Source organism: Neolamprologus brichardi, chromosome 14, assembly GCF_056152115.1.
Source record: "Neolamprologus brichardi isolate AB-2024 chromosome 14, ASM5615211v1, whole genome shotgun sequence".
In the NCBI taxonomy this organism is placed as follows: Eukaryota; Metazoa; Chordata; class Actinopteri; order Cichliformes; family Cichlidae; genus Neolamprologus; species Neolamprologus brichardi.
Genome location: NC_142117.1, coordinates 38,435,828 through 38,580,006, shown reverse-complemented (window position 1 = coordinate 38,580,006; position 144,179 = coordinate 38,435,828).

The window sequence follows — 144,179 nt, the reverse complement described above, 5'->3', positions numbered from 1 at the left end:
TGCATTCTCAATCATCCAGGAAAATAAATCTCCAACACAGAAGAGCGACCTCGTCAGGCCAGGACTCTGCAGTCTATTTACACCTACAGGCCAGTGGACACTCTTTCAAGGATGAGGATGTAACATCCTGGACAGGGAGGAACGCTGGTTTGAGGGCGGAGTCAAGGAGGCCTTTTACATGAAAAGGGAAAGACCATCTCTGAATCGAGGAGGGGGCTTAAGGGGACATCTGTCACCATCTTACAATGCTGTGATTGCAGCCATTCCCCAACTCTCTGTGAATGGGACTCATGGCCATTGATCAGTGGTTGTTGATCAATGGTCATGAGAATTTGCATAATTATGATTAAGGAACTGACCTCCCAGCCCATTGTTCCTTCAGTGGGCTGGTTTCAGTCATTATGCAAATGTACTGTTTATAAAATTGCGGAAACCTGCAGTCAGCTGAGACTGAAGAAGTCACCTGGATGATGACGAAACGTTTCTCCCAGAAAACGCTACGTCCAGATGAACAGAATCAACTTTTGGAGAGTTTGAGTTAAAATTAAATCAACATTCATGCCTGCAGATGTCACGAGGCTCTAACAGTGATCGCTGTCTTTCACACTTGATGACTGAAGGCTTGAAAAGAACGAACAAGCAAAAAGTGCAGCCGATTCTGCTGTGATCACAGAAACAAACACATCGTTGTCCAGAAACTTACCAACTGCACGCTAATTATCGGCCCATTTTTTGCACAATCAGCTTCCATCACCTCAAGACGACCATTATATTTCCTGTCAGATTGTCCTTGAGGCAAGACAGTAAAACTGTAATTATGTACATAATGCATATTCACAGATAGACGCATGAGTTAACGCCGCCCTGCTGAGCGAGAGGCGGCTTTGATCAGTGAAGCTGATGACCAGCTCACACACAAATAATCTATGTGTTTCTCAGACTGCTGCTCTCGATGGATAAATGCTCCCGGGGGCTGTCTGGACTGTAAACAACACTTTAATAGTACAATCAATCTTTAATACCACAATCGCCTCTTTAATAAATAACTTTGCAATGAAACAGCGGATCGAGATCCAGGAGGTGGCCTGACCTGCAGGTAGCGATGCATGTAAGGTAGAAAGGAGAAATGAAGGAGGAGATCGAAGAAGAGTAACGGCTCGCGGGGAGAAAACACATGAGAGGAATGGGAAGAAAAGGCAAAGAAAGACCTCAGAAAGAAGTAAAAGTACTAAGTAGAAACAGAGTGAGCGAGAGAGACGATGCAAATGAGTAACAGAAAAGAGAGCTTAAAGGAAGAGGAAATTAAGCCTCATAATAAATAGCACTGAGATGAAAAGGAAAGAGCGAGTTATTAGACAAATGTTTAAAGCAAGCAGAAATAATCCTAAATACTCACATGAACTGATATGTTAATAAGTTGCATTTTTACTTAATGAATCAGCAGGAGGTAGAGGGCCTCAGGTAGGAGATGAGCAGAGCGGAGAAGAAACTAGGAGAAGAAAAGTAAAGAAGAGCAGACGAGCCGAGGAAAAAAAGGGAAGCAACCGATAAGAAAAATACAGAAGAGGAGGAAATGGAAAAGAGAAGGAGTAATAAGGAGAGGAGATGAAGAAAAAGGCGGATAAACTGTTAGAGAAGAGGAAAGCACTGGGAGAGAATTAATATGACAAAAAGAGGGATAGAAAAAAACAGCAAAAAGACAAGATAAGTGGTGAAGCAGCACCGTGTGTGTGTGTGTGTGTGTGTGTTTAAAGAGTGATAAAACAGGAGTTAGTAATCCAGGGCCGGAGGAAGAGAGGACGTGTGCGTTTCAGACGCCAGAATCAAGTTGTTATTATGATGAAGGGATGTAGAGGAAAAACCAATCACAGCTGGCCTTCTACCAACTCCACGCAGAAGAGAGAAATTGCTATTCCCTTGAGAAACATCAATTTTGTCTGCCAGCACACACTAAGCTGCACACACACACACGCGGACAATGCGCAGTCTGACGGGATGTACCTTTTCGTGGCTGGACCGACACTTCTATACCATCAGAAAGCTTTCTTCAGCAGTGGTCAAAGAAGCATCTTAGCTGGTAATTGCACATTGAAACTGCTGCAGCAGCAGGCTGGGATCAGCACACACACATCGAGACACTCAGGCACATTTGAAGTGTTTGGCTAGAGCTCAGCAGTTTCATTGGCTCGTGTTTATTTCTGTCGATACAGAGCTGTCTGCATAAATTGACCACTGGGCAGCCTTGTTTTTATTACTTCATAAATGGATTTTAGCCTCCCACAGGATGTGTGTGTGGTCACTCCGAGCACACAATCAGTGCTGGTGCTTGCTCTGCTACATTTCTTCTGTAGCGTAGAGTCTGTGGATGAATGTGCTTTGCTTTGTGTCTGTAGTTTGTGCTGGTTTACAGTTTTTAAAGAGTTGCACTCTGAGCTGCATTCGCCGCGTCTCATCTTCTCCCTTAAGTTTCAAGCTTTGTTTGGAGCGAGGGGTATCGACTGGGATTTCAGCGGCTCAGCTCTAAAGGCTTCCTCCGGGGAAAACGAGAGCGGCAAATGACTGGAAGAGCGAGATTCACCTTAAACGCCCCTTACAGTGAAGGGGAAATTGATCTTTTCGTGCGCTTCCTCCCAAGACGTTCACACCGACTGGAGTGCATACATATGCCTGTTCTGCAGAAACAGAGAAATTTCAGGGGTTGCATCGGGTGTAATGCAGAGGTGGATACACCGGTTAACCTCAGCATCAAAGGGAAACATGGAGCGCACGTTCTCTCACACATCGATAGGCTTCATTAGCTTTTGCGAGTCGATTTCCAAGTTTGAAATGACCCAGAAGTGGGTTCATCCATGTGCTGTTATAACATCCCATCTGTTTGCTCCTGGTCAAGTCAGCAGTTCATATGAGTTCAACAGGATTGAAATCAAATGTAAAAGTGAAGCAGGTGGTTTAGAACAGCTTGAAAGCTGTCAGTCAGCTCAGTATTTTGATATATAATCTCAGCATGGTAAATGGTAAATGGCCTGCATTTGTATAGCGCTTTACTAGTCCCTAAGGACCCCAAAGCGCTTTACACATCCAGTGATCCACCCATTCACACACTGGTGATGGCAGCTACATTGTAGCCACAGCCACCCTGGGGCGCACTGACAGAGGCGAGGCTGCCGGACACTGGCGCCACTGGGCCCTCTGACCACCACCAGTAGGCAACGGGTGAAGTGTCTTGACACAACGACCGAGACCGTCCGAGCCGGGGCTCGAACCGGCAACCTTCCGATTACAAGGCGAACGCCCAACTCTTGAGGCACAATCGCCCCAAAAGTGATGCCAAAGGGTCCCGACCAAACATCGGTATGAGCTGAGAGTGAGACTGCGTTGTGCGTGACTGTGAGTCAGGACAGCTTTGAAGAAATGGTAGAATTTGATGGGAATGCAACGGAGCTCGAACCGGCAACCTTCCGATTACAAGGCGAACTCCCAACTCTTTGAGCCACAATTGCATAAAGGGAAACGTCACAGAACCAGGTTGACTTAAAGTTGAGTAAATAACATACCTGTCATTTAACACTGTTTTTTCCATTAAGAGACCAATTTGAATTTAACATGGACCAGAACAATAAAATGAACTTTTTTTAAAGGTTGGGATTAACTTTTCACAGGTTTCTGTGTCCACCTCCTGGTTAGTGAAGGCCTTTCTGCATGGGCCATGGATATGAGGAAGCTACGGAGACTAAAGCATCATATTAATGTTTGTGGTTTATCCTGAGGCCCAGGGGTTGCTTAGGCTGCTGCCCCCGCGACCCGGCCTCGGATAAAGCGGATGAAGATGGATGGATGGATGGGTTTATCCTGAGTGGTAGAAACATCGAAACATTCATTTCATGTCACATTCCTGTTAGCTGGTTAATATACTTGGGTCATAGCAGAGGTCACACTGTGAGTTCGTCAACCTAAATTTCTGATACTGTGAAGAGTTTTGCTTCAGAGTCTCACTGGTTTCAAGCCAACAGCCACCTTTGAGCCTCTTCTCAGTGCTGGTGGACCACTGTTTCGGATCCTAGAATTCCACGTGTACTATAATTTTCATGATAAAGTTATTCCCAACAAACCAAGAACCAAACCAGTCTTTAGTTTCTCATTTTAGGTAATCCCTCAAACTCACCCAGCTTCTTTTTGAGGATCATCTCGGATGATGAAAGATGAATCTATCGCAAAGACATAGAAACTAAACATCAGTGTTCCATGTAAGAATCACCAATGTTCTACTTTGATATCCTGTGGCATCTAAAGGGAACTGTGGGAACTTTCCACTAGTACCGGTCATTTTCCATTAAAATTGAGTACCATCGAATGTGTGTGGGATTGTTATAGAAATGTGGATGAAAGTCAAGTGACATCATTCGTATGAGACACAAGCACAACAATGGAGGATGTCATGGCGATGATATACCTGCTGCTTGGTCTATGGCTCGTTGTCAGACTCGAGGACCGCGCCGTTGTTTTTGTGCAGCCTTTTCCCTCATTGTCGGGTTTCGAAAATGCCAGTTTTGGTTTTCTTTAAGAGGACGCTGTCATGAGTTGATTGGTCAGCCTATGACTTGCCAATCAATGGCATGCAGTCTTGTTGACATCGCATTTTAAGATGGACGCAGAACGCTTGGTAGGTGCTAAAAAAGTACCTGATACCAGGTACTACCACCTAATGGACAACCCTAAAAACTGAGCGGAGAAGGTACCAGTGGAAAAGCCCTTTTAGTTATTTACTCGGCAATTAGTTGTTGTCAGCAGGTCTTCAACTGTTGCAGTATTACACTGACGATAGCCCCTCCAGGGGAGTTACTGACAATGCCGCTTGCTGACAACAGCGTTGCCCTTTTCCCATGCTCCCATTAGTCATTGCTCAAAGACACCATTAGGATGGCAGCAAGCAATCTCAATGCAAATGACTTCTTCTTAAATACTGAAATATCTCAAAACACCTCAAACACAAATCAGAAAGGATCAGAAAGTATTTGAGTTGACTATTGAATTTTTAAAATACTCTTTTCCTTGTAGCTGTTTGACTTTGGTTGGTTTGCTTTATTCTTTTCTTATCTGCGTTTCTTTCAACTAATCCTGAGAGATGTGCGATGGAGTTTTGTCCTTTTGAACATTGCTTCATGCTGCCGGCTTTAGAAGAATAACTTTGCTCCTGGACTGGAAGTTCTCTACTGAGTAGCATATTGACAGGCGGAGGAGAAAAGAAACAACGTTGCTACTAAACACATCAATATGAAAAGGCAGCACTGAAGAATCAAATGACTCTAAAGGGTTTGTTGTCTTTACAGTTTACCACTGGCAGGGTTAAGTGCCTCGTTCTGTGGCAGGCACATTGACAGGCGCACAAAATAAAATGTATTCCTATAAGGCAGCATTGTGGAAGTAGTTTGAGTTGAATGAGCTGAATGAGCCGTATTACGAGTTTGTGCGCCGATGTGTGGCATTGTGTTGGTTTTTGTGTATTGTGCTGCTGATAAGGCGGCTGTGTCGCTGCATTTCACCGCATTGTTCCTGTGATAAGGAAGCAGCGGAGGGAGACGTTTCCTCTGCAGGAGATGCTATCAGAGCAGGACAGGGTGGTGAGAACATTAGGTGTTAGGTGGGGGGCTGGTTGTAGGTGTGGCTGGAGTAGATGGGCCAGGAGTGTGCGTGTTCACAGCGTGTGATCAATGTGCAGATATAACAGGTGAAAAGTGTGCAGAGGTTTGTAGGTAACAGAAACCATGCTGGAGTAGAGAGCAAACTCTTGCATCCTTCTGCATTACCATTTTGAGTTCATGATTCCATTTAGACTAATAAACGTGGCGAACTGATGACTGTGAGTGTTAAACTTTGTACACATCTTGTCAGGGTTCACTGATGCAGGACTGATAAAAGTCAAAACAGGGTTTATTTACAGCAGGCACACCAAGTGAGATATATAAGCATATATACAGTGAAGGGAGGGAAAGGGGCTCCGGGGAATGCAAGGGAAAGTCCAGGGTAGGGAAACATCCACACCTCTTCACACAATCAGTGACTCAGAAGACCCCACAAAAGGGCTCACTCACACTCATCCTCACGAGATCCACAAGGGTAGGTAATAGGCAGGGGTCCAGGGAGGTTTGTACAGAAGAGAGATAAATCAACGTTGGAGAAGAGCGCTAGGAAACACGAGGGAAATCACTAGGAGAGCCGGGGCGACGCTGACGGGGGTTAGCACAACGATCCAGTGAAGACCCATGCTCTGCCAAGACCTTAAGTAGGCCAGAGGAAACCACTGGTGATGAGCGGCAGGTGAGTCATGACACACAGGTGAGGGCTGAGGCGGGGACCAGAGCCTGACTCCGCCCTGGTGAGCAGGAGTGAGAGAAACACCAATAACACCCAGAGAGACCTGTGAGCATGACACAGCTCATCCTTTCTAGTAAAAGGCTCCACAAAAGGACCAATAAAATCTTCTTCTTCTGACCTACTAAACTGCTGTCAAACTTAAAATGAGGACGTGGGTCCAGCTAATGAATTAAGTAATTCATCTGATTCCTTTGCTGTTGTTCAAAACAATAAATAGAAGGTTGGAAGTGGAAATGATCTCACTGATAATGTAAAAGTGACCCAAAGCCATGTACATGAGCAATGTATCCTGGTATCCTGGACAGGTGTGATACCCAGAGGTGGGCAGTAACGCGCTACTGTAATCCGATTACTTTTTTCAAGTAACGAGTAAAGTAAGGGATTACTATTGCAAAAACGGTAATTAGATTACCGTTACTTTCCCGTAGGAACGCTGCGTTACTGCGTTACTAAAACCGTGATTTTTTTGCGAGAATGTCTCATGACAGTGACGTAAGCGAGTGCGACGTTCGTGACAACAGCTGTGTGCAGATCAACAATGGATCATATATCGAGTGCAGAGAGAGTATGAGCGTGCAGCGTTTAAAGCGTGGAAGTACTGACCTTACTTTGAGTTTGATTCCATAAAAAGTGACAAAAACATTAGTGTCCGTTGTGCGTGGGAAGAAAAAACTGAAAAAACAGCGATTATGTTGCATATAATACATTTTTTGCTTGATGCATAAAGTTAAAAGATTAAAACTAATAAAACGAGTTTTAAAAAGAGACTTTTCCATTTGATTACATTTTGTATGATGGATTATGCAGAAAAAGTAGAATTGGGCTGAAAGATCTATCGCTTTATCACCTATTCAGGTTGTAAATCGTGTTTTTAAAAAGTAACTAAGTAACTAAGTAATTAATTACTTTTGAAAATAAGTAATCAGTAAAGTAACGGGATTACTTTTTTGGGGAAGTAATCAGTACATGATTACTTGTAACTAATCAGTAATTAGTTACTGATTACTTTTTTCAAGTAACCAACACTGGTGATACCACAGTATGATATCAAGATATATAAACTATTAGAAAAAACAGCGATTATGTTGCATATAATACATTTTTTGCTTGATGCATAAAGTTAAAAGGTTAAAACTAATAAAACAAGTTAAAAAAAAGAGACTTTTCCATTTGATTACATTTTGTATGGATTAGTAACTAAGTAACTAAGTAACTAAGTAATTAAGTACTTTTGAAAATAAGTAATCAGTAAAGTAACAGGATTACTTTTTGGGGGAAGTAATCAGCAATTAGTTACTGATTACTTTTTTCAAGTAACTTGACCAACACTGGTGATACCACAGTATGATATCAAGATATATAAAGCAGCGCAGCACTTTTGCAAGATTTTAGGAGATTTTTTTCATGTATTTGCAAATGTGTAGTTTTTTTTTTTAAATTTAGGATTTCTTTTTAACCAAAAAGCTTTCCATGGATTCACAGTTTAAAAAAAAACCCTACATAAAAAATCATGTTTTGTTATTAGCCCTTTAAATGCAGCTTTTTCCAGCAGATCCCAGTTCTTATCCCAGTCCTATTCCTGAGTAAACGCTGCCTCTTGTGTCTTTTCAGAGAGCCAGAGCCCAGGAGTATTTTTCTTTCCTCTGGAAAACAAACCCTAAATGTGGATTCCTACTGTTTCATTTCATTTGCATTCACTTAATATCTTCTCCATTTGATGTGGATCCCTGGAAGTAATGCACCTGCAGTCACCTTAACATTAAAGTGCCTGTATTCATTTTCTTGTTACATTGCTCCAATCCTTACCTTGTACAAAAACAAGACGTTTTATTCACAAGTCATAAAGGCCATGGAATAAACACAGATGCTTCCCAGTTTGTTGGCTGAAGCTGCTGTGACCACGTGTCCACCTGTCTCATTTCCTTTGCTTTAGAAGATTAAATGTGATGTATAAGTAAAATTATTTTCTTGCTCAGTTCTCTTTTCAAGTGTTCATGCTAACTGTTCCTGAGCTTGAGTTCTGTCTTTGGATGTTTTAATATAGTCCTTCCCATGGGCCAAGGATGACACGCTAACATTTTCTTTCAAAATAATGTAAAAAGGCAGCCATAGCTGTGAAGTTCCTGTTGGACACAGAGCTTAACCAAATTCAACCAACCATGATGCTGTCATATAGAAACAGTTTACAAGACTGTGTTCTTCCAATTTCCCATCGCTCTTTGAATTTGAAACATGGATGATGAAATTATGACTCAACTCAGTTTCAATGTTTTCTCTTAAGATAATATAGAAGTGACCTGATTTTTTATGAATGTTTTTAACACTACGCTACAGTGTGTATATATATGTTTGTGTGTGTGTGTGATTTGATTGGATTCCAGGTTCTTTTCCTGTTTCCTGTCTTCTGCAGTCCAACAAATAGAGTTTGACTGTAAAATACAGCAAACACACAACATCTGGCACATCATCATGTTGTGTTGGTTTAATAAAAAGAAAGTCAACAATTGGCATTTGCTATCCAGCTGTGAGCCACTTTAGTCTGATCTCATGCTGTGCACATGCCCAGTGTAATTTTCCACACAACAGTTTGTCATAGAATAAAAAGTATTCGTAGCAGTGTGATGTCACCATGCCACGGCTCTCATCACTGCATCTTCTGTCTATTCATTATTACATATAATTGTTCCAGCTTCATATGTTTCAGTTTTTTGCTGGAATTCTGGTCAGATTTAAGGATTAAGACTAAGTGTTTGGGTGCATGACAACATAATGTATGCACATTTTGATATATGATATAGCTCAAATGAGAAGAAAGGAGTGATTCTCTTAAATCTCAGATAGAGACTTCAGCAGAAACCAGTTTCCAATTTGGATTTGAGAGACAGACGCCCCTCTTACGGTTTGTTTTTGATAAAGCTTGTATTTAATGCTAGAACAGGTGACCGTGAACCTTCCTGTTTTTATGCTGCTGTAGTTTCAGACTGCTGTGATGCACTGAGCACTTCTTTTCACTTTCCTGATATTTCTATACCACTGCTCCATGTCTTTAAATCCTTGTCTTCTCTCTCCCCTAACCTGTGATTTGCCCTGTTTCCTTATCTTCTCTTTCCTATTTCCTCATTGTCTCATGTTAAAGGGGAATTGTTTGATTGTTGGCGTTTGTTTCAGAATACTGTAGGATTTTTACGTAACAGTATAAATCACCTTGAAGCAACGCAGTTATGATTTGGTGTTATATAAATGAACTGGAAAACTAAACCTGTATTAGATAGACAGAAAGCAATGAAGTAGAATGTTCAAGTAAGGAGCAGTAATAGGGTAGTAGCATGGACCAATGTCAGGTGTCACAAACTATGGTAAAATATGGGAAGATACATGTGGAAATGTAAGTGCAGCTTTGCCCTGAACAGATTTGTCACAGCCAAATTTCCAAAACATAAGAATAGTCCAAGAAAATCTCATGGATGGCAACGGGTGGTTTGTTTCAGAACGCACTTCCACGTGATTCTTTTCGTGTTGAAATATAAACCAAAAATCAACCCAATAACTTCTTACAACTTAGACGTAAATGAAAGTTTACCTAATCTGGTTCCACAAGTTCAACAAGTGGTCCCTCTTGTCACCCCACCTGACATTTGACAAACAAAACAAACATTTCCACCACACTCCCACAGCGAGATCTTCATCCTCTAAATAATGGGAGGGTCCAAAAGTTACCAAACTAACCACAACTTTTCCAAAAGTAAAATTAATTACAGATTTAAATGGCAAAACTAGCTTCAGTATCTATTTTTCAAGAAAAAACAATAATGGATACAAAGTATGACTCATAGAAATTCAACAAAAATGGCCACAACAAGATTGTCTAAAGCTACAATACACAGCTGTCACAGTGGGGTCCACCGGTGCGTTTGTGAAACGGACCCAAGTGCAGACACGACAGGAGAAGGAAGTCAACTTTAAACAAAAAGCGAGTCTTTATTAGGGCTGATGAAGTACAAAACAACATGCCTGAACTAAAACCTAAAATGGAAACACTAGAAATGACTACGACCACTATGAACATGATTTTGCACAGACACGAAAGAAACTATGAAATACAAACATGAACTAGATACATGAACATGCCCTGAATAGAATCATGTAATATGTGGGACTTGACATGACAGGGGTAACACAGACGACCTGACACAGAACAAGGAGGAGATCAGTGGAAGTGGAAACACAGGGGAAAACAGCTGACTGGAATAAACATAATGATGGCAAACAGGAAGTGAAACTAAATACAATGAACAAAGAAACACAAGACTCTTTCAAAATAAACCAGGAAACACTGAGAGACGTAGACCTGGTAACTAACACAGAAGACAAGAACTGTCAGAGACCCTGGATCTGAGCGACCCAGGGTCTCTGAGCAGTTATGGACTGGTATCATATTATATATGTTTTTGCTGCTCTGTGCCGGTGCAGGTGTGTGTGCGCTTGTGTCGGTGCGGCAGTGACAGGCACCTTCAGGCCTGGTGGGTGTGGCCCTGCCATATGGTTGGCCACACCTGAAGATCATCACCCACCTGCAGCTGATCAAGCCTCATTGGAGGAGCTACTTAGGAGTGTGGTGGAGCTCTCTCCAACGCTGGATCATTATGTGACTACCCGTCAGTGTTTTCAACACATCAGTAAGTGCAATCCTGCCGCAATGTCTGCCTCTGTTATTTCCCAGAAGGAGCCTGGAAACGAGAGGGCAGCAAGCACGGGGTGCATGGACACTTGGAAGTGAGGACACAGGGCACGGACACTGGGAGGAAGACATGGCACGGGAGTCTGGGGCGCACTGGGATTTATTGTTGTGTATTATTTACGTCACTGTAAATAAACACACTGCTTGCATTGAAGAGTCCTGCATTTGGGTCCTCCTTTCCCTCAACCCCACAGGGTGCCAGCGCAGCCGTGACAAGAACAGACTCACTGAAGGAGACATAGATTGAAACCTAAACTAGAATATAACTCAACTATAACTGATAACGACTGTGTTGAGTCTGTTCTTTCCCATTCCATGCTAGGCCACCTGGGTTGGCTGGAAGACTGTTTACTTAGCCTGGCAGGGCGAAGGACACTGTCTCAGCTGAACTCTGGACACGCACACACATACATATACACTGATAAGCACTCACTCATCCCCCTCCCTTTCCAAACGCCTTCGATGCTTGTTTCCTGCAAGGGAACACGGCGGGTTTTTGTGCCGCGCTGGAATGGTAGCGCTGTGCAGGGCGGCTGCTGTGTTCGCTTCGTATTACTCCTCACCCCCCACCCAATCCTGTGGCTTGTCATGTCTTTCACAAAGTTGTGCTGTGGACATTTATGTGCTTTTTTTGTGCAGAGGAGTTTTTTTGTTTCTTGTTCTCATGCTGTCCTCCCAGGAGCCCAGCATGAGTAGAGGTCTCTTTTTTTCCTCTTGTACTTTCCCATTGTAGTGTATATTTCAGTGGTTTTTTTTCTGTAACGCTACCGATCTCCGACCTGTATCCCCATGTAATGTCTGTGTTGTGTGTGTAAGGTCGGGGGGAGCAACTGCAGGGCAACCTGCACATGGCGAATAACGCCTTGATTGATTGATTGATTTATTGATTGATTGACTAAATCCTAGACCCAGCCCCCGACAGAAGCTGCTGCAGTGGCGTATCATGTAATATGGTATGTGTCAAGTGCTTTCCTTATCATTAATCAGAAATTAGTGACATGCATCACCATAACCTTTGATTTCTTACCTGAATGGTGATATTCATCCATCGATTACTTTTCTCATTACCCTTATGATGCCAAAATTGGAGCTTGTTGGCTTCAGTAACTAGTCTTTTCAAAACACAGTCGCCTTAACCGTTATCAAACTCTCCTACAGAGCTACATTCAGGATTATCCGATTGCTACACTCCCTCTTTCATGGAGACGAGGGCACCCTTTAGCTTTTTTATAGGAGTGTGTACAACTAATAATGGTTGTTAAAATGATCCAATTTGAAACAGGCGATCAAAATGTAAAATGCTGCCACTGAAAGTTGTGTAACTCAACTAAACGCCATCCATGTTATAAATACGCTTCTAGAAAGTCCTCCTGGGCAGAAATATCTGCCGGATGTCTGCCAGGTAAAATCTAAAAGGTGTGGGGGGATGTGCAAAGGTAACGCTACCCCAGCCAACCCCACTTTCAGCTCCTCTTCAAGCAGCTTCATCGGAGCAGACAGAGGTTAAGCACCTTGCTCAGGGGCACTTCAACACTATTTACTGAGACAGAGCAGCTTTGGCTGATTTCCCCTGCCATATCGGAGCTTTGAACTGTGACCTTCCAATCACAAGCCCACTTCTCCAGGCCTTGGGGCTGAGAGTGAACCCCACCCCTCCCAACCAGACCTGATTAATGTAAGAGGGTAAAGTGGATGAGACAGTAGAGGTAGAGGTTATTCTTCCCCCTCTGTCTCGTTGCTCTCTCTGTCTTGTTGTATCTATCTGTCTTTGCCACAGGCTAGTCTGTATTATAGATGTTCACTATATGTAGCTTTCCCTCAACACGGATTAAAAGTTCATTTAATCTAAGCTCTCTCTCTTTGTATACGTGTGACTGTTTTGTTCCACTGAATCCTGAAGGCAGCGTGTTACTATGTTCATCCTGGTTAAACCAGGAGGTCAGCTCCTGTCAGCCTCCCCTCTGGTTTGGTTGGGGAGTAACCTACATGCAGACATGTTTGAATGCAGCACAGGGTCCTGTTTGAAGTATGTATCATGAAGTTCAGCTGCTTTGACTTCTGCTCCTGCTTGAGGCTTTAAAATAATATTGTCATTCCTTAACATTGCATCTCAATGATGTGACTAGCAAAACATGGCCTGCACTTAAAATTGCCACAAAGGCAAACACGACTGAAAATTAGGAAATGTTTTTCTGCTTGTGGTTTGTAGCCTCTAAGCCAGCACGACAGAGAGGACAGAGAGGCAAGTGCTTTGACCTTCTGGGGACTCTCTTCTCTAGCAGGTGATTAAAAATGGTCAGCTGTCTTTGCTCATGTCTGTTTGCAGCCTGCCCAAAGTCACCTGATGTGAACAACAATGTAAATAAATGTTCTCAGATCTCTGCGATCATGTGTGAGATCAAGCAAACATGCTATTATTTAGTCTTCAACACATTTACGTCATAATTTTAAAAAGAACTTACTCTTATGAATGTATGCATTTATGTCTTCACTGTCTTAAACCCATTTTTATTCTTTGGCTTCTGGTCTCAGCCAGACTTAGTGTGAGGGACCAAGCAACCAAAGCAAAGAGGACACAGGCAAAAAAGTGTCTTCAAAAAGGTTTTTCTTTATTTTAACCCTCAAAAAGTCCAAAATTAACAAAATTCAAAACATACTTAGCAGGCCCATAAAAGAGGTCAACTAAATATAACTCTACAAAAAGGAATTTCCAAAAACTTAAACAAAACAAAGTGAGACACAACTTAACTCACAAACTGACCTAATTACAAAGACACATGAGGGTAGCTTTTATAATGATTTGGCCAAACCATTTACACACAATAGGGGGTAAACAAAAAACACACTACTATTAACTAAGCACAGAATAGCCTAACTAAACCTAAAACACCCCTGCTCCTGGTAAGCCCATGGTTGGTCCTGCTGAGCAGGCATTTTGTTCCCAGAGTCCTCAGCCACGCCTTTTGCCCAGACAGGAAACAGCCACCGCCCAAACCAGGTAACTCAAAGAAAGAGAAACATAATTAATATAACAAAACATTTTAGAAAAACCACACAATGTTACTATGTGCGCGCCTCATAATACCAGTGTTAGGTTTAACCAAATGATTAATGAAGAAAACTGCAAAGCAAACTAATAAAGTAAAACATGGACTAATTTACCCCTGTGTGGCTGATGCCATCACACTTAGTTTTTCTTGTAATAAAATAAATTATCAATCAATTAATTAATTAATTTCTCATGTGTTATGTATTTTTATTATTTAGTCCCAGTGCACAACACTTTGCGTCAGCTGTGGTTGTTTTAAAGTGTTTTATAAATAAAGACGATGATGTCTGTACCCTATTTCCTCCTTAACAGGTGGGTCAGTCTCAACAAAACTTTCACGAATGCAGCGACTGTTAATATCTATGTTGTAAAAAAACATTTATCATGAAGCTCATCATGAAGAGCAATGTTACATTCTCTGTTTGCATTTGTTTCACGTGTCCGTGTCACATGTTTGATGTACGTCTAAAATTTCACGGATCAGAATTTTGTTTCAATCACGTTTAAACATGGAATAAGGAAGTTAAAAAGTGCTGCAGGCTCTGCTGAAAAATCCTAATTAAGATGAGAAACAAGCACTGTTGGAAGCAAACGGAGCCACCACCTGACCTGAAGGGTCATTTTCTGGTGTTTTCTTTTTTCTGTAAAATCACAAAAACATTTATATCCCCTGAAAAACGTTCATTAAATTTCAACAGAACCAGCGTTTGCACACTGCTTCTACTGGAAGGTTTGGCCTGTTGAATGTTAGCATGTTGTTGCTGATGTGATATTTTAAAGGTGTTGACTAAACAGCATAGTAGAAAATAACTTGTGCAGTATCATTACTATAGCTTATAGAAAAACCTAAATTTGTGATTCACACACCGTTGCTGCAACATAACATCCTCATTTCCAGGAACCTCAGACAGCTGACACTTTTCTGCAATAAATCATGTCATTTCTACCAGTGAAAAGGCTCCAGTCAATAGGTGAAGGCCTATTTCTCTCATATCCAGAAAGCAGAGACCTCAGACAGAAACTATTGAAGAGTTGAAGTGAGACCGAATGAGGCAGCGAGATGGAAAGCTGTTCTGTTTTCCATCTCCCCTTCATATCGATTTGTTCTCCGTTCTGCTGCCGCTGCCCTTGAGACTTCTGTCCCTAACACAGTGGTTACGGTAACATTTAAAGCCATAAATATCACGACATACAAACACAACATTACACAAGACAAATTCCATGGAAGTTTAAGCTCTCCAGTCACACAGAACAGGATGTAAATGGTTAATTCAATCACCCAATCACACACATTACTAATGTTCACACTGCATCAGGGGCAACTCAGGATTCATCTCTTTCTCCTGAGCCACACTGTGTGTGTGTGTTTAAGTCAAACATGGTCCAATTTGACTTCTGGTGTCATGGTAGCGAGAGTAGCAGCATAAACAGGAGCTCCTGCATCGATAGCTAAAATAATCCGCAATTCAAGAATATAATCCATTAAAAGCGACTTTCCCCTCAAGAATAATGAGCGGAGATAAAAATAAGAAGGGACGAGCCCCAGGCCGAAGCTTAGAAACGCGACTTGAGAGTAAGACAAATGAAACACGCTCCGAGCAAGAGGGCGAGAAGATGGCGGCGGAGGCCACAACATCAGCGCTAGGTCCCCTCAGACAGGTGGTGAGTGAAGTAGTGACAAAGGGCATGCAAGACCTTAAGGCAGAGATGAAGAAGGAGCTATCGCTCGTGAGAACAGGTTTGAAAGAGGACATGAAAGTCCAAATGAGCGAGTTAACACACGAGATAAATCAACAGGTTACCGCCGCCACAAGCAGGATCGAGAAGGTGGGGAAACGTCTGGAAGAAATGGAAAGAAACATGGTGGGGAAGGAGAAATGGGACATTGGAGTGAGGGATGCCATTGTTCAGCTGCTGGATAACCAGAGGCAGCTCCAAGAGGAGGTTACGGATGTGGAGGGGCGCCCACGCCGTAATAACAAACATGGTCCTATTTAAAGGAGAGAGTGGAGTGCTAAGTTATTAGCTAACACCAACAAATCTCGGTGAAGAGCATCCATAAGCTGTATGGGGGCAGCTTGCTAACCACACACACAAACCTGCTAACTGGTGCTTTAAAAAACAGTAATAAAATATCAACATTTCACTTATGGAAGCTGAGGCATGCATTTGCTCTGTTAGGTAGGTAATTGCAATTAATCCCACAAGAATCCCAAATATTTAGTCAATAATTGTATAAAAATGCATTAAAAAAACAGCATTGGAGCGCTAACAGGTCCCGTTCTCCAGCAGACAGCTGGACAGATGCACCCATGGCATCAATAATGTAGAAACTGAAAGCTTAATCTAATTTAAATGGATGAGTTTTGACAGAATTTAGCCCCATAAAGATGTCACAAGGGGCACAGCTACTTTTTAAACCGGGCTCCAAACATATGCAGTACATTTTTACAAAGTCCGATTGGCTCTTTGAATCTCCAGTGATCGTCTGAGGAACTGCAGCGTTTGCCATCTTTTGTGTGCTCGGCTTTTTTTTTCAGCCACAAAGGTCGCTGCTTGGTGTGACGCTAATGCCCCCAAGTTCCCATTAATCCAGTGCAAACAACAGACAGCAGAGTTATTATTTGCCTACACACCCGGAGACCAACTGTCTCTGTTCTGATGGACTCGGTTTCCTGTGTGTTAATGAGTTTGTCTGAATCTTTGCACGGTGCTGCTTTTCACAAGCCTAATGCGAGACACAGTTAGTTACTGCACTTCTGGAAGGACATTTTCCAATTAATTTACCAGAACCAATTAGCTTTGGAACTCAGGGGCAGCTGTCCTCTTAGCCCAGCTGGGAACCTTATCTGTTTGAGAAATAAATAAATCATCACATCACTGTGAGTTTTGTCCAACTTTTCAGTCTCACTGTGAACATATTTAAAAATGAAGGGATTCTGGAACGTCCTCCAACATATTAAACTTATAAGTCAGTGTATCTTTGGATGCATTGAAAATATCAAAGAAAAACCTTTTGGTCCACATTTTCTGTGGTTTTTCAAACCAGACAGTCTGAGTGCTGCTCACCGACCACGTGCTGCAGACTGCAGTGATGAGCCTGTAATGGAACTATCACCCTCTGAGAGCAGATGGAGAGCGCAGAGGCTCTGAGAACTCATGCAGGTGTGTTGTGTCTGCTGCGGTGTGTAACGCATGTTTGTGTGTCTGCATCTCACGGTTAAAGTGAAACAGAGGCAGAGACAAAGGCCAGACGTACAGGCATGCTTCTCTGGCCTCTCTGAAACCGAGCTAAAAGGGGTTATCTGGCGTTGGTGGTGGGGGTCAATCTCTCTTCCAGTCTATTTGTTTTCCTTTTTCATCTGCACCACCTGTTCCTCCCTTCTCCCGTGGTCTTTAATCTTCATCTCCCTGCTGCAGGAGGTCTGAGAGCCCCCTTTGGGTCCTTAGCAGGGGGTCTGTGTTCAAAATGAACCTTCATGACTGGAAAATTAAATGAAAAAATACTTTGAAACTCACTAGGCTGTAATTCATGTTATTTTTTACTGATTATCATCCATCAATACAAATTATGATGTTTGATGTTAACCTGATACAAACCCGAGCTGCTGAATGTTAAGAGCTCAAAAAGTGATGGTTCTGGAAAGTGGATACATAAAATATCACTTTTACTCCACAGACATATAAACAATAAAGGTGACTTAGAGTTGGAATCATCCAAGCAAAAAGTTAATGTGTAAATGACCTTTAAATTTGGTAAATATTTTTACGTTTGTTTGAAAGTTACTTCGATTTTATTTTGAAACCCATGCTTTTATTTTGAAACAGGAAACTGGCGCAAAACCGTTAAAGGGCCGTTAGTAACGTTTCTTTTAGGATATGATAAATAGTGTGCCTTAAAGTGTAAAATATGTATGTTTTCTTTGCCAATTAGTACCTGGCTGACAGTGGCACAAGGTTTGTTAATGTTTCCTTTAACGGAATAAGTTACATGGAATCAAAATGTTGTTTAATAGAGTTTATGTTGTTAACCTTGACCTTGACCTTTATGTGTAGTTGTAAGTTAGTGAGGTGATATAATGAATTGAGTGATGTAAATTTGATGTATATGCTATATGTGAGCAGGAGAAATTTGTTTCCTTTGATGTTATTAATATTAATGTATTAATATTGCTGGTTTTGTTTTGCTCCTAGCTCTTACGGTGTCTTCACTGAATATTTCAATAAAAACATTTCCAATAAAACCTCTGTGAAGCATCAGTATAAGAGACCATCATTCAGCCAGGGATGCTACAAATGTCATTATTTTATAATCAGAACAGTGTAACAGCAGAAAGTCGTCTTACTTTGGAGTTCATGGTTGGAGGCTGAAAGCCCGACAGTCAGTGTTTGCTGCTCGCCATTCCCCGTGTCGCTCCCTTCCACTTCCACTGTCGCTCTTAAAAAGGAAGGGATAAAATATGCAAAAACATGCTCTGTGTTCGGTTAATGACAAGAGGAAGCGGCAGATACTTTTCAGACAAAACCATCTGCAAGAAAATAAATTCACTTTCAGATTCTGGTTTAGATAAATTTCACAGCAGCCTCATGTTTTGTTTCTTAACTGCAACAATTAAGCATTTGGAATTTACAACAGCTGTTTCATTCAGCTGTTCGTTCTCTGAGAGCCTTCTCCTCGATGCGCTGCAATATTTGGAGCCATCTATCATGCCAAAGCAAGTTAAACAAACTTATAATTATTTACCTAATGTCTTATTAAATTATTCTTCAGACTGCAGTGTTTCTGTGCTGCAGAACAACTGAAGGAATAACAGTTGTCTGCTGTGTTTTACAACAGGAAATTCATGTTATACAGACCAAAGGATTTTAATCTGTTTTCTTCTTGTTTATGAACCTCGGACTCACAGACAGCAGACGTTCAGGTTAGAGGTGAGGATTCATGTGCGTTGTCGGTTTTTAAGTTAAAACCTTGAATTTAATTGGAAATCGGCAGATGAAGAGTTTTGTTACAACAGTTCCCCCCTCCCCATCTCGCGGCATCTGCAGAGTGTTTGCAGTGCAGCAGCTGTGAGGAAACGTGCATTTATTAGCACACAACATGAAGTCTGTGATGATTCAATACATAAATCAATAGATACCCCATCTACTTGCCTAATAACATTAGCTTTGAACATGCATTCCCGGCCATGCCTGCCTCGTCTTAAATCGAGTTTTCATCTTGAATTCACCCACAGCGATGAACATGAAAACTCTGATCTTCACCTCCTTTTGTACACAGAATAACTCCAGTGCATCCCCGGACGCACATGCACACACTGTTAACCTTCTTAATTCAGCGACAGTGGAGCAGAATGATGCAGTATGGCCCAGAGCAACTCTCAATCAGTGGAGTTCAAGTGATTAGATGAAGCCGGCAGCAGTGTGACAAACGGGGCTGACGGCCGGCCTCGGCCTGCGCCCCCGAGAGAAGAGCGAAGGCTGCAAACGTTTCCCTGAACTGTCAGGAAACATGCAGATGACAGACTGAGGGAGTGGACGCTTCGTGCTGAAGACGTTCTCCTCTGTGATACAGACACATTTAAATCATTTCATTTAGGCTAATGATTGTTTCTTACATGATTAATTAAACACCAGGTGGAGCGGAAACTCTACCCTAAAGGTACGGATAATTTACATGAGGATTTTTATTAAAATGTTTGAAAAAGTGGGGTCTTACATCCCCCCCCCGTAATCTTTTACATATTCAATCAGAGTCTCCGGATCCATGAGGATTGATTTGTGATGTATATTAAGATCCAGAAGGATTTTCCTCTTTTTCATTTTGTTTTCAATTTGATATGTATTTTCCAATTTTGTAAAGAATCCTCATGAAAATTAATGGAACCAAATTTGGATTGTCTGCAAAGGTTAATCACTTTGAAGTTTCAATTTTGTTAAAATAACATTCAAATGTTTGTATCGTTTTCAGTAATGATGTTAATAAACAAATGAAAACTAAATTTAAAAGAAATCTGGCAAACTGAGCTGCATAATCCCCTTTGTGTAGCACAGGAAATTTATTCATTTTACATGAAGGAAAACTTGCAAAAATGGGGCAAAACTGCTTGTTTCTGGTTATTGATTATATCTTACAGTTCAATTCAATTCAGTTTTATTTATGTAGGTCCAAATCACAACAACAGTCACCTCAAGGTGCTTTATATTGTAAGGTAGACCCTACAATAATACATACAGAGAAAAACCCAACAATCATATGACCCCCTATGAACAAGCACTTTGGCGACAGTGGGAAGGAAAAACTCCCTTTTAACAGGAAGAAACCTCCAGCAGAACCAGGCTCAGGGAGGGGCGGAGCCATCTGCTGTGATTGGTTGGGGTGAGAGAAGGAAGACAGGATAAAGACATGCTGTGGAAGAGAGACAGAGATTAATAACAGATATGATTCAATGCAGAGAGGTCTGTTAACACATAGTGAGTGAGAAAGGTGACTGGAAAGGAAAAACTCAATGCATCATGGGAATCCCCGGCAGCCTACGTCTATTGCAGCATAACTAAGGGAGGATTCAGGGTCACCTGGTCCAGCCCTAACTATATGCTTTAGCAAAAAGGAAAGTTTTAAGCCTAATCTTAAAAGTAGAGATAGTGTCTGTCTCCCGAATCCAAACTGGAAGCTGGTTCCACAGAAGAGGGGCCTGAAAACTGAAGGCTCTGCCTCCCATTCTACTTTTAAATACTCTAGGAACAACAAGTAGGCCTGCAGAGCGAGAGCGAAGTGCTCTAATAGGGTGATATGGTACTACAAGGTCATTAAGATAAGATGGGGCCTGATTATTTAACAGGGAGCCAATGAAGGGAAGCCAATTCTGGTAAAATCTGCTCTCTCTTTCTAGTCCCTGTCAGTACTCTTGCTGCAGCATTTTGGATTAGCTGAAGGCTTTTCAGGGAGTTTTTAGGACTTCCTGATAATAATGAATCACAGTCGTCCAGCCTGGAAGTAATAAATGCATGAACTAGTTTTTCAGCGTCACTCTGAGACAGGATATTTCTAACTTTAGTTTCAGTTCTCCCCCTTTACAGTTTCAGGCAAATTAAAGGTGTTTTGGGATGTCTAAAAGAACGAGTGACTGAATGATTGTCCCTCACACCCTTCTTAACCAGAGCAGACATAGCAAATGCAGGTGAAAACTCAACCTCACATTTGTGTATTTTGAATGGGATGAAAACAAAACAGCAAGAAAACTAAAAGTATGATGAAATCGCTGTGCCTCAGAGTACAGATAACTTTGCCAACATCCTGTAAGGAAGTCTTCCAGTAAACCTGGAATGGAAAGTATGTGTTGTGGACGTGGTTACATCAAGTCAGTGTCCAGTAGTCTAAAGTGTGCATCTCCTGTCTGAAGCATTTGACAAAATATTGTCATTACTGAGATTTCTTATATAGCATGCAATGTGTATCCTGGCGGCTGGTTCTGCATAAAGGGAAACACAAAGTGTAAATCCCTGCAGGACAGGAGAGGATCATCGTGCGCTTGCATCAGCCAGACCACATTTGGATGTGGTCACCATTGCACATCAGACTGTTGTAAGGCATGACAAAAACATCAGTCAACAATGATTCCACTGACCTGGGATTTGGTGTGTTTATGGACAAGCTGGGCAACTGCACCTAAGTGACTTTCATGTTGATATTGGATCAAATTGTGGACACAATCAAAGTAACCAGAGACTCTGAGCTCCAGAGGTAAAATTGCAACAGAACGCAGTCATGACAACAAAGAGCAAGGCAGAAAGCAGCGAGAGACGATGGGAGAAAAACAAAAAACACAAGTTCAAAGGTCTGGTGGCAAACAGCGACAGACTAATGTCAGGCACAGAAGGGCTAGAAAGTCCCAATACAATCTGGTAAACATGAAAGGAAACTAGGATGGATGAATATAAAAGTCTGCTAAAAACCAGAAACAGATGAAAAACCCCACAAAAACAATGAAGTGCTTCCAGGAGCCTGACAGGAGGGCATGTGAGTATGATAAACAGGGCGAACAGGAAATAACTGAGACGAGCTACATAAATTCAGTGTTTCGCTTTTATGAGCAAAAGCTTCACTGGTGAGACTCTCATTCAAAGATGGATTGTATCAGCACAGCTTCTCCATCAAGACAAAAGGCTGAAAACACAAACACACCAAACCCAAATTCATCGCAATCTTCTCACGTGATCAGCGAACCAAACATTTGGGTCGGATTAGCAGGAGAGGCGACTTGGAGCCAAACTAAAGGTCGGCATGGATCAAACGCTGATCCTCAAACCTCTATGTACTGCTGCCAACCTGACACATTGTGTGCGTGGTCGGTCGTCCTCCCTGGAGATCTGGAGTCCCTCTGCTTTGGCTTTAAATAGGATAGGTCAACTGTAACGGCACATGACATGACACATACATGAAGTCGCACAAACATTCACACAGACACTTCCTCATACGGCTGCAGTGATGCCGTAGCTCATTAGTAGCAGTGAGTCGCTCGTACCTTCACACTTCCTCTGTCTGTTATCACCTCGTCCACACATTAATTGCCTGTTTGAAGTCAGAATATGAGTCAAGACATGAGGAAGGCAGCTTCAAAACATTATGTTTTCAACAGGCATAGTTGGGTTATTATTGTTTTGAATGCTTCAGATGCTTTGAATAGTGAAACAAAAGACTTAATTTACTCCTATGATTAAAACAGCCGGTTTTTCTGCCCGGGGCGCCATTTTTGGCGAAGTCGCTGCTGTGGCTGTGGCTCATTTACACACAAGGTGTCCTTTGCTGTCTGTGCTCTGACGCATGAGGTTATGGCATTAGAAAGAGGGATCTGTCACTTCCCAGCTCTTCACTTGTCAGCAAGCAGAGTTACTGTTGTGAAACGGCGGATTTCAAAGTCCCGTAAAAACATTATTTTCCCAAGCGTCACCAAGAACAGAAATCTGTTACACATTGCTACTTACTCTTCTTAAAAGTACTGCAGTAACTTACTTAATGACTCATTAGAGACAGTAATTTGTTACTCTACTTGCTACTTTACTTTCTTGTTACTTTGACAGCATGCTAACGCTAAGCTAGCCATGAGCCCAGAGTGTTATTGCCAAGTGAACACTGAGCCCAGCACTGTGATAAGGTGAGCCGTCGTTTGAAGCCTTCCACTCCTGAAGTCGAACAGGTGACAAACTGAAGAGCTACCTGTTCATGCTCCTGCAGTAGAATCACCATGACGACCACTTTAAAGTCTCTTTGTGCTCGTGTTCATCTTTGCTTTGTGCTGTCGGCTTTGTGTTCACACCCAAACGCTAAGACAAAGATCACGTGTGTCCTCATTAGGAAAAGGCTGTGTGTTGGTGTAATTAACCCTTTAAGACCTACCATAGAACCAAGTCCGCCAGAGCTTATATTATATTTTTACATGCTGTGGAGCCATTTTTTGGAGCATTTCAAGTTGCTATACATCAATACAACAATTATAGCCTAAATTTTAATAATATGTCTGCATTAAGTGCATAGTAATTACATAAATTGCAAAAAAGTGCAATAAAGTACAAAAAAATTGAAAATCGTTTTTGTTTTTTTAACATATATTTCTAGTTAGAGAAATTTAAGAGGCTTATCCCTCAAAACTGTAAATACAAGAAAGTTGCACAAAATAGTTTCCCACCACAGGAAATTTATTTTGAGTGTCTTCATAGTTTTATTTTTGAAATACACCAATTTTTATATACTGCAGGAAAAATGAAAATAAATATTATAGTGGAAATTTGCAAAAAAGCAGCATATGCATCAAAATAAACTATTTCCAGCAGTGCAATATGAGTCCTAAGCATCCCAGAAACGACACAGAAAGTCATAAAATCAAAGATAACTTAAAAACACCAGTATAGGCTCATGAGGCCCTGATGGTAAAAAACTACATTTCCGCAAAAATGACGTCACTTCCGGTTTCGGGCAGGTCATGGCGGACATGCGATAGTTCATGCTGATGGACGTAGGAAGTGTTATGAACAGCTGATCGGATCGGCAAAGCGTGTTTCTGGAATATTATGTTTTTGTTGCTGCAAGTGCTTTTTATGCAGTTTTTGCAAAACTATATGTGGAAGGAAACTGTGACCGAGGACAAGCTGATGGCATAAGATGTAAGTACAACTCCTCTGGTTTCATATGCAAAAAAAATTATTGTGCTAGCTAATGTGGTTACAGTGCTACCTGGATTTAAAAATAGTTATGCAAAATGGAGCGTGCCCGCTCTGACCGGTTTTAAAGGGTTAAGTAACGTACTGCAGTACTTTTAAGAAAAGTGTTTGCACTGAAACACTTTTATCTGGTGTTGTTTTCTAACATTCACTCACACGCAGATGGATGAGGATTTGGCATCTTGCTCAGGGATACTTGGGCATGAAGGAGCTGGGGACTAATCCACCAACCATCTGACAGGTAGATTACCCACTCTAGCACCTGAGCCACCACCCATGATAATACAATAACCTAATATGGGTCTCATACCATCTGATGCATGCTTCGTTTTTCTTTATGTGAGACTGCAGTTTAAGTTTAGAACCGTTCTGCATGATCAATAAGAACCTAAAGTGTCATGGTCCGGGTGAGTGCTGGATTTTCCTGCGTGCCAGTAAATCCATCACTGGGCATCATACCCCTCGTTTGTGGCACCTGTGTGTAATTTGCTGGGAGGCTCTTAAGACCAGCATTCTCAAACATTCCTCGCCGGAACGTCAGCTAACCCACGTTAGTGAGAGTCATAGCTCGGTAAACCCTGTTTTTATCTCGCCAACCCTGTCTACTTACCTCTACAGCTTCACAGTGGATTGGATCTTGCTGCCTGTAACCACTCAACTCCCCGTCGCTGGCCTGCTACTATTCTCGGCGCCATTCACCTGCCTGCCTCCCTGCCCTACACTTCACAGCGAGTGTACACGAACTGGTTTAGCCTCACTCGGACCACTAATCCCCTCCTAGCCTCGCCGTCAACCCAGACAATGACTCAGAGAAACCCTGCGACCCTGTACCTTGTATGCCTGCTCCGGAAAATCCCAAATAACGTGCCCAGCCCGATAAAGAGACTATTTCCTTTTGGCTTTGCTTCTGCACATGCAGTGTGATTCTTGTTTATTTGGTTAAACAATTATTTTGGAGATGGTCTAGCCAAGACTTGTTTACTTTCTCAGCATTCCTGGTAAAAGCTTATCTGCTAGCCCTTGCTAATCACAGTGTGTTTGTAGCTACAGATTTTTAGTACCATAATCAGAAACTTTATGTTAGTAGGTAGCCAATGTTCAGAGGTTTGTTTTCCCTCTCGGCCTTAGTTCACGGATAACATTTGTTTCTTTTACCTCCTCCATGGTCTGCCATTTTTTGAGTGCCAAATAAATTGTTCTTTTGCACTATACCTCCGAGCCTCCGTTTGGCGTCTGCATTTGAGTCCACTTACCTGTGTCTGGCCGCCCGGTCGTGACACTAAAGTACCATTTGTACAGTTCTGACCATTTAGTTACCTCCCAGAACAAACCTTAAAACGAGCGGTCTGAATGATTAGTGATCAGTCTTTGTAAGCTGATAAAGTCCCACCAATGTTCTGCTCTGGTTCTTATAAAAATGCTGATATTCACAAGTCAGCAGTCTGATGTGAAACAGATGCTTCATAAGAGCTGTGCTTATCGGCCCAAGTTTAGGAGCCTTGAAAAACCTGCAGCCATGAAACGCATCATCATCCCTGTACACTTGATAGCATCTGGGTACGTTCCCCGAGGACGGTGGAAAAATTAAACACAAGTGACTCCAGTTCACACTCAAGACTTGGCTGCGGGGCATGTCTGAGAATACCATTTACCTCACGGGCGGAGATTTAATTTATCTTTGTCAGAAAGCCTCTGTGGAGCTACTGTCATTTATTATGGTGGTTCACTAATGTAGAGCACAGGGCAGGGCTTTTGAACTGAATAATTAAATAATCATGATGAATACAATAAAATAATAATGAATAAGTAAATTTCAGGTTTGGTGTTTTACAAGTCAAAAGTAGTAGCACACGTTTCCTTTCCAACCAGATTTGGGGCTGTTTTAACTCAGGATTTTGGCTCATTGTGCCAACAAGGACATGATGGTTCCCATTCACATCCCCCTGACCCTTTTTATATCGTTAAAACCAAAAACCTCTCTGATCCGACCAACACAAGGCGAATGGGAGACAGTGTGAGCTGTTATAGCTTCAGCATTACTGGACTTGAAGTGAGTTCAGGCATTTCTGTAGTGCAAGCTTTGAAATATTTTATTGTAATACTGTAATATTCAACAAGAACAATCGGTCTTCCCGTGTCCAATCATTGAGAGCCTTCAAAAAGTCTCCAGTTGTTGTTCTTTTTGTTTTTTTAGTACAGTTAAAATGATCATGCTCTGAAAAAAGGTGCAGGTCCTCTAAGCTCACAAAGGTGGACTGAAATTAAGTTATTATTTCTTCCAAACACTTCTGGGTCCTCGTAAATTTACGAGGAAACAAGATATGCTTTTTTATGTATTGTTTTTTCTGCTACCATAGTTCAGTATTAAAATTCAATCGGTTTAGACAAAAAGAAACAAACATTAGTACCTTTAGTTTTTTTTCTCTAAACCTGAGAACTGGTTTTGCCAACCTCAGCAGCAAGAACTCCAATCAAGCAGTTGTGATCACTGGCAGTGAGTCTTTCACGCCGCTGCAGAGGATTTTGGCGCTCACACCACAGGGTTTTAAGCATGAATGGTCTGTTTTAGATCGCGTCAAAACATCTCAATTCAGATTTAAGTTGGGACGTTGACTCAGGCACTCCAAAACCCTCATTTTGTTTCTTGGGAGACATTCAGAGGTGGACTTGCTTTAGATCATTATTCTGCTGTATGACCCAGATGAGCTTGAGCTTCAGGGAATAAACTGATGGCCGGCCAGAATTTTCTGGGAGAGAGCAGAATTCCCGCTTCCATCAATTATGGCACGGCATCCAGGTCCTAAAGCAACAAAGCAACCCCAGACCACCACATCTACCCCCACAACCATGCCGGGCAGTTGGTAGGATATCTTTTTATAAAATGATGTGTTAGTTTTGCAAGAGACGTAACAGGACTCAGATATTCTAAAAAGTTCACCTTTGGTGTTATCAGAATATTTTCCCCCCGAATTCCGGGTCATGAGGGCCATTACAATGCCTCTTGGCTAATGTGAGATGAGCCTTTTTGTGCTATTCAGTCAGCAGTGTTTTTCCCCTTGGAACTTTCCCATGGAGGCAATTCTTACCCACTCTCTTTTTTATTGTTGAATCATGAACTCTGACCTTAACTCAGGAAAGTGAGGCCTGCAGTTCTTAGATGTCGTTCTTGGGTTCTTTGGTGACCCCCTGGATGAGTCCTTCACATGTTCTTGGAGTAAGTTTGGTCGGCCAGACCCTCCTGGGAAGGTTCACAACTGTTTCAACTTTTCTCCATTTGTGGATATTGGCTCTCACTGTGGTTCGCTGGAGTCCCAAAACCTTAGAAAGGTCTTTGTAACTTTTCACAGCACTGTTTGTACCTCAGGATAAGAAATGATCATGGGAATTGCAAGCTTGTAATGCTACGCAGTTATTAACTTACACGGCGGTTCAAGAGACTTCTTTTTAACCTCCTGCGTTTTTTCAAGTCATGATCCTGCAGCAAACACCACAAATCCCAGAGTTGCCATAGTTTCCAGATGGTCTTGTTAAGAACGATCCCTTTGAGGAGGGCAGGGCGATACACATGCATGTGTCTGTAATGGACAGCCGAGCGGTAGAGATGCCAGATGACATTTATCAGGCAACTTGGCAACAAGGGTAATTCCTCATCTGTAACATCCTTAAGACCCTCAGAGGCGGTTAATGGATAATTAGGAGCGTTAGAAATGGGAGAGGGAGGGGCGGTTACAGGCAGAGACCGAAGCAGTAGAACCTGAGAGACTGAGATAGAAAAGGGATGAGAAATGGCAGGAAGGGTGTGAGGAGGAGTAATCTCTTTAGTGGTCTGGATGGCTTCCTCAGTCTGGCTCCCCTGTGATGAACAGGTCATGAGTGCGTGTAAACACACACACCAAACACACTTGCTGGTGTCGGGTATTCAAAAGTGGCAGAAACAGAACCGTGGGCACTTTGCACTGAAGATATGTACCTTTAATGATGTCTGAAGATGGAAAAAATATGAACAAAAAACTTTTCAGAACTTGTTCACAGTGATTTTGTCTTCTTTTTAGCAACAAAAACACTTGACTGTTCTCGTCTGTTGTGCCAAAGATATTTGAGTTTTGCATTACAGAAATGTCAACTGGTGTTAGCATGCTAACCAGCAAGGGTTGGTTCCTACCCTGTCTAATATCACCCCATTGACCAATTCCTCCGTCCATTCTGCTATCACATGTCTGCTCTGTGGGGCTATAAATAGAACCACATCTGATTGCAGCAGATGAAGGACAGGAGTGCTGCGTCTGTGCGCTTTAATGTTCAATACCCGAGCACTCACACGTGCATTAAATGCACTTTGAGTGCCAGGCTGTGGCAGTGACTGATTTCACTTAAATACTTTCTCTCTTACATTCTCCAGCAGCTCCAGCGATGATAAGGGTGTGCTCGTGATTGTGTTTACATATGCCAGTCTGAGTTTGAGCGCTGGCGTAAGCATGTCCACCAACACTAATTTGTGTGCGAGAGTTTGGACATGTCGTATCAGAGCGAACATTAACAGACAGGCCTCCTGCTCTGAGATGAATGAGAGGGCAGATTTTGTTGAAGCTGATGAAGTGGCCTGACGCTCATTAGACAGTTCCTGATAAGCTGATGGATGTTTCTCAATTTTAAGGCGGCACTTCCGTAATGATGAATGGGGCTGCATTTTAAAAGCACCACATCTCTCTCCATTTTCTTCTCCTTCTTCCAGAACAAACAAGTACCCTCGGTCTTTATTGAATTATTTGATTTAATAAAGAAAGTCTCATTAAAACAAATCAGCCGCGCGTGTGGGTGATTAATGACACGGTCACCGGTAGGCGAGAACAAGACTATTGGCTCAAGCTAACTTAGTCAGGCTATTGATTGGTTCATGCTTATTAGGGATCACATTTTCAGCCAATCAGGATAATTTACAAGGCATGGTGTGAATTAAAGCCTCGAAGAGGCTGCTTCATTTTTGCCTCCAGGCCTAAAACGACCCGAACCCTAACCGCTACGTATGTGAAGGAGCTCATCTCAGTTTTGTCCTGTTTCATTTTAAAGCAGCTGTGGCAGCATACACTAAGCTTTAAATAAATCCTAGACTTTTACATTTAATTCAAAGGGCGAAACAAAAACATCCCATTGCCTGTTTACGAATTACAACTATTCATATCCACAGTAGCCTGTTTTAAGCATCTCCTACAGAATTAAGTGTTGCACACTTATATGTTATATTATTAATTCATAAGTGAAGAAGCTAAAAGTTCTAGAGGTGATTCAGTGCATGTCTTTTGCATTTGAAAGCTGTGACAGAGTCAGTGGATAATCATCACATAACTGGAATGCTGTGCTTTGCATAAACATGTGGATTTCACCAGTTACTGCCTGCAAATCAAGTAACTGCAAATGAACACTTTATATTTATGATAAACATTATTTTTTCATTTATACTTGAACCTATCAGAATTGAGCGCTATATGAAAATGTTGTTATGGTTTCCGTGCTGATCTGCTGTGCTGACTTCGTTATCCGCCTTGCTTATCATTTACTTAATCAACCAAGTCACATATTTCTTTACATTTCATTTCATTTCATTTTCATTTCATTTATTTATTTATTTCACACTTGGTTCAACAATTCAAACAAACCAACCACACTTTCTATCAAAAAGCACTACAACCATGTGTGAAAAGGAGCAGGAAGAAGAAAATATTCTTATTAAACCCCGCCCCCTATCTGCAATCCAATTTATATTACAAGTGGGCACCAAAAATCAGGGAACAAACCAACATTAACATTTATCTCCGGTCCAAACTCAAACCAAACAACAAATTTACAATCAGAATAACCGCTCCACATAGTAACAAGGAGAAAAATAACATTTAAATAAATAAAACAAAAAATTACAATGGATCCTTTTTCAATGAACTCCAATTTCATTCACATTCTTCATATTGAGTTATCGTTTTAAGCATGTAACACTTTTTAAAACAATGTAAATTTATACAATTCTTGTGAGTTCCACAGTCGTATACCCCTAACCGTTGGACTCATTAATCTTTGTGTAGTCCTAGCTAACTGATGCTTAAAATAAAATTTCCTTCTGCTGTCTTCTCCCCCTGAGCACAATAAAAGTACTCTTTGTAATTTAAACAATAAAAATACTCTTTGTAACTTAAATTTGTAACTTAAATTTGCCCTTTAAGTTACAAATTTAAGTTACAAATTGCTTTTAAATTTAAAAGCAATTTAAACCACTCACCACAGTGAGCAGTTTAAATCCACTTAAGTAAGACTCTGCTTCTTCAAGTTATTTGAATTCACAAATACCCTCTTGATGAAAACTTGATTGTTTACTGGATGAGGAGAATGGGTCAACATGCTCGACATATTTCTTTCAGGGATTTGTAACCTCACACACACTACATCTACAGACAGGTGTATTGGACTTCTTAATCTTTGGATTCAGGTGTTTTCTGTCTCACTGCCACAGGAATATAAAATCAAAGCATCTAGCTGTGTTGTGTAATTCAAGTGTGGTAGTGTTATAGGATGCTGCTGCTGCAGGAACAAGTCAGATCATGAATTTTCTATCAGCTCAGCCAGAAAGTAGCAGACCACATACAGTTACAGAGTGGGCCAAAAACCCCCAAACACCAACACTCTGAGTGCTGAGAGCGTCAAACCTCCTCTGGCATTAACATCTGCACCAAAACTGCATGCTGGGAGCTTCATAACATGGTTTTCACAACTAAACAACTCATGCACACGTAATATTTTTCTTTTTCTTTTACTCTAAAGTGGTGCATGAACTAACGCTGCCAACGTGACTGGAGGTCTGAATAAGGAATCTACAGCAGAGTGGACATAAAGGAAGGGTCCAGAAGGTAAACCAATCGCTTGCAACCCAGAATAAAATACTGATGATGACGATAACAGTCTACGTGACACTCAGTCATTATTAGATTATCACTATTATAGACGAGAGAGAGAGAGGTAGAAGATCAGAGCGTGAGCTATCGATTTCTAACTGGCAAGAACAAACAGGCTTTGAAGTGATGCCCTGATTAGGCCAGGCACCATGATTGGTTCATCAATAACACAAATGAAAAACAATCTCTCTCTATCTATCTCTCCAACTCTGTCTCTCTCAGCTAGCATTATTTAACTCTGGCTCTATTTCTGCTTCTCAGAAACGGGTTTTTGGGGGTTTAAATCAATAAAGTCAACGACACACTGGCTGGTCCTTTCTGCGATTGCAACATTTGAACGTCATGGTTCAGTACGCTCACTGGTGTCCTCAGAATTTGGGCCGTAAGGGGATTTACTCCTCCAAACTTGGTATGTCCCAGCAGCTATGGTTAATGGTTAAGATGCATGAACTATTTACTCGAGTCCGAGCAGACATGAGGACGCTCGGCCCTGTGTGGTGTAAATGAGAGTGAGGGACCAAGCAGCCAAAGCAAAGAGGACACAGGCAGAAAAATATCTTCAAAAAGGTTTTTCTTTATTTTAACCCTCAAAAAGTCCAAAATTAACAAAACTCAAAACATACTTAGCAGGCCCATAAAAGAGGTCGACTAAATATAACTCTACAAAAAAGAATTTCCAGAAACTTAAACAAAACAAAGTGAGACACAACTTAACTCACAAACTGACCTAATTACAAAGATACATGAGGGTAGCTTTTATAATGATTTGGCCAAACCATTTACACACAATAGGGGGGAAAACAAAAACACACTAATATTAACTAAGCACAGAATAGCCTAACTAAACCTAAAACACCCCTGCTCCTGGTAAGCCCATGGTTGGTCCTGCTGAGCAGGCATGTTGTTCCCAGAGTCCTCAGCCACGCCTTTTGCCCAGACAGGAAACAGCCACCGCCCAAACCAGGTAACTCAAAGAAAGAGAAACATAATTAATATAACAAAACATTTTAGAAAAACCACACAATGTTACTATGTGCGCGCCTCATAATACCAGTGTTGGGTTTAACCAAATGATTAATGAAGAAAACTGCAAAGCAAACTAATAAAATAAAAAATGGACTGATTTACCCCTGTGTGGCTGATGCCATCACAATGAGAGTGGATATCCCCAACACGGTCGTGCCAGGCATAAACCTGAAAAACTAGCCAATATTCTTCTGATTATAAGAAAGGAATGCCACTCCATTCATTTCCCGTGTTACAGTGGTTAGCTTAACATGCTTTAGGCTCATGAGAGTAGCTGTTTGTTTAAATGAGGCTAACTCAAACCACTTTGACATGATTTGTGTGACTGACTCTCTTTGTTTGGAGCTTTTCACAAAGCTTGACTAGCCTTCACTTATCAGAAGTTAAAATGTGGTAAAAAATGCTTGGAACAAAAATGCAAAGTGTATGCTTCCATTGCTATTGCAACAGCAGTTATAGTAAATTACTCTCTGCAGCAGAACAATGTGCGTCTGTCAAGAATTTAAAAGCACCTCAAGAATGAAAGCCACCTGAGAGGGAGATCGATGTACTCTCGCAGCAGGAAAAAAATGACAGACATCTGATTTGTAAGCTGCAATAACGTGCAAATAGTTAGAAAAGTAGTACTTACATGTTTCAGTCACTACAGTGGAAACAAGAACAACTATAGGCCTCTGACGTTTCGGAGAGAGAGAACAGAGGAAAAATCCTTCTCCATGCACAGTTTGTATGATTTACTCGTGAATATTTTGCACCAGGTGATGGTGACAGGCACGAGTAATTAATTTGTGTGAGAAATACTGTTTGAGAACTCAGTCGTATCTGAACGTCCGACGTGATTTATGCTGCCCGAGCTTGTTTTTTTCTATTATCTCTGATCTCTGAGTGCTAGTTTCTCCATAACTACACTGCAAACAGAAATGACAACAAGCAATTTGGTTTATACTCCATGGTGGCAATTTGTCAAAATGTAAATGGGGCTTAGATGTATCTTGCAACATGATGTCACTTTTCATTGTTTTTTGAGGTGTGCTCAGTTGGTTTGCACATTTAAAACCTTTCAGGCATTTTACATAACACTTCTTTCCCCTTCATTTAAGGCATCGACTGAATTCCTGTTGATCCTGTAGTCAGGAATCATGGTTCTTGGAAATAATCAAGGGTTAACTAGGAGAAACAGGAGAGACTGGCAGGTAGGGAGAAAGACCTTAAGCTGTACTTTAATCCAGTACAGCTGTCCTCCACACAGTGTCAGGGACGTGTGATAATATGGCTCACAGCACAGAATTGTAATGAAATGGACTTCATTTCATTTGTAGTTACATTGTAACTATATTTACATACATTTACATATAAATGAAAGTGTACTTTAAATGGAGTAATAAGTCAGGTTTTCACAGGAAACAATGAAATACTTTAAACAAATTAAGTAGTACACGAGTAAATGTAACTATTTTGTAATGTCCTGGTAATTTAGTAGAAAAATAAACAGTACTTCTCCACCTTTTGGACTTAAACTTGCCTGACTTCCAGGTATTTCACAAGACAGGACACACAAATGATGTAATCAGTGAATTTAAGAACGTCGACTAATTTTAAGTACAGTTTAATTACCTTCCAGAAATCAATACTTTCCCATCTTACACTGTACATGTGCTGCACCTTTGAGGGCCTGGGCCCCATTATGGAGTGACCCAACCTTTTTATATCATTTTCTAAAATAGTTATTTAATATTCATCGTGTTAATGTGCATGATTATTATTTTTACCCTTTGTAGTATAATGTGCATAATACCCAGAGGTTAGGCAAGGTTAAGCCACTCTAATATGACCCATATACAAACTTGACTTGTTCTGTTGTACCTACAGTGAAATGTTTGTTCGTAATGTGGAATGAGAGGTCCACGTTTTTGATCTGTCATATGAGTGGCTCCCACCTTAAATTCTCTCAAGAAAGAAAATGACACATGGATTTAAAAGTATTGCCAGTGGTTTCAATGTAATTAAAGGAAACATTCCCTCTGCTCTCACACTGGACAGCTTAAAATAGGCAGGTTGGTCCCTTAACCTCCTAAGACCTGAACTTTTTAAAGCATTTTTAATTTCTCTTTGATATTTGGGCATATTGGGACCCGATGAATGTAAAAACAACGAATTACCAGATTTTTTAAACCTGATTTTTGTTTCTGAGATAAGTGAGAGCCACGTATTTTTTATTTATTTATTTTTAGAAAGAGGGGCAATACATATTAATGAACATTTTAACAAATGTAAATATTCCAGATTATAGCCTTGGGCTAATTTCCATCTGCAGACCCTTTGGCAGGTTGGTGTTACACACAAGTTAGTAAAAACATACAGAGACACTATTTACAGGTCCTGTGACAAGGACAAAAACAGTGATCGCATTATACTAGAACAAACAATGACAGGGAGAGTGGACACAGAGGACAGTATAGATAACAGTAACGGAAACACATCAATTATATTGCACAAACCCCAGCATTGTACATGCCCTGACCATCGTGATATTGCGTTCACCCATTGCACTAACAGTTGTTTCCCTTTTTGTAATACACTAACTCTTTTTCCCGTCCAATATAAAGCATGATTATTAAACATGATTTAACGTGTCCCTCAGCCGCCCTTTTAAGTGACTCTTAAAGATGGGTAGACTTGTACTTTCCCTCACTGACAGTGGAAGACTATTCCAGAAGCTCACTCCCTGATATGACCGAGCATCTGTGAAAAGGTGCCAGTTCACAATCACCTCTAACAGCGGCTCGAGTCAGTCAAGACCCGGCAACACTGCTAGACTTTTGTATAACCCTTTAAGACCTACCATAGAACCAAGTCCGCCAGAGCTTATATTATATGTTTACATGCTGTGGAGCCATTTTTGGGAGCATTTCAAGTTGATATACATCAATACAACCATTACAGCCGAAATTTTAATAATATGTCTGCATTAAGTGCATAGTAATTACATAAATTGCAAAAAAGTGCAATAAACTACAAAAAAATTGAAAATCGTTTTTGTTTTTTTAACATATATTTCTAGTTAGAGAAATTTAAGAGTCTTATCCCTCAAAACTGTAAATACAAAAAAGTTGCACAAAATAGTTTCCCACCACACGAAATTTATTTTGAGTGTCTTCATAGTTTTATTTTTGAAATACACCAATTTTTAGAATTTTTATACACTGTAGGAAAAACGAAAATAAATATTATAATGCAAATTTGCAAAAAAGCAGCATATGCATCAAAATAAACTATTTCCAGCAGTGCAATATGAGTCCTAAGCATCCCAGAAACGACACAGAAAGTCATAAAGTCAAACATAACTTTTAAAAACACCAGTATAGGCTCATGAGGCCCTGATGGTAAAAAACTACATTTCCGCGAAAATGACGTCACTTCCGGTTTGATAGTTCTCGCTGACGTCTATTCCAACGTAGGAAGTGTTACAAACAGCTGATCGGATTGGCAAAGCGTGTTTCTGGAATATTATGTTTTTGTTGCTGCAAGTGCTTTTTATGCAGTTTTTGCAAAGTTATATGTGGAAGGAAACTGTGACCGAGGACAAGCTGATGGCATAAGATGTAAGTACAACTCCTCCGGTTTCATATGCAAAAAAAAATATTGCGCTAGCTTACGTGGTTGCAGAGCTACAAGGATTTAAAAGTAGTTGCGCAAAACGGAGCGTGCCTGCTCTGACCGGCTTTAAAGGGTTAATAAAATCACTCATTGGTGGAGGCGCCAGACCATGTGTAACTTTGTATATTAGACAGGCAGATTTAAATAATTTGAAATTAGTAAAATCTAAAAACTTGTATTTTTCTAAAATGTGACAATGATGATATGAAAAAGGTTTTTTATCTAATATTTTTTCTTTTGTAGCATACTTCGATTGGCCCAATAGCAGCAGAGCTCGTATAGGACCAACTTGTAATACAATATTCAATATGAGCCAGTATCATAGAATCATAGTATCATATGAGGATATCTGTTTAAAATTTCGATAGAACAGTAGCAGTATAATGTCCTCGTAAGTGGATATCAGGTGCTTGTAGAGTAAAATTGAGTATTTTGGTCTAAATAACCCAAAATGTGATGTCCCCATATGTGGATGCCAGGTCCTAGGAGGTTACAAATTCTGCAGCAGACACTGAGATTCAGACCAGGCTACATTTTTCAGTCTCTTACTGTCCAGTTTTGATGAACTTGTGCTGAGTGCAGCCTCAGATTTCTATTATTGGCAGACAAGTGTGAAAGTCAACATGGTTTTCTGTTGTTTCTGTTCAGCTGTAACCAGACTGGGCTTTCTGCTCCCATTCTTCTCCGACTCCTCTTATCAACCAGGCATTTGTGTCCACAGCACTGCCATTCACTGGAGGCTTTTTGTGGTTTTTTAATATTCTCAGCAAACTCTACAGGCTGTTTTGATGAAAATCTAGGAGATCAGCACATTCAGACATATTCAGGCCAGCCCATCTGCCACCAACAATCAGGCCTCAGACCTTTTCTCTATATTAACTCTAGATGTGAACACTCCCAGTGTCGCTGCAAACTTGGATTTCCAGCATTTTGTGTATTTCTCTGCTGCCACATAATTGCAGATGATACATAGTGTGCCGTTAATAATTATGGATGAAGGTTTCCAGCCTTTTATGTGCTCCTCTGATGTTCCCATTTCTCAGAATTTCATGCGATCGTGTGTTTTTCAGATGCTTTACAGAAGCAAAAGCTTTTCTAGGTCACTCGACTCTATATGTGCAAAAAACTGAAACACATTACAAGGATTTGCACCATTAACCAAACTTTTCTTTTTAACATCCATGCAACTATTCCAAATCAGAAATATTTTTTAATGCACATTAAAACAAATTCTCACCATGGTCAGCAGCATGTGCACCATCCAAATATGTCGCTACAACCTGCAAGAAGCTTGTTTAGGTGATTCATGCACACACACACACACACTCTCCCTTCGTGTGGCCTCCTTACGATCCACATGCACTCATCTTTCTCATAACAACACAAACACACCTCCACTTCAGCTGCTCTCATTCCTCATTACCTCTCCTTGCAATATCCATCCTCCTCAAAACAATACTCACACATCACTCGATGCACCCCACCTGGTGTCGCCTCACGCTCTACACCTTTTTGGAACTAATGAAAAAAAGATGTAATGCATGTGAGAACAGTCCATCCCGGTGTACTTTAAACCCTTTCGCTCTCTCCTCCACCCCCATCTTTTTCCTTCTCTTCACACTTGCTTCTCTCCTCCCTCCCACCTGTTATTGTCTCTCGGTTCTCTCCCACCTCTGTTTCCTTTTAAATTCATTCTTCGTCTTTCTGTCCTCCTCCTTTTCTTTGAGTCCAGCCGTTCCTATTTTGTCATAGTTTGTTATTCACTTTACATCAATGAGCTCTCGTCCTCACTGTTCACTCATTTTTAAACAATGGGTTGTATAATGATATATAAAATGTAAAATCGCATAAAAGTGAGGTAATAAGTAGAGCTTAAAATCTGTTGATGGTGCTTTACATGACTTAAATATAAAGTTAGGACTTAAATATAAGGTAAATTTTTCATTATTAAGACTTAATGGGTTTTTTTTTATTGTAGACATTATTCAGGATTCTATTACATCAGCAGGTTTTACAAGGCACTGAGAAACTTTCATGGGCACTATTAACTTATTGCAAATTAAACTTGATCATGGTGTCGCCGACCTTGAAACGAATCATTTGTCTCTAATCTCATTAAATCCTGTATAATAATATTCAATTTTACAAGTTATACCGTTTATTATACAGCTTTATACTGTATGCACTCTATTCAGCCTCACGTTTCAGTACTGTGCAAAAGTCTTGAGCCACACAAAAGAACCATTAGCTGAAAACATCAGGATCCAAAGTGGCTGTTAAGTAAGCTGAGGTACACCAAATTACACAAGAACTGGATTGAAACTCAGCGGGAATGAATGAATCCAATTTATACATTTTTGACTCAGATAGCCAACTGTAAAACATGACAGAGGCTCACAGTTAGGGGCTTCCTGTTAAAAGGGAGTTTTTCCTTCCCACTGTCGCCAAAGTGCTGCTCATAGGGGGTCATATGATTGTTGGGTTTTTCTCTGTGTGTATTATTGTAGGGTCTACCTTACAGTATAAAGCGCCTTGAGGTGACTGATGTTGTGATTTGCTATATAAACAAAAGTGAATTGAATTTCAGACAGTTGTAGATTTAGTAAAAATTGATGGAATTGTGAATGAAAGAAAGTACCATCAGATTTTGATCCACCATGCAATACCATCTGGAAAGCATCTGAGTAAAAGTGGCTTCATTTTTTTAAAAAATCACAGTGATTTCAAACACGCTGCCAGCATAGTAACTGCATACCTGGATAGGAAAATACTCGGTGGAATGCTATCCGTCACGGACGGGCATTCCCGGATCGAAACAGTGTGGGATCATCTTGGCAGAGAAAAGAACAAAAGGCAGCCAAGATCCAATGACGAGCTTTGAATGACTTTCAAGAAGTCTGGAGAAATATGAGGAACACTAAAGGTGGTCATATGAAATATTGACTTTCAAGCTTGTTAGGATCATACAAACTATCTTCATGTATGCAAAGTTCAGTAAATCGCGACACCAGTTTCCCATTTTCACAACAAAATATGAAGAAATGAGGAGTTTGAACAGGACTGTATACAATTAAAAACCAAAGTAATTCTGTTTTTTTGTGACATCTTGTTTTTTTATCAGTAAGATGTACTCACTGTTGTCTTAAATAAAGGATATTTAGGAATAAGGACTATTGTCTTGATTGAGTTCACCTGTTCTTTATTGTACCTCTGCCTGGTTAGATTATGTGTTAGGGCTCCCCAACAATCACATTTTGGTCATATAACAAACATACAACAAAAGTTAATTCAAGTTAATATATGAAAAGAAAGGATCTCATGCTGGACACCAGGGAACGAAACACTGAGTCTAAGAATAAGCAGCTGGGAGCACATTAGCACAGCATCGCTATAATTTTTCTAAAGGTTTAATACAACACATGTGGCATTATACTGTGCTAAATATTTAGTAGGGTTAAATAGTTACAAATCATTGGTCTATGCACCAATATACAGGAAAAAGAAGCTTTAAAATAATCAAACTGAAAGAAAGCAAAGACGAGCTGCTGTTGGAGGGCACCTGTCTGATGCATCTACCTCGTGAACAGTTTCAGAGGACTGCTTTGTCTAATGACCCTCTGTGGGGAAAATGCTTTTTAGGATGCATGAGATTTTTCAGCTCCACTGCCACCTTGTTAAAGTGAACAGCAAGAAGTGCTCCACAGGGCCGCCCTTCATCCCCCTTGACACACTCACACACACGGACTCTTTGTGTACACTAAGAATGAGCCACAGCTTGTTCTTGATGTACGAGCTCCTCCGGATGAATAAATGACACACTTCTGCTCAGAGCAGAGAGACATCAAACCTCTTTCAACCTCATTTCAATGTTCTCTCTGATGCAGCGTCTCCATTTCCTATATGACATTTGTGATGAATAATGTTTCCACTATGATGGGAACATACAGACCTGTGAGTTTTACTGCTGAAACGATCAGAAGTCCTTGTGCATTATGACTACGCAACCTTCGTCTCTTACCCTTCCTGAAGGAAGATGGAAATTTGTGCAGACATGCTGTATAAGCCATAATTTACATTTGTTTTAAACAAGGTGCATTTTTAATATTTGTTTTTTTAATACATCTTAATGCTTTTTGCTTCCTCACTTTGTTTTTCATGTATAAATATATACGACTTTTATTTGGCCTTGAGTGCTTAAGGCTGTTTTTATATTTTACCAGGTATTCAACAAGCATAACAAAGCTGCACATAATTTGTTCTAATAATACTTCAAGGCAGCAATCATTTTGAAATTCAGAGCAAATTTATTTTTTAAATGAAACAGACCAACTTCAGCTTCTCAGCTTTTTAATGGTGGAAAATTAATCAGGTGATGAAGTTTATTATGTTAAATTCAGCTCAAACATCCACATAACAGTGTTTTTAGCTGCTTTTTAACTTGACTCGTACTTTGTTGACTTGTTGACACAGGTCCAGATTTACCAGTGCACTGAACCAGCACAAACTGGGCTTTAACAGAAAGGTACTGGCACCATTTAGAAAGAGGGAAAGGTGGGAAACTTTTGCAACTGATCCTCTTACACATGTATTTCAGAAATTCCTTTGTCAAGGAGCAAATTACAGAGGTGAATATTTAAATCAAATGTGCAACTAAAAAGTAATAATATTTTTGACACAATTTCCTGCTAATCTTGAAATGATTCAAATATCAAATTGTATTTGATATGGTGGCCGTTAACGCTGCCACCATATCAAGCTCTGTAGATTTAAGGGCTCAGCTCAATGTGTCACGGCGGGGTGCGCCGGTGTGAGGAAAGAGGTAGACCCAGATGCAGACACGGTGGAGACAAAACGTAGTTTCAAAAATAAAGCGAGCCTTTATTGGCTCATTGCTGAAGAAAAACAAGGAACTAGGGAAACTAAGGAGGCTATGAACACTGTGTTAACAAAAAGGCTGTGACACTAAACTATGACAAACTGTGAACACTGAGTAAACTAGAAAACACAGAGAAACAATGGAGTAAACCTATGAAAACTGTGGTGAGGTTAACAGACGATCTGACACTGACTGAGTGGAAACACACAGACTAAATACACATAAGGAATGATCAAAGGAAGTAGAATCACATGGGGAAAACAGCTGACAACAATTAACATAATGACAGGACACGTGAAACTAAACATAACACAAAAGTCTTTCAAAATAAAACAGGAAACATACTTGACAAACAAAGAAAACTTGGACATGAAACATGGCAGAATGTAACTAGATAAACCGAAATGAAACGAGACTAAAAAGAATAACAAAACACCAAGAAACTCAGAATACTGGGTCACATGACCCAGGGCCATGACACAATGTCAGACAAAGATGAGAGAAAAACCAAACCACCTAATTCTAAGTTTTCTAAAATCCCAGCGGCAACGAAACCTCTTACAGATTTTTAATTTTTGATGTCGTGTCTTTTTCAACATACTGTAACTTTTGTGGCAGGAATTTCAAAATCAAATCGTAACACTTTATTAATCCCAGAGGAAATTATGTGGTCACATTTGCTCCAAGACAGTAAAACAGTGACAAACAACAAGTACCAAGATTAAATAATCCAATATTGCTTTTCTCCAGAGAAGAGACGGAAAATGATGCTGAGTCTGAACCCCATCCTGAAAATATGACACAGTTGTTGTTTTTCTTATGATCAGTGCATTCACATTAATACATTCAGTTCAGTTCTTTTTTTATTTCAAACATATACATTCACCAACGTTTCATAAATCTTTCCATGCAGTTGTTTGAAAAGGAGTAGGCAGAAGTATATACTTATTTAGCCCCCTCAGGTTTACATCCTCATCATCTAAATTTGAACAACAAAAACGTTACAACGCCTTCAACTTAGAACATAACATCACAAAAAAATATTTTCTCATGTTCAACTAAACTATATTTAGATTTGCTAATTTGCAGAAGAAAATAAACCAGTTTGACTGCTGTCTTGGGTTAATTGCATTTTCTTCATTCTTATACTTATTTAAAATTTCTTTTTCGAGTTTTATTTTAAACTGGTTTATATCACTGCTGACCTTTATTTCTTCTTCTAACTCATTCCAGAATTTAACTCCGCTATTGAAATAGACATCCTTTTCAATGTTGTTCTTACTCTTTGTAATTTTAAATTCCACTTCCCTCTAAAATTATACCTCCCTTCTCTTTCTAAGAACCATTTACCTATTTCCCATTAAAAAACTAAATGTTCTTAATAATGTTTTATTACACTGTGAAATATTAAATGAATAAAATAATTTCAGGACGGCGCTCACGGTTTTCCTGTGATCTTGTTAGATGTTAGCTACTTTTTTGGTGAAGCTACACATGTTCAGCTGCATGCACTTCAGCCATAGCTGAGATACAGATCACAGAGACACACATGATGTATACACACACATCTGCAAATCCACTTTTTTGCAAGAACAAACATGCACGATTTACAGTCCCTGCATCAGAGTCTATCTTCCAGATTTCCACCACAGGCCTACTTTTAACTAACACTTTTAACATACATGACTCTAATATAGAATATAGAAGGATGAATGGCGAGACTACATGTACCGTAATTGTCGGGCTATAAGCCGCTACTTTTTGCACAAGCTTTGAACCCTCTGGCTTTTAGTCAGGTGCGGCTTTTCTAAGGATTGTCCATGATTTTTGTGATATCGTAAGAGGATTTGTTTTGTTTGTTCCGCTGTTGTACGGCACTACGTTGCCTGGCGGAAGGATCGGGGTTCAAGAGTGGTATGTTGGTCACATGTCCGTCCGCCAGGCAATGTAGTGCCGTACGAAGTAGCGCGAAAAACAAACTTCAAAGTAGAGCTAGGTGTTCAGCGGGAGGCGTGGATGATGAGCGGCGATAAACTTGTGAAAAGCAAGTTATGCCCAACTCCACCAGTGGATTCTGACATCTATTTTTCTGGTGTGCTGTAGGTTATTGTTATGTACTACATTTGTTACTCATTTATGAAGCACAGTACATGTTTTGTACTTGTAATTACCGCTACTTGTACATATACCTAAAAAGTTATGCAAATATGTACCCATAACTTTTTCAAAATATTAATAAAAGGGGTGTGTCTCCAAACAGCCATCTCTTTCCTGACAATTCGCTTTGTGCATATTCTCTTACATATGATAAGTCAACATTGACTAAAACACACCTGACTAAAAACCTGCGGCTTTTAGTCAGGTGCGGCTAATGTATGTACAAAACAGGATTTCCCCCTGTTTTTAGCTTGTGCGGCTAATATTCGGGTGCCTTTGTAGTCCGGGAAATACGGTAATCATAATCAGGACAGAAGAACAGTGAACGTATGCAGAGTAAATCTTCCACAGATTTCTTAATTCTTTGAGTGGCGTGTCTCGGTGTTATATTGTCACTGGTATCCAGTCAGGATGTTGTAAATGGCTTTGAAATGATGCGTAGCTCCGATCATATTATTCATGTCACACTGTAACTTTAATACACATTTAAATATTTCATGTTCTTCTCTTCAGTATATTGTGTTTGTAAAAACTGTAAACTCAACTTGATGTTAATGTTTATATAAAAAAAGTCACTGTGGACATTGAGATAAAATATGATAACAAGCTGTTCTTTTCTCCTCCACAGTCTGGGCCGGCCGTGTTAACAGATGCTGTCACTTTGCTAAAAAGCAAATTACTTAAATAGAATTTTGAAGAATTGTTCCTCGTGCTGTGCTGTTAGGCAGATGTATAGCGCTGTATTTTCAGCATGAATGCCGCTGTGCTTTGCATTACACGTGTAAGGAGATTTAGGGCTGTTCAGCACATTCATTGTAGTCTAGTTATTCATGGACGACTATACAATAGGTGAGTGGGCTGGAAATGAGGTGTGTGTGTGGGCTTTGTTGGAGTCGGAGCATCCTGTAAGTCACACTCAGGAGTAAAAATGTCAGAACGACAATGGCTTAACAACGTTCCTGCGTTTGTACAGATTACAGAAGAGAATGTGTCTTGAAAATAACAAAGGTACAAGAGGAAATGCAGAGAACTGGTACATCTGCAGAAAGGAAAGAGGGGATTTCAAATGGATTCACGAAGATGATGATCCTGATTCAGAAGATCTTCAGTCTCAGATGTGCAATGACAATGGAGATAAAAGTATATGCTGTCGGATGAAGGTCACGGATGAAGGATGAAGCATGTACAGCAGCACATAAAGTCCATGCTGTTTCTCTTTCATTTGTGTCTCTTCAGTCAGATTCTTTACAAATATATATATGTATATACAGTGGGGCAAAAAAGTATTTAGTCAGCCACCGATTGTGCAAGTTCCCCCACTTAAAATGATGACAGAGGTCAGTAATTTGCACCAGAGGTACACTTCAACTGTGAGAGACAGAATGTGAAAAAAAAATCCATGAATTCACATGGTAGGATTTGTAAAGAATTTATTCGTAAATCAGGGTGGAAAATAAGTATTTGGTCAATAACAAAAATACAACTCAATACTTTGTAACATAACCTTTGTTGGCAATAACAGAGGTCAAACGTTTACTATAGGTCTTTACCAGGTTTGCACACACAGTAGCTGGTATTTTGGCCCATTCCTCCATGCAGATCTTCTCAAGAGCAGTGATGTTTTGGGGCTGTCGCCGAGCAACACGGACTTTCAACTCCCGCCACAGATTTTCTATGGGGTTGAGGTCTGGAGACTGGCTAGGCCACTCCAGGACTTTCAAATGCTTCTTACGGAGCCACTCCTTTGTTGCCCGGGCGGTGTGTTTTGGATCATTGTCATGTTGGAAGGCCCAGCCTCGTTTCATCTTCAAAGTTCTCACTGATGGAAGGAGGTTTTGGCTCAAAATCTCACGATACTTGGCCTCATTCATTCTGTCCTTAACACGGATCAGTCGTCCTGTCCCCTTGGCAGAAAAACAGCCCCATAGCATGATGTTTCCACCCCCATGCTTCACAGTAGGTATGGTGTTCTTGAGATGCAACTCAGTATTCTTCTTCCTCCAAACACGACGAGTTGAGTTTATACCAAAAAGTTCTACTTTGGTTTCATCTGACCACATGACATTCTCCCAATCCTCTGCTGTATCATCCATGTGCTCTCTGGCAAACTTCAGACGGGCCTGGACATGCACTGGCTTCAGCAGCGGAACACGTCTGGCACTGCGGGATTTGATTCCCTGCCGTTGTAGTGTGTTACTGATGGTGACCTTTGTTACTTTGGTCCCAGCTCTCTGCAGGTCATTCACCAGGTCCCCCCGTGTGGTTCTGGGATCTTTGCTCACCGTTCTCATGATCATTTTGACCCCACGGGATGAGATCTTGCGTGGAGCCCCAGATCGAGGGAGATTATCAGTGGTCTTGTATGTCTTGCATTTTCTGATGATTGCTCCCACAGTTGATTTTTTCACACCAAGCTGCTTGCCTATTGTAGATTCACTCTTCCCAGTCTGGTGCAGGTCTACAATTCTTTTCCTGGTGTCCTTCGAAAGCTCTTTGGTCTTGGCCATGGCGGAGTTTGGAGTCTGACTGGTTGAGGCTGTGGACAGGTGTCTTTTATACAGATGATGAGGTCAAACAGGTGCCATTCATACAGGTAACGAGTGGGGGACAGAAAAGCTTCTTACAGAAGACGTTACAGGTCTGTGAGAGCCAGGGATTTTCCTTGTTTGAGGTGACCAAATACTTATTTTCCACCCTGATTTACGAATAAATTCTTTACAAATCCTACCATGTGAATTCATGGATTTTTTTTTTCACATTCTGTCTCTCACAGTTGAAGTGTACCTCTGGTGCAAATTACTGACCTCTGTCATCATTTTAAGTGGGGGAACTTGCACAATCGGTGGCTGACTAAATACTTTTTTGCCCCACTGTATATATATTTGTGTATATATATATATGAGCAGGAAGCAGTGTTCATTTGGTCATTTGCTATTGGAAAAGGTATTTTCAGGGGAAAATGAAAGATGAGGTACTGGTGTGTAGCCAGGTGACTGATCAGGTGATGGACTTCAGGAGGAAACACACCGTCGCAGATGCACAGGTGAGGAGCTAAATGTAGGATATTATTAAATTATTAAATATTGACTTTGAATAAACATCTGCTTTTTATAGACACATAAAGTTGCTGTCTGTGCTCGGCTCTGTGGACAGCCTACACCAGTGAAGTGACTAAAACCACATCTGAGGATCTTTTCTGTGAAGTCTGGGTGCCTTCACAGGTCACAGAGCAAAGAGGCATGAGTTCTCCTTCATCTTAATGTTTCATACTTACATCTATCACTTGACTCACAGCTACAGTAAAGGAATAAGGACTTGGTGTAGCTGCAGGACATGAGGATGCATCAACTGGGAATCGAAAGGAACATGAGTTTCCAAACCTACTGTACCTGTAGCTGTAGTGTGCCGCTGTAACTGATCAATGTCTGTGGACTGTTAAAGGTATATTATTAAAAGTATATAATAGTATGGGCAGCATGGCGGCGCGGTGGTTAGCCTCACAGGAAGAAGGTTCGACTCCACCGTCCTCGTGTCTGCGTGGGTTCTCTGCAGGCTTCCTCCCACAGTCCAGAGACATACGGTTAGTGGGGTTGTGTTAACTGCTGAATCTAAATTGCCCATAGCTGTGAGTGTGAATGGTTTTCTGTCTGTGTGTGTTAGCCCCGCGACAGACTGTCGACCTGTCCAAGGTGCACCCCGCCTCTCGCCCTGTGGTAGCTGGGATAGGCTGTCCAGCCCCCACCCCAAGGGATGGATGGACGGTATATAAAAGTACATGTATATAAATGAATGAACTAGTAGAGTCACTGTGTTGTTCTGCTGTAGTGTTGCAAACACACAGCACAAGGAAAGCACCAGATCTTACACCAAAGCTTTGCATTTTTTGCCTCAAATGTTGGCTTTTTAAACCCCGGCAGCATCTGACGATTCGTGTTTCTTGGCCCTTTAGTACCAGAGCGTTTAGATCTAATAGTGTGGACAAAGTTACAGGAATAAACACTTTCACGCCTGACTGCTCTGTTTGTAAAAACATGAAGTGCCAACTTTAATTTCTTGACTGCCAAGTAGTGCAGAAACGAAGAAAGATTAAAGTTTGTAGAATTTAATATTTTAATCATGATATATTGTTCTAAATGTGAAAATTATTAAAATTATCCTGTTTAGTAATTTCTAAGAAATTTTGATTAAATGTACAACTAGGGGTGGGTTTAAAAAATCAATCTCCCAATTCTAATCAATTTCAGTTTGAATAATCAGAATCAGAATACTTTATGAATCCTGAAGGATTAATTCTTTAAATCTAGAATCGATTTTTAAATATAAATGTATTTTGCTAGAATCTCTAACCTCCTAGGACCTGCCGTCCACATATGTGGACATCACATCACATTAAATTTTGCTCTACAAGGACCTGATATCCACTTAGAGTAAATTATACTGTTTAAAGCGAATGTATATGTAGATCTCACTTATCTCAGAAACAAAAATCATGTAACTCTTTGTTTTTACATTCATCAGGTGCCAATCAGCCCAAATAGCAAAGAGAAATTAAAAATGCCATGAAAGAGTTTTGGTCTTAGGAGGTTAAAGCTCGCAAAACTATTTCAACAACTACCAAACAGCTAAACTAGCAAACGATTAAAAAGCAGGTAAACAGATTTCACAGAAAGATAGAAACACGAATCGCGGATCGTTCACCCGACGGCACGCACACAGACATGCTGTCAGCGCTGAAAGCCGACAGCTCACAGATTCTGATGCTGCAGATTTTGTTACTCTCTAACCAAAATTCACACAAGATCAAAACTACGCTTCATGTTTGAGAAACATCGTCATGAATTCCCTCATACTTGCTGCTTCCACTACGACAAAAATCACACTTCCTGCACAGCTGTCTCTCTCAGTGTACAGACACCATAACAAATCTGTTTCCTGCATTATTCGTGTCACGGTCGATCTAATCGCGAACAGGTGTGTGGGCCAAGGGCGGGAGCCCGCAGTGAGCTCCGCCCAGGCAGAGCGTTGAAGGAGAGAGAGAACACAAAACACATGCAGCCTTGTGGGGCCGGCTGGGCAGCCACGGGGGCCATGACAATTCGCTTGCTTACTATGCACCAGTCTACTGTTGTGTACAGCGCTGTCTGCTGCACATGACCTCCGACAACAGTCTCATTTCTGCTGTTCAGTACTGAAGAAATTTAAACTCTTACAAATGATGCCAAATTACAAAACTCCTGTAATCAAACCTCTGTGACGTTGCTCTGCTTCACTTCAGCAGCATCAGGTAACGTTCATATATTCATGGTTTTCTTCATTCATTGAAAATAAAAATTAATTTTATCATAATTTGTTTTTTAAATTTACTAAAAAAAGTTCAATTCAATTCAGTGTTATTCATACGGCGCCAAATCACAACAGCAGTTGGCTCAAGGCGCTTTGTATTGTAGAGTAGAAACAGCAGCACTTTCTTCTTCGTGGATGTGGACAAATCTCGAGGGGGGCAGGTGGTGAGCAAAGAACTGCACCCTGTGTCAGCTCATGGTGGAGCGTGCCATCTCTCAACAGATTGTTTCCTCTCTAACACCGCAGGAGGTTACAGCAGACCAGTGCTGCAGCACAATCTGAATAGCAATGAATTGTTGGTGCACAACCTTGTGACTGTTTAATTAAAAGCCACGAGGATGCTCCTGGACGCAGAAACAGAGATCTGCTCAGCTGAAAAATGTTTGTCATAGCAGGAGACCCAGCTGTCTTCACCTGAGGAGAAAGTGAGATGCTTGAAAAAGAAACTGATGTTTGCTGTCTATACCAGTTTGAGATCTGTGGGTAGATCTTATATATAGATTCATTTCATCAAAATTTGAGGATATATATTTAATTTGATAGTAAATCTACATCCATAAAGTAGATTTTGGGACTCCAGAATACTCATGACCAGTGTTGGTCAAGTTACTTGAAAAAAGTAATCAGTAACTAATTACTGATCGCTTCCCCAAAAAAGTAATCCCATTACTTTACTGATTACTTATTTTCAAAAGTAATTAATTACTTAGTTACTTTTTAAAAACACGATTTACAACCTGAATAGGTGATAAAGCGATAGATCTTTAAGCCCAATTCTACTTTTTCTACATAATCATCATACAAAATGTAATCAAATGGAAAAGTCTCTTTTTAAAACTTGTTTTATTAGTTTTAATCTTTTAACTTTATGCATCAAGCAAACATTTAATTATCTGCAACATTCTCTGACTGGAAGAAATTAGTTTAACATTTAAACCTATTTTCTGCACATTCCAGCACATAAAATAAAATATTTTTTTTTTGTGTTTACACTCACTCTTTCAAATAGATGCAAGTAAAACACAGCAGAAAATAAATAAAGTCAAAGACTAGCGGTCCTGTTGCTCTATTTTCACCTGTAAAGCAGGAGTGGGGTAGGCGGAGGGTTACCCTGGTGCAGGTGTGCTGCGGTCAGTGGAAGAATCCGCGAGTTTCTCTGTGAGTTTCCCATTACGTCGTAGCTACTCGGTGCTTGTTTGGAAGTTTAGGGTTTTTTCGCTGTAAAAAGAAGTTTTCTTCCCACGCACAACGGACACTAATGTTTTTGTCACTTTTTATGGAATCAAACTCAAAGTAAGGTCAGTACTTCCACGCTTTAAACGCTGCACGCTCATACTCTCTCTGCACTCGATATATGATCCATTGTTGATCTGCACACAGCTGTTGTCACGAACGTCGCACTCGTTTACTCGTTACTTGAAAAAAGTAATCAGATTACAGTAACATGCTACAAGTAACGTGTTACTGCCCATCTCTGCTCATGACTGGTAAATCTTCCACTGCTTGTAGAGGTGCACCAATATTGACTTTGAATAAACATCTGCTTTTTATAGACACATAAAGTTGCTGTCTGTGCTCGGCTCTGTGGAGCGAAGTGACTAAAACCACATCTGAGGATCTTTTCTGTGAAGTCTGGGTGCCTTCACAGGTCACAGAGCAAAGAGGCATGAGTTCTCCTTCATCTTAATGTTTCATACTTACATCTATCACTTGACTCACAGCTACAGTAAAGGAATAAGGACTTGGTGTAGCTGCAAGACATGAGGATGCATCAACTGGGAATTGAAAGGAACATGAGTTTCCAAACCTACTGTACCTGTAGCTGTAGTGTGCCTCTGTAACTGATCAATGTCTGTGGACTGTGTAAGGTAGACAGTCATTCTCCCACCACAGTACAAACTGTAGTACTTACACTATGAGATAAGGATAATCCACGAGGAGAACAGATATTCACGGATATAAAGCCAGGTGCTTCTTAAAGGCGATCCATCGACGACCATGCAACCAGAGGCATCGTTACATCCCTACAAAAAGACACGTAGGAAGGGTCGGGAAAGAAAATCAATGCTTCCAACACATCACACCACATGCTGCAAGAACTATACAGAGAAAATATTGCTGCCAATACGACACAGGAGCAACATTTCACTGTGAACTAGCCCGAGGAGGAAAAAATAGACCCATAAAGTAGAGCTGGACGATGTCAGAGCCATGAAACATTTATTAAAGACCAGTCCTTTCACAGCCAGAGGGTGAAAATGGTGGGTAACTGCTATGGCCATTCATCCTGTATGGAGCAATACAGGAGGGGTGTTAGCGTGAGAGGGGGGAGGTGTCGCTGAGAGACAGATTTGTAAGGATGAGAGGGATTGATGGATCAACGAGAAGAAAGGAGGGACAGACAAAAGCTACGTTGTTCTCCATGATGGTGGAGTTTTCATTAAGATTAAGGGCTTGGTGGAAAAACAGTTTAATGTGTGGAGAATTCAACAGGGGGAGTGTTTCTCACTGTGTTACAATCATAGTTAATCACTGAAAATCATAAAGATCCTGAGAAAGGAAAATGTGCTTGCTATATGGAAAGGTGAGGCAGTCTGGAAATCAACCATCTGTCAGAGTGGTGACAAATGTTGAATAAAGGGGGAACTGTGGATAATAATGTGAAAGTACAAATACATAATTTGGATATGAGGCATTTTATTAAGGTGAGCCAAATATAAGACTGAGCCTCACAAACGGGAATGAAAGCTGCTCAGTTATGCAGTCCTCAAAGCTTCCTCTGTGGATGTAATAATGTGTTAGTCCCCGTAGGGAAATTCCTCTCTGCATTTAACCCATTCACCCAGTGAAGCAGTGGGCAGCCACCAATGCAGCGCCCGGGGAGCAGTGTGTAGGGACGGTACCGTGCTCAGGGGTACCTCAGGGTAACCGTTCAGTGGAGTTGAACCCCCGACCTTCCGATCATGGGGCCACCACTCTACCTACTGAGCTATCCCTATGATGGAGCTCTGTTTCATTCCCATCAAATTCTACCATTTCTTCAAAGCTGTCCTGACTCACAGTCACGCACAACCCAGTCTCACTCTCAGCTCATACCGATGTTTGGTCGGGACCCTTTTGCATCACTTTTAGGGCGATCATGGCTCAAGAGTTGGGCGTTTGCCTTGTAATCGGAAGGTTGCTGGTTTGAGCCCCGGCTTGGACAAGACACTTCACCCGTTGCCTACTGGTGGTGGTCAGAGGGCCCGGTGGCGCCAGTGTCCGGCAGCCTCGCCTCTGTCAGTGCGCCCAAGGGTGGCTGTGGCTACAATGTAGCTGCCATCACCAGTGTGTGAATGGGTGGATGACTGGTTGTGTAAAGCGCTTTGGGGTCCTTAGGGACTAGTAAAGCGCTATACAAATACAGGCCATTTAAGACCATCACATTTAATGCACTCGGTCAATGTTCAGAGCAGGTGTGCTCTATTTTAAACCAAACCATTGGAGCTCCTTAACCCTAACCAAGTTGTTCCAAATGTTATGGAATCAAATGCACATTTTTCAGGGTTTGAAAAGTTTATTTCACCATTTTTCACCAACCTGTGTGTCGGGACATCTGTGGTTCATTTATCTGGTTGAATAAAACTGGAAGGAAAAGACAAGTAAGTGGTCACAGATGAAGAGCAAAAGAATTTAATGAAAAACGAGAAAGTTGTTATCCTGGTCATGAATAATAACTAGAACAGTGAGCCAGCAAAGTGGTCAATGCAAGTGGAAAAATGAAAAACAACCCGACATTTGAAGCATGGGACACGATCGGGTTGACTGTCTCAACTGTAACAGGAAGACGGTGACGGACGTGACACAATGACATAAACAATAAAAACGAATGCAACAAAATTAGAACAAATGTAGGAACAGCGTAGACTGATGCATGGCGCTGCCAGTGCCCGGCGATGGGAGGGGAAGAGGAGGGCATGCGAAGCTGATTGATGGTGATGTCACCAGTTACGAACCAAGCATTTATTCCAGTATGAATAATGTATACACTTAACCGTCAACTCGTTTCTTCCCTCTCTTCATTTGTTATCTTTGCTCTCTGTCCACGCCGCCGTCCATCCATCCGTATCGCTCTGCCCGCCTTCTCATCTCCGACTGCAAATGGGAACAAATTGAAGCTGTAGGGAGTGTGTACATGTGCACGTGTCCGTCCAAGAAGGCGAGCGTTTGTATGGAGCCTTACGCATGTGTGTAAGTAAGTGTGTTTGTGTATTTAAGGAAGGAAAGTAACAAATCGACTTGGCCCACACCCACAGAGCTCCACTCAGCCAGAAGTGCAGACTGTTGATGCCCACATTACAATAATGCAGAACATTATAGGAGCACATTGTGGTACTTATACATAATGTGGTTTCCCATTTAAAGTCTGTGAACCCTATCAGTTTCTATTCTTCTATCACTGTACTCCACATTGGACATAAATTGAAAGAGCAAAAGGTGATTCTCAGATTTACTTTTAAGGCGTATGGTCTATTCTGAACATCCTCCTCTATTTTAGAGCAACAGAGCATCCTGAAAGTCATGGACGGGTCGAAAAATGTACAGAGAAACAAAAAGCAGGACAGTGCATTCGTCGAGACAAAGCCCCTCCAAATAAAAGCCAAGCTAAATAGTAACATCTCTGATAAGGCAGCTAAAATGTAAAGATACATGGTTTATGCCTTTCATGAAAAGTGGGATTTTGGCCATTAATGGTACTGTAAATCATCGAGGTTCAAGTTCATAACTGTCCCTGGTGATTTGGAGGAGCACTGAAAACCTCAGTGAACTGTCAGACTGATGTTTGATACGGAGCCCCGCAGGGGACATGGGAGAAAAAAAAAATTAAGACGGACTTTTGCGAGATCTCGCAAAAGTTTTGTGAGATCTCGCAAAACAAACTCGGGAACTCGTAAAACAAACTCGGGATCTCGCAAAACTTTTGCGAGATCTCGCAAACGTTTTAGCCGCATTCTTCGGACGCTGAAATATCGCAAAGATTGAGATCTCGCAAACGTTTTGCAAGATCTCGCAAACGTTTTAGCCGCATTCTTCGGACGGAGGTCTTGACCTCCCGTTAGCTTCGAGCTAACGGGAGGTCGAGACCTACTACAGCCGGGAGGGACACCGCTTTCCCGGCACATCGTGCCTTGACCTCCCGGTCGGCTTTGAGCCAGCGTCCGAAGAATGCGGCTAAAACGTTTGCGAGATCTCGCAAAAGTTTTGCAAGATCCCGAGTTAGTTTTGCGAGATCTCGCAAAAGTTTTGCGAGATCCCGAGTTTGTTTTGCAAGATCTCGCAAAACTTTTGCGAGATCCCGAGTTAGTTTTGCAAGATCTCGCAAAAGTCTGTCCTAATTTTTTTTTCTCCCATGTCCCCTGCGGGGCTCCGTAGTTTGAGACTTTCACGTGTGAATAAAAGTTCTTTGAACTGTAAATTCAGATATTAGGAGGCTCCACTGCTCTGAGTTACAACTTTCCAAAAGATGCTATGAGAAGATTTTTATATACAGTTTTCAAATCATCCGTTTATCTGGATCAGTTTTAGTGTCACTGAACGTTATAGTAAAATTAGAATGACTGTATTTTTCTAATTCTAGAGATGAGAGACTCCAATGTGGTGGCAGGGAAGTGTGGAAGTGGGCTCACATCAGGGGTCTGCTCTGAGCCCCTTCATGTTTGTAGCAATGGACAGACTGACAGGTGAGGTCAGGCAGGACTCTGTTTGCAGATGACACTGTGATCTGTAGGGACTTGGAGAGGTGAAGCTATGCTCTGGAGAGAAGAGGAGTGAATGTCAGTAGAAGCAAGACAGAATACATGTGTGAGAATGAGAGTGAGACGGGTGGAAGGCGAGGAGCAGGGATAGTGAAGGTAAATGACTTTAAAGGAACAGACAATGCACAAGAGGGGTGAAGAGAAGTGCAGACAGGGTGAAGAGGAGCATCAGACCTGGAGTCTGGAGACTCTTTGGAGACAAAGAGAACAAGGCTGAGATGGTTTGGACATGTGCAGAGGACAGATAGTGGATATACCGGACAAAGGATTGTGAATATGGAGCTGCCAGGAAAAGAGCAAGACCTCAGAGAAGAATCATGGATGCAGTGAAGGAGGTGGTGCAGAGGGTTGGTGTGACTGAGGAGGATGCTAAGAGTGAGGTGAGATGGAGGCAGATGAAAAAGAAAGATGGCTGATGTTTTTTCTGCTCTGTGAAGCACTTTGTGTGTTTGCATAAAAAGCAATATGTATATAGTAAATAAGCCATGTTTAGTAGAATTGTAAGCTCATTAAATGCAGCTTGAATAAAAAAAGTACGTTTACTTATACACTCTAAAAAGTAATTCAGAGGCTTAGTAAATATCACTATAAATTAGAGGTGGGAATCACCATACATCCCACGATACGATATTATCACAATACTTAACGCACGATACGATATTATTGCAATTTTTTAAAATATTTTGCAATATTCAGATTCTGTACATAAAGGTAAACTTTATCAATATAATTTTCTCTAATATCAAAGTCTCACACTCAGTCTTTCTCTCATTTCAGTTTTATTGTTGACAAACTGAACGGTTTGTATTACAGTCTAGTTCAACTTAACTGAACACAACCATCTGGTACAATTATAGCTATTCTGAACTATGCAGTTTATGAAAACTATGCAGCCCCTTCAGCAACTGAAGAATTTGAAAGTTAATTAAAACAAAATATAATTTTACATTAAATAAAAAGATTTAAACTTAATTAAAATAAAACATGTCTTAAATTAAAATAAGTAAACTGTCATGTTTATTGCTGCCAAAAACAAGTTAAACACATTTGGACAGTGAAGGAATGTCAGGATTCTTGCTCAGAAAAAGGATCAACATGCTCTGAAGTCAGAGCACAAAAACCTTTTTTGTAACAAAATATCGATTTCTGCTGTTCCTGTATCGATACATTATTAGCAAACAAAATATCACCATACTACACAGTATCCATTTTTCCCCCACCCCTGCTATAAATATAAGTTAGATGAACTTGATAAAATTTATGGATATACTTTCAGTAACTATTTGAGTTTGATAAGTTGAAATAAATGTCTAAAATATTAACATATGTGTTTGTGTTAAATTAAGGTATTTATTTACATTTATCTCAGACAAAAAATTCAGTATGTGTTTCACAGAATACCGTCTTTGCATGTACTTAATATTATTGTTTAAAATTGAATTAAAATATTTGAGAAATAGGTATCTCTACTCATCAGTATCTTGTACAAAAATCATTCATCATTCAAATCAATATTATTTATTGTCAGCAACTACAACTTAAAGTGTAAGTAAAACACGATAACGCAGAGCAATGGAGTATTAGTGCGCGGCAAGAACGCATAGCCTCACGGGAAATTTTCCATGTCATCACAACGGCAGTCAACAGACACAAACTGACGTGGAAGCCACCTGGAAAATTTGCCGGTAAGTGGCCTGAGCGCAAACTGTTAATGTAACGTTAAGGCTGTTTTACTGTAACTTTCTCAAGAATTAACGTTAGTCGTGCTTAAGCCGTCTTCCTGTTCTCAGTATCTCTCTGATTGCCTTTTTTCTGTTGTTGTTCTTAAAGTCAGCAAAGAGGCACAGAAAAGAAGATCAGACACCAGCGAGGGAGGATAAGAAGGACAGACGCAACAACATTGTCGTCCCCTATGTAGCCGGTGTATCAGAAAAACTCAGGAGAGTTTTCTCCAAGCATGACATCCCAGTGTACTTCAGACCCAGCAACACACTCAGACAAAAACTGGTTCACCCGAAAGACAAAACGCCAAAACACAGACTTAACAATGTGGTGTATGCTGTACAGTGCAGCGAGGAATGCCCAGACCTCTACATTGGAGAGACCAAACAGCCACTTCACAAGTGTATGGCACAACACAGAAGAACCACCTCCACAGGACAAGACTCAGCTGTCCATCTGCATCTAAAGGTCAAAGGTCACACTTTTGAGGATGCCAATGTTCACATTTTGGACAGAGAGGACAGATGGTTTGAAAGAGGAGTGAAAAAAGCATCTATGTCCACTGTGAGCGACCATCTTTGAACAGAGGCGGTGGTTTACGACACCAACTGTCTGCCATCTATAATCCAGTTTTGAGATCCCTCCCCAGACGCCTTAACGCCCACTCACATCCTGGGCCATCTGACCTCAGGAAATCACATGATAGGGTGGGGCCAGGTTTCACAATGAGCTCATCTGAAACTCTGGCTGATTGGGACCCACACCCAGTTTCACACCTTGGCTCAGGCGATTAGAGGATCATCAGGGGGTCCTTTTGTCCCTCTGTGGGGGGAAACTCCCACCAGGTTTATATCTGGGACTCTCCACCATTTGACCTTAGAACTGAAGAAGCTTCTCGGATGAAGGTGAAACGTCTTCAAGCAACTTAAAGAAGTCCAGACGCTTTTCTTTGCAAGCTCCTTTGACTTCTGTTGTTGTTGTTGACACTATTAAAAGGAATATAACTCGCAGTTAATACTTTGTCCTATTTGATTTGTAATGAGCATATTTTTCCTCAGTAGTGCAAATGTTGGAGAATGTCTGTGTATGCTGTTTTTTACTGTTTATATCTTTTGTCACCACGGAAAAAACAGTTCGGTGGAGACAATGGTGCTTTTACCTATCCTGTCAGTACAAATAATAAAAAGGTTGTTCCATGTTATTTTGCACGTGAGCTGATTATTTATTAAAATATGTGGAATAAAAGTAAGCTTACTCTAGTTCCTTATGTCTACAGGAGGATGCTGATGATGTCTGTGTTGAAGCGGCTTTGGCTGAGGGGGTGATGAAGATTTACGTGCTGGAGAGCCGAGATGGATCACTCAAACTGCATGATGTAGGGATCGTTATTGAGGGCATAAGTCCTCAGTAATTTTGGGGCTCTCAGCAGAGCCTGTTGCTATCTGCTGGGACTAGCCTATGCTGTGGATCTGAAAAACCCCAAGAATCTCAAATATTGCTTCGAGGTATTTCAAAACGTGTTCCTGGAGCTGGATCCTGCAAACCTCTCAGCCAAGGTTCAGAGACTGAAGAATCACCTCTGTGCATTGTAGATGAATACATTTCACAAAATGGGACTTTTTGAATGGATATCCATCAAAAGGTTAATGCATTGCCGTGATGTGATGTCATTTCCATTGCAGAGAAAGCATTTTTTAACAAAATCTCATATATGTCAAAAAAGCAAAGGAAAAAAAAAATAACCATAACCTGAAAGATGTTTTTCATACAGGCCAGTAGCCTGAGGGAGGGTCTAAGCTTGTTCTTGTGTTATCACAGTTCTTGTGTCATTTACTAGAGGATGGAACATAAACCATGAGCCTTTTTTATTGTTCATTTAGTTTTTTAAATACTCTGAGCTCTTGTGTTTGCTCTCCTGGTTTGCCATTTATCCTTCAAGTATGTAAGGCTTTGAGCTAAAAGGGAAAAGGCTCTTGTCTTTTTAGTGCTTGTTTATTTCAAGTTATTGACATATTTATGAAAATACATTTTTCATTTGGAAAAATGTTAACATGTTATCATTTTTCATACCTGTATTATGAAACACACAACTACATATTAGTTTGTTTGGTTTTTTAGACTTAGACCACGAGTGAAGTACAATAACATTCATATTTGAGTGTTAGGGGCCGATCGTGGCTCAAGAGTTGGCAGCTTGTCTTGTAATCGGAAGGTTGCTGGTTCGAGACCACCATACAAATACAGTACAATTTTGATTAAGTTCAGTTTACAAAATTAAGTAACTGGAACAAAATTTTGGATTAACTGACCATCTATACTTCAGTTACATTGACCAAGCATATCAGTGTTATGTACTCAGTCTTTTTGTTCATTTGTTTTTAACTCATGATTTCTGTTATATTTACTCAATTTTTTCACGTTTGTGTAACAACTACAATTATTCATTTCAACTTAATTTGTTTAAGCTTTAGTTATTCAATTGATCAAGTATATTGAACAGATTTGACTGGTTTCCAAACTACTCAATATTTTGTGTTGCCTCAAAAATAAATGTCAGTTTTAGTTTGTAGAGTGTACGCTACTGGTTAGTCCATCATGCAAATATACACTAGGTCGAGTTTACTTGAAAAATGTATTTAAATCAGGGTTTGTACAGATCTGATTGCACATTGATGTCACAGTGACATATTTAATGCTAAAGCTCTGTTTTAAAGTCAGTTTGGGAAACTTCTAACTACAAGTCATGATATAAATAAATACATAAATAATATAAATAAAGGGACTTTTTTGGTAGAACATCACAACAGTAAGAAGGAAGACAAAAGTCATAAACTCTTGGTAATTTTTTCAAATTCAAAACTAGCATCACATTTTAATCCAGGAGCTGAATCAACTGTAATAACAGAAGGCAAAGTACAGCGTCTTTTACAGACTGCCTGGCTAAATAACTTTTCTTCCACATTGAAATATGGAGTCTAATTTTTTGCTGGAATCAGCAGCAGGTTGCATGATCGACCCGGTGATCCTCAATACTAATACAGCCCACAGCGCTGACCAGCTGAATGTGCCGATTCGTCCGGCTGGGTCACACCAATGTCTCCTTCTCTACTGCCTGCAGCCGGTGGACAGGAAAGACTCCGATCAGCTGCCCCCCTGTGGGGCCCAACCACCTGTCCCATACACCTGACTTTCTCTCTCTGGGTTTGAAGGGATGCAATGTTAAAGGAAAGCACAGACACTCTGTGTGTGTGGCTGTGCTACAGTAGCATTGGACCCAAAAGTGAAAGTGAAATGTGTTCTTGAATGCAAGTAACCTAAAAAACTCTTGCACTTCACTCAAAGAAATAATCTGTTGAATGAAGGTAATCTTATCAGGTCTTATCTGGTGGTGGTCAGAGGGCCGGTGGCGCCAGTGTCCGGCAGCGTCGCCTCTGTCAGTGCGCCCCAGGGTGGCTGTGGCTACAATGTAGCTGCCATCACCAGTGTGTGAATGGGTGAATGACTGGTTGTGTAAAGTGCTTTGGGGTCCTTAGGGACGAGTAAAGCGCTATACAAATACAGGCCATTTATCCTGCCACCATATTTCTATCTAAAAACGTACGTTTGCTTAACATATTTTGATTAAGTTCTGTGAACGTGACTTACATTCGTCCAAATGTTTGGTTTTAGTAAATCCAAAAAAATTGATGTTAATTTACTCAGCATCAATCCAATATCTCAGAGCGACAAAATGTGGCCTTGTTATGTACTTATGTAACAACAACAACAACAACACGGGTTATCCAGTCCAAATCAAAAGTACAGGAAAAATGCTAGAGTCTGAAGAAAATGAGTCCACGAGTCCAAAAGATGTGGGGAACAGGTCCAGGAAGTAGTCAGGGTCCAGCAGAGGTGTAGCTCCACATAAACACAAAGTGGGTTAAAGATTACGTTGATTCCCTGTTTATATCACAAACCCTAAACAAGGGAGGAGATGTGATTTCCAGGCTCTAAGAATAAGTCTTGTAGCTACAATCATACCAAACATTAAGGCTTTCTGAAGAGGACGTCAACGTGCCAATAACGTTGGGGAGCAGCCTAGCACTGCAAGTATACCATATGTCGATAATTCTAAGTCATAAATCAGGCTATATGTATTAAATATCTGTGCCCAGAAACTCCTAAGTGTAGGGCAGGACCAGAAAAGGTAGCAAAGGGTGCATTTCTCACACGATGAGGAAACAGACAAAAAACACTGCCAAGCTTCGTTTTAGAGAAATGCAAATAATGATAAGTTATAATCTGGCATCTTTAACACCTCTTTTAATCCATTTCTGCTTTTGATGCTAAACCTTCAGTTGCTGTGTACATCCCCACAAACCACAGAATTAATTTCAGCTCATCTTGTGCTGATGATGTTTAGCGCTGTTGTAGTTTTGTATGGACAATAAATGTTGATAAAGGAAAACACTGTTTCCATTATTCTGTGGAGAGGTGAGTTTCAGTGCTAAAAGGGCTGAGTTGGAATCGAATAACATTAAAATTTCACAGTTTGTGAGCAACAAAAACTGTAGAAAATGTTGAGTTTGTCAAAGCTGTCACATTAACTCAGTTTGAACCTACACTGTTTTTATTTTTCCTGCCTCAATGCTTTTTATGAATGTTGTTATGAATGTTATAAAAATCCCAAGTGTAGCGACTTTTATACATAAACATTTCATCCTGTACTGCAAAAGTTTATACATTTATTTTCTAGCTGTTAAAACACTGTTTTAGAATTAAACAGTAAAAGAAAGAAAATTGTGTTTGTTTAGTTTTGAAATCTCGAGTATTTGCTTCAGCATTAGCATCGTTGACACTGCTACTTTAAAACTGCACACTCATTCCCTAACAACTTGTTAATTGTCCTTCGTGCTTCATATCCCAGATAATCCTCCTTCCTGAAACACAATATGACCAAGATTTGCAAAATTGACTTTCATTTTTATTGAATATGACCTGAAATGACTGAGACCATTAACTCAAGAGGAAAGTGTTGCAACAGATATAATAATAGTATTTTTTGCAGAGACTTCATTTTACATACCCAGAAGCTGCAGTGATCCATACAGCACCTATCAGTGCTGTCAAAATAAACATACACAACAGGTATGCATGTACAGTACTGTGCAAAAGTCTTGGGCCACCCTTCATTTCTTCATCTTTTGATTCCAAGGATCCAGACTTTCTTTTCCTTCTGTCTGGAGCAATAGTTTCCAGGCTTTCTGAAGTTGTTGTTGTTTTTATATATTGGCTGCTTTTTCACTCAATTTCAGTCTGAGGCAGCAGTTTGCTAGGCCCCCCTTTGTTTTACAAGAAAAATGTTCGCCCCCCCCTCCCTTCGCACGCACGCACAAACACATCCTCCAACCACACACACCCATATTTTGCTCCACTGCGGTTTATTTCACACCTCAAACATTTAGTAAACAATTAAGCAAATACAAGTAAACAGCAATAAATTACAGGTAGTAATAAAATAAACTACTAACTCTTTTATGCTGCGTCCACACCTACACGAATATTTTTGAAAACGCAGCTGTTTCGTCATCACGTAAACGGCGTTTCAAATCACCGAAAACTGAGATTTTTTAAAACTCCTTTTTTGCGTTTACGTGTGGACGAGGAATACAGAGTTCATCACACAGCGTCAAAGGTATGTGCCTTTATTCACGTCACGCTGTGGCCACGTTATTGTTTACATGAGATGAATTGCAGAATGATAGATAGAGACAAAATACTGTTAATCTGACTGTCTGCAGGTTTTACAGGCAGTTACTGTCCCTCTGTTTACAAAGGCAGAGGCGTCACGGTGTGATTATTTTACATGTAGTTGTTTTTTTCCTGTGTAATATTCAACATTGATCTCAATACATTTTTTAAAAAATGTCTCTCTGTGCAAAATGAGTTCAAAAACAAACAGCTGTGGGATCCTGTTAGTCTGTGATTTATTTTATTTTTTTATTTTTTTGTGTCCCGTTTGGATCTTTAGCATCAGAATTGTTGTCTTAAGGCCAAGAAAGATGCCAAGCGGATTTATTTTACCAAGTGGATCATCATGGCCTTGCCATATTGGTCCATTTGATTGACCTTTATTATAATTATGAATTTATTTTATTTTCGGTTGCTACAAACAGGACAGACATGACTGGGGGATAGGACAGGGAGAAAGAATGAAAGAAAGAGAGGGAGAGAAAGAAAACCAGAGGGGAGAAGAGATGGTGAGAAAGGGGGGAAGAAAGAAAAACAAACAAAACACCTGGATCACCTGTATGGAGAAAAAAAACAGAAGAGAAAGCAAACAAAAAAAGAGCAACATAATAAAAACAGCATCATCACAATAAACTAGCTAGCAGTAGATAACAGTAGATACTAAACATTAAACGATATTGTGCAGCACGCAAGATCGACAGCGCACAATGTGCTTTGAGGCAGCAGCCAAGAAAGGTGTAGTCCACGTCCAGGCCCCAGATATCCAGAGGCCCCAGCGTATAAGGACCCGAGGAGGACCACCAAAAAGGGGGGAACCGTGCCACCCTCTTGGGAAGAGCTGAGTAGAGCCCCAAACGAGAGGCAGCTATGGAGCAGAGGCCAGAGGGGGTTGCAGTGGCGTGCCCGCGGGCTCTGCCGGCAGCCAGCTGTGCCAGAGAGGACCGAGCTTCAGGCCCAGAGGCCTGAGGGTGGTGATTTAGACAGAGGGAACAAATCGTGGCAGGATCAGCCTGATACGATTTGTATCTCGCTGTAACTTTACTGTATAAAGAGCTAACATCTCCAAAATGTCAGGAGTAGTTAGTCATTACATGAAGTGTTTGTGAACTAAAAATCCCCCCCGCAATGGCCCCGCACTTTGGGAAGCTCTGGTCTTAGGGATCAACCAGTGTTGTCTACCTTAGCAAAGAACCCATTTTTAACTGTATATGTAGTTGCTTTGTTACTAGCAGCGGCCTCAGAAAGTTCAGGCTGTGTTGAAGAGCTATCTAAACCTAACACTAAAGGGCGCTGGCTCCCGTCAGTCTTTTCCAACTTGTCCCCAAAGCTTGTTTTTTGAGGGTTTGTGCCTTGGATGATAATTTGTGTCCATCAAGAGTCCAAAAACTCTTCAAACATGTGTTTGAACTCTGGTGGATAGCTAAAGTCCAAACAGGACACCACACGCCTGTGCAGTGCTAGCCAAACCAGTGAGGCCACCACAGCTTGAGGGAAGACACTTACAGTGGGGCAAAAAAGTATTTAGTCAGCCACTGATTGTGCAAGTTCCCCCACTTAAAATGATGACAGAGGTCAGTAATTTGCACCAGAGGTACACTTCAACTGTGAGAGACAGAATGTGAAAAAAAAAAAATCCATGAATTCACATGGTAGGATTTGTAAAGAATTTATTCGTAAATCAGGGTGGAAAATAAGTATTTGGTCAATAACAAAAATACAACTCAATACTTTGTAACATAACCTTTGTTGGCAATAACAGAGGTCAAACGTTTACTATAGGTCTTTACCAGGTTTGCACACACAGTAGCTGGTATTTTGGCCCATTCCTCCATGCAGATCTTCTCAAGAGCAGTGATGTTTTGGGGCTGTCGCCGAGCAACACGGACTTTCAACTCCCGCCACAGATTTTCTATGGGGTTGAGGGCTGGAGACTGGCTAGGCCACTCCAGGACTTTCAAATGCTTCTTACGGAGCCACTCCTTTGTTGCCCGGGCGGTGTGTTTTGGATCATTGTCATGTTGGAAGACCCAGCCTCGTTTCATCTTCAAAGTTCTCACTGATGGAAGGAGGTTTTGGCTCAAAATCTCACGATACTTGGCCCCATTCATTCTGTCCTTAACACGGATCAGTCGTCCTGTCCCCTTGGCAGAAAAACAGCCCCATAGCATGATGTTTCCACCCCCATGCTTCACAGTAGGTATGGTGTTCTTGGGATGCAACTCAGTATTCTTCTTCCTCCAAACACGACGAGTCGAGTTTAAACCAAAAAGTTCTACTTTGGTTTCATCTGACCACATGACATTCTCCCAATCCTCTGCTGTATCATCCGTGTGCTCTCTGGCAAACTTCAGACGGGCCTGGACATGCACTGGCTTCAGCAGCGGAACACGTCTGGCACTGCGGGATTTGATTCCCTGCCGTTGTAGTGTGTTACTGATGGTGACCTTTGTTACTTTGGTCCCAGCTCTCTGCAGGTCATTCACCAGGTCCCCCCGTGTGGTTCTGGGATCTTTGCTCACCGTTCTCATGATCATTTTGACCCCACGGGATGAGATCTTGCGTGGAGCCCCAGATCGAGGGAGATTATCAGTGGTCTTGTATGTCTTCCATTTTCTGATGATTGCTCCCACAGTTGATTTTTTCACACCAAGCTGCTTGCCTATTGTAGATTCACTCTTCCCAGTCTGGTGCAGGTCTACAATTCTTTTCCTGGTGTCCTTCGAAAGCTCTTTGGTCTTGGCCATGGCGGAGTTTGGAGTCTGACTGGTTGAGGCTGTGGACAGGTGTCTTTTATACAGATGATGAGGTCAAACAGGTGCCATTCATACAGGTAACGAGTGGGGGACAGAAAAGCTTCTTACAGAAGACGTTACAGGTCTGTGAGAGCCAGGGATTTTCCTTGTTTGAGGTGACCAAATACTTATTTTCCACCCTGATTTACGAATAAATTCTTTACAAATCCTACCATGTGAATTCATGGATTTTTTTTTCACATTCTGTCTCTCACAGTTGAAGTGTACCTCTGGTGCAAATTACTGACCTCTGTCATCATTTTAAGTGGGGGAACTTGCACAATCGGTGGCTGACTAAATACTTTTTTGCCCCACTGTATATGGGCATCTTCTGTCTGCACATCTTCTCTGTCACATACTGTAAATACTTTAGCCTGTATGCCTTCATTCTGTGTGATAACAACATACTAAACATACATGTTACATACATACATCTACTATTAAAAGAAGAAATTCATTATAAGAGTAAAGACACCTCAACAAACATTTGAAGGCAAAACAAAGTTGAGCTAAATATGAATTCTCAAGAATCCCACAAATGAATGGTCCTGATTTATTCTGTAATAATATCGTAACGTTTAATTAATTTAAAAATTACACTGCAAGAGTACCCTTCCCTTACAGCACATGCACATTGTATATATGAACATATTATACTGTATATAACCAGTTCATCCAGTCTGGTTGCTCATCCTGACCAAACCAGACTAACACTCCCACCAATTTGTACCAAAGGACATACTTTTGTCATATTTTTGATTGGTGTACTGAAGACATTTACTAGCGCTTTACTAGTCCCTAAGGACCTCAAAGCGCTTTACACATCCAGTCATCCACCCATTCACACACACATTCACACACTGGTGATGGCAGCTACATTGTAGCCACAGCCACCCTGGGGCGCACCGACACTGACTGATATCAAGTAAATGCATAATTATGTAAAAGGTATTGCATATCTCAGTGTCACCATGAATTGCGTACAATATCCTCTAGTGGAGTCTAAGAATAATAATAAGAAGCTTACATTAAGCCTAAGTACATAAATGTGCATCTGCTCAGAAATGTGTAAAAATTACTGTGGATTAAAGAAGAGGGGCCGACGAGTAGACTCCTTTATTTTATATATTATATTTTCATGAATAGCTACAGCAAAACCAATGTGCTAAATCAAGGTTAAATGCAAAAGAAAACAACCACACACTAAAAACCCTATTATGCAAACTCTTGCAGATAACTTTATTTGAAGTGCATTTGGGTTTGTTTTTACCAAAACTTATTATATTGAAAAGTTGAGAAGATGGGATTAACCATGCACATTCTGTCTGCTGTACTACAGCTTTCAATTCAAGAGCAGAAATGTGCATGTGTCTGCATCTAAAAAGACATGTTCTAATATGTTCTAGTTGTTTTTGCTTGTTTGGTAGGATGTGCAAAGATTTGTGTCACTGTGGTAGAAAGTTTAGACATGAATTAAAGGACTCACTGCTCTCTAAGAGCTGTGCCTTGCCCCAGCTTCTGAAACACAAACAGATTTCCACACATAGTCAGTCTCTCTCTGTATGATCACACTGAGACAGAACGTGTACCTGGAGTATACTAAAAACACTAAACTACACAGCAACACAACTTGGAGCATGCTCAATAGTTGGCAATGAATTACTTCTCATTGGGTGAGCGCATGTAGATATAGTTGATCTGAATTCTCTTTGATTCAAACACAACCAATAAGAAGGAATCATTTAATTCAATTCAATTCAATTTTATTTATATAGCGCCAAATCACAACAAAAGTTGCCTCAAGGCGCTTCATAGATACAGAGAAAAACCCAACAATCATATGACCCCCTATGAGCAGCACTTTGGCGACAGTGGGAAGGAAAAACTCCCTTTTAACAGGAAGAAACCTCCGGCAGAACCAGGCTCAGGGAGGGGCGGGGCCATCTGCTGTGATTGGTTGGGGTGAGAGAAGGAAGACAGGATAAAGACATGCTGTGGAAGAGAGACAGAGATTAATAACAGATATGATTCAATACAGAGAGGTCTGTTAATACATAGTGAGTGAGAAAGGTGACTGGAAAGGAAAAACTCAATGCATCATGGGAATCCCCGGCAGCCTACATCTATTGCAGCATAACTAAGGGAGGATTCAGGGTCACCTGGTCCAGCCCTAACTATATGCTTTAGCAAAAAGGAAAGTTTGAAGCCTAATCTTGAAAGTAGAGATAGTGTCTGTCTCCCGAATCCAAACTGGAAGCTGGTTCCACAGAAGAGGGGCCTGAAAACTGAAGGCTCTGCCTCCCATTCTACTTTTAAATACTCTAGGAACAACAAGTAGGCCTGCAGAGCGAGAGCGAAGTGCTCTAATAGGGTGATATGGTACTACAAGGTCATTAAGGTAAGATGGGGCCTGATTATTTAAGACCTTGTATGTGAGGAGCAGGATTTTGAACTCTGGATTTAACAGGAAGCCAAAACAGGAGAAATATGCTCTCTCTTTCTAGTCCCTGTCAGGACTCTTGCTGCAGCATTTTGGATTAACTGAAGGCTTTTCAGGGATTTTTTAGGACATCCTGATAATAATGAATTACAGTCGTCCAGCCTGGAAGTAATAAATGCATGAACTAGTTTTTCAGCGTCACTCTAAGACAGGATATTTCTAATTTTAGAGATGTTGCACAAATGGAAGAAAGCAGTCTTACATATTTGTTTGATATGTGCGTTGAAGGACATATCCTGGTCAAAAATGACTCCAAGGTTCCTCACAGTGTTACTGGAGACCAAGGTAATGCCATCCAGAGTTTAATAACTGCAAGCATAATATATTAGCAGTAATTATTAATTTTTATATCTAAGTAATCAAGCAAGTGCTTTAGTTGACTCTTTTGAGTGCACAGACACACAACTCTCCTCTTTTGATTGGCTACCAAGAACCTTTCCTCTTTTATTATGATGCTAGGAGTTGAACTAGGTCTTATGTTAAAATTAATTTCTTTAATTTCAAAATACCGTCTCTCAAATGAAAAGCCTCTGTTTATAGCTCAAGGGCAAAATCTGCAAGCCCAGATTTTTTCTTTACATTTTCTGCTTAATGTAAATTAAGAGAAAGTAGTGAGAAGGCCGGGAGGCTTGCAAACAGTCATAACCACTGACATCTAACCACAGCGTGATGAGGACTAGTGAAAATGGTTCCTGAAAGCTGCTGTAAAACAACAAAAATGATCTTGACTTTAGGAGCTGTAAGTGCAAATTCACTAAATGTGATGAGCGCTGTGAACTCAATCAACACAATGTCAGTAAACCTGAAAACATAATATCTGTATTGTAACACATCATACTGTGGATCATATTAACCTCTGTATCATACATCTGCTTCCTGATTACTCGTAGTTTTTTCTTACCTGTTGAAAACAACAGAAACACGTCAAGTTGATTCTTCTGCTACAGTCTCCTCTCAGTGTGAGCTGTGAGCTGCACGTGAGCAGCGTTTTAATAATGTATGCCTCACACTGGATGCCATTCAAACTAGATTTTCAAATAACTACTAAATATTTCCTTCTTCTCTTTGGTGCCCATCCAACTGGTGACACCCTAGGCACCTGCCTAATTGGCCTATGCCAAAAACCGTCCCCGATCAGAGTTGTTATGCTGAAAACAGCCTGCTGCTGCTCGTCATAAGATTGATAAGCAGTGAACCGAAACATTAAAGGCCAGGTCTATAAATATGAAAAGAAACTAAAAGTTGCTAAAAGGCTTTGCGAAGCTGAAGGGAACTGCACATTTCCTGCAGTGATTTCCAGCCTGTTCTGTCAGGACCACGTTAATCAAAATAACTTGTTACTGCATCTGCAGGAATCCATTATGTTTGTATGGCGGTGTTCCTACTCGCTCTTTCATGACATGTTCAAGGAAGCAGCAGCAAGAATTGATCACAGAAAAGAGCAGGCATCAACGGCAAAGCAGATATTGATTAACCCGGAAAACACATGTTTCGGTGTGCAGGTGGGTTGCAGAGCAGCTTGCAGACACAGGTAAAGCAGCTATATGTCAATCAGGTGAACAGAAAGACATCAGCTGATGTGGGCTAGCACTAAAATCAAATTATCATCTTGGATATTTGACTAGAACGAACGCTCTGCCTAACGTAGACTTTAAAAACAAACATATGACAGATATAGTGCAGGTCATTCTGCTCTCCTTCATCTATGACGTCTAATAATTAGCAAAAATCATGAAAATGCCAATCACCCACAACTTAGAATAAGCTCTTGTATATTAAACTCTAGTGGAGTGGACTCCTTTGCTCTCCTGGGTCCAGGGATAAATTGGGTCTAGGTCCCTACCTTATTTCTCCTCCTGACTAAAGTGTAGTTTAATGAGCTTTCGTCCCAGCGGACGATCAGGATAAATGCACACACTTTGGGCTCCTGGGCAGAGTAAGGTTTAATAACCTGCACTGCTGGGGTAAATTACCAACAGCCGTGTTGAATACCAAATGTGGCCATTATAAACACTGAGAGCCGAACTGCTCCAAATGTCAATTCTGAGCTCTGGATGAGTGACACAGTGTCACTCATCCAGAGCCCATGTCAGTATGTGTGTGTGTGTGTGTGTGTGTGTGTGTGTGTGTACTCCATGTGTAAAGGGAAGGGACTGCATATTTTGGAGTCATTGTAATGACTTTAAAATAGTTGAATATGCACATTAATCTAAATATATGCAAAGTGGGATAAAAAATAAGTAAACAGGGACTTAGGTGAGTATAAAGACAAGAACAGCAAGAGGGGAGCAGGAAGAGGCATGGAGGGAGGAGCAGCGGATGATAAGGAACCAAAGAGAGGGTGCAGATGGTGGAACAGTGGTTGCCAAACTCCACAAAACAGTATGATGTGCTTATCAAGGCTGGTCTCTTTTTTCTTGGTCTCTTCCGTCTCTCTGTCTCTTTCACTTCCACTCTCACCTCAGCTCTCCTTCTGTCCTCTTATCTCTTTCTCACATTCCCTTCAACCCTTCCTCAAACTGGTCTCCTTCTCTCCTCGCTCACCCCGTCCAGCCTCTCTCACTCTGAGTTCTTTGACTGCTGCTAACTTTGTGTTTGAGGAAATGTAAATTAGACTCACGCAGAGCTGCTGGAGTGGAAACACTTCCCTTTCCATATAGACTTTTGCTCAGTGTGTAAATACGATGTAGAGTTGTGTGTGTGTGTGCTCAGGTTTTGCTAAAGCTGTGAGGACCATAGTAATATTTGCTGTCTTCTGAGGACGCTCTCACTTCTGAGGACATGCTAAACTCATTTTGGAGCAACCTAACTGCTTCATCCAACCATTTAAGATTCACTTCACACTGTCCAGGACAATACCACATTTCATTGGAAGTTCAACTTTTTTCCCGTTTTCACGTTACATTTTTAAAAATTCATTCTTTTTTTTTCTTTAATCTCTCCCTCAGTCAGTGATTGGTTTTACTACAACTATTTAAATACTTAATTACAAAACTATAAGGTTTAGGAAAAATATAGGGCAGCATGGTGGCACAGTGTTAGCACTGTTGCCTCACAGCAAAAAGGTCCTGAGTTCAATCCCACTGAGGTCTTCCTGTGTGGAGTGGGTCCTCTCCAGGTACTTTGCCCTGCGACAGACTGGTGACCTGTCCAGGATGGAACCCTGCCTCTGGGATAGGCTCCAGCCCCCCCGCTACCCTGACAAGGATAAGTGGATGGATAAATAAATGTTGCCCCCCTTACAATCAAACTCCAGTTTTATTTTGAATGGAACATTTCAATACTACACTATCGTCCATGAAAACTTAAAATATTCTTTGGAATATGGAATTAAGACATTACACGACGGATTCAAAATCCTTTGCCGACATCTGTTTGGTTAAACACTGACAATAGGAAACCTTTTGGGAGCGTTTCCCAGACATGCCACGCAGAATAGAGTTCTCATCCTTGAAGCCTTTTCTCTCGTATAAATGAAACATGAACTACTAAAGCCCGTATTTGACTCAGTCAGACTCCAACTCTTTCCTCTTGATCACTGAAGCGGCCAAAATAATTTTCTCTGACAGTTAGCATTTTCCAGACTGTCTTTTTGAGCCCATCATCTGTGACAGACCTAATTCTCGGCTGTTTGACGGATTTTCTCCCTGCTTCCATTCAACTTTAATGATGCCAAGAGATGCTATAAGTTTGTTTCCTCTGTGGCTGCACAGCGCTGACACATAATGGGGATTCCATAGCCTAGCAACAAGGAGGCTAAAAACAACCCACAATGCACCAGTTTTTGCAGAGGACTGCTTTGCACTGGTACTGCTGAATTCAAGCAAGATAACTGATGTGTCACATAATTAGATTTTGGCTTCAGACGAGCCAGGCCTGCACAGAAATCACTGCTGATGATGTCTCAGTCCAGCTGCTTAGATATCTGTCCAACATCTGGCTCTGAGCTAATTGGTTCAGACAAAACTGAGTTTCTCTGTAGAGAAACTTTTTTATCTTGTGACCTTGAGAGATTTTTTATTGTTGTGTTGTGACAGAGAGCGATGTTCACTGGTTAAAGCAGCTGCCTACATTTTAAAAAGTCCCATGTTAGAGATCATAGACTTCATCCAAGCGTTTCTCTTTTATATAAAAAATAGCTTAAATGATTTCTAAAGTAACAAATGTAACTCTGTATAACTGCTGTTGTGCTGAATTCATTGATGTTGTTTGGAAAGTGAGAGGCTGGTCGGCTATGATTAGAGGTGGGAATCACCATACATCCCACGATACGATATTATTGCAATTTTTTAAAATATTTTTGCGATATTCAGATTCTGTACATAAAGGTAAACTTTATCAATATTCATTTTATCTAATATCAAAGTCTCACACTCAGTCTTTCTCTCATTTCAGTTTGATTGTTGACAAACTGAACGGTTTGTATTACAGTCTAGTCCAACTTAACTGAATCAACCATCTGGTACAATTATAGCTATTCTGAACTATGCAGTTTATGAAAACTATGCAGCCCCTTCAGCAACTGAAGAATTTGAAAGTAAATTAAAACAAAATATAATTTTACATTAAATAAAAAAGTTTTAAACTTAATTAAAATAAAACATGTATTAAATTAAAATAAGTAAACTGTCATGTTTATTGCTGCCAAAAACAAGTTAAACACATTTGGACAGTGAAGGAATGTCAGGATTCTTGCTCAGAAAAAGGATCAACATGCTCTGAAGTCAGAGCACAAAAACCTTTTTTGTAACAAAATATCGATTTCTGCTGTCCCTGTATCCATACATTATTAGCAAACAAAATATCACCATGCTACACAGTATCCATTTTTCCCCCACCCCTAGCTATGATGGGAGGCTACTTTACAGAAGGATGTAAAATGGGGTTACATCACAAACATCTTGCCTATGTGAGTTTTGTTCAAACATGTTTTCATTGAACACACCTGGAAACTGTATACACATAACATTTTATGGAAGCATGGTCAGCTCTAACAGGAAGTGAGTTTTTCTGTGCTTCCCTCATTAGGTGCTGAAAACTGTCACACATGGCTGCAGCTGTTTTTTTCCCCATGCTTCAATGCTGCTGCTTCCTGCTTTCATTCATTTCCAGATGTGGGAAAGCTCATCTCAAAAACTATCTGTCGCACAATATGAGGTGAGAGTGCAGGCCTATGGGTTACACAGTGCTCCGTAGTTCTATTTTTCCAGCACCGACGCTCCGGTAAAGCGACATTTTATTCAGATTTTCTTCCTCCCCAGTGACTGAAACTTGATCGTTCTCTTGTCATAATATAGTACATCTGGGACTGTACAGTCTAAACACACTATGCTTCCATGGACTGTGAACAAGGACAGCCAAACAAATTGCGAAATGTCTCAGCCAGAACAAACTGCCACCCTTTGGCCAAGGGAATTGAAAATCACCTCTGTAAAACAAACTGCAGGCGGAGATCATTCGTCAGACCTACTGTTAGTCTTCTAAACCAGAACCTTATAACATTTCACTTTATCTGACAGCTCTTTCTGGGTTTGTGCCACATCTTGGACTAAAGAATTCCTCTCGTCCTTCCTGCAGTATTGTTTCTGTCACGATGGATGTGGGGAAACTCACTGTGGAGGTTTAACAAAATCCAGGCCTCTATGATCCGCAGTCTCGTTTTCTTTGGATGATATTAGAAATGGCATGGACTGAGGAACCGGAGCTGAAGATGTTGACTCACCCAGGTGAGGAATCAAGTGAAATGACACACAAAAGGCTCCTGAATTCAGGGCAGCCACTTCACTTTTCACTTTACATTCTCAACAAACACCGCAGGCTGATGTGTTGCTCTGAAGCGCGGCTTGTATGTGCCTGAGGTGTGAAATGACACATCATATGGTGATGTGTTTTAGACTGGAGAGTGTAGGGGAGAGTGAGGTACGTTGAGCCAGTGGGTAAGTTAATCTACCGCCAATATCTTGGCAAGCACGCGCAGCTTTTGTCATGAGACTCTAAAATGAGTTTGCATTCTATATTTGCATCTTGCTGTGGAAGAATCAAAGCAGAAAGTGTAATCATCTTCACATCAGACTTTCTTTTATCATTTTGTCTCTTATTCCTTACACAACTGGTGTTATATTTTATCTAGTGCAGTAATTCAACACAGAACTGGTCAGAGGTTAAATACACTCAGCCTCTGGGCAATCACTTTTGATCACAAGTCATTTGTAAAGCTTTCCCAGCAGGAGGTAACCTGTCCCCCAACAATGATGCACTGACTGTAAGCATTCTCAGACAGATTGGCGAACCTTTGCTAATAATTGACATCTAATCTATAACTAGGGACGCATTTGCTGTCAAAATAAAAGACATGCACCAGTAGGGATGGGTATTGATAAGATTTTCACGATTCCGATTCCATTTTCGATTCTGTTTAACGATTTGATTCTTTATCGATTCTCTTATCGATTATTTTTTTAAAAAAAAGGAGAACATTAAGTTCGATTAGCTTAGAACTTTGTTTTATATCTTCTCTTTGAATAAGATAGAAATTTAGGAGTAACATGGCCTTACAAACCCAACAGTAAGATCTTAAGAGATCCAGCCTACGGCTCTTCAATGGGGCGTCACAGGGTCCCCAGGAAAAAAAATTGTAAATGTAAAATAATAAAATAAATATTCTTCTGTAGCAATAACAAAGTATAACATAAATTATTCAGTAGCAATTACACAAGAATATCCAGTAATGTCCCTGCCTACAATTAAACACTTACTGAAAATCATCTGCTGTGGCAAACGGCTGCAAGCCTTTGACCACAAACTGAGTCTCTGCTCGGTGACATTCGTCTATCCTGGCCTGAAAGGAGACGCTACGGTAGACTGCAGCGAGAACTGCCAGCATCTGAGCCAGACTCTGTCTCTCATCATGGTCACCTAAACGCACAGTAATGGCAGGTTTTGTAATAAGGCAGATCGCGCTAACATAATATGCACTGTTAGTTGATTATTTACCTGCCGTATTAACGGGAGAGGACGTGCAAACGTTACCGCTGCTGCTGGGTTGAGATTCACGAGTCCGGAGCGGAATTAAAAACACGACATTCATTTAAGGTCATCGTGTGTTTTGTGAGCAAATGCTTTTGCATATTCGTAGTGTTTCCTCCCTTAAATGAAATATCTACTTTGCAAGTATTGCAAGTTGCCCTGTTGTCATCCGTTCTCGTAAAGTATAACCAAACTTTTTAGTGTTTGAGCCGCCATGTTTCCTGCCAGGTAAATGACGCTCTGCAACGTGGTGATGTCATTCGGGGCGACTGGAATCGATAAGGGAATCGTTTGCAAAAATGGCAAACAATTCCAAGGAATTGAAACAGTGGGAACCGGTTCTCAACAATAACCGGTTTTCGATACCCATCCCTATGCACCAGATAAGAAGTTGCAACGCGCGTTTGCGTACATAAGATTTTCTGGAGGAGGACAGACATTTGTTCAGAACTCTTAGAGATGCCGAAGAAGCTCCTTTAAGCAATTACTTTGGTGTTCCTCCACCTCCAAAGAAATGTCAGAAGGAGTCCGAACCGCAAAAGGGCGTAGTCTCGGAAAAGTGGTTGCAGGAGGTGAGCTGGCTTCAAACAAATGCTGAATGCACAGAGAGGTGGTGCAGAATATGCCGTGAAAATCCCACTCTAACGGACAAAAACAGCCTTTTATATGGACGCAAATGCGCGTTGCAACTTCTTATCTGGTGCGCGTCTTTTATTTTGACAGCGAATGCGCACCTGCAGACCACTTATGTGCACCCCGTCTATAAATACAGGTTGCAAATAATCTGGGTCAGTCTGGGTCAATGAGTGCTACTAATTCAATTCAATTTTATTTACACAGCACCAAATCACAACCACAGTCACCTCAAGGTGCTTTATATTGTAAGGTTGACCCTACAATAATACATACAGAAAAAGCCCAGCAATCATATGACCTCCTATGAACAGCACTTTGGCGACAGTGGGAAGGAAAAACTCCCTTTAAACAGCAGAACTTATCTGCGACGTGTTTCTATGCTAAGACTTGACTGGCTGTATTCTTGTTTAAACACAAGGTCGATGAGCACCTGTGTAATTTTGCACTTTGTTTGCCTGCAAGTGATCACATGTTTGAATCAAGCATTTCAAAAGCACTTACATTGCAGAGGGTTGCAATCTTTGGCCATTGTCTCTAACCACATGTTTCTTTTAATATGACTGTGGCATTGTTTATCTAAATGTATTAATTTTGTTTTCATCTTTTTCTGATGTCATTTGCCTTCAGTTCTCATTTTCTACACTCCTGTCTTTTGTGTGTGATTATCAAAATTCACTTTGCTTTTCATTTATTTACACCAAAGGCTGCTGGCATCTGCTGTGTTTGCTGCCTTTCTTCGAGTATCTGCTGAGCTAAAATCCATGGATCGGTTTGGGCCAAATCTAAACTGAAAAGTGTTTAAATGTATTTATTTCTGAATTTTGTTTGAAAGTGAAAGTTAAAAAAAAAAAAACAGCAGAACTTAAAAATAAAAATACTCCAATAATTTGATAACCTTTTGATTAAATTAAAAGTAAAATGTTAAATAACTTTTAGTAACTAGAAGTTTTCATTTATGTCTCCCATGGCAATAAATTGACATAACTATTTTAGATTAGCAAAACTCAGTATTTATTGTTTTCTAGTTGCTTAAAAAATAAGTTGACATTAATTTATGTAATTTCTTTGTGCATTTGGGCGTACGGTACTCTGGCTAATTAAGTGGTTTGTGTGTGAGGCCCATATACTGCACTGTGGTAACATGTTCAGCCATGTAGCTCACAGCACGAATGCTGTGTGGCTTAAACCTGCTGTTTGTCTGAAGACTTTACACAGTGTACGTTCACAGTTTTAAACAACTGGAAATATAAAGAAGTTTTTCTGTTTGCATTTTAAAAATAAGACGTTTCACCTTTTTGACCCTGTGAGGTTTAATTCATCTGTCACGATTCGGCTGTGTGCAGGAGGAGGACCCAAAATGCAAGACTCGCAACACAAGGGAATGAACTCAGAAAAATCCAACTTTATTAACAGACTCACAGGAGGAGAGCACAGCTGGAAGAAGCAAAACTAGAAACTCTGACATGAGACATGGACCTTCAAAGTAAAACAGGAAACACCGACTGAACTCTAGACACGTAAACTTAACAGAGACTGGGAAGACAGAACGAAGGCTGTGTCTCAATTCAGGGTGTGCACGCTTGAAGTACGCGCACTACGCGTACTACGTACGGTGCGTACTATAAGTACGAGAAGTGAGGAAGTGAGAGGCTTGTGAAATGGGACGGTCTAGCCTTCGTCACGCTGTTCAGGTTGCCTAGCAACCATGATACTAACCGCGAGAAATGCGAGATTGTGTGACATAAATGAAGGAGAAAAAATGTTTTGTTGGTCATTCATTTTTGTCATGACATCACTTTGATTAGTTGAGTATCTGAGGCTGAGACCACAGGACTGTAAAACATGATTCAAGGGCTTCATTTCTGTACTGAACAGTTATTACAAGAGTAGTTAGTAAATAACAATTAGCTGATGTTGTTCATGAGACTAAAGTCATCTCACTGTGGTAATGTAAATGTAATATGGCCAATATCATAGTATTGTCAGATTATTATGAGATAGAGATATATATATATATATATATATATATATATATATATATATATATATATATATATATATATATATATATATATATATATATGTGTGTAGGCTGAAAGTACAAACATCACTAATCTCACACAACTTTGCCGACATGTGGCCAACAGCAATGTTTTAATGTTCTTCATTATTAAACATTCGCACATAAATAAGTGACGTCATGTTCAGTACTTACTTTTGACAGTTCACTCTTGGCCGCTCCCTTCTGCTGTATTTTGAGGCAAAATTATCCACACCCACCGCCGCGCTATGAATTGTGGGATATATGGGACCACGAAGCGTGCACCGGACCACGCTTGATATTTGGGGAAATCGACGGCGCATTTGGAGTACACTTCGAATTGGGACAGCCGTTGTCGCGTGGCGGTGACGTAATCACACTTAAAATGCGTACTTCAAGCGTGCAGACCCTGAATTGGGACACAGCAATAGAGACCTGTGGAATGGAAGGGCACAGAGTCAACATGGGAAACCAAATAACAAAACCTAAGAATTGGGCCTCAGGAAGTACAGAACCAGGGAGCTAGAAATACTAGGACAGAAACCAAAACACAAGCAGCCATAATCTGCATAAACTCGTCTCAGTGTGTCCAGTTTTAAATCTTTTTTCTCTCTTCTCCATTAACCTCCTAAGACCTGGGGTCCACATATGTGGACCCCAGGTCTTAGAACAACAACACAAAATTACATTTTGCTCTACAAGGGCCTGATATCCACTTAGGAGGACATTATACTGTCACTGTTCTATCAAAATATCCTCATATGAGGCTCTCATTTTTCTTAGAAACAAAAATCAGGTAAAAAAAAAAAAAAAAATCTGGTGATTCTTTGTTTTTACATTCATCAGGTCCCAATCAGCCCAAATATCAAAGAGAAATTAAAAATGCTGCTGTGGAAGAGTTCGGGCCTCAGGAGGTTAAGCAGCTTTTTTTTGTATGATGATGAAAACTGAAAATGACGAATATATTTGGGCTTCCAAACAAACTTTAACTGAACCTCATCGAGGCGTGGACTCTTATATTCAGTGCAGTAATCGTCACTATTGAATAAAAACAAAAACAGGAAACAGACATTAAATGAATAAATAAATGTCAGTGATGAATGAAAACTGCTTTTAGCTAACAGAGTTTTGAGGGTGAAAAGAAAACACAAGTTGCTCTTTGACTTGAGCGACAAAGGAATGATCAACAGAAAGTGCGATTATGTTGCTTTAGAAGGGAAGTGAAGCTGAGATGGACGGAGATTTTCATACAGAAGCACAAGCAGGCCAAGGCAGCTTTAAGTGAAATACAAAAACTGTCACGTCCGGTGTGGCAGACGTGTGGAGTTTGTAGAAAGGACCGAAAAGATGGCAGCTCTGGTGCAGGTGAGTGTTTATTTACAGGAGTGGGTACAAACAGCAATGGTGGGTGAACATGAAACTGGAAAACCTAAACTGGGTAAAACTAACAAAACAAACCTGAACGAAGATGCAGGGAGGTCCGGCGAAATACACAGCGAGACGGACGGAGAGACGCAGGAAGACCGAGGGGAACAACGCAGACGAACCAGCAATGAGGACGAGGTAACACACACTATGGCTGTATCCCAATTCAGGGTCTGCAGCCTTAAAGTACGCAGCCTCAACGATCCTCAAGGGCCGCGTACTTAAAGACCGCTAAGGCCGGAAGTGCAAGGCTTGTGAAATGAGACGGTCTAGCCTCCGTTGCGCTGCCCAGGTTGCCTAGCAACCATGATACTAACAGCTGGAAACGTTTCATACAGCTTTGTTTCTACATGAGCTTTGATCATTCTCTGTAAGATTAAACTCAGCTATTGAACGGCGTATATTTTAAAGTAAAGGCTGTAAAACCAAGTTAGTACAAACGTCACTAATGTCACATAACTTTGCCGACATGTGGCCAACAGTAATGTTTTAATGTTCTTCATTATTAAACATTTGCACATAAATAAGTGACATAATATTCAGTACTTAAAGTTTACTCTTCGGCGCCCCTCATCCGCCGTTTTGTTTTTCCGGCAAAATTATCCACACCCACCGCCGCGCTATGCATTCTGGGATATGTTGGGCCACGAAGTCTACACCGCCACGTCCTTAAAATTCAGGGAAATGAAGGACGCATTTGAGGGACGCATTTCGAGCAGCCTTTGAATTGGGACAGCCTTCGTCGCGTCGCGGTGACGTAATCGGCCTTAAAATGCGGCCTTTAAGGCTGCAGAGCCTGAATTGGGATACAGCCCATGAATACACACGGCAGGAATCAGGGGATGGGAAACAGGAGGGGAACACACCTGGAATACATGACAACTGACGAGGCAGGGGAAACGTAAACAGAACACACTGACATAAGACAGACTTTCACAATAAAACAGGAACATACACATGCAAGGACACAGACTTAATACATGGGCAGAACCGAATAAACACTAAACCGAGGAAGAACAGAACCAAAATCCCAATAATAGAAAACACAAAACGCTGGGTCAAAAGGACCCAGGATCATGACAAAAACATTCTCTTTTTAAATGCCTATAAAAAGAAAAACAGCAAAGCACATGCATTTCAAAGTGTTCATCCTCTGTGCTGGGACTGAACCTCTGTTGGTGTCAAGTAAGATATAAGTGCTGGCTTTACCTTTCTTATATTTACTGGTGTTTATAAATGCACAGCATAGCATGAACCTTTTACTTTTCATTATAAAGTTACGATTCTTCATTTCATTATAATTTACTGCAATTTACAATCTTCCCAATAAAAAAAACACCCAAATCCAAAACAGCACAACCTTAAGCATGAACCTTGTCACAGAGAGAGCTTCATCTCACCTGCTGAACGTGGAACTACTTTGGACTGCAGCAGATATTTAAAACACGACACACACACAGCTCGATGCTCCACATAGGCTAACACAGTCACATGCATGCTAATGTGACCCGAGTTATGAGTACTGACCAGCACTAACATTTTTAAACTCCTCCCTGTATGACATGGCCAAATCAGCTCACCTTGGAGGAGTCCAGAAGGCATTTTGGTCAGATGCCTGAAGACCCTCGACTGGCTCCTTTCAAACCACGGCCTCAGGCTTGGAACCGAAACATAATAAATTTCCTTGAGTTGAAAAATAGAATCCAAAAGTCAATAACAACACAAAACCCTGAGATGATGACAGACTGTCTGTTCTTTTTCCCTCCCCATCGTTCCACAACAAAGCCTCCATGACAAAAATCAGCACATCCAGCAATTGTGCATTTCCAAATCCTATACATGCAGTATGTCTCCCACACAAAAGCTCAAAATGTAGTCTTATCTGCCCACTGAGCAGATGAATAAAATGACCCCCATTTGCTCCACATTTAGCGTTTCAGCCCTGAACCCAGCTGTGTAAATCACCCCCACAAACCGAGGCCTTGCCAGAAGCCTGCCTGAACTGCTCCGACTGCTCTTCACCACCTTTGAGATTCATTTCTGTGCAACATGTACACCATGGAATCATTTCTCATTTGAGTCATGTGGGCCTTATCTGCAGTTTTTAGCTAGTAATCGCGTTTCATGCTAATTAGGAGCTGATTGGACGAGCAGAGACGACTCTAATTGCTTGTTATCCCCCGTTTTGTGAAGCTGTCATCTTAGGTGAGAGGTGGCTGTGTGCTGACAGGGCTCATGCACGCACACGTATTCAAAAGCGCACACAGAGGCTTTCTGTGGATGATCATTACTCTCCCTGATATTACAAAAAGCGATGACAGGCAGTCGTGCTGTTACACAACGCTGAGCTATATTTTTAGTCTTGTTTACACCATTAAATGCTGCAGTTAAAGACACAGTTGACTCTTTGGCGAACGCGTTCACCAGGCGCTGCTCTGCAAAGTGCTTCCATCTTGCAATTACCACCGAGATTATTCTTCCGTGGCTGTTGTACTCCTCGTTGCCCACATCGATTTTCTCTCCATCCAGCTGAAGGCAACGTCCTCTCTCCTTATTGGCACTGAAACTTTGTTCATTCAGCGCATTATAAGGTTGATATTTCTATTAACATTTGGCCCTGAAAGGATCAAACATCATCGCCGGTGTCGCATTCTGGAAAGAGCGTGCGGTTCAGCGAAAGATGAGGGTTAAATAAGAAGTTGGTGGTTGTTAAAGACTTTTATTTGTAAATGATCCGTTTCATCAATCAATCAAAGATGCATGCAGGCTGCATGGATGATTGTGAGTGGGAAGGAGCAAATCGGCGAAGGTGAAAAACATCTGTAAAAAGCTACGTTTAAAAATGCAAAAAGGGAATTTTTATAGCAACCCAGCTCTGCACAGCAAGAAGAGCTTAGCAAACAAACAAGAAAAGTTTTGCTTAACAGCAGGCAAGAGGAGGACAGTGTGGTTTCAACCCACTAGAAATTTGTCAGCGATATTCTCATGGTGCAGAGTCAGGTGGCTCCATGTTTGTGTTTTTTGATTATTAATATTCTTCAATTCAGTTAGTTTGTTTTTCTTTAATCATTTTTAGGTTTTGTTATTGTGCCTCCCTTGTGTTAGTGCGTCGCGTCTAGTCAAGCTATGTTTTCGTGTCTCAAGGTTTCCTGGTCAAGTCTGCGTCCACGTGCCGGTCTTGTGTTTCCTGTTTTACTTTGATAGTCTCGTGTCCTGTGTTCAGTGTTTTGCTTCCTCCTCGTCTCGTTATGTCAGATTAGTCCCAGATGATTTTCCGTCCTGTTTCCCATTCCCCCATGTTTTTTCCTGCCCTTTGTCGAGTCCTCCGTTTAGGTCCTACATCCAGCCGGACACTCAGCAAAACATGACAAATATTTACTGACAACAAAGGTTTACCAAAAAACTCCATAAATGATATATAGCAATAAACAATTAGCAATAAATAATAAGATAAAATAAAAGAAGAAATTATAATAACAAAAAAATCCAGGAGATTAGGAGTTAGATGGGCTGGTCATACGTTAGATTTTACTGTGGTTTCCAAACGATGTCGAGATATAGAGAACACCTTTGACTCCTTAAGCTCAGTTACTGACATTTGAAAATAATCGAAGAATCCTGAAGTTAAATTTAGATGGAGTCTAACCGCGAGGTCCCAAAAACACAAATCCCAATCATATTCACCACGATGGTTTTTGATTATGAGCCATAATGTTGTAATCATTATAAAGTAAACTTACTACCACATGATGTGATGGTAAACATGCCTGTTTTAATAAATACATGTTTTATTATCAGAAAAGCACTACTGCAGAGAAGTGCACTGCACAGCATTCACACACTTAAACTGTGACAGGAGTTGAGGAATATAACTCAAAATACGCTTTCCTAAGAGTCTTTTAGACATGCTTTTCATAATCAGAAAGAGCAAGTCAAAAAAACAACAACAATTGAAACCTCTATTAATTCTCACAGCACACACAAGAAATTAAAAAAAATAAAACACCAGCATTTATTGCTGGAGAAGGTTACTACTGAAAGTAATATGTTAGTCTTAAGTCTATGCAATGCACTTAATATATATATATATATATATATATATCTCAAAACTCAGTCAATTACTATACATCCACTACAACAACTCAAAACTTTATTTATAACTCTCTAATAAACATAAATGGCGTCTTAAACACAGGCATTCAACAATGTTTGCAGCAGTCTTTGTAAAACCAACGGTGGTTTAAGCAGTTCACAGCTTACTAATTTGCATGTTCACATTCACACACACTCTCTTTTTATATCACACAGACGTCTTTTAATTACAACTGCAGTATCAGGCACAGAGAAAAACGCTGTTTTAAAACCTTTTGAGTAAATTAAAAAATGTAATTTTGACTGATAATTCTCTAAATCTGATTTTTGTTTCTGCAAAAATGTAGATAATGTTGTAGAAGTACCCATTACTCAATAAACACTTTATAATAAGCATAACTTTACATTGTAATTTATTTCAAGTCCCCATTTGTGTCAATAAGGACGATTATGGGCTATTAGTCGCATTACTGTCGACCTCGAGTACCCAAAATGTCACGATGCTAATGGCAACAGACGTGTGCTTCATGACTGCAGTTAAATAACTGATGGGTGACATCATGGAGGCTCATCCAATAACTTTACATCACAGGTGACGACAAATAAAACTTGATCACGGAGTTCCAGAAGTGTCTTTAATTGAACTAGTAAAAATGTGATTAACTCATTTTTAAAAATGTTTTATTTTTTACAGAGAGCTCAGTTTAATTTAGCACAGTGTACATTCTTCTCTACTGTATTAGGCATTACTTTACCCTTGTGTTACTGTGAGGAAGCCAATAGGACTATCCCTATAAAAAAGGACTTAGCGACAGCGGGGACGAAGACAGCCCCATCAGATCCAAGCTCAGTAAGGGGAGCCATCTACAGTTGGGCATGAGATAAATGAGGGCTTAGAAACACAAAGACAGAGCGTCACCTATAGGAAAGAACAGACAAAATGTAATGATATCCAGCAGTGGCACATACGCACATGTGGAGTCAAAAGAAGCAAGTGTAGAAGAAAAGCTCAGAACATCCCCAGCCTGAGCATACAGCAGCATAAGTAAGCAGGGAAGGTTCAGGATCACTCGGTCTAGCTTTAAGTGTAAGCTTTATCAGAAAGGAGTGAAGCTTAATCTTAAAAGGAAAGAGGGTGTCTGTCATCTGAACCTAAACTCTGCTGGTTCCACAAGAGAGGAGCCTGAGAGCTGAAGGTGCTGCTTCCTATTACATGTATGAAACTCTACGAACCATGAAAGCCTGCAGCCTGAGAGGGAAGGGTGTAGTACTAGTAATTTACTTTACCTCTAAACATTTGACATCAGCAACATGCTGTGAGCATGCTTCCCACCTGCTCTGCTTTATAATTCTCATTAAAAACAGCCATCCTGAACCGTGATAGCCTCAAACATCTGTGTGTGTCTGTGTGTTTTTGCCCTTCTGTCAATCACACCATGCTTCACTCAGGGAGCAGTCAGCAGGAAGATGTTCCTCAGCAGTTTGCAGTGATTTTCTGGCTGAATGTAATGGTTTCGTCTCAGTGATGTGACGTGTTGTGAAAGTCAGGTCAATCTGCAGCACATATGTGTGTTTGTATTGATACCTTGGTGGGGACCAAAAACTGAAGGTATTACTATACCTGTGGGGACCAAAATCCTGGTCACCTCAAGTTTGAAGGCATTTTTCACACTCAAAATGTTGTTTTAGTGTCAGGGTCAGGGTTAGGCATTCATTTTTGATGGTTAGGGTTGGGGGAAGCATTATGTCAATCAGATGTCCCCACAAGATATGAATACCTGACATGTGTGTGTGTGTGTTGGGATGAAACTTGAAAAAAACAAAACAAACGAATGTAAAGCACCAGCAGATTAGCAACAATCTCACAACATAGGTACTACTTTTCTTCACAAAACACCAACTGCATACTGCTACTCTGCAAAACAAGTGGAAAAAATCCTGCATGCGAAAGATTTCCGACCACTCTGCTGCTAAACCTATGATGAGGTTACAGAGATCAAGAGTAGCTGAATTGTTCTCCTCATTTTCAGAGTTTCATTATCTCATCTTCAGTATGTTCTGCACCTGTCATAATGCTGAGGTGAGGGTGTAAAAAATAAGGTAAATCCCGGGAAGAGCATTTAGGAATTACTACGAGAGCCTAACTAGTTCCCACTTTGATTACTCTAATATTCTGGCGACTAGTGAAAGATGAGCTGGTTATTTTAAGATGAGTGGAGGCCCCAAATCAAGACTCGTAGAGTATTCCCAGGCTGGGGAAGAGCCAGGTTAGAAACCCCACATCCAGATACCGTGACAGCACCAAGCATGAGACAGGACTTTATAATTCATCATCTATTTCTTCAGTTTCTAAAGCCAATTACCCCGGTCTGTTATATACCAACTCTTTAGCTAGCAGCTTCATAGTGTTATGGTTTACTCAGTTGCCTAAGATATGAATGATCCCTGTTTCACGACCCTGAGGAAATTTAAACCCCACGAGTCTCTGATGTATCTGCTTCTCATATTGAACTGAAGCAGCCTATGAATGAAGCAAACTTTGGTTAGTGGATTTCTTTACCTGGTTGACTAAATACAGTCACTTCTGGCTTAAAAATATGAGCTCATTTCATTATGACAAATTAGACACAAGGTTATAAACCCCGATGATATCTCAGAGACAAAGGGACCAGTTTACCCTGGGGTCCTGTGGAGGTAGGTCTGGGTTGGGCTTAAGGGCGAGCATGTGGTGGCCAGCAGTGGCGGTCCTAGCCTGTTTGGCGCCCTGGGCGAACACTCCCTATGGCGCCATATTGACAATGACTAATTAATATTGTGCTGAACACACGCTCTTTTCTGGAATATTCTCACTAATTTTCTTGATATTTATTTATAATCACCTCTGTTAATCCTTGATATTTATAATTAAGTGATCTGTATATATTAGTGCTATTTCTTAAATGTGTAAAATCTGTCACATAAGGTATTGTTTGGAGTTTAGCCTGTTACTATTTTTACCATTTCTTCTTGGAGCAACTGTAACTCACATAATTTCCTTAGGGATTAATAAAGTATTCTGATTCTGATTGTTTCAGGATGACCTGCCATTATCCAATCACACATCTGCTTACCGGTATCTTTGGCTCGTTTCTCCTCCTCTTCTTTTCTCTTTTTTCTAAACTGAGGACCTTGGTTTTAATTTTGCACTCCAGTATGAACGCCCATCCCCCAACCCGAGGATCACCACAACATAACCTAACACACCTACACCTTAGTTCACAGATTTTCTTTGTCTAAGGTTTATTTCTGGGATTTCGCACAACCCAGGGTTCAAACCATGAATACATAATGAGCTTGGATTTACAGCATTATGAATGAAATCTGCTCTATTTGGAAGCAGCAGGTCTTCCTCCCCTTTCGATGGATTGTGTGTGAGACTTTAAATCATCAAACTGTAAATTATACATTTTAAATTAATTTAAAATGTATAATTTTAATAACAATAACAATTGTTATTGATCCCTTCACCCCGAGTCCTAAAGTGTATATTTATTTTCTTACTCTTCTTATATTTATTGTTTGTTTACTTGCACTGCTGTAACTGGAGCCTCGTCGTCTCGTCTCTCTATACTGGACTGTATGTAGCGGAGATGACAATAAAGTTTACTTTGACTTCAGCAGCGAGCAGGCGCACCGAGGGCTCTCGCGCTCACTTTTTGTGTACAGAATTTCGAAAAAACATCGGTGCAAATTATAAGTCTGTACCATGATGTCTGGTGTTTTCATGTTTGTTGGTGTTTTTATTTAGTTTTATTTTGCGAGTTGGTTATTAGATGCTGCTCCAGCCAGCCAGAGAATCACCCGCCGCCCCGCCCTCTCCTCTCTGCGCCGCAAGCAGCAGGTGCACCTCGCAAACGGAGGGCACCCTTACTCCCAGCAAACCCAATTGGTGCCTACGACATTCCCGATATGCGCTGGCATGATTACGAGTAGTTTTTTTTTTTTTTGCCGATACCCGTGATGCCGTCCCCCACCACGATGCCGCCCCGGACAACCCCGTGTCGCCCGTATCAAAAACCGCTACTGGTGGCCGGGCCCCAATCTGCTACATGGCGAGACTGTGTGTGCCCACCACTGTTAATTCTGTTTATTTCCACGTGAGAAGATCAGTATTCATTCTCATTTAGGTCTGCTTCAGTTACTACCAACCCCTGAAAAAAAATCCTTTTTTGGCTAGTCTCTATATTTGTCTGCCAGTGGGTTTATCAGATGTAATTGATTTAAACAGGTGCTTGCTACAGCTGGGAACTATAAGTGTGAACCAGAACATAAATGAACTGATGAAGGAAAAAGTTGCAAAGGAGGAGAAAATATGGCTGCTACCGACGTACGAGTAATCAGTAAAATGTGTTTATTAATCGAAGCCCTAACCCGTACTGCAAAGACAGTGAAGCAGGCATTATCTGCAGACGTTTAATAGTTACACGTTCAGTTGCTCCTTTGTTTTATTTCATATCATTTTATTTACGCAGGTAGTCCCATTGAGACGCAGTGTCTCATTTACAAGAGCAACAACATGTTGTAGCTCTATAGTCATTTAAAGTCATGTAACGTGCCCTCTTTTCACCGAGCATATGGATGCTTACACTGACCATTAGCTCCCATGCTCGTTTCTGCCCGTTAGCAGAATACAGGCTAACCTGTCTTCACCGTGCATGAGGTGTGCAGCGAGGGTTAAATGGTGCTGCGGCCAACACTGAGCTTGTGTTTCACTGGAGTGGCATCATCTGTAAATAAAGAAAGTAACAGCTCAGAGGAGAGTTCAATTATCACTCACTGCCTGACATGGAGAAGAGGTGAGTGTGTCAGCTGTCTGTCTGCAGCCTGTCAAAACTCCCCACTGTGTGTGTGTGTGTGTGTGTGTGTGTGAGAGAGAGAGAGCTTGTAACTGCAGTTTCAGATTTCTCTTTGTGTATGGATGCAGTGTCTGCCGGTGTGCAGTTAAGTGTTCAATTCTTTGTGTGCGTCTGCCTTTAGTGACCTCATATCTCAATATCAAAGGCTGCAGCCGTCTCACACTGAGCTGTCTGCCAGCATCAGCACTCTGCAGGTCTGACATCTCCTCCTTGTGTGTGTGTGTGTGAGGATGTGTGTATCGATCCTGCTGTTTGTCTTTTCCTGAGAAGGTTTTTTCTCCTTGGTGCATGTTGCGCATGCACACACTAACAGAGCGATCTCTTGTTCAGCTTTCTTAGTTCTTAGCTGTTTTGTGTTGTGACAGCTGTGTGTTACAGCTCTGCTCCACAGTGTCATGATAGGCTGAGATGATGGGGCTCTAAAGCAATATGAAAAAAGAAGGAAATGTAAGCAGAGGGAAAATAAACACCTAATTTGAAACATATTTTCCATCCATTGTCTTCTACTTAAGGGCATCGTGGCGGCGCAGGCGTTGCCTCACAGTATCATGGTGACTCCACCATGTGACGGACCTTTTCTGTGGAGTTTGTGTGGGAACTCTGGCTTCTTCCCACAGTCCACAGCAGGGTTAGATGTAAAGGGTTGCCTGTCTCTGTGTCAGATTGTTGTTGTCCAGGGTGAAACCCACCTCTCACCGTGTGGTAGCTGAGATAGTGAGAGCTCCATCCGAGCCTCAGTCTTCAACTTCCAGACTCCGGGGGTCCAGCCTAAATCCTAAAATCCTTTTGCCACTATGGGATATCGGAGCGTAATCGTCAAATACACTGAACATGATTTATTGAGTTTGAGAAATAATCAGTCCTTCCAGATGATTTCTCCTTATTGAAATACTGTTATCTGTCTCCACCCTGTCCATCAGAGCTGGCTCTTCATTAGGAGCAGGGAAGGTCAGTTTCCTGTTTTTGAAACATCGAATGATCCGAACAATAATTTTATTAGCAAGACGACTTGAAATGTCCCCACTTTATTTGTCAAGATTGTGAAAAATCGCTTGTGCATTAATTTCACTCAGACTGAATTACTGCAGTGCTGTCTTTGCTAGACTTCCTAAAAAAGACGATCCGTATTCTGCAGCTCGCTCAGAAGGAACGTTATTGGAATAACAAAGAGCACATCAGTCCAGTTTTAGCTGCACTTGGTCCAAGTATTGTACAAAACTGATTTGACGATATTCTTCTATAAAAATCGTAAATGTTCTTGGAGCACCTCATGTCTGTCACACTGCAGCTCGCACTCTTAGATCCTCCACTGTCACTGACACGAAATAGAGAAAACTTTAATGTTTTTGTCTTTTATGCTCTCAAACTTTGAAAATAAACTGTGGTTTCTGTTTAATATCAGAACTAAATGTGATCTGAGAGCGCTGTGGTGCTCCTCACTCCTCTGTAATTATCAGCAGGTTCAGACACATTCAGTAATCGTGCAGATCCGGAGTAAATGCACAATTTCTTAATATCATCGCCCTTCCAAGTTTGTTTACTTTCTTCACCTTTACCTCAGCCTCTGTCTCTGCTGCCTTTTACACATTTTTACATATTTCATGTAAAAATGTACCAAAGTTTGCTTCTTTCTTTATATATTTGAAGAAATAGGGTTTTTGCTCAGACCTGTGCAGTTCTTTGAAGCTTTATATGTGATATTGAGCTGTTAAAAAACGAATGTACAAGCTCCCTTGTCAGGCTGTGGGAGGTCTTTGTAAGAGGGGTCCTGTCCTGTCAGGTCTGCAGCTGACTCCACATTGCACACTGGTCTAAATGATAAAAGTATATAAATACTAAGCAGTGGTTTGTGATTGGACACGAGGAGGTAAAAAGGAAGAGAATCGAAAAAATTAAATCCTTGTGAGCTTTTTTGGGCCCCTCTGGTTTTGACCTGGTTCTGTGTAAACACTGATTCTGGTGGCTTGATCTGGAACTTTTTCCCTTCTCCTTTTCCTCGTCTTGACTCACCCGCCTCTTTAGGATGAACTCATATATATTTGTTCTTGTGATTTTCCTGAATTAATCACTTTTTTTTTATGACCCAAACTTTATTAGATTTATATATATATATATATATATATATATATATATATATATATATATATATATATATAAATAAAACATCCAAAAGATAGCAGAATGGACATTCCCAGTAACAACAACAGAACAAATTGAGAATCAATGCATATTTCCATCCAAAAAAACAAAAACAACAACAACAAAAAAAAACGTAAATACACAATGATGCCAATATTTCACTTAGACCAGATTACAGCTATCCTATTTAGTCCGACCTTAACTGCTTTAGCCGGATACGTCACTGACCTGTATGTAAAAAGTAGTTAGCCCACTTATCATTATAGTCGTCCAGTCTATTTAGCAGTCTATATGATAATCTTTCGTAAGCTGCCACTTGTCCCAAAGAGGTATACCACTGTGAGAAGGTAGGAGTCGATGAGACCTTCCACTCTTTCACCAGCAGCTTCCTCCCCAGCATAATCTCCGTTTGTACCCAATGAGCAAGAGAAGTGGATAAGTGACTCAAAGCTGAAGGGTCTCCTAATACATAAAGGCTGTTCATAAATGGGACCCCTTGAACTACAACCTTCTCTACTACAGTGTGAATATGAATCCAATAATCTTGGACTTTGGAGCACCCCCAAAGCAAATGTAAAAGTGTGCCACTTCCTTGCTGGCATTTCCAGCATGCATCATCAGTCGCTAGACCCACCCTATGCAACCGTGAGGGTGTCCAGTATACTCTATTTAAAATCTTAAATTGAACCAATCTTGAACGCAATTCGCGTGACATTTTTTTCAGATTCCTGAGAATGCCATTGCATTCCTCCACTGTAAAGCTGAGATTTAAGTCCATTTCCCACGTTCTTTTGAGGGACAGTGTGTTAGGATCAGACGTTAATAAAAGCATTTTGTAATAAGCTGATGCCTCTTGTCCACGCCCAAAGGTTTTTTTAAATTTTTATTTCCTCCAGAAAGTCGCAGCTTAAAGGGAACTTTGCAAATGAACCAAATGTATTGGCTATCAAATGTCTTAGTTGCAGGTACTTCCAAAATTCCTGTCTAGGTAAATCAAATTGAATTAATCACTTTTTGTAGTCAGGATTTTTTTTATTCATCTTCTGTCTCACAACTAAATTTACACGTAACCCAGAAAAACACAGTGGTGGTAGATCTATACAAAGGAGCTACTAAGCTACTGCCACATACTACTGAAACTACTTCCCGCAGTGTAACTGTGTATTTGTTTGCAGAGGTATCAAAGAATCACGCTGTTATATGCGTTGAGTGTTTTAGCAGCTCTGCAGCAGACAGCTGGCTGACAGAGACAAGAGAACAACAAGATAAGAGAGAGGAGGCATCACCACGGCTTCACACAACACACCTGACAGCAGCCAGTGCTCTCTCACTCACTCTGTCTCTCTCTCACCCATGAGTTTAAATTTTTGGGGTTTTTTATTCAGTTTTCAATAAAATTTTTCAATTGAAGCTTTTTTTTCTGTCAGTGTTTGATCAGGATTAGACACGCTTACTCAGTTCATGGTATCTGGAACATCTGAGATGTGTTGGGAAAAAAAGTGAGCATATGGAAAGCAAATCAGATATGATTTATTATCGTGTACCGTGTGCTCCCGCTTGATTTTTTAACCCACCTTTTAATTTTGTCATTTGTAATCTTGTAGCACACCATTACTGCCTCCAGCAAAAAGAAAAAGGAGAGATTTCAGGATCCACAGTGTTCATATGTACTCTGATACCTGATAGAACATAGATAATTATTATGATCATAACCCCAGCTTTTACACGAACATTAAAGCATTTTATTTTTTAATTAAATGAACATTCTCACTGTCTCAGTGTCAGTTGTTGAGACACATGTGGGCCAATCAGAACAGCTGTCACAGCGCTGCGTGTTTTGTGTTTTCTGACTTTTTGGACGTTGTTTAAGTCTGTTGTAGTGATTTGTGCTCCTTAGTCTTTACTTGCTATTGGTTTGTTTCCCAGTGCTTCCTACTGTAATCATTTGTATTTCCAGTTCTTAGGCTACGTTCACACTGCAGGCGAAAGCGCATCAAATCCGACTTTTTTGACCCTATGCGACCCATATCCGATCATGGTGTGACAGTGTGAACGGCACAAATCCGATATTTTCAAATCCGATCTGGGTCACTTTCGTATGTGGTCCTGAATCCGATACATATCCGATGTTTCAGAAAGCGACTGCTGTTTGATGGTCATGTCGCATTAAATCCGTCTTTTACGTCACCGACGCAAGACAGACGCCGATTATCCCGTGTAGATGTTAGTGAAACTGTTGGGAAGACAACGTTGGAGAAACGTGAACATTTTATTTGTACTGTATAATCTGCAGATTCTGACAGAAATCTGCAACTATCCTTTGAAGCACCGCTCCTCTAAAACAGCAATAAGGATCATTATTAGGCCATATGTAAATAACATAATAACTTTATAACTTAAATATAAGCAAAATTGGGAAACATAAAGTCCGAAGTCTTTTTATTAACAGCCATCAGTCAAACAATACTGTTTGCTCTGGGTCTAAACAGTTGTGTGTGACGTCTTCTTTTGCGCATGCGGGCCGCTTTGAGCGTTCACACTAGAGCCCGTTGCATTGCCTGTTTTATTTTGGAGGTCCTTGTCTCTCGTGTATTGTGTTAAGTTTTGCTTCCATCTCGTTATGTCGGATTTGTTCCTCCTGAGTTGCCCAGCTGCCTCTACTTCCCTGATCATCCTGTTGTGTATTTATTGTGTGCGTTTGTCCCCTTTGGATTGTCTGTTCATCGTCCTTCATATATTGGATTCCATGTTTTGTGGTAGTTTTCCTAGTTTAGTTTTGTTTAAGTTTATCCAACCTAAATTAAACAGCTTACTTTGGTTAAACCCAGTTCTATCTTCAAGGTCTGTGTGTAGCCCTCATTTACTCAATACCATTAAATAAATGGGCTTTGGGTCCTTTTTCTAGTGTACTCTCGTACGATATTTTTAAATTAACTTCTCTTTTGTTTCTGGGATCAATGAAGCTTATTCCTTAACAGTAGCACTACACGCAAAAATGAACACTAGTGTCTACAGTGCAGTAAATCATATCATACACCATGTAAAGTAGAGCATTGCAACCCTCCTTTAATTTACCAAACAATGAAAACAAAATAATAAAATGGCAGATTTCAGTATTCAGGCAAACCAAAAAAAAACACACACAGCAATTTACCCACTGTGCACAGAATCTCCACATATACAGTGTAAACCACCAGTGATAAAACAATTATAGTCCCAAACTAAACCTAAAGCCAGCAGAGATAAACCCTATGTTGCAGGCCTGTATTGCTCCAGTATAAATCCAAAACGATCTCCCAACCGGAAGTTCTTCACTCAACGAGCAAAATATAAATAAATAAACTCAGTACCTTGTGCACTTCCCACCAGATTAATCCAGGCAACAAGTTGTCTTCAGCTCCTTCAGAAACACTCCGCTCTGAATGCAGTAGCACAAAGATGGGGAAGGTCCGTGATCTCCACGTGCTCCACAAGCTACCTGTTTTAGCTTCCCACGTTGCCAGAGGTACTCTGAGTGACGCGGGCACTCAGAGTTACTATCTGGGGTGTGTCCGTCGTTATCCAGTTCGGTAACGATCCTCTGCAGCTTGTTACGTTCCACAACTTTAGCGAAACGGCTACAGTAGTCCTTATTAGCTAACGGCTGGGTTAGCATCGCTTTAACTTAATGCGGCCGCAGTAAACAAAACACACAGTCCAGCAGCTTCACGCCGAAACTTTACGTGTCATGTCACTAACCTACCGACACTGTGACTTATCTTTCCGAAAAGTCAAAACACACTTACTACTAGTACATAAAAACAAGCTAACTTCTCCGGATGCTCCGTGTAACTCACACGCCACCGCCCTCTCTCCTCGCGCGCTCTTTTTTCTCTTTTTCCTTCTCCACCCTGTGTTACCTTCACAGACCATATCCCCGTAGGAAATTACAGTTCTCACAAACAATTCACAAGAAAAGAAAGATAACTTATTTTAAACAATGCAAACATGTTTTTAATCATTTTACATGAACTTTTACCTTTTTAATATACAAGAAAATTTAAATAAATGAACTCTTTGATATTTATATTCTCAGACTTCACTTATCTTTTACTATTTATGCATCTTTTTAACCCTGGTTACATGCGTTTGGGTCCAAACTCCAGCTGACAAATACAGGTTTAATGTGCCATAATGTTAATATTTAATATTAAAAGTTCAAATTTCAACACAACTAAATGGTCCTATTTTAAATAAAAAAAATACCACAATAAATATTCCACTGGTAGATTCCTACATATCAAACCTGTAAACAGTTTGTGTGTGACAGCGCGTCACCCTATTTTACCCTCTTTTAAAATGTCCATGCAGGGGGACAACAGTGGTCATTTACTGACATCAGCAGCAGATTTTCCAGATTGAGAGTTAACAATATTTGAAAATGACTTGACTCTGTAACATGTGAGTGACAGTCAGAGTCGCACCATCATGCAAAGCCAATGAGCAGTATTTTATTCCTTCACAGATTCCCTTCACAGTAAGGGTTTCTGATCTGTCAGACAGCAGCCAGTGCACAGCTGCAGTTCAACAAAGAACCAGCCAAAAAACTGATCTTTGAGTTTTCCACCGCTCTGCATCTGGCTCATTCGTGTTTTATGTAGTTAACATAGTTCTGACTCTGAAACAGCTGGAACAGAACTTACCGAGTCCCACCGAGGAATACGTTCACCTTCGTTATTTAGCAGAGGGGGGCATGAAGATGAGAAGGGGTGTGGAGGGGAATCCTAAACCTAAACACAAGCCTTGATTTGTGACTCAGGAGTCTTTGTGTAACCAGGCAGATACTGATCCTCATGGTCTCATATTGTTTGGATCAACAGTGGACACAGGGCACGATGCTGGGGCAGTGCCATGCCATTAGTAGCCCACCCATCTGTTCAAAGCATTTCCACTTTCAAGATGAATTGGTGATTAGAATAAAACTGCATCAGAGCTGAAATGTGCTGAGAAGAGCTGCACGCACATTTTACATCATCGGCTGTTTTTACCAGACCAGCAAGTCATTTTTGAGAGCACAGTTACAGGTTGGAGTAGCATAAAAGCCCTGCAAATATGAAATATTAATACTAATTTACTGATTGTTTTCAGTGAGGCTCCTTTTTCTGTTTGCCATTGTTAAAAAGTCACAGGATGACAATCTTAGTCTGCTTGGCTAAAGAAATGTTCAGTTAAATTGGTCCCTGCACATGTGGATTTCTGCTGCAGCTCCCAGGGATTAGAGCAAGAAATAATTAGTGTTTCTGCATCAGTTTGTATCTAAAGAGTGAGACTCACAAATATGCAAATAGGAAAGTCACTGTGTAGCATTTATTTTCATGGGATGTGTAGTTGGGAATATGAATCCACCACACAGACATTTATATTCAATTCACAAATGTTTGATCAAAACTGTGAGAATAATTTCATGTCACAAACATTTGTCTTGGAAAACAAACGTACGTGATATTAACACAAAACCACAAAGTGCATAGGTAAAATAAATGTACTGTAATCTATTCAGTTCAGTTCAACTTTTGCTGAGAAGATCAAACGGAGGATGCAGCACTCCAAGCGTAATTCCACTGTTCACATTACAGCACAGTGAGTATGAGGTTATTCCCTGTGCAGTCGATCAGTAACAGAGAAACTGGATGTCTTTAATGGAACTGAGAAATGAATAGCAGAATAAAAATAGCAGTTTCAGTTCTCAAACAGATTGAGTTGATTCTGCAGATTACAACAAAAGGTTGATTCTGTTCATCTGGATGTAGCGTTTACGTCCAGATGAACAAATCAACCTTTTGGGATTGACTCACCTGGATGACGTTTCTGCATCAAGAAAACAGAAACACGAGCTCTCACTGAGTGCAACTCACCCCGACGGCCAAAGGTTATACTAAAACTTTGATATTTTATGCTGTTTTTAATGCAACATGCTGACAATTTACCTTCAACCTACAGTAGGACCTTGTAGCATTACATATGCTGTATTTGTTTTTATCTTTATACGTATTAAAGCACATTGGCTGAAATCTTTGGCTTCTGTAAGCTGTCAAAACCTTTGGTGTGACCTTGACCCAATTTCCATAAAAATTTAATCAGTTGGAGCTCTATTGGTGTCTGCTAGCACAAAAAAGTGAAAATGATATCTTGAAACCTGTGAACCAGACTGCTAACAAACAGCCAAGAAAAAAAAAAAATGGAGCCGATTGGATATTCTGTGTTTTGCAGAGGGTTGTTAAGGCTTGCTATGCTAATGAAGGCTGCTCTGTGTGAAGTCTTGGATGTGGAAATAAAAAGAAAAAAATTCCAAACTCCATCTAATAAACAGTTAAGTTTGTTGGGAGAAAGAAAAACATGGATTTAACCATTTTAAAACCTTTTTTTACCTGATAAATTTGCATATAAAAAGTCTTAATGGCCACTGAAGCTTTGAACTCTACGCACAATGAAAAAAGGCCAAAATATTGACTTTAACTAATTTTCATGTCAATTAAATGTCAGATTTACGTGACTATACATTCAGTTTCGATGTTTTTGTCGTGGGTGGTGACCCAGTGTTTATGTTTGGACTATTTAACAGGCTTTGATTTAGAGCTTTCAGGGTTTAGTCTTTGGTGTTTTGAGCTTCCTGAGTTCTTTAATTCTTTTGTGATTCCCAGCTCTTAGGTTTTGTTCCTTTGCCGTCCATGTTTTGTGCATCAGGCATGAAGTGTAGGTTCTGTTCTGTCTCCATGTTTAGTCATCTGTATTCTGTCTGCGTCCCCGTGTGTTATATTCTAGTCTCTAGTTTTCTGTGTTCCATGTTTAGTTACTCTTGTCTCCATGTTTCATGTTCCCTCGGATTCCCCGTGACAGTCATGTCTCCTTGTCACCGTGTCAAGGCTGCGTCTTTGTCTAAAGTCTTTATTTTGATAGTTCCTTGTCCTGTATTCAGTGTATTCATGCTTGCTTCCTGCCCGTCTCGTTATGTCAGATTAGTCCCAGCTGTGTTTCCCTCCTGTTTCCCTCGTTACTCCCACATGTGTTGTTGTGTCGTACACCCTCACTGCTGTGTTTGTTCTCAGTTCCAGGTTTGTTTTCTTGTTGTCTGGTTTGAGTTTCTAGAGTTTAGTATCTGAATAATATATATTTCAGTTTACTCAAAATTATTGCGTCATGTTTACTGAGGATACAAATATAATAATAAAGTACAGTTTACATTTTGTCCATTACTCTACGCAAAATTAATATTTACATTTTTTTATTGTTTTGTTGCTTAAAACTTTCACAGTGACTCAAAGTGAAGTCCCACGTAAGACTCAGACTGATGTCTCCTGGGGTCCGTTCTTCGTACCTCGCTTACTACATCCAAGATCAAATCATCGCGCCAACTTTGAGCTCGCTATTCCGGTTCTCCGAACACACCTGTTGTTGACGATTAGTACAGCTGGATGAAGTAATGTGAGATCACTGGGTGGCTTAAAAGGGGCTACGCATCGATAGTAGAAACATTGATCTGCAACCCTTTGATTGGTCGGCGAAAATGTCGAAGGAGCGCGCTCAGTATTTTTCGGCAGCAGAGCAAGAACTCTTGATTGAGGGATTTCAGGAGTTTCAGAGTTTAATTAAAGCGCAAGGGAACACTGCAAAGGCTGCAAAAGCAAGGAGAGAGGGCTGGCAGAAAGTTGCTGACAAATTTATTATATTACATTATATCCTCTGTCACATTAGAGCCACAACAGGACCCACTAGAACATGGGAACAAGTAAAAGTGAAATATAAGAATATTCTACAGAATGGTAATATTTATCACTTATATTGCTTTTAGTCTCTTGAAAAGAGACCCTGAAATAATCTGTTTGTTTGTTTATAACAGCAACCAAGAAAAGGGCAGAGCAAAAAAAGACAGGTGGTGGTCCTGCACCCCCTCGTCACACCCCGGCAGAGGAGCTGGCCCTGGGGTTGAATGCTCTCCTTATCAATCTTGCACCTTCCGCAATGGGTTGCTCGCGTACAAACGGACAGGACATGGCTGCGACAGACTTCCCAAATCCACCTTCGCTTTTATAGCTGTGGTCTCTCATCTTGATTACACGAAGTAATTTACTATTACTACTCTAAAATATGAATTACATCTGAAATAATCAAATACATGAAATAGAATGATTAATAGTACATTTCCCTTTTTTAGGAAATGACCTGTATGTATCTGTATGAAATCAATAAAAGAATCAAATACTGCATTATCTTTAGTTACATTGATAATGTTTATTTATGGAAAAACAGTGGAAAAATATCGCTGTTGCTTTTGTATAAATGAAGCGGACATACCTGAGTGGCCGCGATTTAATCCTGTTTACATAAAGTAAGCCTGCTCCCAAGCAGGTTTACGCTTACGGATCTGTTGCTATGACAGCAAGTCCCGGATGAGCTTGGGAGAACCGAACGATCCAAGATCACGCAAAATCGTCAACAATCAAATCCAGCTAACTTACTTAGCGAGGTACGAAGAACGGACCCCAGGTGTCACCACTCAACATTACATTCAAGTGTAACAATCGATGATATTGGGGCAAAGCATTTAGTCACACAAACGTGCACAAACACACACTCATACACACTCACACGTATTCTCTGGTGTCCGGTTAGTAGTTTATAGCTGAGTGTTACATCTCCTGTCTGCAGGGGAGGTCACCTTTAAGATAGCAATTTAAAAGCTTTGTACAAGACAAGACACACACACACACACACACACACACACACACACACACACACACACACACACACACACACACACACACACATATATACTATACGTCTATACACACATACACTTTAATGCCCACCCAGTCAGAGATAGGGGCATTGATAGAAAGAGACAGCAATGGATTGTTCTCAGCTCTCACTTAAGTTCATCGGTGTGTGTGTGTGAGATGAAATGGGGGGAGTGGAAACTAGAGCTGTCACTGGTCCGATAACAATGTTAAAGCGTGGAAGTGTGGCTATTGCACACACACAGCCAAGCACACACACACACACACGGCCTCCTGACAGAAAAGGTGACTTTTATCCAAGAACGACAGGAAGAAGCAGAGAGAAAGAAGAAGAAAAGAGAGAAGCAGTGACGCCAGCTGAGGGAGTCAAAGAAACAAACAGGAAGTGACCCGACAAATGATGAGCTGGGTCTTGAGCTTGTCATATGTGATTGACAGGCTTACCAAGCAGATAAGAGTAAAGTGACAGATAATAAAAAGTAATAAAGGATGGATGGGTGGATGAATCAACGAACGAATAAGAGGCAGAGCAGAGAGGTACAGGGCAGGATGGACAGAGTTCAGAAAGATGATGCACAATGATAAACACTGTTGTGTGGAGAATAAGGGTGAACTCTCCGTCAGGATGCTTAAATTGGTCATATTTGAATGACTGAGCAGAGAAGTTAATTAGCTAACACTAATAAGTAGGGATGGGTACCGGTATCCGGCCATGATGGCACCGGTTCTGACATAAACGGTAGTAACCAGACCGAAAAGCAGCGCACATTTCGGTGCTTTATTTCGGTGCTTTTTTTTCCTGAGATGTCATACACTTTGAATTCTAGCCAATCATTTTACGTTTCCGAGGATAGTAGGCGGGTCCAGGTACGTACGTTCTTTTAGAGCAGAGCTACAGATTAAAAATGCCCAAGGCGAAGCGGTCAAAGTCTGGCTGTACTTCACAGCAAAAGATGCAAACTCAGCAGCTGCAACAAGTGCTTTAAGCTGATACTGTGATACTGTCAAAGGAGGTAACACCTCAAATCTGATGAAACACCTGGCGACGCATAGCGTTTTTTTTAAAGCAGAAAAATGCGCCGTATTTGATAGCTTGCTGCGAGACCTCACACCGAGCACATCTACTGCGGGTGTGGTGGTGATGGATGATGATGGCAGCAGCAGCCGTTCTTCTCTGCGTGAGTAGCTTAATGTTGTTCGTGTGTAATTTACGTTGAGTAGGCTAACCACGTTATTACATTAATGCATGTAAGGTGAACTAGCAAACACCATCATAGCTACATGCGGCTGTCTTCTTGTTTGATGGCAGATACTCCCTTCACCCTGGCCAAAAAGGCTGAAATGACCAAAGAAAAAGTGGAAAACAGTTAAACATGAGAGGTTTTTGGACAAAGTTTGTGTTTTTTCCATTGTTTAAGCACTGCTTCCAGCCAAGAGTGATACCATATATGCCCCATAGCTGCAGAAAAGGCTAACATTGTTATCTTTTTACAAAAAAACAGCTGAACATGAGAGGTTTTTGGACCAATTTTGTGTTCTCCATTCTTTAAGCACCGGTTTGAGCACTGTTTAAGCACCGGCACCGTTTCAAAAGTACCGGTTTGGCACCGGTATCGGATAAAACCTAAACGATACCCATCCCTACTAATAAGGTTGGTTTAGTATGCTAGTCCGTCATGCTTGTTTTCAAGGCCATGTTTAAAACACCAGTTGACCAAATATGAATTTCACTGGACTTGTCATGGAAACTGCAGAAAATTCACAATAATATTTAAATGCCACACAGAAAACTGTGATTTAGATGAATTGTTTTACTACCTCAAGCGTGTGAATAACTTTTATATTTAAAAGAAAAATTCAGGGAAAATAAAGAATATAAATGTTTCTTCTTTCACTCTTGAGATGTTAACAAAAACTGAATTTGTTTCTTTCTTTTCAACCTAAAATAAAGTGTTAGTGCCAGAGCATAAGGCATGCGTTTAAAGCATGTTTACTAGTAGCGAATTCATAAGCACAGTTTTTAAACGGGGGCATGACCGACCCTTTCTACAGCGTCTGGGTTGAGCCCTGAGCTAAAGCGGATAAAACAAAAAAGGGAGCACTCGTCTTTTTTGGGCTCAATTTGTGTCTCTTCTACTGTTTCTTCCTCTTCGGTTGAATAATTTGCCCAAGGATCTCCTCTCTTGACCTGAAATAACATCAAAACTTTAAAGTCTGTAAAAGTTAAACAAGATCATAAAGTTCTTTGACCCTGGAGAAAAAGTTTTGAGAGGAGTTTAAAGTAAAAACCAGTGCTCAAGGGTACACTGGCAGTCTTCACATGTACTCAAAGGATCCAAAGTTAAAGATTTCTTTACACCTGCATGCCAAGCACACACACACACACACACACACACACACACACGCACACACAGACACACACGCTATTCCTGCTATTATGCAATATTACTCAGAGATTCACAAAAGCCCTTTCTTATTCCACAGAGTACTTAAGGCAGCACAGGACATTAAAAGTGACAAAGGGCACTTAAAGCAGCTCTGGGAATAAGTCCACAAAAAGGCAATTAAAGCAGCAATGTGCAATCAAGGACAGACAGGGCAATTAAGCCTACACACTCGTGTGCCTTACCTCCTCCAAAGTTCCTATTTAAAGATGATGATCCATTATAAATTCAGCTGTCAGACTCACACATGTTGATTGAAAGAAAGATGTCGGTTCTGAGAGAGCAGGAAAAAACTGGGAGTGACATTTTTAACTTCACTTTGCACTTACAATGTAGCAAACAGTGTCAGAGCTGACTGACTTCAATGGTACATGGAACGTTTCTGTACATCTTATATACAGACACAGTACTTTGTTTTATTTTGACAGTCACTCGTTGTGTTCAGCACGTTCAGTTGTCTTCCCCTGCCTCATTATGTCTAATTCGCTCCTGCTGGGTTCCTATGTGTTTCCACTTTCCCTTCAGTGTATATATTATCTGTCTGTAACAAGTGTGACAGACTTTAGCATGAAAAGTCCAGGTTTTCATGTTTAAGTTTCATGTTACTTCCTGTGCCATGTTCTTAGTGTTTAGTTGGTGCCCAGTGTTGCTTGTTCTGTTTTTGCCTTTAGTGTTTTTTGTGTGTGCCGCCTTAAACAAACAGTTCAGCCTTAGTTAAACCAAGTCTCCGCCTCAAAGTGTCTGCATTTGGGTCCTCACTTCAAATACAAGGTCTGCAGAGCAGCCGTGACACAGAGCTTCTTTGTTTTTTTTGTTCTGTGGAGTCTGACTGATAACAGGTTTAACTACTCAAGCACGAAGATGAAAAAGTTTTCTCAAGAAGGGAGAAGATTATTTTTCAAGGACAAAAAAAAGGGTGAGTGCACTGCTGTCATGCTGTCAAATGCATTTTCTGTACCTCCCGTGTTTTTCTTACTTACAGGATTCACCAGTAAACACAGTGAAATCCATAGATCACAGGTGTCCAACTCCAGGCCTCAATGGCCGGTGTCCTGCAGGTTTTATGTGTGTCCTTGATCCAACACAGCTGATTTAAATGGCTAAATGACCTCGTCAACATGTCTTGAAGTTCTCCAGAGGCTGGTAACGAACTCATCATGTGATTCAGGTGTGTTGACCCAGGGTGAGATCTGAAACTTGCAGGACACCGGCCCTCGAGGCCTGGAGTTCGACACCCCTGCCATAGACTGTCTCTCTTCCACAGCATGTCTTTATCCTGTGTTATGGAAATTTAAACAATAACCTGCCAGTGAGCTTGATTTGAAGTGGGTTTAATAAACGCATTGCAATGTGGAGAGAGCATCCCAGTGAAACACCAGGACCATCTCTGTTTTTCCTTTTTCCTTCCCACTGTGGCCAAAGTGCTTGCTCATAGGGGGTCATATGATTGTTGGGTTTATGGTCGACTGTATAAATATAAAGTGCCTTGAAGCCACTGTTGTTGTGATTTGCCACTATAAAAATAAAACTGAATTAAATTGAATCTGAAAAATATTTTCATGCTAAAGTCTGACACACTTGTGAGAGAAAACAAGGGATGAAAACAAAAATAAGGGACACTGGAAAGAAATGTGTCCAAACAGTAAGTATAGCTGAATATCTACAGACTGTTAAGCTGGACTGACTGTGAAACCACTGGCCTTAGTTTCAACTTCTCTACTAAATCTGATGTTTTTCTATTGATGAGATATATATACACATCATCTCCAGTGGTTCTGTGTCTTTAGATAAGAACAGGTTAAAGGTGTTAAAATTTGCAAGCCCCCACTTCTTAGGTGCAATAGTTTTTCACAAAGTGAAACTTTATTAATAAAAATGGTGAACAAATGCTAACCTAAGAGTATAGCTGGCTTAAATTAACCTCAACACAATCAAACCAAAGCAAATTAAAGTTCAGTACGTTGTGGAAGGGAAGAGAAATCATCCTACAGAATATGCTAACATGTGACGTTTTATTGTTGTTTCATATTCATATGTTGGCATCATTGTTAGCCAGAGCTCCTTATTACCAGCAGCCGTGAGTTAAATGTGAACATTTTTTATTCTAAGACGTTTAAATATTAGTCACATCATGTTGGTAGCTGATCATTTCCCACAGCAACAATTAAGGTGTGTCACTGGAGACATTGCTCAGTCATTCATTATAATTAGTCATCGATTAAATAATTGATCAATGAGCTCCTCACTTGGCCATTTGTTGTAGTAATGAGGTTAATAGAAATGTTAATGGTGACAGTGTCTTACAGGCTGAACACAAAGGCAAGAGCCGTGGATACGGCTTCTATTTGTGAGAACACGGCAAGAATAAAATCCATATTAAATATTAGCAAAAACCTTTTAAATGATTACAGACTGACGATATAATGAAAAATGATATTGCAAGAAATAATAATAAAAAACCTCACTTGTACTTGGCTGATGGCGTAGACAGGGAGCTCTGGACATCTTAGACTGCTACCTCTGCAAGCCCAATAAAGCAGTTAGAGGATGGATGGATGGACGGGAAGCAGATACAATTAACAGTCACTAGAGGCAGGAAAATGAGCCAATAATCCAGGCTGGGAATTTGACTCAATCCCAGGGCACTCCTACGAACCACCAGTCTGTGGATGTTGAAATCTAACCCTGAGTGAGATTTGTCACTGATGTGTGGATTTGCTGGTCAAGCTGAATGTTCACAGCTGCCAGAAATTAGTGCTCTGATTAAAAAAATAAAAGGAATAATGAATATGATGCTCTGCCATTGGATGCCAGGGCCCATCCAGTGACCTGAGCATCCAATGGCAGAGCATCATATTCATTATTCCTTTTATTTTTTTAATCAGAGCTGTCTCCAGTTAGAAGGAAATCTTTTTTCCTGTTATGTTAACAGCTGAGTTTGTGTCATTATGACCAGAGATGGGCAAAGTAACGCGTTACTTGTAACACGTTACTGTAATCCGATTACTTTTTTCAAGTAATGAGTAAAGTAAGGGATTACTATTGTAAAAACGGTAATTAGATTACCGTTACTTTCCCGTAGGAACGCTGCGTTACTGCGTTACTAAAACCGTGATTTTTTTTGCGAGAATGTCTCATGACAGTGACGTAAGCGAGTGCGACGTTCGTGACAACAGCTGTGTGCAGATCAACAATGGATCATATATCGAGTGCAGAGAGTATGAGCGTGCAGCGTTTAAAGCGTGGAAGTACTGACCTTACTTTGAGTTTGATTCCATAAAAAGTGACAAAAACATTAGTGTCCGTTGTGCGTGGGAAGAAAACTTCTTTTTACAGCAAAAAAACCCCTAAACTTCCGAGCAAGCACCGAGTAGCTACGACGTAATGGGAAACTCACAGAGAAACTCACGGATTCTTCCACTGACCGCAGCACACCTGCACCAGGGTAACCCTCCGCCTACCCCACTCCTGCTTTACAGGTGAAAATAGAGCAACAGGACCGCTAGTCTTTGACTTTATTTATTTTCTGCTGTGTTTTACTTGCATCTATTTGAAAGACTGAGTGTAAACACACAAAATATTTTATTTTATGTGCTGGAATGTGCAGAAAATAGGTTTAAATATTAAACTAATTTCTTCCAGTCAGAGAATGTTGCAGATAATTAAATGTTTGCTTGATGCATAAAGTTAAAAGATTAAAACTAATAAAACAAGTTTTAAAAAGAGACTTTTCCATTTGATTACATTTTGTATGATGATTATGTAGAAAAAGTAGAATTGGGCTGAAAGATCTATCACTTTATCACCTATTCAGGTTGTAAATCGTGTTTTTAAAAAGTAACTAAGTAATTAATTACTTTTGAAAATAAGTAATCAGTAAAGTAACGGGATTACTTTTTGGGGGAAGTAATCAGTAATTAGTTACTGATTACTTTTTTCATGTAACTTGACCAACACTGATTATGACCACAGTGTTATTGCACCTGTGTGGTAACTGTGAAATGAAACTCTTTCAGTCCAAAGACACCTCTGCTGCACAGCTGGTGAAAGAAAACACGAGCTGGAGGATAAAGACAGATAAGTAATTCCTCAACTCAGACAGAAGACAGGAATCCCAGAGTGTGCATGAAATGTAAGTTAAAACTTGGAACAGCAGCGATGACAGAGGACAGCTGTGGCACGAAGAGAAAGAGCTTTTTCATTTAAAAAAAAAATCATCGACAGTTTTCGTTTTGTCAGTTTTTGTCAGTCACACACAGGCGGAGGACTGTGAGAGTCTTTTTAGTCTGCTCTTCTCAAGTCCACAGACCATAACTTCTTTGCATTTCAGTCTCCTTAAACTCTGAACATTTACACAGCAGGGATCCTTCTCTCCAGACTCCTGCCATGATAGCTTTGGTTGGTAGGTGTCTTTACAGGATTTCATTTATCACAGCATCCCTGGGACTTTGCCTCTTTGGTGGATCTGCTGTACTTGATTTTTTGTTCTCCTACTGCGTTGGTGCTAGCTGGTTAACTGTTGCAGGTTGCCTTTTGGCCTCAGCACATGGCTAAGCAGTCCTCATAAACAGTCACTTCAAACATAAACCTGAAAATAAATCAGATGCAGATTTGTTTTGTTGTCGGGTTAACATGAACAAAGATGCTAAACGGACACACAAGACATTAAACATTAAAATATGCTTATCAAATATATAAGCACATAAATAACATTTCCATCTGTGCACATAAAAATATCAAAATACCAAAACACAGCGTGAGATGTTCATGCAAAACGACGGAAACAGGACGTGGACTGAGGTTTGGCAGCTGAGGTGAAATCGTGTACTGCAGGTGAAAATAAGTGTGTGTGTGTGACAGGTGCTGGTCTTCCCCCACCCTCACCTCTCTCCCTCTTGCTTCCTCTCTCTCTCTGTGGGGTTTAGCGCTCTGATGGGTGACTTCCTGTTTGTGTCTCTGTAGTTTTCTCAACCTGCTGCTTTCGAATCCACAGGTCGCATCCCTCCACAGGGTGGATTACCCTCTAGAGGTGTGTATGTGCCTGAGTGTGTATTCTTGCTTCTGACATCAAAGGAGCACCACACTGATCCTCCCAATGTGACACTAATGCCTCCTTTCTCTCTCTCTACTCCGCTGACTCCTTATTTCCTCACCCTGCTTCCTCTCAGCTTCACCTCCCTCCTCCTATATTACAGTACATGCGTCTCTCATTCTTTTCCACCCTCGCCCTGCCTCTATGTTTCTTCTCTTGCCTTCTCTTGCCTTTTGCACTAACATCACAGCTGCTCTGTACTATTTCCCCTCTCCACATGACCAACGTTTTCTCCTCTTTCTTTCTTTCCCTCTCCTTCATCTTTGTCTTCATGTTTCAGAGAGAATACGCCGTTTTTTGGAAAACTGGTGTATGATTCTGAGCACACAGCAGGAACATAATATTTGGGATTAAGAGCAGTTCACGACTTGTTTCTCAGTGTTTGCCCCCCCATCCCCCCCCATAAAGGATGCAGCAGGACAGGCAGGATGTGCGTGCCTGTTCACAAGCCTGAGCATGCTTCCTGTAATCCCACAACATCCTCACCACTGAGCTGGTTTGTCTCTGAAGGCAAAAATAAAAAGGATAAAGAATAAGAAGCGAACTGGTGTGTTTAAAAAACAGTCGATGAATAATGCGTTTCGCTCCTGCAGGAAGTCAACTTGTCCTTGGTCAAACACATTATGCTGCATATTTTGTGATCAAGAGGTCCAGTTTACTTTTTAAGTGGCCCCACTTCAGGTCTGCCTGAAACCAGTTAATGCTGGACTGGATTTTATTTGGAAAAAAAAAAGAGTAGGCATTGTCTTATTTTATTAAAGTCTTCGTTATTGTGGATGTGCAGATGGGGAAATCCTCCATCCAGTTTAGGCTTTTGTGTATTTGGATCCTGTGATTCTTTGTTTTTACATGTTCTGTAGTGATTGTGTAAATCAGCTGAGCTGCTGGCTCTACTGTTGTGAACAAAGCTCTCTAACCCACTGGTCAGAGCTCCCACTGTGAAGCCACAAGTTGATCTTCTGTCTTCACTGTTACCATCTTGGTGTTTTGGAACCACATACGAGAAGCGAGGGGTGGATCGAACCAACAAACCCGTGGACCCTGCATTCTCATTGGCTAATGACTTTTACCCAGGTTTATTATCCTTTTAACGCTACACGTCACTGTGATTTAGAAAAGGAACCTCATGTTGTACTCAGTAAGTAGAGAATAAACTCGTTAGGAAACTGTTTACTGATGTTATTGATCAAGTGAGCTGAGGTCTGTCCTCCTACAGAGCTCAGACAGACTTATTTCTGCCAACAGGAGAGTCACCCCCTACCCCTGTGAAGGTCTTCAATCGTCCACGTCATCGTAGTCTAAGGAGCTTGGAAAGAACCTCTCTCATCCAAGAAGCTTCTTCAGTTCTAGGGTCAAATTGATTTGATTGATTTGATTGCTTAGCATTCAAATATCTCAATGAATACAGAACAAAGATCTACCACAAAGCAAGAAAGCATGAGACAAGGCTAATCAAAAGGTATTGGCTGAAGCATTTGCTTATGACGCCAACCCTTTTAACAAAAGATCTTTTAGCATACAGCTCCTGTACACAGGGCTCGAAGCAAAGAATAAAACAAAGCAAAAACAAACAAACAAACTAAAAAACTTTCCACCTTAGATAAGTAACTACATCAAAGCAAAACAGTCAAGAGTTTCAGTTTTATTATTTTTGCTCTTTTCATTCTTGATTTATATATTTTTTCTAATACTCTATTTTTAAACAAGGAAAAAGAACTCCACCTTTTTAAATCATTATCATAACTATTCCACAGGTTAACTCCTCTAACAGAAACACATTCTTTATATTTGTCCTTATCTTGGTGGTGGAGAGTCCCAGATTTAAGCCCTATGGGAGCATCCCCCAAGAGGGACATGGACCCCCTGTTGATCCTCTACCTCATCACATAGGGCTTAGGTGAAGGTGAAATGTCTTCAAGCAACTGAAAGATATCCTTCTCTTTCCGAGCTCCTTACTGGTAATAAAAAGTAGCAGTGGTTTAAAACATGGCTTTAATTTTAGACCCGCCCTAATCAAACCACACCTATTACATCATCAGATCAGAGGGGAGACTGGTTTTGGTAACAATGATTTGTAAATGTGCTTATAAACAATACTGCCCTTGTCATAGGACCTTTATTTATTTATAAATAAATAAGCTTCCACAATAGTGGTTGCTAGTCTTCCAAGCCATCAAGTACTAATAAAAATTACACAATAAAGTAGATGCAAAAATGTCCACATATTTTCGCTCTTACATCCACATTTTTTGTAAAATATAAGCATGCAAATTTCAATAACACTGAAGTACAAACCAGAAGAATCAAAAACAGGTCACAGCATTGGCCTCTTACAATATTTACAATAATTAAAAACTGTGTAAAAAGGCTTTCACATGTCTTTTAAAATCAGGAATAGTAGCTAGTAGCGTTTGATTAGAGAGCATCTCTGCGTTTTACAATCAAATCAAATATCACAGAACATAATTAATATATTTTCTCCTTTATTCCATTTAATTTGCCAGAAGAAGAAAAATTCCCCTGAAAGGCTGAGTCACAGCTTCCCAGCTGTACTGTCAAGATGACAAACCTTCAGCTCAGTGGATGAGAAATCCTTTGAATAAAACTGAACTAGCTCCTCATCCCCATCACCAGGAGAGAGGAGCGTTTTAATAATTACTCTGTAAACACTTTAAAAACTCTCAAATGGAACTCGAGTAAATTTAATCTGACAAAATGAATCGCAGCATTGGAAAAGCACAAGGCTGCCCCTTTGTTAAATATGCAATTTTCTATGACCTTCAAAACTGGCCCCAGGTTGCATTTTGATAACAGGTTTGGTCAGAGCCTGGAAACAGGTGCTTTCGGGGTGGAAAGGATTTACTTCAAGGAGTTGGTTTGCTCAGAGCATCTTCTCAAAAGCACTTTTCTTTTCCCTCTGCCATCAGTCTCTCAGGTTTGTCTCTGAAGCACCTTGCCTGAACCTTTAGTATCCTAAAGCTACATCTACAATGAGATTTAGCAAAACTAAAATATAAAAATCTAAGAGTTTGCTCTCACCCACTTCTCTGCCACACTTGACTTTCTCATGCAGCACAACAGTTCCTCTCTTGGAGGAATAATTCTGTGCTTTCTGTCATGGTCCTGGGTCATTTTGACCCAGCAATCTTAGTTTCTCTTGTTTTTCTATTTATTCTATGGTTCCTAGGCTGTTCAGTTTAGTTTATTGGAATTCCCCTCATGTGGTTACCCCGTGTCCTCCTCCACGTATCTGAGTTCCCATTAGTGATGGTAAATTTGATTCTTTTTACTGAATCGAGTTTTAATGAGTCACTCACCAAAGTGAATCGGGTTTTTTTGAGTCATTTGATTCACTGAGTCAGTTGACCAGAGAGTGCAAAAAATGTACATTTTCACTCAAACTTAATTTGTTTCTCTTTTCATGTAAATCCCACTGCTAAGATGAATGATTCTAAAAGAAAACAACTATTTTATAGAGCAAAAACATTTCTAAAATTAAGCAATTTCCTATCAAAATTGCTTAATAAACATTTATTTATTTATTTTTATTTTATTTTATTTTAATATATTTTTATTTTTTATTTTATTAGTATTTTCCTTAAATGTGTTAAATATACATTTTCTCATCTAAATGTCCACTGAGCTGTGAGCCAGGGGGCGGTAATGCGCCTTAACATTGGTTACCAACCAAGAAGAAGAAACCGCTGTGAGCCTGGAGGGAGGGGTGAGTGAGTGATTCGCCTAGGCTTACGATTCAGCACAGGAAGGGAGGGGGTGAGTAGCTCAAATGTGCTGTTAGCATGTTAGCAGAGCGATGCTACTGTGAACCGAGGAGCTATTTTCTTGATGTGAGCTTCTACTCAGGGTTTTTTCTTCCAGTTCAGAGCAGAAATTTTTTTGTTACGATACTGGATGTTGTGTTTTTCTCCACAATTTTAATTATAAGCTAGATATATTGCTGCTAACAGCAACAGGGATGAGTCAGTGAGTCAGTTGGGCTTGTGAATCATGATTCATGAGTCAGTAAAGTGATTCTCGAGTATTGAACGATTCGTTCATGAGTCGCGCATCACTAGTTCCCATGCCTCGTTTCTCCTCCTTGTGTTTAATTCCATGTTTTCCCCAGCCCGTTATGTCTGTGCTCTTCTTTCCTCCCCTCCTCTCTGCGCCTCTGTGTACTTCCTGTTTTACTTTGACAGTCTCCCGTCAGTATGCGTCATGTTGTGTTTGCTCCTGCCCTGTCTCGTTACGATTATCTGTGTCAGCTGTGCTCCCCGTGTGCTCCCACTTCCCTCGTTAACCCTCTGTGTATTTATGTCCGCGTCTCCCTCAGTTCTTGTCGCGTTCTCCCTCATAGCTGTGTGTGATTCTCCCTGTGTCGCCTGGTGCACGTTATAATTAGTTTTTCCCAGTTTAGTTTTGTATTGTTTGTATGATCTGCTTTTTTAAAGCTGTGCTTTTGAGTTAAAGTTCTGTGAGTTTGCGTTTGGGTCCATTCCTGCCTGCCACACAGCCGAATCATGACACTTTCTCCATCAGCTCTCTCAAAGCAAATTGCATCTGTTTCTGCATGAAGCCATACTGCAGATCATTAACTGTCACATCAACTCTTTCCCATCTCAACTGACCATCCCACTTTTTTTTGCTAACCTCACACACTTTCCTCTGCTTCATCATCCCACCAAGTCTCCTTGTCTTGTGTCCAGCTCATACACGAAACACCGTCCTGGCTGTTTCATCTGGTCTCATCACCTGCCCGAACTCTGCACAAAAATCTTCCTTCTTCAGCTTCAACCATTTAATCCTTGCCTGTCTTCACTCCCTTTTTATTCTTGATTTCTAGATTTCACCTTCTGCATAAGATATATTCCACCTGTGCGCACCTTCCTCCACTCTTTTATGTTACCCTGTGTTCCTCTCTCTTCCTGAAGTACACCTTCACCACATCCATTTCCATCTTTCATGCAAACCATCTGCCCTTCTACATTTCTCTCCTGAGCACTGCACCTACCCAACACTTTCTCATCAGCCCTGTTTGCTTCACCTGAAGTCTGCTCCAATCACCGGTTTCTCCACCCGGGGGATACTGTGCACCACTCCATCCAACTTACTCCAGAATTCCTCTTTTACTTCTGACATCCAACTTGCAGGGCATACACACTGACAATATTCAGTCTCACACTGTCTTCTCCTCTACAGCACATATGCATCCACACAGATTAACCATAGCCCGTTTGGCTTCTTATCTACATATTAGAACCATTTGAATCCACCTCCAAACTTGCACTGCTGCCCTCTCACCCCTGGACCTCTACACAGAATATATCAGCCTACGTTCACCTCTCCAGCATTAACACATAGTGTTTATATATACCCTGCACACAGTTCTTGAAACATTATTGAAACTGCTCTTCCGTTGCTAGCATGTTCCTAGCATGTTGTAGGTGCTGCAAACCTCAGATTTGGTTTGGAAAAACAACACCCGGGAACATTCAGCACTCGACTTTGCCACAAGGAAAAACTTTCTGGGTTAAATCCAACTCCACTTTTCTCACCAACATACCGCAAATCACAATGGGAGTCCCCAACCATCTCAGCAATTAGCCTACACAGAAACACACACATCAGTGTGCATCATGCACAAAGCCAGAAACGCATCAGCCTGCAAATTGGTGTTGATTCACTCCCATATACGGAGCGACTCTGAGTCACAGCTCCCCCAGGCACCAGGCACGCTGTGATTGGTTAGGAGACTGCAGCATTTGTGTGTGTGTGTGAGTGGCCCGGAGCACCCTAATAGGTCTTGATAAGAGTCAATCAGAATGGAGAGAGAACGAAAATAAAGACAGATTGACTGCAGAGGGACCGCGGGCGAGAGACAGTCACTGCAGACAGCACGACGAGAGGCTGTATCACAGGAGAGAGAGGGTGGAAAAGAAGGGCAAGAGACATAGCAAACGACTGGAGGAGAAAGCGAGAGAGGGTTAGAGGGTAAAATTACTGCCAGCTCAGAGTCCCGGGAGGAAATAATGAGGAGTGTCCACATCAACAAGACCTGACACTTATTCTCACACACTCACACTTGGAGAAATGGCTCAAAGGGCTACCTGAAAACTCTCCATCTGCTGGATGTGAGCAGTGACAGCAGCGATGACTCCGATACCGAGAATTACGAGCTGCAAACGTGTTCGTTAATAATTCTGCACAATAGAAGATGTACGTGAGCTCTGTGGGCATTTTCCTCACACTTTTCAGAATGCTAAAGAAATGTGGCTCATTTATGGGTTTGTGAGTTTGGCTGTTTACATAATCACAACAAAACTGCTGTGTTAATCCTGACCTCTGCATCAGCCAGTCACATGACTGCAACTCCAGGAATTTAGCATTTAGACACACAGACACGGTCCAGATGACCTGCTGAACCTAAAAGTTGGAATACTTTTGAACAAGGCTACTGGGAGTTTTCCCACATAAACAGCTCTGGGGTTTACAGAAAAAGTATCCAGTGAGCAGCCATTAACTGTGTAACCAGGTCATCCCACAACATGTTTTACATCTTTGTAACTCAGTTTCAGCGAATGTGTTTGTGAAGCTTTGGGTACTTCTGTTTGAATATAAAATAGCTTGAAAGTTTGGAAGTGTTCACTGTATTACTTTGTTTTTAAAACTCATAGGTCGCTGTACTTATATTTGCATATGCTGTATGCAGAATTGTAACCATGGCTACTTCAGATCTTGCAAACTCAAATTCCATGCCACCGTTTGTTGCCTGTATCCTTAACTTCAAGGATATTGTGGACAAATTTCCACACTAGATATTTTTCCACATACAAGTATTAACAATTGCTCATTTTGTAGTTACATGTCCTCCCTGCCAGTTATCCTGATAGGATTGTTGTGATTTTTTTCTTACTCTGTGCACAAAATTTGCACTTGGGTGCTTTGCTTGAACAGAGCAGGAGGGGATCATGTCAAATACTTGTTTTGCACTCCAAGCCAAGCATGAACCACACTTCCTCTAATTGCCACTTGAGGCTAACCTCCAACAGTGAAACAATTCTCATTGATTTCAATATTAAAATGTCACAACTCCATATCTGTTTTGGTCTCCGTGGATGCTCCCCGCTTTAGAGCTGCTGTAGTGTGGGTGACTTTTGAATCTGGGTAGAGGTGATATGGACAGAGGTAGGTAACCTAACATTTTTATTGAACGATTGTATCTTACAACAATTTCTTGCTGTGTGGTAAATATCACCACATTTCTGCTTCAGTTTTGATGAGTCAGATTTACATGTATTAGGTGGTGACTTTGCCCCGTGGAGTTTATGGATAATGCTTTCCTCTTTTGCCTCAAAAAGCTAAGTTAAGTGACTTCACTGTGGTTTTGTTTCAGTGGTCATTTCAAGTTCACCTGTTATTGAGGTAAAAAAACCTCGTTACTCCCCTTGAGTCGTAATAAAGCTCAACTTGTTCTTTGCGTTTTAACTGACATTTATTTCGGACAGGAGGATTCTTTGACATGCCTTAACATGTAATGATGTCCAACCACAGCCGTTACAATGCCGTCAGAACTAAAAAGAAATACAAACTTAAATGAATATTCTTAATAAAGCCCTTAAGCATTATATATAACGAAACATTCCAACAAAACGATCAATAAAATACACATTACACCTCACACTGCAGTAATTGCACTCGAATATCACGCAACACAAGCGTATTTACATACAACGATAATAAACAAAAGAAAACATTTACCTCATTGGCCTCACTCAAAGGGAATAAAACTTTAATCCTTACGTCGTGGGGAGGTCCAAAAAGGGCACTCTTTTATTTATCTTACTGTAGACGTGCAAACCTCGTGGCTCGTCTCTCAATTAGCTTGCTGAGTGACAGCCAAAAAATACCCTCTTAGCAACAACAGACGGAACTATAGAAAAGGTTCCTATCTAATTGCACAATTACCACAAATAACACATTTAAACATATAAATCTAATGAACAAAACATGAATTACTATTTATTTATTTCTTATTTCTTAATATTTCAACTACTAATTGTTTCAACCTTACATATCTAATAAAATGAACTTAAATGCGAGAGTTGCCTATGACGGCAGCTACAAAAGTTTTACTACATAAAATACATAAATCTTATTATATCTATCAAAATGTCCTTGAAGTGACCGCAGTTAGGATTAAATCAAATGGGGTTTGCATCTCCACAGCACAGCAGCTCCTCAGGGAACGCCAACGCAGAGGAATTAGTTGGGTTGGTAATGTAGCAGAGATAGAAATCAAACTATTACAGATGTATGAGGGGAAATGTCTGCACCATAAGTGTGTCTTATGTAACAGGGTCATAAATCACATTGTTATAATTACACAAAATGTGTCCTAAACCCCCAAACTGCTCCTTTTATACCTGACTTTTAGGACCTCCAAGCCTGTAGTTATGTTCATTATCAGTTAGAGCCCCTCCTCATTCTTTTCTTCTTCTTCTTTGGTGCAATCTGTATAAATACAGTGTACCCCTTTTGCCTCTCCCCTTTTCTACAATTCCCCTGTGGGAGAGGTGGGTGTCATTTCTTTCCAACACTTTAAAACACATATAATGCATATTTAGCCACCTGGATGTTTCTGATTGCGATTTTAGTTCAATTATTGTCATTATTAAACCTGTTTTTGTCAGATGTTATAAGTGTGTAGTATGTGTGTATCATAAATGTGTTTTAGGCGCCATAAATGCTAGCATGAATATATACTCCTTGCTAGCTTGGAAGTTGTGGTGGGTTGAGCTAACCCTCTTCCCCACTGTTTGTATTTGGTCGTAGGAGCTGGAGTGGGCAAATGATTTACTTGGAGGTCTTTCTTTCTTTTACCTTTTTTATCAGACACAACGCAGAATCACACCGGTTACACTTGGTGAGTGTGCTGTATCTTTGCTCGTTGATGTCTCGTGTTTCAGTGGTGACCATGTTTGACAGTAGGATCAATAAAGCAATTTTACTATCGTTCACAAAGGCAAGCCAGCAAATATTGTATCCTCCATGTGCACTGAATCAAATATTCAGCCTTCATATGCTCACTGCTGCCATAGAAATGAAATGCAAACACAAAACCTGTTGGTCCATACTTAAAGTACAGCAGATAAACACCTGAGATTAATGCAGAGATACATGAAGATGAGTGTAGTGGCAATTCCTTTTGTTTGACAAACCAAACATCCCACAATTAAAAGTCCACAAGCCACTGCTGCACTGAGATACTATTTCGTATGCAGGCAAAAGAAGTCCACAGTCCAAACTTGAAAGTTGCGTTTTTATGGTTTATTTATCCAGTTTGGCAATAACAAGATCCATTTTTTTGTTGCTTCTCCTGCTTCTCCTGCTCTGGTAAAAAACCATAGGCCCACCCCAGTGCATGCTGGTCCTATACCAGTCTCTTTATTTATAGAAACAAAAATGGCCCTACAGCTCTTCCTGACTAATTTAACAAAGTAACATCAAACAAACATTGAAACAAAATATTAACCAACAAATAAACTTGTAAATAAACCCCAAAATATAAGTAAACTAACAACAAACTAATTTCAAAATAATAAAAAATAAGAACAAATAGCTCCAACAGTTACTGTAACACGAGCCACACAGCTTCTTGCGTACGATTTGATGCAAATAATAAAAAGCAATTACAACATTTAATCAAACAAAATCTCTGAATTTAGTTTTTCATATATTTCCTAAATATTTGGAAATATGTGAAAATGATAACTCAACAGTTATGTGACATTTAAATTTAAAGAAATGTAAGAAATGAAAAGAACAAATAGCTCCAACAATGAGTATTTTTGAAAGACAATTTTGATGTGCTTTTTAAAACACACACACGCACACAAAAACAACACCTAAAAGTATACTTATATAATCCACTGCTGTGTCATACCTCTTTTAATACAGACTTTGAACACAATTCATAAATTCATGAGAAAAGTTTCCAGAATGTAGCGCAGTGAGTGTTTCCTATTACACTGTGCTACTTTGGTTATGTAATCCTAAAGCTGCTCTGATATTTTGTTGCTAAAACAACCTCATCTGGCTTAACTGCCATAAATGTAAATTATGTCAATTTGTTTAATTTATTGTGTTCATGTATGTTTATTTCCTTTATTTATGTTGTTCCTTTTGGGGTAGGAACTAAGGTTCATTCTGTGTTGCGCACAGGCCCTTTAAGTGACGTAAAGGGAAGTCAAAAGCATGTGCAAAGAATCTAAGTTAATAAGTTAACTAAGTCAGAAGAGGAAATAAATAAGCAGTTTTAAAGTAAAAGAAAGCTGCGAAGAAGAATAAGAAGAAATTGGGAATTATTTTCGTTAAGTTTTTGTTCCTGAAGCGGACTCATTCCCTCACGGTTACGTGCAGCCAGCGAGGTATGTTAACTGTTTGTTTATCGCGTATTTGTTAACTTGGGTTTAAATGTTTATTTGTAATATTTATGTTTGGTCATTCTGTACTTTTATGTAATAACAGTTTGACGGTGGATTTTATGGTGTTTCTGAGGAGAACTGTGACGGAAGAATAAATCCATCTGTGAATGAAGAACCGTGGTGTCGTGTATTAACTGGAGGGAGTGATATCTGGCTTAATTTATCTTATTGTGTTTAGTTCTAGTTACTTTTGAACTTTTTGACCTTCAACGCACATTTAATATCAACAGGATTTATTGTGAGGACAGACTGTAGTTTAGTTTTTTTGTAGCCACATATTAACAAGATTAAAAACTGTTATTTTTCCTGAACACAACAAGCTCGTGCTTTATCTGCTCAGATCCATAAACGGAGAACCACGACAGGAAGTAGAACCACAGTGGGGAAATGGACTCGTAATTATACTGAGGGTTTGAGTGGTGGCTGTGTAAGTGGGCGTGGGAATCGTGTGTCAGCAGATGATGGAAGAACACTTAAGTCAGCTTTGGGACAGGTGAGGGAGGATGTGAGACATCAGTGACAGGAAGCAGTGTTTCCCCTATGCTGGCTAGATGTGGTCAGCACGTCTCCACAGTTGTTCTGATGAATTAATACTTGTTGGGAAACTTTGTTGCTGGCTAAGGAGTTCGCATCAACCCACCACGTTCTCTTCTACTATTGCACCCTCACCGCCACCCTCACAAACATACCGTGTCAGGAGTCTGGTGACAGAGAGACGCGAACAAGTACATAAAGAAAATAGTTGTTATCCATTTATATTCGTCCCTTTGAGCCTCTCCAGTGTCCCCTAAGACAACGGCAGGGTAAACAAAAGTAGGGCTGAAGCATTACAGGAACACAGAGGCTGTCATGTCACATTTGTGATGCAGTTTTGCATCTTCTGCTGAACAGCAGTTGAAGAAACCGTGAGTATTACAGAAGCAGAAAATTTAATCTGCACAGGTCGATTTAATTTAAATTCTTTGCCATCCCTTATTCGTGGCCTGACCTCCACATCTGCTCTGTGCTGCTTCAGTCAAAATCTGACTGTTGTGAAGAGGAACGCTTGATTACCTCTGCAGGATCTGTACCAACCTCGGTGGGATTCAGCCCTTAAATATAAAATAAACCCAAACGCACTGGTGGTGGTCCACTGTTTATGGTGCCAAGGACAATATAGAATTCCTCGGACAAAGTTTGAGTGTAGAAACGGAGCGCGATGGTTTATCAGACATTTTCACGCAGGCTGAAAAGCAGTGACATTCATTTGTCTTCAGCTGTTAATAATCTCAAGATTAAAGTCGAAACGGCATCATATCTGCGCCTAAATATAAATCCTTTGAGCTTTAAAACCTATCGACAAAGCTGTATTGTGGGGAGAAGGTTAATCGCTGTGTACTCTGAACTTTAAACGGGAACCACACAACTCACTTTTCACTAAGTACAGCTGTGAACGTCGTTTAATTAAAGCTGAACGTCGATCCTTTGAACTCGTCGCTACTGTTTTAATTTAAAGCCAGTGCGCTGAAGTACCGAGCCCGTGACTCTGTGCCGAACCCCACAATAACAATATCCCTGCTTCGGTGGTTCAAAGTGCGGAGCAGATGGAGGATGTGAGCAGCACCACCTCTGTGGTATTGATATGGATTAAAAAGATTGATGGTCTGGGCTTAAACAGCGGTTGTTCTGGTCAATACAAACACAGCTCATTCACCGAGCGCTCACTGCAAACATCTGTCAACATGGAAATCTGTCAATACAAATATCGTTTGCTTTTAGCCAATCAGAGCTCTTTATTTCTATTTTGTGTTGGGTTTGTTTCATTCTTTAGTGACCCAGTTTTTTATTCTATCAAAAACAGGAGCGTTCATCTTTTCCCCTCTTTATTCAGACTGCTGAGTGGGATATTTGGTGAGACTTCAAACCCACTTGGATTTAATGAGCAGCAGGAGGCAGCACGGCTTTAAATCACACATAAACACAGATTGAACTGTACAGCGGTGTGAGATGGATTGATGGTGTGAATAAATCTCCTGTAACACTTTCAGGTCCATCTGAGGACGCTGCATGTACATGTAAAACTCTCCAAGTCACAAAAAGAGATAAAAGGTTTGACTTTAGAGCTGCCTCAGCTGAAAAAAGCTTTTTCTCACCACTGTATTTACCTGTTTGTCCATTTTAAGAGCTGTGTCAATTTTTACTCCAAGGTTGGAAACAATTGGTTTGACACAGGAAGTGAGAGGACCCAAGTCAGATGGTGGGACACCAGGTCCACTCGGCCCAAATATAATGACCTCAGTCTTCTTTTCATTAAAATTTTTCAAATTCAGAGCCAGCCATGCTTTGATATCCTTAAGACATTCTAAAAAAGTCCTGTGGGGTCATTGTGTTCCAGGGGTAGATAGATTTGACAGTCATCTGCATAAAAATGAGATGTGACTTTATGCTTTTTAATAATATGGCCAAGGGGAAGTAAATAAATGCTAAAAAAGAAGGGGCCCAAGGATGGATCCTTGAGGTGCACCACATGGGAGGGGGGGCGGAAGATGAATAAAATTTACCAAGTGAGACAGAGAAATGTGAAGTGAGACAGGTATGACTTGAACCACTCCAAGGCAGTGCCTCTAATTCCGATGTGATGTTCTAGGCGAGAAATCAAAATGTTGTCATCGACTGTATCAAAAGCTGCTGTGAGATCCAAAAGCACAAGAATTCCCAGAGTCAGCAGTTAGTAAGATGTCATTAAAACCTCTCAAAAGTGCAGACTCTGTGCTGTGAACTGCTTTAAAACCTGATTGAAATACCTCAATGTTTTGAGGTCTTTGATCAGTGGTCTTTGATCAGTGGGTTTTGGTCAGTGGTTGTTGATCAGTGGTCATGAGAATTTGCATAATTATGATTAAGGAACTGACCTCCCAGCCCATTGTTCCTTCAGTGGGCTGGTTTCAGTCATTATGCAAATGTACTGTTTATAAGATTGAAACCTACAGTCAGCTGAGACTGAAGAAGTCACTAGGATGAGTGACGAAACGTTTCTCCCACAAAACGCTACGTCCAGATGAACAGAATCAACTTTTGGAGATTTATTTTCCTGGATGATTGAGAATGCATCAAGACACCTCAATGTTTTGACTCTTTAAAAAAGTCTGCAGCTGTGAAGACACTACTTTTTCTGAAATTTTACAAACAAAAGGAAGCTTTGATCTGCTGGAGCCACTCGCCTAGCTTGGGTGTCACTGCATCGAGTGCTCTGGGACCACTGTTACCTTCACCTCCACATCTTCTCAACCTCTGAGCCTTCTCCAGCTTCACGTGTTCCTTCTTCCTGATGTTGCTGTCATTTGGTATCGCTGCTTCTATCATTACGGCCGTTTTCCTCTGTTTGTCTACCACCACTATGTCCGGTTGGTTAGCCATCACCATTTTGTCCGTCTGTACCTGGAAGTCCCACAGGATCTTAGCTCGGTCATTCTCCACCACCCTTGGGAGCGTCTCCCATTTTGACCTCAGGACTTCCAGGCCATATTCGACACAGATGTTTCTTTACACTATGCCGGCCACGTGGTTATGGCGTTCCATGTATCCCTGCCTGCTAGCATCTTGCCCCCTGCTGTTATGTGCTGGATTGTCTCAGGGGCATCTTTACACAGCCCGGGGTCTTGCCTGGTGTGATAGACCACAGCCTCTATGGATCATGTGCTCAGAGCTTGTCCCTGTGCTGCCATGATTAGTGCCTCCAAGCTCTTTCTTTTTTTTATGCAAAAAAACATCTCCTAGATAACAGAGACTTAAATTTAGCAAGAAAAAAGACAACAGGTGCATCTTGCTTGTGCTTATCAAATAAATTCTGGCAACACCAACCAGATGACCAGCGTGGTCGTTATTTGTTCAGTTTTAGTAATCAGTTTAAGGCCCAGTACAACAGACCCTGTTACATATGCCGCAGATGCGGTCTTATATTTTCTTTTGACCTAAATCCCTTATTGGAAAAGTAAGTTTTGCTCCAAGTAATTTCTTCTAAAGAACAGGAGAAAATTGCATCGACTCTTTAAACTTTTATGCAGCTCTTTTCATTTCATATTGGATAATTTGCAGCAGATCGTGCTATGGCACAAAATTCAGTTCTCGAATAGAAACGCAGAAAGTGAGAGGACGCCTGTTGTGTGTTTCTGTGTGTGTGTGTGTGTGTGTGTGTGTGTGTCAGAAAGAGAGTGAGAGAGAAATTGAAAGAAAGAGAGCGAGGGAGCAGTGAGTTGCATGTTTAGGAGTGAAACGAGCGAAAAAATGAGAAGTAGGAGACGAAGCAAAGACGGACAGGAAGAGAAGATGGTGGATGACTACTAATGTCCCACTATGCAGACTTACTACTGACACACACACACACACACACACACACACACACACACACACACACACACACACACACACACACACACACACAAAGAGTCGAACTTCCGCTGGGCAGTCAAGAAAAGGGGGTGGGCTATCAAAGGAGGAGAAGCACTGTGAGGAATACCGATGCTCCTGTCTGCCCCGCACACACACACACACACACACACACACACACACACACACACACACACACACACACACACACACACACACACACACACACAGGGACTCCAAAAACATCAAAGGAGAGGAGGAAGCAGTGGTAGGGTTTTAGAGGTAGAGGAGAGGAAACACATGATGAAGGGAACAGAGGAAAAACAGGAAGAAACACTGTGATGGCTGCAGAGAAAATAAAGGGAACTGTGAAGAAAAAGTAGCAGAAGAACAAGAGGAGAAAATGTGAATGACACGAGAAGAGCTCAAAAGTCAGGAGAAAAGAACAAAGAGATGAAAGAAGAGATGGATGAGAGATGAAAAGACACCCACTCCAAATGTTAGCCCATTATGTGGCTAGCATGTAGGCTGCTGTAGCTAGCAGTAGGTTCAATATCATTCAAAGTCATTATTGATAAAGAGAAAATAACCGAGCAGCTGTTTGCATAATTATCACAGTGAACTTTTGTATTTTACCCAAAGCAAGCGGTTTTTTTCACAACTCTAGCCAAAAAAGTAAAAATGAGAGAGAACAAGCAAAGCAATGAAAACAGACTTGGAGTCCTATCTCTTTGGTGAAGTATCGTCTAATTTACTGAGGAAAGAGGAAGGAAACACAAAGACAATGACAACAAATGAGTGGGATGACAGGAAAGGTAGAAGAAGGAAAAGTGAACAAATGAAGACAATGATGAGCACAGGAAGTGAGAAAATACGAGCACAGGAAGTGAGATCGGCCAAATACTGGAAACAAGAGTTGAAAGGACAAAGATGTGAGGATAGAAGTGGAAAGGCAACCTGAGCAGAGGGAAGATGAAGGCAGAGACCCCAGAATTCTGTTTATATAAACTAAAAGAGCAAAACTTGTGAAGGAAACCCATTTCTCTCCACATTTACTATGTAGGTGCTTGTGGGGCCAGGTTTCACAATGAACTCACCCGAAACTCTGGCTGATTGGGACCCACACCCAGTTCCACACCTTGGCTCAGGCGATTAGAGGATCATCAGGGGGTCCTTTGTCCCTCTGTGGGGGGACACTCCCACTAGGTTTATATCTGGGACTCTCCACCATTTGACCTTAGAACTGAAGAAGCTTCTCGGATGAAGGTGAAACGTCTTCAAGCAACTTAAAGAAGTCCAGACGCTTTTCTTTGCAAGCTCCTTTGACTATGTAGGTGCTCGCTACCAATCAGACAAAACATGATGACTTGAGTGCCTCTGAGACAAAAAACAAATGCACTGAGATCAGCGTCCTTAATACGCTCCTCTACAACAATAACGAAACGATCAGCAGGTGAAGAGATATATATTGATTTCACAGTTTTAACCAGTTACAGTGAATTGAGAAGTTTATTTATTTCATTTCAAAGAATTCAAAGAATAAATTATTCAATTTATCATTTTAGTACTTGATCCCTCTGGATCGTGCTTCATTAGGAGTTACTTATAAGCACAGCGTTTAGTTGTATTGCTGTGCGATATTGCAAATTTTGGTATTGATCCAAGTAGATGCAGGGACGGTGCTGCCTGAAATATACAGCTTATTTTGGGGGAGCTGTCTTTCATTTATGAGATGAGTCATCATCAAACTGCACATTTTGTACACACTTCAATCATCTTTGTGATAATTAATTCAACACAAGTGGGCTACTGAACCTAACGTTTAGAAACAAAGTATTGATCTTACTGTGTTATGATTATTGGTCCGATAGCAGCATCGCTAACGATACAATCGATATTTGGATCGATCCGCCCACCTTTATTCAGATGTTTGTTGAAGACTAGATTTGTGCACATCTCAGGGGGATTGTTGACCACTTCTCTTTGGCGTTCATCTCCAAATCCTTAAGGTTGACTTATGCTTGACCAAGACGTTGGCTCTTTCTAGGTTTTCTGTTGGTGGTTAACATTAAGGTCCACAGTCAATCTTAGTGTGCTGCTCCTTGTGTCTTGCTTTCACTCAATTCTTATTCAATTTTTTGCCATCTTTTAGTCTTGCTGTTCTTTTGACTTCCACAGAAATGTTTGACATTAAGGATCGTGGTCTTGGGGTCATAGTCAGCATTCTTTTCACTCAACACTTCAAGTCATTTGTTTGATTCCAAAGCTCAGTTCTGGCCTCATTCAACTGCCTGAATCCTTTAGGTGTTAATGGGCAAACTTCACATGAGCCTGAAGATGGGCCTTCACGAGTAGGGCTACTTTACAGGCACAGCAGGAAGTCAAACCAGAATAGCATAAAGCAGGGGTGTCAAACTCAAATACACAGTGGGCCAAAATTCAAAATTGGAACAAAGTCGCGGGCTACCGTTAATATTTATTGAAATATATTTATTCCTCCAGATATAAGAATGAATCTTTTCTTATGGACTCAAACACGTTTTGCTAAAAAACTGAATATGGAACAAACAAAGCTTAATACTAAACAATATTTAGCTGTATAATACCAGTAGGCCAGCTCTAATAATAATTTGGTATGGCTTCGCGGGCCAAATGTAATTAGGCTGCGGGCCAAATTTGGCCCGCGGGCCAGAGTTTGACACCTATGGCATAAAGTGTCACAAATGCTTTTTTTGGCTTATTGGTTGATTGTTTTATTGAAAATGTATCTTTCACTATTTTCCCAATTAAAATAAATACTAATATTGTACGTTTAGACTTCTCATTTCTTTATAAAAACAAATAAACTTTGTATTCTGCACGAGTTCAAATGTGCAAATAATAACAAATAATCACACTGAAACTATTAAAGGTCAAAACAACCTCAGCCTGTTTCAGTGCATCCTGAATATCTGTAAAAATATTTTTCCGATAATGTAGGTTTTTAAAAAAGCTCAGATATGGAAAAACCGAAGAATAAATAAAAAGAGTCCTTGTGACGTCTCTCTGTGCTCAGATTAGTGTGTTGAGTCAGTGTAATCATGCATGTAGAGAGCCGGGACGTACAGTTATCCGTCCTGAATGCTGTTATAAATGTGTTTAATGAGACTTTTTTGTTTTCTTGTTTTCCTTGCTTTCAGACAGCAGCTCAGATAAGGCAAGTGCTGATGAAAAGAGCACACAGATTGCATTTCCAAAGCGGTGCAATCCAAAATATTTTACATGATCAGAAATGTGATGAGCCGTGACATCTCGGGACAGCAGTAATTGGTACCCAAGCTTTTTTGTCAATCACGCTGTTTCAAGAATTGAATTTGAATTGTTTGTTTTCATATCCTTTCATTGAAACGTTCCATTTCACTGGGATTACACGACACATGAATAGAAAACATTAACAATCACAGCTGATATGTTTTTCCTCTATTGACAAGAAATTGTTCAAATACTTTCAGCAGAAGTGTTTTCATAATTTCCATGTTTTTCGTTTCCTTTCCTGTTACTGAACCTTTTGTTTTAATAACACAAACAGCAAAGCAGGACAAAGTGCATTTCAATTCTGTTTTATTTTAACTGAATGTCAGATGAAAACGATGAGCTGAAACGTGACATTTGGTTGGCCACAAAGAGATATTATATTTACGGTGATGTTTTTCACAGGGGTCTGTGCAGTTAAACAAAAAAACTAAGTATACTTTTTGTCACGGCGGCGTGCGCCGGTGTGAGGAAAGAGGTAGACCCAGATGCAGACACGGTGGAGACAAAACGTAGTTTCAAAAATAAAGCGAGCCTTTATTGGCTGATTGCAGAAGAAAAACAAGGAACTAGGGAAACTAAGGAGGCTATGAACACTGTGTTAACAAAAAGGCTGTGACACTCAGTGAAAAACTATGACAATCTGTGAACACTGAGTAAACTAGAAAACACAGAGAAACAATGGAGTAAACCTATGAAAACTGTGGTGAGGTTAACAGACGATCTGACACTGACTGAGTGGAAACACACAGACTAAATACACATAAGGAATGATCAAAGGAAGTAGAATCACATGGGGAAAACAGCTGACAACGATTAACATAATGACAGGACACGTGAAACTAAACATAACACAAAACTCTTTCAAAATAAAACAGGAAACATAAGAAAATCCAGACATGACTTGAACTTGACAAACAAAGAACTTAGACATGAAACATGGCAGAATGTAACTAGATAAACCGAAATGAAACTAGACTACAAAGAATAACAAAACACCAAGAAACTCAGAATACTGGGTCACATGACCCAGGGCCATGACACTTTTACTTTAAATCATTGAAATTAACAAGGCAAGTAGCAGTAAGGTGTTAACACAACGCTGCAATCTTTCCGGGCGTGGTTTTTCCAACAAATTTACTCCAAAGTCAAACAAAACAAAACAATAAAACAACCCTCCAAACCTTAAAGCTACATCTCAGACTCTACAGACCTCGATCAGCATGTTAAATGTTAAAGTTCATGCATGACAGTCCAACGAGAAAAAGACTGACGACGTAAGGCTTGTTTGGAAGCGTTATCAGGAGACAACCTTCTGCCGTGCTCTCATGTTCTTGAAAACGAAGACGACGGCACAGCGTCAGACGGTCTGAAATGCTGTGGCAGAACTTAAGACAGCGGTGCACAAATGAATCCTGATAAACCTCGATCATCATAAGATGCCGCCGCTGCGTCCAGACGCCTTCCCGACCACTCCGCTCAGACTATGCACCTTTTTAGTAGATCCACAGAGGACGCCATCGCCCACGTCCTGCACACCACCCTCAGCCACGTGGACAAGAAACAGGGTAACTATGTGAGACTGCTGTTTATTGACTACAGTTCAGCGTTTAACACAATAGTGCCCTGCAGACTGTTCACAAAGCTGAGGGATCTGGGACTCAACAGCCGTCTGTGTGCATGGGTGTTGGACTTCCTCACTGGCAGAGCTCAGGTGGTGAGGGTGGGTAGATGCGTCTCTACAGCATCACCATTAACACAGGAGCACCACAGGGGTGTGTCCTCTCGCCACTGCTCTACTCCCTCTACACTTCAGACTGTGTGGCCACCCAAGGTTTGCTGACGACACAGTGGTGTTGGGCGCCATCTCCACCAACGATGAGGCGGCCTACATGGATGAAGTGAAGAATCTGGCATCATGATGCCAGGATAACCACCTCCAGCTGAACGTCGGCACGACCAAGGAGCTGGTGGTGGACTTCAGAAGGAGTCAGCACAGAGACTACAAGCCCATTATCATCAATGGAGCTCCAGTGGAGAGGGTGCAGTCCTTCAAGTATCTCGGTGTCCACATCTCCTCAGACCTGACATGGTCTGCCCACATTCAGGTCCAGACCAAAAAGGCTAGGCAGCGCCTGTACCACCTACAACAACTAAGGAAGTTCAGGGTCTCTCCAGTGATCCTCAGGATTTTCTATGCAGGCGCTGTGGAGAGCATCCTCACACAGAACATCACATCCTGGTTTGGGAACAGCTGTGTGAAGGACCAAAAAGCTCTCCAGAAAGTGATCCGTACAGCAGAACGCTGCTGCATGATTGCTCTCCCCCTGCTTCAGGACACCTACACCAGGAGATGCCGGACTAGAGCAGCAAGGATACTGAAGGACACCCCCCCACACCTCTCAAAGCATCCATAAGTGACCGACACTCTAAACTCTTGATTGTCACTAAGATCAATTGAAAATCAAATGTATCATTGACTAACTCTGATTGATTTCCTGTCATCATATGTCCTTGGTTTTGATGTCTGCTTCCTAAACACTAGTTGTTTAATTAACATGAAAATTAGAGTGAATATTTTCTATTAAAGCAGAGGAGATTTTATCACAGAGCCCTCTGACAGCTGACTCATTCATATATGTGAACTGAAGAAGTACTTGGTAGTTTTTCCTCTGCAGCTCCTCACTGGTATAGAAAGGTTACATGAACAAACGACTATTACCTGTCAGAGGGGAACACTTCCACTCATAAATCAGATCTGTCTACAACAACACACTAAACACTAAACCTGTCACACTTCACAATGTGCAAGATTCAAACTCTGTAAGATTCAAACAGAAGAAATAAGTGCTGCCTGCTCCCACCAAGTTCTAAAAAAAGCTCATCAGTAGTGATATTTGTCTGTCGTGTCTGAGAAAAGGACCAAGACACAAGAGGTAGAAGCACCGAGATACTGACATAAGAAAACTTTATTGGCTAAAAGGCAAAAAACAGAAAGTACGAGGCACAGGAAGCAGGAACGAACAGAGAAAAAAGGAGTGGAAACGGATATCTGGACAGAAGTGAAAGAAATGGCTGATAGGAATAAAGGACAGGCAAAAAAATAAATGTCAGGTACAAATAATGAGGTCAGGGTATACAATAATATGGAAAAACAGGACATCAAACTAGCACGAGTCACAGAGCAAAAGTAACCCGTCAAAGTTAAAAAGAAACGAACAAAAGACACGAAGAATGACACTGATGACAGCAGAGACACGGGACAACACAAACAGGATGATGACAAAATCAAAGCAGCGACTATTCTCCATAATAATCTCTAACAATGCCACAAGTATTAGAATTAATCAGCAGATTAATACAGGAACTAAAACGTACTCAAATTTGGCATCACAAGCTACATAATATCCACTGAAAGTCAATACATGAGATTAAAGTGACATAAAATACATGGTCAGATTTCTTTTAGTTGTGTAAGTTTATATACTCAATTATATAATTAGGGGAGCCTCCTGCATGTAGCTTAAGTTAATTTAAGTTTAAATCAAGTTTAAAAAAGCACCTGTCATCATATTTAACAACTGAAAGAAACATAACTTTGGAAATGAAGTTTAGGAATCGCCTTCCCGAAGCATCGGAGCACAGGTACAACGGGACGTTACAGGATTACTGAAAATAGCAGCTGCGTGATGATATAATGGAGTTCAGTCTTTTTTATTGGTTAATTCCAGAAACGTTCTGCAAAGAACTTGCATGAAAAATATCTGGATATCCTGACCTTGTAAAAATATCTAAAAGCAGTTGTGTCAAGCCAAAGGTTTCGCTCATGTGTACATTCTCCATAAATGATGCCTGTTACTGTGCTGAGCACCTCGAGATGCAGTTGAGAGACATCTTGTCCCCTGCTGGTAATGTGATGGCATTCAGACTGGTGCTGTGATCAAAGGATGACTCAATTTTAGCAAGGCCGTCCTGGTAAGATTACGTGAACTTTCAAGCGTGGCTGATATGTTCAGATGTTCAGTCATTTGAAGGTAGTGCATTGTTCACATGCTTTTATGTTTTGCCAGCATTTGGCATTGACTGTGTGGACACTTTGATTGCAAATGCAGACGCTATTCTTGTGACATAGGTGTCTTCACATAGTTACCACTGTGTGAACTGCGACACACAGGTGCCCTTCAGAAAAGAGCCGAATCTGAAGTCGAGGTCTTTATAAAAGGCCCTTTGATGGATCTGGCTTCTGACAGCTTTGTGTCCTTAACTGTTCTCTAGTTGACTTTGACCTCTGACATAAACAGTTGAAAGAGTAGAGGGAGAAATAAGGACACGCCTGCAGGAGAAAAGATTCACGTGTTCAGCTCTGAAGCTGAAACACTGTGTGTGTGTGTGTGTGTGTGCGTGTGTGTGTGTGTGTGTGTGTGTGTGTGTGTGTGTGCGTGCATCTAGCTGTTACTTCCTGGTTTCAATTGAATCTGAGGTTTTTGTGTTTTGGGGAGAGCTCAGGAATAAAGCTGTTTTTGGACTCTCTGCGTTTGGGTGCTAACACGCCTTCCCTCACACACTATGAAACTCTCACAAGCACAATGACGGGCACATGGACGGATGGACTTGAGCATGCTCACTGTCGTCTGTGACCACGTTAAACTACGTACCCGTATGTGTCCATGAGGAGTTCCAGTGTGTCCAACTGGTTCTGTCATGGTGTGGGGTCTTCGATCCAGCTTTTTGAGTTTTCCTTTTGGCTTTTGATGCTTTGCTTTATCAGAATGTTTTAGGGTTGAGATTTGCTCCTCTGTTTTGAGTTATTTTGTATTCATTGCTTTAAGAAGATGTTTTAAATTCAAGTTTTTACTGTTTAGCCTTGAGTTTCCTTCTTTTATGCCTCTGAGTTTATTTGTATCTCTGGTTCATGTTTCCTTGTCTCTGTCTCATCCCTGCGTCTCCCGTCAGAGTCTGTCATGTCCTCTGCGTATGTGTCACCAGTCGTGTCTGTGTTTGGTCTCGCTCCCTCTCTCGCCTCCTCTGTGTCTCTCCTCCCATGTTTCCATGTTTCCCTCTTTGTGTCTCCTCCCTTTGTGTCCCCAGCCCGTCTTCTTCCTGTGTGCGTTCCTTCCTCCCAGATCCCTTTCTTCCTCAAGCCGCATGTCCTAGACTGCGTCTGTTTCTTGTTTTATTTTGACAGTCTCTCTCCGTTTAGTTTGACTTCCTCTGCATTGTTATGTCTGTTCATCCCAGGTGTGTTGCCACATGTTATCTGCTTCTCTAGTCCATGTTCCAGGGTTCCATGTCCAAGTTTTGTTTGTTTGTCCAGTTTCCAATGTTTAGTTATGTAACCCGGGTTAAAAAGATGCATAAATAGTAAAAGATAAGTGAAGTCTGAGAATATAAATATCAAAGAGTTCATTTATTTAAATTTTCTTGTATATTAAAAAAGGTAAAAGTTCATGTAAAATGATTAAAAACATGTTTGCATTGTTTAAAATAAGTTATCTTTCTTTTATTGTGACTTGCTTGTGAGAACTGTAATTTCCTACGGGGATATGGTCTGTGAAGGTAACACAGAAGGAAAAAGAGAGCGCGAGGAGAGAGGGCGGTGGTGCGTGAGTTACACGGAGCATCTGGAGAAGTTAGCTTGTTTTTATGTACTAGTAGTAAGTGTATTTCGACTTTTCGGAAAGATAAGTCACAGTGTCGGTAAGTTAGTGACATGACACGTAAAGTTTCGGCGTGAAGCTGCTGGACTGTGTGTTTTGTTTACTGCTGCCGCATTAAGTTAAAGCGAGGCTAACCCAGCCGTTAGCTAATAAGGACTACTGTAGACCGCCGTTTCGCTAAAGTTGTGGAACGTAACAAGCTGCAGAGGATCGTTACCGAACTGGATAACGACGGACACACCCCAGATAGTAACTCTGAGTGCCCGTGTCACTCAGAGTACCTCTGGCAACGTGGGAAGCTAAAACAGGTAGCTTGTGGAGATCACGGACCTTCCTCATCTTTGTGCTACTGCATTCAGAGCGGAGTGTTTCTGAAGGAGCTGAAGACAACTTGTTGCCTGGATTAATCTGGTGGGAAGTGCACGTTTCACAAGGTACTGAGTTTATTTATTTATATTTTGCTGTTGATTTATACTGGAGCAATACAGGCCTGCAACGTAGGGTTTATCTCTGCCGGCTTTAGGTTTAGTTTGGGACTATAATTGTTTTATCACTGGTGGTTTACACTGTATATGTGGAGATTCTGTGTACAGTGGGTAAATTGCTGTGTGTGTTGTTTTGGTTTGCCTGAATACTGAAATCTGCCATTTTATTATTTTGTTTTCATTGTTTGGTAAATTAAAGGAGGGTTGCAATGCTCTACTTTACATGGTGTATGATATGATTTACTGCACTGTAGACACTAGTGTTCATTTTTGCGTGTAGTGCTACTGTTAAGGAATAAGCTTCATTGATCCCAGAAACAAAAGAGAAGTTAATTTAAAAATATCGTACGAGAGTACGCTAGAAAAAGAACCCAAAGCCCATTTATTTAATGGTATTGAGTAAATGAGGGCTACAGTTAGTTATTTAGTTCACCCAGTTTAGTTCTGTTAGTTAAGCCTTAGTCCTTGTTTTGCCTCTTGCTTGTATTTTTGTTCAGTCTTTAATAAACTGCTCGTCTTTTGTTTAAGCCCACTCCCGTTTTCAAGTGTCTCCATTTGGGTCGTCAAACTTTTTCCTCGCAATCCACCATCGTAGATCATGACAGGTTCAGTATGAACATTATTAAATAAAGTAAAGGATGGGACTACAGGCACAGTAACACCTTTCATAGAAGTAATAACAACAGAAAATGTATCTTATATTGTAGCCACAATAATGCTGTATATTTTTTGTTACTTTGCATCAAAAGAAGTATTATCTTCGATATCACATATCTCAGCATATCTGAATTTATCAACTGTGCACTGAGGGTGATGAATAACAATGACTGGCAGAGCTGCAGGACCTTAAATAAGCATACAGAAATCCTCCTGAGTTTAGCATCAAACATGTACTGTCCTCCAAAGTGAAGGTTGATGCTCGGTAAATACACGTTGTTATTGGTTCATTTGTTTGTTGATGTGGTTAATGATGGACTATTTTCTCCAATATCCAGAATCATCTGTGATTGACTCACAGCTATGACAGGCCCCCTCCTGTCCTCCACGGGTAACACCTGCCTTTCCTCGCTCTCTCGCTGTAATTGTGGGTGTGGTTGACTATTAATCTTCCACCGGGGGGTGTGGCATGGGCATATATATGCATGCATGCAATGGCATCTGTCCTCCATCTGAAATAAGTGCGGTCTTCAACCTGGGCCCTGAGGACTGCTTGCCTGACTGTTAACCTGCTCACTTTGCTCAGTCTTTTGCTTTGCATCACTTTGTTGGAGTCAAGTCTGTGTTGCACTTATTCACTGGCCCTCTCCTCAACTCAGAGGAAAGCAAACCCTCCTGTTTCCCTTCTTGCTCACTCTCACCTCACTTGCTGTCACCACTAATCCTGCGAATAGAAGCAGAGACAGTGAGAATTCTGTTAATCCCCTCATGAAGCGTCAAACCTGCAGCTTCTGGAAACTGACCTCGAGTTGCTGTGAGCCCAGATCAGAGACTGATAACAAACCTGCTCTCAGTGCTCACAGCATACTTGCCTGCTTGCTGCACATGCTAGCTGTCAATGTTCATTGCATGTTGGCTGAGAAATGGCTGAGAAGTCTGATGTTTGCAGGCTGGAAATGCTTCTCTGAAGTCTTTGTTTGTTTGTGCTGCTGGTTAAGCAACAGTTAGTCAAGTTGTTACTTTTCAGTGTTTGTTAAAACAAACTAATGCCCAATTTTATGCAGTTTTTATGTGAAATAAAAACAAAAAACAAACAACACATACAGGGTTATAGAAGTCAGCATTTAAAGCTAACAGATGGAGGCTGAGATTATTTTGGCTGTTTCAAAGATGTGACTGATGACATCAGGTTTCAAGTACTTTGAGTATTATAAGTATTATAGTATATAAACATATTATCGCAGATGAAATATCACTGGATTTGTGGATTATCTCATCAAAGGATGCATTTAAGTAGGTAGAGAATAAAACAGGAGTAAGAGCTGATCCCTGGATCACACCACATGAGAGAAATTAATTACTGCACAAACTGGTCTGTCTGATGAAGACACAACAGTAGAGGCACCGACACAGCAGCAAGCACCAAATCATCCTTTGTCCCTTTGATAAGAAAACAAATCAGTATATCAGGACAGAAAGTGTGCAAAATACCTTTAGATTACAATTCATATCAAACCACTTTATGTTTCTTGGACAGAATTTATTAGCTGTTTAATTGCAGTTTTTTTTTTAATTAAAGAATTTAAATAAATATCCTTTTTTGTCTCTGGATAATTGATTTTTTTCTTTTATGGAGCTAATCACAATATTTTCCATCACATCTAGTCTGCAGACGGCACAGTGCAGCAACAGCCACTCCAACTCACTGTTGTCTATAAAGGAGGCATTGTGTCACACTGACTGAGGGAGCAGAACACAAATAATTGATCACTCTGCCGAAATCTGGAATGGATCTCAGCCTGAGCCCGAGCAGCAGGGGGACAGAGGAGTGGCTGCGCTGTGATCCTAAGACATGAAAGTCAAAGACAATTGAAATTTAAAAAAAGGGGGGAGGGGGGGATTAATATTAAATTTGACCCAAGAACATTAGAGAACAAGGGTTTTTCCACTGAAACAATGAGGAGCCGGGGTCTGCACAGGGAGGTTTAGGTCTGTGTTCGGGGATCATCTCTGTAGTGTTCAGGACAAACAGGGAGAGCTCAAACAATGAGCATGCTGAAGGCCAAGAAGACTGCTTGGAACAGGACTAAATTACTATTATTTCCTTTTTGTAGAACCTTTTGATACTAGAGAGACAAATGATGGTGTGAACGCTGTTTGGCACCAAGAGTCAGAAACAATCCTCGACATGTTGATGGAAGGTTTCTGTTTTTACTACAAATGAAAAGAAAAACCTAGAAAAGGATTACTGAAGCTTTATGAAATCTATGGTTTGTGATACTGAACACAAATAAAAAGATAGATTTGTCTGAGTGTGAGAAGCTTGTATGATGTTTGTGTAGAGAGCTGGACTCATTTAAATAAAAGGAAAGTGCTTCTGAGACACACGGGACCTTCTTCCTGTTGAGGATCAGCATTCTGCTTGTTCACTCCCCTCCTTTGTACTGACACTGATCCCGGTTTGCCCCGTTCGTGCTACTACAGTAAATGTCTGCAGCACTGCGACTGCAGCACGCTGTCAGAGGGTAAAATCAATGAGACTTTCAAAAAGAAGTTAGAGAGCCTCACATTCTTTATTGGAGATAGAAAGTAAATAACACAACGTGACAGTGTTCTGGGAACCAGTTCAAGGATAAATATATTTTATTGCCGATGACATGAGCTGCTCGTACTCATCACTGTGATCTTTCTGTTGTCAACAGGAAATCGTGGCTGTGGCAGGTCATGATTAAGAGAAATATGCCTTCACGGAGGCCCTCTGCAAACACGTGTCTATTCTGGGTGTAGTTTGAATGGCAGCTCGGCCTGCTGCGCCTCCTACATGAGGGTGACTGCGTGCATCGTGCATCAATACTGGATACCCCCAAAGAGAAGAGAGAGAAAGGAAGCAGTGAACGCCTCCACCTGCTCAATCATGCTGTCTCACATGTGAGCGCAAACAGCCCTCTCTGACTTCACGTCAGATGCTCGGCCACACTTAAAGGAGACACATGCTGAGTTTTGTCATCAATAAATAAAAATCAGCAGAAGTTTTATAAACTTATGTTTTATGGAACACTGGAAAGCAACTTCCTTAAATTACTTTACTGCTCATAGACCATATGTAGAGAAGATGCATCGCTGCTCCTCTTTCACTGCTGTAATGGCTTTGGTGGGATTGTTGCTACTTCAAAGAAGTGGAAACCAAAGTCAAAGATGCCACTTGATGCATGGAAAAAAAAACACTGACTAGCAGCAAGCCTGAGTGGCTCTGCTTCATCCACTGCAGCTAATACATCCATCCCTCTTAATGTTGTATTCACAGAGGTCTTAATTGTCTTTGTAACTGTTACAAAGTTAAAAAGACAAATATTACACAGTTTGTGCTCATAATTTGAGTCCTATGTGCTTACATATGTGAGCCATGGGTGGATGAGAGGGTGCAGTAGTGTGTTATGAGTTAACTTTACCTAATATTAACACTTATATTATATCAGTTTAATACACTCACAATCATATTAGCTTATAAGTGCTAAGTAACAGACTCAGTGTGTTTTAATTCCATTAAAATGCTCCAAAAGGCACAAACAGCTCATAAATATTGATCGGGACTAATATTGGCTTGGACACCCTTGGTTTCCCTTGGTCACTGCACAGATATAAGTAATCTCTGCATGCCCCAAGCCTGCCTTCTTCCTACTGTGCATGCCGCTGCAAGGTCTTCTCCAAGTAAGCGATGTGCATGCACCCAGCCATCCACGTGTGATGTAAAAGAAAGTGATTCATCAGACCAGGCTACCTTCTTCTTTTGCTCCGTGCTCCAGTTCTGATGCTCACGTTTCCACTGTTGGTGCTTTTGGCGGTGGACAAGGGTCAGCATATTCACATCTGTGGCTATTTAGCTCCATATGGTAAATGACCTGTATTTATATAGCGCTTTACTAGTCCCTAAGGACCCCAAAGCGCTTTACACAACCAGTCATCCACACATTCACACACTGGTGATGGCAGCTACATTGTAGCCACAGCCACCCTGGGGCGCACTGACAGAGGCGAGGCTGCCGGACACTGGCGCCACCGGGCCCTCTGACCACCACCAGTAGGCAACGGGTGAAGTGTCTTGCCCAAGGACACAACGACCGAGACTGTCCCAGCCGGGGCTCGAACCGGCAACCTTCCGATTACAAGATGAACTGCCAACTCTTGAGCCACGATCGCCCAGTTGCATATGTAACAAAAAAGTGATGCACTGTGTCTGACGCTCCACCTATCAGAACCAGCATTAACCTGCTTGGTCATTTGAGCTACAGCAGCTTGCCTGTTGGACCTTTGCTCTTCACGTGCATCAGTGAGCCTTGGCTGCCCAACACCATGTTGCTGGTTACCGCTGACCACCTTTGATAGATTCTGACCCCTGCAGACCAAGAACACCCCACCAGAGCTGCAGTTTTGAAGATGCTCTGGCACAGTGCTCCAGCCCCACACACTTTTCCTGCTTCTAACACAGGGGTGGGCAACTCCAGGCCTCGAGGGCTCCTGCAGGTTTTAGACGTGTCCTTGATCCAACACAGCTGACTTAAATGGCTAAATGACCTCCTCAACATGTCTTGACAATCTCCAGAGGCCTGGTAATGAACTAATCACTTGATTCCAGGATGATATCTAAAACATGCAGGCCACTGGACCTCGATGCCTGGAGTTCCCCGCCCCTGTTGTAACACATCAGATTTGAGGACAAAATGTTGACTTGTTCCTTAATCCATCCCACCAACTAACATGTGCCATGATGAAGACTTAATTAGTGCCATGAACTTCACTTTTCAGTCATCATCAGCCTGATTGGTGTATATATATTCAGCACACATAGGATCATGGACACGTCCGTGGACGTGGAGTACAGTTACTGTTCTTTTGCACCAGCTAGTTTGTCATGAAGCTAACTTAAAAAGATTTATAGTTGTGCTTGTCCTTGCTGTCCAGAAGGAGGATACTGCTGTGTATGTTTTAGGGTGGACAGACTACTGTCCCTAAATGCTGCTCATAGGAGACTGTAGGCTCTTTATAGCTTAATAACACAGAGATGACTACTGCATTGACCCGGTGCTGTTAATGAAACCCCTGACCTTAAATTACAAGAAGTTTATATTCTGTTACAGCAACACAAAAGAGTTAGATGGCCATAAATTAGCAAATGAATGTTATAAAAACTGCATATTAAACAAACAAGCGTGTGTGTGTGTGTTTGTGTGTGTGTGTGTTTGTGTGTGTCTTATCGGTATCTTTAATCCACAATCCTCACCAAGCCCACTAAGACCGTGCTCTTGAAATCTCATTAGGTGGTTGTCCACCTGCAGCGATCGTCCAGCTCGTGCAGTCACGATCAGCGAGCGAAATCTAATCTTGTTTCTCTTCAGGTGAATCTGAGCTGTTTTCTCTCTGATTCACATCTTTGAGAACATTTTATTTGGGGGATTAATTTCGCTTGATAACAAAAACCTGTTAGTGTTGATTTTTTCCCCCTCTGCTGGCTATGTAAACACAGCCGTATCCTTGAGATTTCATAAATCAATTTCCATTTTAAAATACTTGCTTTCATTGTTTATTTTACGGTTTACTTTATAGATCATCCAATTGGCTGCTGTCGTTTATTAACGCGCATTAATGCAACTGTGAAGTTGTGAGTAACAGGTACATCTGAAGCAACAGCAGAGACCGTGGGGATCAAACAGCAGACTTTATGGAAATGCTTCTGACAGTAAAACTGCCCAAACAATTTGCACAACTGTGTGTTTGCAATTGAAAACATTTAATGTCTAACTTATGGTAATTTGTCCCAAGGCATGGATTCTAAAAATGGATTTAGTCTTGGCTGTGCCTCCATAGCTATTTACTTTGAAGATAAATATGAAGGAAACTCATACGAGCTGAGGCGGTGTCCGCTCTAATGATTAAGGAGGATTTGAGTTGTGGTGATGAAGAACATCTCTGTGCTGCAGTTAATCCTGGAATGTGTTAAAAGGAAATGTTATATACATACACATTTATCAATATACGTAAATGAGCACTTTGGTGGTTGCAGACAGTCTGTCGTCTAGATTTGTGAATTAATATGTCCAATGAACTTTATTGCTAAGCTGCAAGTTATATATGAAGTTATTTTACAGTAATGGAGTTATATAATAAAGTTATAGCATTCTGAAGATGTGTTATGTTATTAAAGAATTACTCCATTATCAGTATCACCTTTTATTTGATTCCTAATTGATTCTCACTGCAGTTTTCATTGACTCCACGTTGAGAGTCACCACCATCACTAAGCAGCATATCAAAGCCATTACATTCATACAAATTAATTGCATGCTGCATGGTCAAATGTTTTTATGCATGTTGGAAGAGTAGGTCAGCTGTAAGAGTCATTAACATAATGGGTGCATTTGGTGCTGTCCCTAATTTATTTTCCAGAGCGCTCCCTACTCCACATTAATGATAAGACACATGTTAACCTCCTGAGACCCGAACTCTTCCACGGCATGCATTTTTAATATCTCTTTGATATTTGGTCACATTGGGGCCCGATGAATGTAAAAACAAAGAATTACCAGATTTTTTTTTTACCTTATTTTTGATTTTAAGAAAAATAAGAGCCACGTATGAGGATATTCGTTTAAAATTTTGATAGGACAGTGACAGTATAATCTCCTCGTAAGTGGATATCAGGCCCTTGTAGAGCAAAATTCAGTATTTTGGTCTAAATAACCGAAATGTGATGCCCACATATGTGGAAACTAGAGGTGGGAATCCCCATACATCCCACGATACGATATTATCACAATACTTAACGCACAATACGATAAAATAAAAAAGTTTTAAACTTAATTAAAATAAAACATGTCTTAAATTAAAATAAGTAAACTGTCATGTTTATTGCTGCCATAAAAAAGTTAAACACATTTGGACAGTGAAGGAATGTCAGGATTCTTGCTCAGAAAAAGGATCAACATGCTCTGAAGTCAGATCACAAAAACCTTTTTTGTAACAAAATATCGATTTCTGCTGTCCCTGTATCCATACATTATTAGCAAACAAAATATCACCATACTACACAGTATCGATTTTTTCCCCCACCCCTAGTGAACACCAAGTCTTAGGAGGTTAAAGGTGTAATCCTTTAAAATAGCTGGGTGCAGCCATTTTTGTTATGATGTGTTATGCACCATGTGAGTGAAATAACAATAAATGAGTGTTCACAAAGAAAACTTAAACTCGCTCCTATGAAGGCTGTTTGCATGCTTACATTGCAGCATGCATGTAAGAATGAAGCATCCCAGCTTCACTAAACAGGTTCTGCTCACTGTTCCCATCTTAGCTGCTGGAAGCTTGTTTGATTATTGAAAAAAGCAAAGAAGAACTTCTGTCAGAGACACTGTGTTTCCACAATATTCTTTTCCTGCTTCCTGCTCTCACTCTGCTTGACTATGACCCATTGTAACACATGCTGTAATAAGGTATTCCACTATATTCAGTTAAAAACTGAATCATTAAAGATTACATGTATTTTTGCCCTGGAGTTGGCCACCCTGCTCTTCACACGGTGATCCCTGTCTCTTTCTCTAATGACAGGATACTTTTGCTAACAGATGGATCCCAGTGGTGAGGTGCAGTTTTCTACGATATCAGGGGAGGAACCAGATTAATATATTAATGACCACCATCATCCTGGACCCCATTGATCACTATCAGGAGCATCTACCTCAGCGGCCTCCAGTCCTCGAGGGCCGGTGTCCTGAAACTTTTTATGTGTCCCTGCAGCAACACACCTGAATAAAATCTGTAGGTCATTAGTAAGAGTATAGAACTTGACTGCATGCTGAAGCATCAACCCCTAACCCTACTTAAGTACATTTAAATAAATGTAAGTTGTGACATGAGTAATGAGCTGCTGTAACATGAATCATATGGTTGAACTGCCACCTCAGCATGCAGTCAAATTCTATAGTTGAAGACCTGATCTACCTGAAGAACACAGGATGCTGTACTGGTGGATGATGTGTGTAAAATAACCTTTTCAGTCAGTCAGTCATTTTTTTTAAAGCTTCCCACATTTCTGTTGTTACGGAGCCCCGCAGGGGACATGGGAGAAAAATAAATTAAGACGGACTTTTGCGAGATCTCGCAAAACTAACTCTCAAAACAAACTCTCGCAAAAGTTTTAGCCCCATTCTTCAGACGCCGGCTCGAAGCCGACTGGGAGGTCGAGGCACGATGGCCGGGAAAGCGGTTTTCCTCCCGGCTGTAGTATATCTCGACCTCCCGTTAGCTTCGAGCTAACGGGAGGTCGAAGGCCGAAGAATGCAGCTAAAACTTTTGCGAGATCTCGCTATAGTTTTGTGAGATCCCGAGTTTGTTTTGCGAGATCCCGAGTTAGTTTTGCGAGATCTCGCAAAAGTTTTGCGAGATCTCGCAAAAGTCCGTCTTAATTTTTTTTCTCCCATGTCCCCTGCCGGGCTCCGTCGGTTGTTGAATCAACACCAGTGAATTATGTTAATGATCATGTACAAAGGCTTTATTAACTGCATCCGATTGTGAAAAGTGTTTATTTTAACCAATCATTCAGACACGTTATTAAAATTTCCCATCAAGGTGTCATCAAACTGTACACAGAGGAAAGATGATCAAAAAGCAAACCTTTTATGAATGATGAAACATGTGCAAAGGAAGGAGGAAAGCCACACAACTAGAGATCCAAACAGGTATGAAAAACAAGTGGAGAACAAACTGAAAGAGAACAGGTGTCCAAAGGTGAGAGGACACAAGAAGTCTGTGCTCGGGTGAGTATTGTACTATTTTATTTTGATACAGCTTGATAGCCAAGGAAGCTAGCTGATCTCATTAAGTGACATCGTAGAACTTCACCCAGTCACTTAGATGTGGTCACTTCTGGCAAAAACAATGTAGCACGACACCGAGCCCTGAAAACAGGCTTTTACCAAACAGAGGGGGAGTCTCGTAACCATGAAAGAGTTAAGTAGAGGAAGCAATTATATTTTAAACAAAGTATTTTTCATTTAGGCTATTTCTGTGCTCTTAATAAGCGCTAGTTTTATGCGACTGCAGCGGAGAGTGTGAAGAAGAGAAGTACGTGAGGCTAAGAGTACAAAAATACAGACAACAGCAGCTACACCAGTGGGACATCTCCACGATGCTCACTGCTTTCCCTGCAATATACGGTGAGATGTAGCGATATAAAAAGGTTGAGGTGGCCCTGTGGGTCCTACTGTGGTGTGCTGTAACACGATTACCACGTGTTTCTAACACTATTGTTTTTTCTCTTTTTAACTGTGCGTGAGGATGCTGTGTCTTTACAGAGGAACATGACAGTTTTTCCTGTGTGGGTGGTATGCACCTCCATTTTATCCACACCTTAACCTCCGTAGGTGGCGGACCTGAAATGGGAACAGCTTCGCTGACACTGTGACTCGTGTTGGAGACATTTTCCTGACAGTGTGTCAGCTGTTTGAGCTATCGGTTTCAGAGATGACGTGACGGGGCAGTGAGGAGAGTGATTGGTGCACAGGTAGATCTGTGTGTGTGTGGGCTGTAAGAAAGAGAAGGTGTTTGGATGTGAAGGACTTTGTGTTTACATGGTTACAGTGTGTACTTGTGTGCATAAAGGTGTGCGTGTGCATCTTTGTGCATTTGTTATTATGTGCATTATTTCCTGGCTGGGGGAGAATCTGTTTTGCAGCTCAGTCCATTTTTTGAAGGATTTAGATGCCCCCCTATGGCATCCTGTTGTGTCTGATGTGTGTGTGTGTGTGTGTGTGTGTGTGTGTGTGAGTAATTGGATTATTTGCTTGGATAGGACAGCGTCTGTCATCTGGGAGGATCCTTACTGAGGCTGTGGCTGAAATTCATAAATTGTAAAAAGGGTGAATCACCTGGGATTGTACAATCATATTTCACAGACAAGCATGCACACACACATGTGCGCACACACACACACACACACACACACACACACACAGATACAAGCACACATTAATTCACACTATCTTTTAGGTGCTTCAAGCTCAGAATGGCTGTCTGCATTTTCCCTTGCACCCATCACCACACACAGACACCTCTCTCACTTTCACATACATAACCACCAGTGATGGGAATAACGTCGTTACAGGTAACAGCGCTGGATAGTAACTAGTAATCTGGGCGCTACAGCTTTAAGCAGCTACGCACACTCCCGCGGACGGTAATCACTGTCTGGTAGACGATCACTTTTTGGCACAACACCTGGAGCTCAGGCGGCAAAACAATCGCATGAGTGCTGCTGTTTGACTGAGGAAGAATAAAGCAGTCGTGGTAAGACAATCACATGACCACTTTAAGATGACAAAGCAACAAGGTGACATATACCAGCTTTTAAATTATGTTGATAGGCCACGTAAAACCAGAGTCATGATAAACAATATATACGCAGCGTTTTTTCCTCAATAGTTTCGTCACGTTTGCTGTCTAAGGACAGCGCAGCGAGCACTCTCTGCTTATGAGCAACAAATAAACAAACAAAACAAAAAACAGCCCGTTTGTGTTGGTGGAAAAATGCACCATGTCAACCAATCAAAAATGATAAGACAACATGACATTTGATTGTTTAGGAAGAGGGGGAAGATTTAGGAGTGACGGCGAGAGAGAGAGAGCAGAAAAAGAGAGCGAGTTTTGAGATGTGAGAGATTCGTGACGTTTAGCGTGTTTGGAGTGTGTAGTTAGTGTGTTGTCTTGTGTAGTTAGTGTGTAGTGTTGTGGATAGTTTTGTGTTGTGTGTCAGAACAATGAGGCGACTGCTGTCTTCAGGTAGAAACAGGAGTGATACACCTGCTGCTGTCAGACCTGCAGGTATCAGGCTGTGATGTTCTCCTTTATAGTGGACAGAAATTATTTTTATGGAGTGGCACAAATAATTCGTGGCATCTTATTGAATGCAGAACAGCTGATTGTTCTGTAAATAGTTTGAATCAAGGTAAAAGGTAAATGGCTGCAAATAATTTTGTTGTTTGCAAAACATGTGCATAGAATTTTAAAATTGACAATTTATATTTACATTTAAAGTTATGAAATATGATTCATTAAACATGTTTGTGGTTGTTACAGTAAAAAATATAACTTTTTCTACTCTGATTCTATGTTTTTTGTCTGATTTTAGATCAATTGTGTTAATACAGTATGTCAAAATGAAAACATGACTGTAAATTCAGACACGTGAGGTTGTGCTGAAAACGATGAGACCAAACAAGGCAAATAAATAGTTTTTAAAGGTGAAATGTAGAAGAAACATCAAAAGTAGTTAAAAATTACCAATTATACCCTGGAATCTTGTAACTCAGTTACATTTTTGAAGAAGTAACTAGTAACTATACTTAATTACTTTTTCAAAGTAACTTGCCCAACACGGATAACCACAAGACTCAGTATTGTTTTCGTAATGGTTTTGGTAATTGTCTTGCTTGCAGTGACCACTGCTGAAGCATCAATAGATCAAAAAGGAGGCAAACAAAGTCTTTACTGACCACTTGAGGCCAGTTCCTTAAATGAGTCACACCCCTTAAAGCCCCTCAACATTAACAAGAAATATTTACAGCTTGGCAAGTAAAACATCTGTTTTTTATGACACTATTAAGGCCTAATGTTAGGGCCACGTCTGCTTTAATTGACAGGAGTGTGGACACAGGCAGCTGTAACGGCTAGCTGTCTGCTAGCTGCACCTCCACTAATTGGAGTCCAGCATCTTGACCTCTTGACCACATTTGTTCTGTTGTTGTTTGGAGCATTTTAATGAAAATGGCTTAGTATGAGGAGAAGCCTCCAAGAAAACTGTGCTCCAGTTCTGACGAGTGGAATCCAAGTGTTTTATTAGTTAAACACACTGTTCCTTATAAGGGTTTTTTTCTCCTACACTCGAGCACATACAACATGTTACATCTAACATTCACACTCCAGTGAATGCGACGGGTTCAGTTTCTTGCCCAAGGTTACTTTGGCATGCATTCTGCAGTCTGGAGCAGCAGGGACTACACCACCAACCTTGCAGTTAGCAGATGATCTACTTTACGTCCTGCGCCACAGCCACTAATTGGCAGGTGTCATTGCACATGTTATGGATGGGTGCAGCATGCTACTCAAGCCTGCTAATGTTAGCTGGTGATTTAGCGCTCTGTCTTCTGAATATGGTTTCTATGCCAGTTTTATAAAGTTATAAAGCAAAGTGCACAAAGCAATGAGTTCAGATTTTCTGTGCATTTGAGGGTCAGGATGTAATTAGAGTTTGTACGTTTTAAAATCCTTAAATTGTGCTTGTAAGTAGAACTAGTCCTCAAACGGATTCTCCATGAAGCATAGCCACGCAGTAGGGCTGTTCGATATAACGATATATATCGGATGTAGGGCACGGCGATATGGTAAAAAATATTTATCACGATATAGATTTGAAAATTTGCGATAACTATATAATTGACGCAAAACAAAATACAACTCTACAACTTTATTAGTGGAAAAAAAACCCCCAAACAAGCAGCTGTTTATTTTAATGAGCATTACAGCCACACAAAATCCAACAGTGGTTATCCTGTTCTATACATGGTTATCCATAATCATGTATATGCACAAAACTTAAGAGGTGCTTTGCAACAAAAGTGCATTGTGCAAAATCAATAAGTCAAATAATAATATTGCACAAACTCTTGAGTAAAAACAAAACAAACAAAAACAGATAAATTATGCTACTGCTCCTGGAAGTTTTTCTACATTTCAAGTTTTAAGATTCTTTGTCAGAAACACTAACATGTTCACAGAGGCGGGCTTAAGGGACGACCTTTTTCCTAGCTAATCTGCTGATGTGGGGAAAGTTTACTGTGTGAACTTTCCACCACGAAAGAGGTTCACACTCAGTGTCTGCTGGTGGACTTCTCACATACAGTGGGGCAAAAAAGTATTTAGTCAGCCACCGATTGTGCAAGTTCCCCCACTTAAAATGATGACAGAGGTCAGTAATTTGCACCAGAGGTACACTTCAAATGTGAGAGACAGAATGTGAAAAAAAAATCCATGAATTCACATGGTAGGATTTGTAAAGAATTTATTCGTAAATCAGGGTGGAAAATAAGTATTTGGTCAATAACAAAAATACAACTCAATACTTTGTAACATAACCTTTGTTGGCAATAACAGAGGTCAAACGTTTACTATAGGTCTTTACCAGGTTTGCACACACAGTAGCTGGTATTTTGGCCCATTCCTCCATGCAGCCGAGCAACACGGACTTTCAACTCCCGCCACAGATTTTCTATGGGGTTGAGGTCTGGAGACTGGCTAGGCCACTCCAGGACTTTCAAATGCTTCTTACGGAGCCACTCCTTTGTTGCCCGGGCGGTGTGTTTTGGATCATTGTCATGTTGGAAGACCCAGCCTCGTTTCATCTTCAAAGTTCTCACTGATGGAAGGAGGTTTTGGCTCAAAATCTCACGATACTTGGCCCCATTCATTCTGTCCTTAACACAGATCAATCGTCCTGTCCCCTTGGCAGAAAAACAGCCCCATAGCATGATGTTTCCACCCCCATGCTTCACAGTAGGTATGGTGTTCTTGGGATGCAACTCAGTATTCTTCTTCCTCCAAACACGACGAGTTGAGTTTATACCAAAAAGTTCTACTTTGGTTTCATCTGACCACATGACATTCTCCCAATCCTCTGCTGTATCATCCATGTGCTCTCTGGCAAACTTCAGACGGGCCTGGAC